This window comes from Strongylocentrotus purpuratus, unplaced genomic scaffold (assembly GCF_000002235.5).
Source record: "Strongylocentrotus purpuratus isolate Spur 01 unplaced genomic scaffold, Spur_5.0 spur5_scaffold_2, whole genome shotgun sequence".
Classification (NCBI taxonomy): domain Eukaryota; kingdom Metazoa; phylum Echinodermata; class Echinoidea; order Camarodonta; family Strongylocentrotidae; genus Strongylocentrotus; species Strongylocentrotus purpuratus.
In genome coordinates, this window is record NW_022145605.1 from 22,479,950 (window position 1) to 22,624,128 (window position 144,179).

Sequence of the window (144,179 nt, forward strand, 5' to 3'; positions counted from 1 at the left end):
CATATGAATATTTGTATTTTTCTTGCATTTGAAACGTTTTTAATGCTGTATGTCCTTAATCAGAGCCATGATGTGAAATAGCTCTCCTGATCATATTTTATCCTAAATAATTATAGTTCATTAGATAAATAAATGTCGTTTAGGCACAGTTTCTTGGGAAAATTGCCAGTGACAATTAAATAATGCCTCAGGCGTGGAGAGCGTGTCTCTAGGTCCACTGTCATATTAAAGCAAGTGTAAATACCTTAGACTACACGAGTACAGCTCATACTGGATACGTCACTCGTCTCCTAAAAAGCTTGTTTTTACACTGCACTTCTGTCTCTCTCTCTCTCTCTCTTTCCCATCTATATATATCGCTCTCTCTCTCTCTCTCTCTCTCTCTCTTGTTGTCTATGTCTCATTTCTTTCTCTCTCTCTCTCTCTCTCTCTCTCTCTCGCTCTCTCTCTCTCTTTCTCTCTCTCTCTCTCCCTCAATCTTGCTGTCTTGCAAAATCACCAGTTCTCTATACATCACTTTCTATGTCCCTCTCGCTCCACATACATACACTGGAGCAAGCACGTCTTGAAATAGCACGCTAAAAGTTGCAATCAGATATTCTCCTTCTAAAGCTTTAGGCAGAGAGAGTTTAACACATGGGAAAGACATTGACTGACATGATAATAATAACGTGATATGCATCTCTTGTTTTCTCAATTATAGACTTTATTAAAGAATAAGGATTTACAATATAAACTCAAGATTGTCTACCAAATGCAAGTAAAATTGAAAATGTATTTGGAGATGTGTCACTGTTTATTGGTTAACGCATGTCTGCATACGATCTGTCATTTTGATGCGTCAGCCGGATCCATCAAGTTTAATTATTAGCCCATGTGCTAATTGCCTTCACAGGCTTGTAAGTGTAGGTAATATCGCAATCAAAAGACGCCAATATCAAATTGTAAAAACCTAATATGTTTGTTAATATATTATATTTGATCATGCAAGTTAATTTTATTACATTTTATTTTGTTTTACATGTATTTTCCATTGGAAATACAAAATGAAAAGATGAACCCCCAAGAAACAAAAATTGCATTGGTTGAGTGAAGCTGGGAACAGACTGAATAAATATAATGCCATTATAAAAAATTGTTCAATTGACATATACAAAAGTAGTATAAGAATATACACAGATATAACAATAAATATTACAATTTGCACTACAATCCAAACATCGCACTTCAATTTTATTATAAATACGCTGTTAAACCCCCTTCAGATAAGAAACGACAAAACCGCTGCGTTTGTTTTAATATGTTGCCGTAAAGTACAATACGCGTCACATTTCTGCATTATGACATAAAGTTCAGTGACAATGACAATGACAGTGACAATTTATTCTCATGTCACCCACATGGGGTATTGGAGAAGTTTACAATCAAGTTTACGCGCAAGTCTTTTGTTGCGCGTAGTTACCATTCTTGCCGTGTATACTTAAAAAACAACGGCGGTTTTGTTTGCGGCTGTTTTTTCCGCGTCATATCTGTATGAGCCTTTACGGTGCAGGGCTTAGCCTTGAAACTTCGCCATTGATAAAATCGCGATGTTGGCTGAATCCTGATGTTAGGATTGTAGTATGAAATGGGTCTTATAATGACAGTACGAAATGAAGATTTGTTTTCAGAAGCAGAACGTGTCACAATCTCAATCTTCGGAAGGTCTACTTCGCAAGCGAATCTCTCCAATCATATAACTTAACAATGATCTCATCGAAAGCTGGCTGGAGACAAGCCTTCACTCTATCCATGTACCCCTTCATCTTTGGGTTGTCTTTAAAGATGTCACGACCGTTCACGGTGAACTGCGCAAACTGTAGAAATAGTTTGACAAAAAGAAAAAGAAAAAGAAAGAAGACGTTATAAGACACAAAAAATACAACAAAAAAACGATTATGAATCCTCTGCCGAGTGTGAGTTTCTGACAGGTCTATAATTACAGGCGTATGAGGAAGGCGGGAGAGTGGGGTGTGGTGGGGAAGGGGGTGTGGTGGGGAAGGGGGTCTGCTGCCCCCGAATATTTGAAATTAACCATATAAACCGCCACCTGACACTAGGCACCGATCCTCTCATATTTGGACAACCGCTACCAGAGAGGTGCTTAACCCTTACTGTACTGGGCTATTTTGAGCACCTCATGACTGGGGGAAGGGGGGCCTGTTTTAATTCATATCTCCCACCGCTTAGGAAGAAATACATCTAAACCTGTATTCATATTTCTGCTTGTACATGAATAAATGCAATTATAGCACTTTTTGATGACATGCGCATACTAATTGTTATGTAACACCTTACAGGTATATCCGATTTCGACGAAAATGGTATCAAAATGTGCGTAAGACTTGAGGAAAAAAGTCATAAAACGACAATTCAAAATTCCAAGCGGTTGCGGCGCAATCTCCGAAAATGTCGATGGGGGGGGGGGGCTTACGATTGTCCACGGATTTATTTTTCCGTAAATAGCTCGTAACAATCCGTAAGTATCGCAAACCGCTCGCAACAACACGTAACGATCCGTAAACTGCTCGCAAGAATCCGTAAATGACTCGTAAGAAAGAAAAAAAGCAATTTGTTAGGGTTAGTTTACGATTTGTTTATGGATATTTACGGATTATTACGAGTGCTTATGTATTATTTACGATTTCATTGTTACGGGTTAATACAAGCACTTTACGTATAGTTACGAGTACTTTCCGGATAGCTACGGATACTTTACGTATACTTGCGAATTGTTTACGATTTGGGTAAAGGTATAAAAACTGCAAATTCGAACACTTATTTTTCAGTTGTTATTATTTGGTTACAAATCGTAAGGACTCGTTAATACTCGTTACTAACTCGTAAATTTTCGTGACAACACGTAAACATGTCGTAACTAACACGTTAGTTGCTCGTAGTTATTCATGACAACTCGTACCGAATCGTGGAATTTTGCCGTAATAACACGTAATAACTCGTAATAGTCCGTAATAAACCGTAAATAGCTCGTAACTACTCTTTACTAGGTTGTAAAAGTGGCCAAATCGTAAGGATCCGTGAAAGATCCGTGAATTTGCGCGATCCGTAAGGACTCGTAAGAAAAATCCGTGTATGTGAAGGGGGTATAAATGAATTATGTACTACTAAGTACATGTATAATAATTCGATTTATATAATGAGGAGTTTGTCACAAACTAATTTGCGAGAAAATGTCGAGTAGAAAACATTCCCTTAAATTCAGAAATCTGTCTTGCCGACTAATAATTGCAGGTAGATCAAAATTTTCTGACATGTAAGTTCATCCCTCATTCCTATACACTCACTGCTGATCCTTTTGATTGTAATCTCAGGTAAATGAATTATAATGATGACGGTAATGATGATAATAAGGTACCCATTTACTACACTTGAGTAGAGAGTAGCAAATGTAGATTACTGTCTTTTCAAAGGATGTTAGTGCCGCGGCGGGGCTCGAACCGGAAACTATAAGTGGTGACGTATCCACTGGATTACGACACCCCTAGAAAGACCTATACGTTACATAGGTATACATTACCTCACAAACAGCCATGATATCCGCGATTGATATTTCGTTGCCACAGAGGAAGTCATTATCTTTCAGGAAACTCCCCTCGATCTTGTCCAGACCTTGCTTGAGATTCTCTGCCTCAGTCTTGACTTTTTCCTGATCTACAACAGGATCAAATACCTGAAAACCAATACAAAAAACAAAGGAAAGAATATCACAGTTTGGGGGTTAATATTCTGTATTTCTATAGTGTGTCACTTTTGACTTTTGACAATAATATCTTTCATTATCTCCATTCTTTGACAGGGTATATGACAAATGATTTTAGGGGGGAGTGAAGATATAGCAATTGCTTTAAAATGTTGATTTTAAAAAGGCATTGGCTGGAAAAGAAACAAAAAGGATGTTAGCCGTATGAATATAGAACTTAGTACTCTAACTTCCGAGAAGATCTGACTGTCGCCTGGCAAGATTGGATTGAGAAGATTGGCGAACATCAGCTCGAGTTGCATAATATGTTTAGAATAAAGAATGTAAAGAAAGAAAGACAAAGAGAAAGACAAACAAAGAGAAATAAATAAATAAATACATAAAGAGGGACCGGAAAGAAGCCAGAGAGATATAAAGAGAGAAAGAGAGGTAGAGAGTGAGAGACAGAGAGGGAGAGAGAGAGAGAGAGAGAGAGAGAGAGAATGGAACGGGGGAGGAGAGATATGTCCGGGGGTTGGGCATGGTTCGGCTTGGAAAGACGGGGAATAAAAGTCGGCATAGTAAAGAAAACATGAACTCGGAGGACGCTTGTGGAAGCCCAAACGCCCAATAATTCGAAAAACTCACTTTATCCCCGATAAACTCAGTATTTCGAGCGAAAAATCAATGTTTATCGCGAAAAGCTGGTTCATCAGTCGATATGCAGAGCTTTTGCTCGAGAAAAAAAAAACATTTCCCGTCGATGAATTGAGCATTTGACTTGCCAAAGACGTCACAACGTATAGTTTATATATACCTCAGCCACGAAGAGTGCCATACACTTGCCCCTAGTGCCTGTATGATGAAAGGCGATATACTCATTCACACGTGCACGGGACTTCATGTCCTTAGGGTACCAATTATCCTTAATCTTGTCGGCATACTTGTTAATCAGGTAACGGAATATGGCCACCCTACGAAAAGAATAGACAAACAAAATTAAAGAATAAAATATAGCGACTCTGCGGACGTGTAGTAAAAACAAATATAGGGGAGATATTACCCAAAAGGTCATACAATACCGTTAAGGGTATTTTTATTTTTCATATTGACTTAACGTGTTGCTGTTTTGAATTGGTCCTGCTTGAGGTATAAAGTATATACCTCACATTCAGACGACCGTTGCTGTTCATACTACTACTACTGCTAGTACTTCTACTACTGCTAATAATAATAATAATAATAATAATAATAATAATAATAATAATAATAATAAAAATAATACCACTACTAGTACTACTATAATTCTACTACAAACTAGCATGTCTACTACTACTACTACTACTACTACTACTACTACTACTACTACCACTACTACTTCTACAACGACCACTACTACTACAACGACCACTACTACTCCGCTACTTCTACTACTACGCCGTGAATACTCACACTACTACTTATACTACTACTACTACTACTACTACTACTACTACTACTACTACAACTAGGAATAGTACTCTTTCTCTTATTTCTACCATTACTCCCGGTGCGAGGTGAAAGAATTATAATTTTTATGTATATATAATTCATTTGAAATTACGATCATGCTGGGCCTATATCGCTTGTAATTACGCAATATTCCTCCAATTCTCATGGTACAGTACTCTTGTTTTGTCACATAAGAAACACACGCATGACAGGGGAAAGCAAGTAAGAAACAATTCTTACATTTCACCGAGGTAGAAATCGCCATCTTTCAGTCCTGGAAGTGTTTCGAGTGGGAACTTGTCTGCGAACTCTGGCTTCTTGTGCTCGCCTTAAAAAATGAAAATAAACACGATTACATTTAAATGGTTAATAATAATAATACATTTATAGAGCGCAGAAACTTTTCAGCATTAAGTGTATATTTTACTGCGCTATTGATGTCATTTTGTTACCCAAATGGATTCTTAACGGCACAATAGGGGATTAACGTCCTATAATCAATAAGTGTATGCTTATTCATTCAGCCCTGGAACTGCTTGGACAGGGAACTTGTCCGCGTACTAGGGCTTCTTGTGCTTGCTCTTAAATAAAAGTAAACACGTTTACATTTGAATATATATTCTTTCTTGGCATTGGTATCATGTGTTGGACTGTTTAAGGCACAATAGGGGATTAGCGACTTTAGGCTTATTCGATCAGGGGGAGGGTAATTACACTCGTGGCAGAGTATATCTTCCCTTTTCTGTATGCCAACTCTGAACTGAGCCATGACATGTAGGTACTAAAGGGTGTCTCAATAAAAGTAAAAGTCTACCGGAATATAGTCAATGATACAAACAGAAATATCAAACTTTGTCTGGACAGAATATTGGGTTTACTAGTCATAACATGAATAACATCTGAAAGCACCCCAATTCCAGGATGAGTATTCATCCACCCCTGTCTCAAAGATTTTATGCAAAGGAACCTATACAAGAATCACAATAGGCAGTTATGCACAGTGACAGTGTTTGAGAAACAGCTTACACGAAACGAGAGGGTTTGTATTGCTAGTCGGTTGGTTGCTAAGACGGTCGATGACACTGAACAGAGAATCCTATCATGTCCTTACTAACACATCTCAGACAGGTTTGAAAAACAAAATGATCTTCAATCTCCATACTAAGAAGGGTAAAAGGAAAATGTTTACTTTTATTAAGATTGCGAATGACTAAGCAATATTTCTGCCTGAGCAGAAGTAGATTAGGACAAAGAAAAAAACGGGTTTGGAGGGTTATACAAAGCAACGATTTGAGGACAATCGATAATAACGAGCTAAATTGTGTCTTTGTAGAACGTATGCTAGTCGATGATGATAATGAATATCAAGCATTCATTTCTCAGATCCCAAATATTTTTAAACAAGACCAATTTATTTTATTAAATCTAACTGTTCTCAAATTCTTGACATATGACCAGCCCTAAAAACTAAGAGGAAAGCACTTGTGTACTGTTTACTGTCTCAGAGATATTTTCGGCAGTATTTATCTTCAATTTGTTATTGATTTTCTTCATCGATAATCAGAAGCAAAGAGAGTATAGTGATGACAAAATTAATCCATCTTAGTAACATTCAACAGATCGATACCAGAGGAACAACCGACCGAATGATAATCGACATAATGAAAATTAAATTTCCTCTAAATATAGTGGTCGTGATTTTATTGACTGTCGGTTAGAGTTGACGATATGACTTGGGCATGTAATGGATCAGAAAACGTCATTAAGGAAAAGGGTGGTGAGGAAAATAAATAGGAGAAAACAAACTTGAGTCCCACTATCCCCATAAGGACACATCTTCATCAACATCGATTAACACCGTGGGATGTGCTATAACACTACTATTCCCCCGTAATTAAAAAGAGAAAGAAAAAAATTATCTGGAAAGTACATGCACCGGCTTTTTCTTTTCGTTTCCTCATTTTTTTTTTATCGCACAACCCCCCCCCCCCCTCCCCTTCCCAAGCCCTATTTTCATAAGACCTTGGTCAAGTTGAAAAGCATAAACATTATTTTCAATGATATAGGCCTAACTTTTCGAGAAAGTGAAAATATAACTAGCAATGTTTTGGGAGTTAATATCTTCATATTGAACTCTCGATGATTCCCAGTGCTCGAAACTGGAATTTGCCATAATTGCATGACTAAGCAATTCCTTTTCAATTCCGACCGTGTACACATTGCATAACAATATCGATACTGTACACATATTGGGCGACCACCTAAATCTTTGATTCAATTGTATCCGGACTACTGTAGTGGAAGAGGATTGTTGCTAACGCATTGAATTGCTGAAACGATGAGTTGGCATTTTTGCACGATACCAGGTACGCAAATGAAACCATGTCTGTTTGCATTTCATGAGCCATTTTTGTAATGTAAGCAAGTTTAAAGCACCTCCAATCTTTGTTAACCCTAATTAAGACCCCCCCCCCCCTTCTACGATTTGTTTGATTGTTCGGGCACGCATATGATGGTGCCCCACCGCTCGCTGACTTTTTTCTTTCGAGTCTTGCGCATCTTTTAAAACAATTTTTTTTTTTAATCGGACCTACAGTTAGAAGGTCACGTGACCTTTTGTCTTTGCATGTCAGCCCGAAAATCGCAAATTTTCGTGATTTGTGTACAAAACATATTGAAATGTGATTTTTCCTAAAAAAATATCAAACATTGGTTATCGGGTCTTGTTTAAAGTTTAGGTGGTTGTTTTGGGAGTCAAAATGGGGTAGTGAGCACTATTTTTTTTTTTGGGGGGGGGGGGCCCTGAAATCTTTTCGTTTTCGAAGATGCCCTTTTCTTGTCCGTGCAGACTATGGTTACATTAAGCTGCTTCAAGAAGTGCTTCGCAGCGCGCAGTCTGAAAGGGTTTATCTGGCAGGTACTACAGTACTGCCAATCCGAACATATAAAGTTGGTGGAGTTTCTTGAGGAAAGAATGTGTGGACATTGGATTGACCTTTTCAGGGATCTACTTGAAAGAGGGCTATTTCCTGGAGTCTTCTTGGACAAGGGTTTGGTCTAGTTCTGCTTCACAGGTGTAAATCCAGGTGTGAAAAACTTTTAGGGAAGTTCTAAATTAGTATTATCTTTCAAATGCCGTTGGAATTTAACCTTTTCATTTTTTGGGCCTACAAATGGGACATAGTCACTTTAAATTCACAATAAAATTCGATAACAAAAAATTAATCAATTCCAAAAAATAAACTTAAACAGTCGAAGAAAAAAAAACTTTGAAATTTGAAAAAAAATTGTCCCCTCCTCCAGGGCGTGAATTTTATATTTTTCCTCGGATTAAGTTTACCGGTATATATATATATTTTTTTTCTTCCTTTTTTTTTCCTTCCCGGGCTCCGTAGTTTTCATAGCCACTCATCCACAATAAACCAATCACAACAAAAAGAGCATACCCGCAAAGATGTCGATGTATTGAAGCTCATGTGGAATATCCGTCAGCTTCAGAAACATGACCACAGCACGGCATGGCTGGGATCTCAGATCAACGTACAGCTGGATTGTCATGGCGGTTTTGAATTCTCGGATTTTGCCCTGGTTCTTAACTTCTTACTCGGTACGTGTCGCTAATTCGTTCCTTACCTGTCGACTGCTGACAAATACAATGACACCGCAGTCGATGTTTATGCTGACGGTGTGCAGAGTGTTTGGGCTCCATGCATGTGGACAATGGGTCGATTACGCAATAAATACGTACAACTTTGGGCATCATGTCCCTGATATAACTAGGCGTTTTGGCTTGCGCCTGTAATCCAGCTAAAAGTGGAAGTTACAAACTGATTCAGCCGAGGACGCAGGTTCAAAACTGAATCACGTCTTTCGGATGATGACGTTTAAAGGTCGGTCCCCAGACGTAAATAATCATATCTAATTGATACACGTCTGTAAAAACCTAATACATACACACACACAATTCCGAGGAATAAACCCTGAAAAATCACACGCTGTGTCCGTCCAACGAGAAAGGACTTAATCCTTTCCCAAAGAGTACATGTGACATTAAACTGTGCAGATAGTTTAGACGGAATGTGAGAGGCATTGTATCGAATGATTGGGACATATATCCAGGAAAGCAGCATCTACACGAGGAGGACGATTTTTATCAAGAATTGTTGATCAAGCCGTGTTGATTTGGACTGATGAGATCGACCGTAAGGTTTCATGTTCAAGAATGGAAGAAGAAACAATCCGCTCAAAAACCGTTACAAATTACAGAAGTGAGGGTAACTGGTATGTAGTTTGTCATTATTGATCTGTCTCCCTTATTAAAGACACGAGTAATTTTAGCCCGACGCCAAGACTCTGGTAATCTGCCTGTATTGAGGGATATATTAAAGAGATGGACGAGAGGATATGATATTTCTAGGGCACAGTTCTTCAGTATGACGTCTTTCGTCTATGTCTGATCGTCAAGGAAACGGAGTTAAGTCCTTTGTCAATCCCGTTTGTTGCTACGGCAGGCAGCCAGTGAAAACGAATTCGTTTAATCAAATTATGGAAATGCAAGCATCACTTTAAACAAACAGAACTTTGTTATTCCTGGCTCATTTTTCCTGATTGAGGTGTCATATGAAAGAGCAAAAAATGAACTTTCTAGAAATGTGAATTTTTTCCTTCGAAATTCAGATACCGCCCGCCAAATGACTTTTTTGTTTCCTTCCTTCAAATTGCTTTCAATCACTTATGCGTGAAATATACATCATATGAGTTGCATCAATTGAAAGAGGGGGATCTAAGCTTTACAAATATGTGTCATTTAATAATTATAATTGTGATTAAGTTATGATAAAACATCGATAATTCTCGGTTTAGTTTTTTCTGGGTCGCACAGTATAGTTTAATTTATACAAATAAGCATCTATACACTTTCAAACATGGAGTGAGCAATCTTTGTTCCTTTTGCATTATGGAGAGGGGAGGGGATAGGTAAGATGGTATGTGTGTCTGAATGTGTGATTGTGTGTGTGTCTTTTATTTTAAGGAAATATTATTCATTCAGTGCACAACATATTATATTGTTATAAATGAGTAATATCTTACAACTGTATATAATTATGTTATATTTCTGTTATAATTAGTAACTAAACGTATATGCTTAGTTATACATTTGTAATAGTTTGAGATGTACAAATGGAAAGTTGCGATATGTCATTATATATTTCATTAATGTTAAAGTAATTTCATTCCAATATCTTGTAATATTATAATAAATTAGAAAACTTTTATCTCAAATACCAAATTTCAATGACTTCGGAGGGAGTCATCTTGGCCGGGAGAGGTAATAGTTTAATAAAATAGTTGATCGGTAGGCAAATGTTTCTCGGGTGGTATTTATCGGGGGTGGTAATTCAGGGGACAGTAAAGTAGGAAGAGATTTCGCACATTTCTCCTGAGCATAAGTCACTATCCTGTATAGCGAGGGTTAGAGGGTCTAACTGCACTGTCAACGTTGAGGGTCTGTTATTTCATCAGCTGATTGGGCTTGCGATACGGAAACGGTCCAGAGGCTGGACTAGAAGCTCACGCAAACTCTCTGCACACCGTCAGCATAAAGATCGACTGCCGTGCCATTGTCTGTCAGCAGTCGTCAGGTAAGGAACGAAGCTACACGTACCGAATTAGAACCAGGACAAAGTCTGAGAATTCAAAACCATCATGACAGTCCAGCTGTACGTTGATATGAGATCCCAGCCATGCCGTGCTGTGGTCATGTTTCTGAAGCTGACGGATATTCCACATGAGCTTCAATACATCGACATCTTTGCGGGTATGCTCTTTTCGTTGTGATTGGTTTATTTTTATTGTGATTGATTTTTGTTTAGGGGGAGTCGTCACACCCCCCCCCCCCCCGGAAAATTTTAAAAGTGCACACAAAAATGTATAGCAAATACTGACTAAAGACTGTAACACACTTTTAGGCTGTGGAGGCCCAAGAATACAGTGTTTAGACTAATAAAAATGCAGAAATCTTCTCGCTCGGTCGCTACGCACCCTCGCATTATATCCTTCGAAATGAACAAGTAAATATTATAGAAGATTTGTATTCCGTTGGTATCATGTAAGCAAAGTTTACACATATGTTTACAAGATTAAGAGTTATAGAAATAGGTCAGTCATACAAAAATGAATATTCCGCTTGCTCTTTTAATGAGTGCCTTCCTGCCGGGTTATAAGCATATTGATGCTTAAGGGGAAATGGTGTACATCTTACTAAAAAACATTAAGTCAAGGTCCTTGACTACCACATATATATATTTGCAATTTCAATTCACATAGCGATATCAATATATACATGAAAATGACAGAGGCTTAGAGTGGGAAATAGAAATCCCATCAAAGCCGAAACTCCCTACTTACTAAAATTTACCTACTAAATATTTACAACCCTTCGGACTGCACACTAATTATAGGCAAAGTAAAAGAGAAGTATGACAAAAGTATATTGCTTGTTTTTATACTATAGTTTTGCTTAATGCTAGGAATGTAATTTTGTAATACAACGAAACTTCCAAAACCTGTGAAGGGGTAGTCATTTGCGTCACCTTAGCCCCTCTCGTTCACTACGCTCACTCGTAATTGTATAGCGAATTGCATACAATTGTTGATAGGTATAACAAACATTATGGCTTCTTCTACCTAACAACACGGAATGTATGTTATTTGCATTCTTACGATTGAATAACAATAATTCGTAACAGGTTGGCTAATTTGTAAGGAGGCACTTAACAAAGATTGGAGGTGCTTTAAATTATGTAATTCCATTACGAAAATGGCTTATTAATTGCAAACAAACTGGTATTGTGCAATATGCCAACGAAAACATGACCGATTACTAGATGCAAAGAAACATAGTTGCATCTGCGTACATGGTATTATGCAAAATGCCAACTCATCGTGTCAGCGATAAAATGCGTTAGCAACAATCCTCTTCCCCCTACAGTAGTCCGCATACAATTGAATAAAAGAGTTAGGTGGTCGATCAAACTGTGTACAGTATCGATAATAAACAACGGAAAGGCGACATGTCCTATGAAGATAGACTCACTACTCTTCACTGGTCAAGCTTATCTTCCAGGAGAGACCATCTCCTTCTTTCATTCACTTTCAAATGCCTCGGTGGTCTCACCCTTTGTGAGGCTCTTACTGAATCCACCCAGATCAATTCCAGGCGGCAAGAGGTACTTACATTCCGCCACCTTCCTTCTCGGACACAGGCACTTTTTTTTTCTCCATCTCGCCGTTTTCCAAGACTGTGTAACAACCTTCCCACAGAAATAAAAGACACTGAAACAATCTCTTCTCACTGTTCATTGAACTCATTTAATTCAATGTAAAACAATGTATTGATAATTATTAATGGTAATATTTTTCATACTCGTGTCTGATTTCAAATTCTGTCCATTTCTCTCAAGCTGATCGTCACTTAAAAGCAACTGATATGTAATTTTACTGTGCCTTTTTGGAAACCCTAAGATTAATTATACATCTTACCTAGATCATAACTGAATAATTTGTTTATTTTGTCACTTAGAAATAATATCAATATTGCAAGCTCATTTCTTCGTTCCGTTCAGTACATATTAGGCTTCAGATTACAATTTTATTAATTTCATTTTGAAAGTTAGAAATTATTGTAAAGCATTTTATACCATTATGTAACTTTCCTTCCCAATAATAATCATATCAAATGTTTCTAATGTAAGCACCGGGTTATTGATTTGAAAGTGTTTATATTTATGTGATGAACGTAAAGCCATTGTAATGACATAATAATGTAATGAAAGTAATCAAGGATATAATAGTAATTGCTCCAACTACTGTTATCCTGATATATATATATATATATTTATTTATTTTCTCATATTGTGAATTTTTATTCTGTTCTTTACTTTTAATTTTCCAGGATGCAGACTGTGGGGGGTGACATACTTTCGAGTAATAGCAATTTAAATTGCTTTTGTCACCCCTGACCAGCAGATTGTATCCTTCTCTCTATCTCCTCTCCACTTTCCTAAAGCTGTTTGAATGTATTCAAATTGATTGTTATACTCACTGTATGTTTTCCGATTGGTCAAATAAATAATAATAATAATAATAATAATAGGGACTTTTAGATTTGCGTGGACTGATACGTCCATTAAAGGCAGTGCATTAAAAGGACGTCGATCGTAGCAATCCACGTTGTCGTTTTGCAAATCTAAAAGTCCCTATTGTTATGCAATGTGAACGCGGACGGAATTGAAAAGGAATTGCTTAGTCATGCAATTGTGGCACAGTCCCGTTTCGAGCACCAGGAATCATCGAGAGTTCAATAGACATATATAGGATGATTCAATATGAACACTTTAACTCCCAAAACATTGCTAGTTATATTTTCACTTTCTTGAAAAGATAGGCCTATATCTTTGAAAATAATGTTTATGGTTTTCAACTTGACCAAGGTCTTATGAAAATAGGGCTGGGGGGGGGGGGGTTGTGCGATAAAAAAAAAAATGAGGAAACGAAAAGAAAAAGCCGGTGCATGTACCTTCCAGATGATTTTTTTTCTTTCTCTTTTTAATTACGGGGGAATAGTAGTGTTATAGCACATCCCTCAGTGTTAATCCATGTTGATGAAGATGTGTTCATATGGGGATATAGGGACTCAAGTTTGTTTTCTCCTATTTATTTTCCTCAGCACCCTTTTCCTTAATGACGTTTGCTGTTCCCTTACATGCCCAATTCACACCGTCAACTCTGTCCGGGCTAACCGACAGTCAATAAAATCATGACCACTATATTTAGAGGTAATATAATTTTCATTATGTCGGTTATCATTCGGTCGGTTGTTCCTCTGGTATCGATCTGTTGAATGTTACTAAGATGGATTATTTTGGTCATCACTATACTCTCTTTTCTTCTTTTCTTCTTAAACATCAATGAATAAAGTTATTAACAAATTGAAGATAAATACTGCCGAAAAAAATCTGTGAGGCAGTAAACAGTACACAAGTGCTTTCCTCTTATTTTTCAGGGCTGGTCCCATGTCAAGAATCTGAGAAGAGTAAAAAATAAATTGGTCTATGTTTAGAAAATATGTGGGATCTTAGAAATTAATGCTTAATATTCATTCTCATACATCGACTAGCATACGTTCTACAAAGACACAATTTAGATCGTTATCATCGATTGTCCTCAAATCGTTGCTTTGTATAACCCTCCAAACATGTTATTTTGTTTTCCTTTGTCCTCCTAACGACTTCTGCTTACTAAGAAATATTGCTTAGTCATTCGCGATCACAATGAAACTAACGTTTTCCTTTCACCCTTCTTAGTATGAAGTTTGAAGATCATTTTGTTTTTCAAACCTGTTTGAGATGGGTCAGTTAGGACATGATCGGATTCTCTGTTCAGTGTAACTTAGACCATGGACCTTTTGGCCCGAATTCACAAAGGAGGTTTGTCGACAAACCTAGGCTTATGTGCGTCATATGACGCGTTCTGACGCGTTTGTACAAAACCTAGGTTTATGTGCGCCATAATTATGACGCGTTTCGACGCGTTTGTACAAACCTAGGTTTGTACAAACGGGTCATATGACGCACATAAACCTAGGTTTTCAGACAAACCTCCTTTGTGAATCCGTGCCATTACGGATGGACATTCGTCGTTTTCTTAACGAATTCATTGTGATGGTCTCCGTCAATGTCGTCTAAATATTATTCCGTACATGTTTCTTTACTTTGATCTCATAAGGTCCGCCGCCAAAAAGCCGGGACAGAATCAAAACTGTTGTTACACGTGTTAATCTACATGCGCAGAAGATAATAACTCGCTTAAATTATGGAAAATCGGTGTGCAGTTCTGGTTTATAATCGGAAATTGTTGTTCCGTGTACTGTATTTTATTTTGAATAACATGTTGATATATACAAGATAGAGGTTATATTTGGATTGGTTGTGATTTAAAATCCCGTTTCCCCCCAATTTCCTCGAAATATTCCAAAGTTACAACGCACAGGGCTTATAAAGATCATGGCCTTCTAATTGTTTTATAAGGTCATGGGTGTGTGCGAAAGTTTGCGAATCAGTAATAATACATTTCATATCACCAAAATCGTCTGCTTTTCAACTTTGCTGCTCCCCATTGGGGATGTTTTTATTTAAGACACACACTTACAGAGCACATCATCCAAACAAATCCCAAGAGAGGGAAACTGCTCTTTTGTCAATGACCGAAAATGCTTACGCAGTCGTTATTGTTAAAACAGCTGAATGTTCTCATTAAGATGCACATAATCAGAAGGCGGTGACTCTCATTGGATCAAAGAAAGAATCACGTCGAATGTCCATCCGTAATAGGTCCATGCTTAGACCGTCTTAACAACCAACCGACCAGCAATACAAACCCTCTCGTTTCGTGTAAGCTCTTTTTCAAACACTGTCACTGTGCCTATTAACTGCCTATTGTGATTCTTGTAAAAGTTCCTTTGCATAAAATCTTTGAGACAGGGGTGGATGAATACTCATCCTGGAATTGGAGTGCTGTCAGATGTTATTCATGTTATGACTAGTAAACCCGATATTCTGTCCAGACAAAGTTAGATTTTTGTTGACATTTCTGTTTGTACCATTGACTTTATTATTGTTATTGTTATTACTATCATTATTAGTAGTAGTAGTAGAAGAAGTAGTATTTGTGTTATTGTTGTTGTTATTATTATTATCATCATTACTATTGTTGCTAAATATATTACTCATTGCGGATATAGTATCGAAAATAATATCGCTAGTGATATTCGTTTGTCTCGCGATGTATAGTCAACAAGGGATCTAAAGATATCGCGACGTTTCGTGTGCCGCTGCAACACTTCGTCAGGTGATAAAATATATTTCATCACCTGACGAAGTGTTGCAGCGACACACGAAACGTCGTGGTCTTCTAGATCCCTTGTTGACCATACATTGCGAGACAAACGAATATTACTAGCGATATTATTTTCGATATTATTATTGTTGTTGTTACTATTGTTGTTGTTATTATCATGGTTTTAGTTATTATTATTATTGTTGTTGTTGGTTTTCTCCTCCTTCTTCTTATTATCATCATCATCATTATCTTCAGCATCATCATTGATTAATTTTGCGTCACCTTTTTCGATAAAGTCCGGTAGACTTTTGTTTTTATTGAGACACCCTTTAGTGCCTGCATGTCATGGCTCAGTTTTAAGTTGGCATACAGAAAAGGGAAAATATACTCTGCCACGGGTATAACCCTCCCCCTCCTCCGATCAAAAAGGCCTACAGTTAAGAAAAATAGGTCGTTAATCCCCTATTGTGCCTTAAACAGTCTAACACATGATACCAATGCCAAGGATGAATACTATTCAAATATAAACATGTTTACTTTTATTTTAGAGCGAGCACAAGAAGCCCTAGTACACGAACAAGTTCCCTCTCCAAACAGTTCCATTTAAATGTAAACATGTTTATTTTTTTTTATTTTTTTTAAGGCGAGCACAAGAAGCCAGAGTTCGCGGACAAGTTCCCACTCCAAACACTTCCAGGACTGAAAGATGGCGATTTCTACCTCGGTGAAATGTAAGAAGTTTTTTTTTCTTATTTGCTTTTCCCTGCCATGCGTGTGTTTCTTAAGTGACAAAACAAGAGTAATGTATCACAAAAAATTGGCGAATATTGCAAAATTACAAGCGCTATAGGCTAGCATGATCATAATTTCATATGTATATTCTAGACATACAAAATATAACTATTTTACCTCGCAACGGGAGTAATGGTAGAAATAGAGAAATACTATTATTCCTAGTTGTAGTAGTAGTACATTGTAGTTGTAGTAGTAGTAGTATAGTAGAAATATTAGTAGTGGAAGTATTCATGGCGTTAGTAGTAGAATATTTGGAGTAGTAGTACTAGTTGTGGTAGTGGTGGTAGTAGTAGTAGTAGTCGTAGTAGTAGTAGTAGTAGTAGCAGCAGTATAGTAGTAAGGAAAAATGGTCGTCTTAATGTGAGGTAAATATTATATACCATAAGCAGGATCAACTCCAAACGGTAGCACGTTAAGTCTATATTAAAAATAAAAATACCCTTAACGTTATTGTATGACCATTTGTGTGATATCTCTCCCATATTTTGTTTTGATTAAGCGTTCGCAGAATCGCTATATTCCGTTCTTGGTTTCGTATTTTGACTTTTAATTCTTTCGCATAGTCGCTGGAGTTCGTTCTTTTATTGTTTTTTGCTATTCTATTCGAATGGTGGCTTTATTCCATTCTATAATTTTGTTGACTATTCTTTTCGCAGGGTGGCTATTCTCCATTCTATAATCGCTTTGGCTATTCTTCCCGCAGGGTGGCTATATTTCATTCTTTAATTGTGTTGGCTATTCTTTTCGCAGGGTGGCTATATTCCATTACCTGATCGCCAAGTATGCCAACAAGATTGAGGATCATTGGTACCCTAAGGACCTAGAGGCCCGTGCACGTGTGGATGAATACATCGCCTTTCATCATACAGGCACTAGGGGCAAGTGTATGGCACTCTTCGTGGCTGAGGTATATATATCAAAACTATGTTGTGAAATGTGAAGTCTTTGGCAAGTCAAACGGCCAATGGTTCATTGCCGATTTTTCAACGGGAAATGAGGTTGTTTTTTTTCGAGCGAAAGCTCTGCATATCGACTGATGAACTTATTTTTTCGCGATAAACATTGTTTTTTTCGCTCGAAAAACTGAGTTTATCGAATTGTTGGGCATTATGGCCTTCCATAATCAACCTCCGATTTCATGTTTTCTCTACTATGCCAACTCGTATTCCCTTTCATTCCACTACCCTTGTCTCCTCCCTCATCCCCTTCTCTCTCTCTCTCTCTCTCTCTCTCTTTCTCTCTGTATCTTTCTCTGTCTTATTTCCGGTCCTTCTTTATTTATTTATTCCTTCTCTTTGCCTGTCTTTCTCACCTTTCATTCTTTATGTGGAATATGTTATGCACCTCAAGCTGGTGTTCGGCCGATCTTCTCAAGCAGTACGAGGCGACAATCCGATCTTCTCGGAAGTAAAAGTACAAAGTTCGTCTATTCATTCGGCTAACATCCTTTATGTTTCCTTTTCCAGCAAACGCCTTTTTCTAAATCAACGTTTTAAAGCAATTGCTTTATCTTTACTTTGCCCTCCCCCCCCCCCCCCTCCCCTCTACATTCATTTGCCATAACCGCTGTCAATGAATGTAGATAATGAAAGATATTTTTTCAAACGTCCTCAAAGAAAGTGTTTTGACACCCTATAGAAATATAGAATATGAACCCCACAACTATGATATTCTTTCCTTGGTTTTCAGGTATTTGCTCCTGCTAAGGATAAGGAAAAAATCAAGACTGAGGCAAAGAATCTCAAGCAAGGTCTGGACAAGATCGAGACGTGTTTCCTGAAAGATAATAACTTCCTCTGTGGCAATGAGATATCGATCGGTGATATTATGGCTGTTTGTGAGGTAATTTTTACTTATGTAACGACAACGTATAAGCCTATCAGGGATGTCGTAGTCCAGTGGATACGTCACCAAATTATGGATCCCCTAGTTTCTGGTTCGAGTCCCGCCACAGCACTAACGTCCTTTGAAAAGACAGTAATCTACTTTTGCCACTCTATACTCAAGTGAAGTAAATGGTTACCTGGTGTCTTAATTAGGGCAGCTGGGCTAAAACCAGGTTAAAAGCAGTAGTATGTAGGCGCCTTGAGCATCCCATGGATTATGCGCGCTGTAATTATTATTGTTATTATTATTATTGTCGTTATCATCATTATCATTATTATTAGCTTACCTGAGATTACATTCAAAAGGATCGTCATTGAGTGTATAGGAATTAGGGTTGAGCCCCCTACCTTCAACTTACCCGTCAGCAAGTTTCGATCTACCTGCAATATTATTAGACGGCAAGACAGATTCCGAATTAGATTAGTGAATGCTTTCTCCTCTACAAAATTAGTTTGTGACAAACTTCTCAATACATAAATCGTATTGCTATCATAATTCATTCATGAAGTGATAAGCAATTACTACATCGACATGAGCGTACGAGCTCAATTTCGCCACAGTGGGGTGACCTAATATCAACTTTCCAATTTCTAATCTGTAATATAATGAATAGTATTTTGAAATCAAAATAAAGGCCTACTAGATCTGAATTTGTGATTCAACTAAAGCTACTCACTGGGAGCGGATGCCCAAATATGAGGGGAAGTGTGCCTAGAGTCAGGTGGCGGTTAATATGGTTAATTTAAAAACTTCGGGGGCAGCAAAGCTCCTCCCCCCCCCCCCCACCCCCACGCTCCCCCTCCTCGTACGCCTCTAATAATGACAGACCTGTCAGAAACCTAAATTTGGCAGAGGATTCACAATCATGTTTTTGTTTTTGTATTTGTCTGTCATATAACATTTTCTTTTTTTCTTTTTTTGGTCAAACTTTGTCCACAGTTCATGCAGTTCACCGTGAACGGTCGTGACATCTTTAAAGACAACCCCAAGATGAAGGGGCACATGGATAGAGTGAAGGCCCGTCTCCAGCCAACTTTCGATGAGATCCATGCTAAGATATATGCTTGGGGAGATTCGCTCCCGAAGGATGTTTCATGTCGTTGTCTTATTATGTAGACATGTCATTCGGGTTACGCTTAGGCTACACACAGGTGGGACAATAAAGATGAGATTTTGAACACATATCGTACATCGTATTTGGCTGGTTTTATTCATCGTAAAATTCTCATGACTCTGCCAAGAAGTGGCGCTATACCTCTTACAAAGTAGACCTTCCGAAAATTGAGATTATGACACGTTCTGCTTCTGAAAACCGATCCTCATTTCGTACTGCCATCATTAAGACCCATTTCACACTACAATCATAACATCAGGATTTAGCCAACATCGCAAATTTATAAAAAGGCGACGTTCCAAAACTAAGCCCTGAACCGTAAAGGCTCATACAGATATGACGCGGGGAAAAACAGCCGCAAACAAAACCGCCGTTGTTTTTTTAAGTGTACAAAAATGGCAACTACGCGTAACAATAGACTTGCGCGAATCCACTGAACTCTTCATAACACGCAGAAATGTGACGCGTATTACACTTTACGGCATTGTATTAAATAAACAAAAACGCCGCGGTTTTGTTGTTTCATTTCTGAAGGTGGTTTAACAGCGTATTTATAATAAAATTGAAGTTCGATGTCTGGATTGAAGTGCAAATGTTTATATTTATTGTAAGATCTGGGTTTATTCATATAATAATTGTGTGTATTTCCACTAACATTTATTATAATGGCATTATCTTTATTCAGTCTGTTCCCAACTTCACTCAACCAATGCTATTTTAGTTTCTTAGAGGTTCTTCTTTTCGTTTTATATTTCCACTGTAAAATACATGTCAAACAAAATAAAAATGTAATAAAGTAGACTTGCATGATCAAAAATAATATCAACAAACATAGTAGGTTGTTACAATTTGATATTGGCGTCATTTCGATTGCGCTATTACACGAAACATGTGAATTATGGAAAATAGCGCATGGGCCAATAATTGAACTTAATGGATCCGGCTGATGCATCAAAATGACAGATCGCATGCAGGCATGCGTTATCCAGTAGGCGGTCAAACATCTCCAAATGCATTTTCAATTTTACTTGAATTTGGTAGACAATCTTGAGTTTATATAGTAAATCCTTATTTTTTAATAAAGTCTATAATTAAGAAAAAACAAAAGATGCATATCACGTTATTATTAACATGTCAATGTCTTTCCCATGTGTTAAACGCTATTTGCCTAAAGCTTTGGAAGGAGAATATCCGATTGCAACTTTTAGCGTGCTATTTCAGGACGTGCTTGCCCCAGTGTATGTATCTGGCTGACTAGAGGCACAATTTAATCCCGTTCAGTCTGTTGTTAGGTCTTGGATCGAGGTGAGGCCAAATATTTTGTTCCTTCTCCATCTAAAGATATGCATAGGCCTTTGTATTTTTGTATTACACTGTTGCTCATAACGGTGGAATATTTTTTTTTATCCCAATTTATGGAATTATTTTAAAAATAATTTTAAAATACTAGATCTAGATAATAGTATACAGTCTCAGATTTTATTGAATAATAATTTGCCAATATGTGTTTTGCGTGACTGCTAAAGCATGTATATTATGCTAATATGTTTATTAACTAGGGGACCTATGCCCTTAAGTCATAAATGACAGTAATGAGGATTAATGCCTCACAAAAGGGCACTAATATAGCACATCGACACGGTGTTGATCCTGGGGCCTCACAGTTACGAGGCCATTGTTTTGTCACTGAACCGTGACTGTACGCAGCGGGGGCTATGGTAGGGGGCAGTTTCCATAAATTTAAAAAAAAACAGAAAATGCAATAAATTTTCAATAATTTATTGCATTCTACCCCGGTCCCCAACATACAAAAATCTTCTGTGTGCCCATGCCTTGAGCCATAATGCATGGCCGTCCAGAAGATTTTTGTATGTTGGGGACCGGGGTAGCATGCAATAAATTATTGAAAATTTATTGCATTTTCTGTTTTTGTTTAAATTTATGGAAACTGCCCCCTACCATAGCCCCCGCTGCGTACAGTCACGGTTCAGTGACAAAGCAATGGCCTCGTAACTGTGAGGCCCCAGGATCAACACCGTGTCGATGTGCTATATTAGTGCCCTTTTGTGAGGCATTAATCCTCATTACTGTCATTTATGACTTAAGGGCATAGGTCCCCTAGTTGATAAACATAGTAGCATAATATACATGCTTTAGCAGTCACGCAAAACACATATTGGCAAATTATTATTCAATAAAATCTGAGACTGTATACTATTATCTAGATCTAGTATTTTTAAATTATTTTTAAAATAATTCCATAAATTGGGATAAAAAAAAATATTCCACCGTTATGAGCAAAAGTGTAAATATCAGCCAACATTTTGTTGGTTGAAGTATAAGGTAGGCAAGCTTGGAGAACATTGGCAGCTAGAGACTCGGTGAGAAAGAAAAAAAAGGGGGAAAGGGAGTAGGGTATGGGGAACGAGAGAGACTTTCAAAGTGATGTATAGAAAACTGGTGATTGTGCAAGACAGCAAGAGGGAGAGAGAGGTAGAGAGAGAGAGAGAGAGAGAGAATGAAAAATTGACAGCTAGAGAGAGATATATATCGATGGAAAAGAAAAATAGAGAGGGAAAAAGAGAGAAGTGGCGTGAGAATGATAGTTTAAAATGCACGTACAAGTCAACGAGAGCGCATAACGAGTTCTCCTATACGATCCTATGCCTTATATGGGACAAACAAGTGAAAGAATAACAACAAGTGACACGTCAAGGAATACTTAATTTCAGGGGTATATATTATTGTTTAAAATTATTCATACCCTAGGTTTACTTAGTCCAATATCTTTTCTTAACTGTTTATATTGTATCCTCGTTATCATTGTCTATGTTCATAACTGTGTGTGAGTGTTTATCTCTCGCTCTCTCTCTCTCATTTTTTTCTCTCTTCTCCCTCTCTCTCTCTCTCTCTCTCCCTCTCTTTCTCTCTTGCCTGCCTTCCTCTCATATGCTCCCCCCTCTCCGTCTTCGTATCTCTCCATCTCTCTCTCTCTCTCTCTCTCCTGCCTCTTTTAGTCTTTGTCTTCTCTGTTTCTAACTATTCTATAATCTATATCTATTCTATATGTCTCCTTTTCCATATCCCTCTTTCATTATTTGTCTTTAATCCATATGTTTCCAATATTCAAACAGTGTTTCAAACCGACACTCTACACAAAATAAAGCAATAAATGCAAAATTAAATTGATCTCACCAGTACCTACTGATGTCAATAGATGTAAAATGTTGAACAATGAAATAACAGCACAATAATTTTATTAGACACGATAGATCTCGAAATACACTATCTCACTGTACACTGTAATTATTTCTTGGAAAATATTTTAATAAAGCCTACAACAAAACTGTGCAAAATCCTTTAGAAAAAAGTTACAACATAATGAAAGATAATCCATTGTCGTATTGTCAATGAACAGTAAAATAATTAAGGGAAATCTGATTTGATCGACAACATTTTATCATAATCATACTCCTGTTTTCAGCAAAATGTTTTTAAAAAACTACTGTTAAAACAGCCCAACCATTCACATTATTTTATAAAGAAGTAAATAAATAAAATGAAGAAACAAGTTTATGAAATCAATGTTAGTAAATATAATTTGGAGTATTGGTCATTACTTTTATGTCTATTTTTGTCATAGTGTCATGTGAGTCTCTATTTCTGAATCCGTCTCATTATTTCCCTATTTAATTTATGTAAATATGTATATCATTCATATTTTGTACGATGTATTCAACAGTATAAGAGACATCACAAATGAGGCTTTCTTGCCTGAATCACCTGTTTTGTTGGTGACATTTTGGTCTGTTATTCATCATTTTAGCTTCAATAAAACAAAGCGATATGTAATTTGCAACAAGTTAATAGTGGTACCATGAGAGGAATGTGTTAAAGGGGCATGTTCCCCGTATTCCAGAGGGCGTTCTAAATACGTACCCGCAGGCGGACGGTGCTAGCTGCCTATTGACACCAACAGAATACGGCTCTTACGCAGATGGCATGTTCCGAATGCCCGCACAATGCCGATTGTCGCATAAATGTGCCGAAGTAATACCAATCGCAGTTCGGCTCTAAGATTCGGCTGCTGTTTCCACCCACTTTCGTGACGTCACAATCGGCAGCAATCAGCTGGCTTGGCGAAGGCAGGCCAGGCCGCGCGTACTTTGATTGACAGCTGTATGCAAATTAGAAGTCGATCTTCGGAACCAAGATGGCGATGACTAGAGCAGTGATAACTACACTGGCGGGAACGTGCCCCTTTAAAAACGAGGAAACTGAGGAATTAACGGACTGTTTCAACTTTTGTATAGAGCCATGTGGTAAGAATCTTATCTTCAGCCCCAATATGTTGTTGTAACTCATGTGTAATGTGTGCAAAGTAGTGGATCTGTGACTCTACTCTGGGCTTTGTGTATGCAGCTATTGTATTTATACTTCAACCTCTACTTCACCTCTACTTCTACTATCAACCTGTTTATACAACTATGGCTGACAAAACAAGATCGGCTAGAGAGAAGAAGGAAACTGCCTCTCTCATTCAGGCAGTCATGACTGATATACTTCATGATGAGAAATTTATGCAGCTAGTCTCAGCACATGTTGACTCAAGTCTAGCTAAATTTCAAAAACAGATTGATGAGCAAGCAGCCATGATTCTGCATCTTCAGGATGCTTCCACCGAGAGGGAGAGAAAGTTCGAGGAGTCAATAGGAAGGCAGGAGGCAAGGATCCTTGACCTTGAGATTTCTGAAGAGGGAAATAAAAAGGAAATCAAGCTGTCGAAGGAAAGCCATGATGGCACAGGTCAACAATTCAGTATGCTGAGAAGGGATGTAAACTCCCAAGAGCAGTACAACAGGAGAAACTCTCTCAGATTTTTTGTTATCCCCGAGGCTGAAGGGGTGCCCTCAGATGAACTTATAGTTGATCTAGTCAACACCTCCCTCGGCGTTCACCTTCAGAAGGGGGACATAGACCGACCACGTCCAACGGGTGAATTCCTCAGTCAAGACAAATGGTCCAAGTCCGAGCACAATGATCGTCAAGTTCCTGTCGTTCAGGAAGTGGAACTAAGTCCTCGGGAGTCGACGCAAGCTCGCGGGTACGAGAAAATCCATCCAGGAGGACCTCACCCGCGATAATGCCAAGCTCCTCAAGATGACCCGTGACCATCAGCGGGTGAAAACTGCTTGGACACGGGATGGTCGAGTCATCGCCTTGTTGCCAGCAACTGATGGCAAATAAATTAAGAAAAAAATCTTTTCGGAAGCGGACTTGGCCAGGCTCTAAATTTAACCTTTGTCTAATAACTTGATAGCTCTTGCCACATGATACTTAAAACATCTCTTTTTATTTACTATACTATTGGTACTGTCTTTTTCATATGAATTGTCTCTTAACTTATCTGCGCAATGTATCCTGTGCGCAATTATTATGTTTTCCATTCTTTTCTTTTTTTTGGTCTTCCTTACCCTGTTTATACCTTCCTTTTTCCTCTCCAATTTTCTGTCGCTTATTCTATATGTCTCAAGTGTTTATCTTTATAGTTGTATTTAAGTTAGCTAGCCGTTTCCTTATGTCTCTGTTATCAGTACTCGTGTTTATCCTGTCACCTATCTTGACCGATCATGGCTCAAATAGATGACCAAAATATTTGCAATTTACTTGAAGCTAGCTTGAGTGATATCAGTGACAGCATTGAAAATGTTTCTTTAAGATGTAATTATTCTACAGAACAACAGTTATTTGTGTCAGTTAAAAATGCCACAGATAAAGAGCTTTCCCTTCTTCATGTTAATATCCGCAGCATGAGTATACATTTTGAACATGTGACATCATTTGTAAACAAAATTAGTTCAGGCTTAACTGCCATTGGTGTCACTGAAACTTGGTTCACCAATGAAAATGATGCAAGTTTGTTTATTATTCCAGGTTTAACTTGTTAAGCAACAGTAGAGTAGGCAGACGTGGTGGTGGTGTTGCCCTTTATATTCCGTCTGGGCTCGAGTATGTCACGAACTTAATGTCATGACTTAAAATTTAGAAGCTTTATTTGTTGAAGTGTTTATTTCTGGTAAAAATAATATCGTGATTGGAGTCGTGTACAGACCTCCTAATGTTATTTTGAACATTTTTTTGGACGAAATGCAGAGAGCTTCGGAAAGCCAGTCACTTAATGGTAAATCCTTATTTTTGGTTGGAGATTATAATATAAACCTTTTACAGCATAATGTTGATGCTCATGTTGATGATTTCCTGAATTTGTTGTTGTCGTTTTCTTTGTTGCCCTTGACAACAAAACCAACAAGAGTAACTGAATCATCTGCTACTCTAATTGACAATATTTTTAGTAACTTGCAACCTTTTCCTTTATCTACTATTGTTGTGTCAGACTTGTCTGACCATTTTCCTGTGTATACTACAATTCCTTTGGGAAAAAACCCCGTAGTCACCCAAAAGAATATTTATGTTACAAGAAACACCACAGAAAATATTAATCAGTTTAGAGAGGCATTGTTGGCGACAAACTGGAGTGACGTTCTTTTGAATCAGTGTGATGAGAGTGCCTTCGATATTTTCATGAATAGGTTTTTATCGTTGTATGATGCTAATATTCCAGTAGTGAAGAGTAAAAACAACCATAGAAAAACCCCACGTTTGCCGTGGGTCACCAGTGCTAAGTTGAAATCAATAGATAAAAAATATGAGCTGTTTTATAAGTATAGGAAAGCAGGGACGGAAGCTCTAAAAAGGAAATATTCCGTTTACAGAAATACTCTGACTTCTTAGCTGCGAGCAGTCAAAAAACAATACTATTTTGCACAGTTTCAAGCAACTTACAATAATATCAAGGGCACGTGGAAGGTGATAAGAAATGTATTTCAAAAAACATCTAAAGTAACAAGTATAATACAAATGAATATAGATGACCAAATGGTTGAAGATAAAAATATTATAGTGGAAAATTTTAATGAATATTTTTGTAATATTGGTCCGAATCTCAAAAAAAATATTCCAAACAGTCAAACTGATTTTCATGATTACTTAGGAGAACATAACATGCAAAGTTTATTTCTGGTGCCCACAAATGACGAAGAATTGCTTGGTATTGTTAAAGCCCTCAAGAACAAGAAAAGTCCTGGGTATGATCATATTGGGAACGAACTTATTAAGCAAGTTATTGTCGGTATCCTTCAACCACTAGTTCATATTTATAATTTGTCTATGTCAAGCGGAGTTGTACCGATAAACATGAAGAACACAAAAGTTGTACCAATTTTTAAAAAGGGTGACTCTCAATTACTGACAAATTATCGTCCAATTTCTTTGTTAACGTGTTTTTCAAAAATTCTGGAAAAAATTATTTATGTAAGAACTATAACATTTTTAAACAAAACATGTGTCTTCAGTAATTATCAGTTTGGTTTTCGGGAGAAGCATACAACAACACATGCAATTTTACACCTTATATATAAACTTGCTTCTGCCTTAGATAGTCGCTTACACACCATCGGTACATTTTTTGACTTTTCCAAGGCCTTTGATACTGTAGACCATGAAATTATCTTAAGTAAATTATGTCATTATGGTGTCAGGGGAGTCGCCCTGGATTGGTTTAGAAGTTATCTTACTGATAAAAAGCAATATGTGTCCTTAAATGGATTTGACTCTTGCCCCCAAAAAGTAACATGTGGCGTTCCCCAGGGCTCCATTTTGGGACCACTTTTATTCATCTTGTATATTAATGATTTTCAACGCTCATCAAGTGTATTAGCATTCATATTTTTTGCTGATGACTCAAGTGTATTTTTGTCTCATAAATGTCCACAAATATTGTTGAAAACTGTTAATGAAGAGTTACGAAAAGTAATGAAGTGGATTAATGCTAAGAAGTTATCCTTGAATCTTCAGAAAACGAATTATCAAACAATTTTGAAAGCACCACACGTCTGCTTTATGGGTGGGGTTCAGTTGCTTCCATTTAAAGGATGGACTGGCGTCCCTGCCTCCGACAATAAATTGATCAGACACCGAGTCAACGATGGCCTTACGGTAGGAAAACTATAACAAATCCTCCCCAGCCTCCTTTACCAGTCTGCCAGCGATTTAATGTAGAAGGGTTTTTAACTGATGACATTAAATCAATCAGAGCACATTTTAAAAAAAAATTAATTTACGCCCTAAATAGTTTATTCATATTAAAAATTGATTAGGATTTCCATTTCCACTCTGTATACCGCTAGGTCTCCATTGTCAAAAAAGCAAAGGCAAAGAGTTAGCTCGCATACTAGCCCTCCCCCACCCCCTCCCCTTTCACAGGACAAGAAGAAATTGGAAAGGCCACGTAAAATAGCACAACGCATAATTGGGGTAGAATTAGCTTCTGTCGAGTCTCATTGTACTGAGCAAATTGTTGATAAGGTCTTTGCAATCATGAAAGACAATACTCATCCACTTCATTTATTTTATTCATTTAATCGTTCTGGTATCCGACTTCGCCCCACCCCAACCCGGCTTTCACGATTCAGATATTCATTTGTACCCGACTCTGTTCATAAATTCAACTCACAGGATAAACGTTAAACTTCTGCGTCGGAAATTAATTGTATGATTTGAAATACCAATGACCAAGGCTTAATTCTGAAACTCATGATTTGAAGTACATGTACCAATGACCATTTTTGTCGCTTCATTATCTTTTGCATGTATTTGTTCCTTATTTCATCTATTTCATTCTATAAACGTGATGTATTTATTTCATGTAATTATGTATTTTGTTGAATATGACTGTAACGCCAGTGGAAGACAATTTTCTATGTAACCTGTTTGCAAAGACCAAATAAAATATCTTGTATCTTGTATCTTGTATCTTGTACTATAAATATACGCCATTTTACATGTTTAAGGATCTTTACTGATCGTTACCTCCTGATAATGATTCCAATGAGAGAGAGAGAGAGAGAGAGAGAGAGACAGAGGGAGAGAAAGAGAGAGCACGAGAGAGATAGAGAGCGCGCGGGGGCAGAAAAGATACAAGTTGTGACAAAATATTATATGAATTAAGTTTTGCAATCTAACAAGATTTAATTGTGTATATTCAACTGTGAAAGACTCGGCTCACGTTCAATTCCTCACTTTGCACGAAGCCACTGTGCGGTTGCTATATTGACGTAGCGCAATCAACTTTGGGGTATTGTGTGTATGATTTTTTTTTTTTTACTTTGTATTTACCATCGTGACGTTGTGCCTTGAATAAAAGAAATATCTCAGCATTGTGCGGGGATGTCAGTGTGGCGCACCGCAATAACAGGAACTTTGTGTATACTATATTTATAGTTGTTGTGTGAGTGATAATTGAGTCGTGCGTACTTACGTTCACTGCATCAAAATGGCGCCCGGTAATATGCCATGCTCGTTTTGGTGGCGACTTATTGTCGTACTTTTCTGGTTAAATAGTGTCTACAGTCGTGAGTAAAATCTTATCACATTTCATACCTTACATATGTGTATATAATTGTTTTTGCTTTTGTGGCGACTTTAGTTTACTTTCCCATAGTTTGTCATCCAGCCATGTTAAGTGGTGTTGAAACATACCATATTATAAGTAATAAATTATACCACTCATGTCATCAATCAAATAAAGTATTTTATCATGTTCACGATTCTGTATAGGCTTACACCGGTAGTGTAGTTTACTATCAATATTCGGTTTTTAAATTAAATGGAACATTGTGATTTTTTATCATTATACCTACTATCAAGGCAGAACAACTGTTATGGTCTAAGGCATTTCGAAAACGTATAGAAGATATACCAGTGCTGTCAAACTGTCATAGGCATAAGCCTTGTGACGTAAAGTAGGCAGTATTCGGAGTGTGGGATATTGTCTTGCAATGTCATTATTAGCTTGAAATTATATGACGATATTCAAATTACATTTTGCTGTAAATATGAATTTATTTTATGCAACCACTTCAACAAACCCGAAAATACTGTGAATAGCAATCAGTCACACTAATAAATACGTATGTATTTGCAGTATTGAACATTTGTAACAGGGTAGTGTTTATTATCAGAATTTGAGAATGAAAAAGGAAGGACCTGATGTATATCGAAGTGAATGCACGCTCCTTTTATGTGTCTTCATTGTGTCGGTATCTTGGGCCGTTGGCCCTTCATAGGGGAAATATAGCCCTACTCACTCCTCTTCTGACAATTTTGGATCGGCCCCTGTCTGGCTAAAGAGTGTAGTGTTGCATCTTGTCGACTCCGATTCGCAAAAAATAGAATTTAGTCGATAATCTTTTAGGTTGAGTCATGAATTTTGTCTTTTTTTTTCCAAATTGCCCAAAATAAAATTATTAATGGACCCTTCAAGGTCACTGATGTCTCTTAGCTCAAAAGCCCTTTTGAAAGGTCATGATGTGACATTGCTGAAAACTCTTTGAATCTTCCCCCCCCTTTTTTTTTGTATGCAGTCAAACTAGGAATGTTATGTGAAATAACACGAACGCAACCACGTCTGACAGATCAACTAAAGGAACGTGTGATCATCACACTAACTTATTACGTAATCTGAATATGAAGATTGTAGAATATATACATGTACCATTTATTGATCGTTTTAGATACAAACACTGTGATTGATATACTAAATATCAGAAAACACGGGCAGAGGTACATGGTTCAATAAGCATAATGTTTTGGCGGTAGCATTTAGTGCGATGGATGCCCATTAAGATACCAACTAGCTAAAATAGGTATGATTTTAGTAAATGCGTTAAAAACTTTACCAGGTCAGCTTTAAGATAGATTCTAAACATCGGCTGATTGGTCTACATATTGATTGTAAATTATTATGGAAAGCCCACGCCGATTTCTTATGTAAGTTATTTCCAAAAAATGTTGGTGTTATCAAAAGACTTACACATTATTTCCCCTATTTTGTATGGACCTTATATTCTACGTTATTGTTATCATACCTAACTTATGGAACATGAGCGTTGATAAATGGAATCCATTTTAAAGATACAGAATAGAGCCATGAGGACACTAAACCTCTGCTCATTTCCATGCATATACAAACTCTATGTTCCATACAAAATTTTGAAAATAATAGACTTCTATTTACGTTGGAATATTAATGTATCAACCAACAAGGCGATCGGTAGAATTTTTGTATTCCTATGTTTGTAAAAAGTAGTAAAATTCATTAAAAAATCCTATTTTCATCTCTCCATTATGCGTACAGTATTTGCTCTCAAAATAAAAAAAACTATACAGGTCCCTCATTTGTTTTAATAGATTGGACATTAAACAAATAGCATAGCCTACGTCTATGAAACATTAGAGGGGCACGTTAACACACAACGCAGGCTTTAGTAATCCGCCTTGGTTGGATTCGAACCCAATTTGGTTTGACAGGCAAATGAGCCAACTCGCCTCCTCGCTTTTATCGATGCATGCGTGCAAAACATAGCTTTTTAACCAGCTATGCCAGACGTACTTCTCATTCAGTTATTTGCTATGCCATTTCCCTGCTCTTTATTTCATGTTGCAGAGGCAACCGATAGTGTACGACTTGTGAATGGTCCATCGCCCAGTGAAGGAAGAGTAGAGATTTTGTACAATGGCCAATGGAACACCATCTGTGATGACTACTGGCATCTCGAAGAAGCACAGGTTGTATGTCGTCAGCTTGGCTATAGCACCGATAATATCGTGGCAAGGAGTTTAGCCTTCTATGGTCGAGGATCAGGACCGATTCAACGAGCCCAATGTGATGGTTGGGAGTTTACCTTGGAATCCTGTACTCTGACTTCAGGGGATTACGCATGTGGCCATTATCAGGATGCAGGAGTAAGATGTGGTAAGCTTATACTTGCTTTTCGCATGACGAGTAATTACTACAATCAGTAACAACCAAAAGAGGACACTCTTTATTTTTCTAAATTTTCACTTAAACCCTCAAAAAGATATAATAAGATTTGAAATTGGATTAAAAGAAAAATTTATACTTAACCAGCATTAATAACGATCAATTTCTTTAACTTCCACGCTTGAGTGGGCACCATCATTTTACAGTTTGAAGGTCTGATTAAGAAAATTGCAAAATAAGAGTAAGTAGCCATGCAATTATTGATGAACATGTGCATCTATATTAAAGACAATATTTTTTAACAATAGAAACAAAGAGTGAAAAACATTGAGATGGATGATCTCTGGATGTTATCCCTAGTCTCAGGACTGCATGATTTTGATAGGCACGGTCAAGATGCTTCTCTTTTCCATCTAGGAAAATGGAGAACGAGCCATAGGATACATGTATTGCTCATCAACATTTTAATGGCCACAAGCTCAATTTTTTGCAATATTCTGTAAGAGACTTGTTTATTTATAAATGGCAATGCTCTGCTCACTCATGGATAAATGGTATGATTCGAATTGCATATCATCTTTTTGAAGATTAATTTGATTTTACTTTAATATATGAACGATAAGTATAAATGAAATACTTACTCAAAAATCTGAACTATAAATTGTTCCCCTTTCGTTTCTTGTTTTGCTGAGTGTGTTTAAGTGAAAGATAGGACTATTTTACATACATGTACAATAAAAACTATGGACAATATAAAGTGATCGGTGTCATCTTTCTTATTACTCTAAAAGCGCAACACAAAAATTAATCTTGGAAGTGGCATGGGGAATGACATTGGTTAGGAGGGGGAGACATGAGTAACATGATAGTAATTATTTCCGAAAAGCAGCTCAATGGCACTGCCAATACCCTATGGTAAGTCCCATAGAATTGATGCTCGGATAACGTAATACGTCATTCTCATGATCGCACATTTGAATAGGTGACGCATAAGACTACTAGTTTCGTGCTCAATCTATACTTGGTAAATGATATAAAAGAAGACCGTGATGGTAGGTGACGGCGTTGTGTCAAGATCTGCTCGTCATTCCGTCGTCACCCTCTTTATAATGATTCAAATGAGTAACAGAGAGAGACAGAGAGAGAGAGAGGAAAGAGAGAGAGAGGGAGAAAGAGAGAGGAAAGAGTGGAGGCAGAATGGTACTAGTTAAAGGCCCACTGCACTACTTGTAGCTACGTGCGCCCTCTATATAACAAACAATGCCTAATCGGTGACCATTGGTCCCCCATGATCCTCTTTTTCTTATGTGAACTGAAAGCTGAGTTGATGAGATAACCACCTTTCCAGTGACCTTGCAGGGCAGTCTAATCCCTTCTGTAAACTACGGCAGATAAGCTTTAAGACAAAATATGATATAATATAAGTTTTGGAAAAAATACATCAATATTAAAATTAACAAGATTCGATCGTACATATTCAAATGTGAAATACTCAGCTCGATTTCAATTCCTCTCTTTGCACGCCACCACTTTGAGGTTGCTATTGTGATGTACGGGCAATGAACTTTGGGTATTGTGTGTATGATTTTTTTTTTTTTTTTTTTTTTTTTTTTAGGGGGGGGGGTAATGTTACCATTGTGACGTTGCGCCTTGAATGAAAAAATATAACAGCATTGTGGTGCACTGGAATAACTGACAGTTCGTGTATATTGCGTTTATGGTTGTTGTGTGACAGATAATAGGGACTTTTAGATTGAGAACGACGTGAACTTCCACTAATCATGCGAGTCTATGGCAAGCTGTTTAACATTTATTCCTATTTCTTGATATCAAGAATCGGATTCCTGATATCAAGAATTCAATTTAGCCTCGGTTAGACTCGAACCCACCTTGGTTTGACAGGCAACTCTGAGCCAACTCACCTCCTAGATTTTATCCAGGTATGCGTGCAAAACATAGCCTTTTAACCAGCTATGACAGACGTACTTCTCATTCAGTTATTTTCTATGATATGTCCCTGCTCTTTATGTCATGTTGCAGAGGAACCCTATAGTGTACGACTTGTAAATGGTCCATCGCCCAGTGAAGGAAGAGTAGAGATTTTGTACAATGGCCAATGGAACACCATCTGTGATGATAACTGGAATTATGATGAAGCAGAGATTGTTTGTCGTCAGCTTGGCTATGGCACTGATAATGTAACACCAAGGAGTTTAGCCTACTATGGTGAAGGATCAGGACCGATTCAACGAGTCCACTGCTGGGGTTGGGAGGATAGCTGGGAATCATGTACTGTGTCTTCAGGGGATTCCTCATGTGGCCATTATGAGGATGCAGGAGTAAGATGCGGTAAGCTGAATTATATTTACTGTTCGCAGGCCGTACTTAAACAACGATATTTTCATCATTATTTGCATCGTTTTATTCATATATGCATACTTCTAAGTAGTTTTTTTTCAGAGGTTAAAAAATAGACTTTTTATGAATTAGAATTATAGTTGAATTAACCTCTGCAAGCATAAGAAGCTTATAGTTTTTAACCAGCTATGAAACATGCACATCTGACGGACCAACTTTCTCTGATATTTCCTTCTTTTCTATTTAATGTTGAAGGGACCGACGTTTCCACAACCTTAGATCCATTTCAATGGCTAACGACAACCACAGGCTATTATGGTGGAATCTATGACGTACGGCTCGTAAACGGTCCATCGCCCAGTGAAGGAAGAGTAGAGATTTTATACAATGGCCAATGGAACACTATCTGTGATACCTGGAATCCTGAAACAGCGCAGGTTGTATGTCGTCAGCTCGGCTATGACACTGATAATGTTGTACCAAGGGGCTATGCCTACTATGGTGAAGGATCAGGACCAATTCAACAAGTCCAGTGCTCCGGTTGGGAGTATACCTTGGATCACTGTTCTCTGTCTTCAGGGGATTCCGTATGCAGGCACATTGAGGATGCAGGAGTAAAATGCGGTAAGCTTATATAGACATTTCTTTTGTCTGCCTTGCATTAGGTAAAATTAATCAAAGTTACCATCATACACTGTCGCTCATATAGTTTAAATATTTTTTTTACCCCAATTTATGGAATTATTTTGACAACGATTTATTCCTAATAGATCTAGATAGTAGAAGACATTCTCAGAATTTATTGAATAATAATTTGCCAGTGTTTGTTTCGCGTGACTGCTAAAGCATGTGTATGCTAATATGCTTATCAACTAGGAGTCCTTAAGTCATAATGACAGTAATGAGGATTAATGCCCCACAAAAGGGCACTAATATGGCACATCGACACGGTTTTTATCCTGGGGCCTCACAGTTACGAGAACATTGCTTGGCCACTGAACCATGATTATTAGGAATAAATCATTGTCAAAATAATTCCATAAATTTGGGTAAAAAAAATATATTCCATCTATATGAGCGACAGTGAATATATAGGCCAGAGGTCTAACAAGGATTGGGTATTCGTATCCTATAAGAAAGAGAGATATTCTGATCGGATATCATCCTCGTCATCTCTATGAGTGCACAATGAAGGGAATTAATGTTCGCAAAAGTGGCGGAGCGGGGGTCCGGCCATTGACGCCAGTTGCACTAATGTTATGTGGTCATGGGGTTGGTATATAGACACCGGTCCAATTTGGTGAATGAAAGTCAAACAAGAACAAGACCATCAAGCATTGTGAGAATGTGAAAGGGGTGTTATATATCATTTTATGTTGCCTTTATTTCTTTTCTGGCTGCCTTTTTTCCGATTTGATCGGGGGCAGCTAGGTGCGCCATTTGCGTCTTCACACGAACCACATCTTCTGATGAAGGTTTTTGTTCCTTTTTTATTAGACCACAAAACCAGTTAGTCATCTTGACTAGTTATCAATCATCCTTTCAATATTCTTTTTCTCGGGTAACTGTCTTTTGGGGTCGATGTTCATGTGCACATTTTGTTTTTTCGATCTCGATAATGACATTTTATATTGCCCTTTGTGCGACATCATACAATTTTTAGAATAAACAAAACCTCGTGGTCTGTCCTCAATTCACAAACTTATTCATAGAGCTAAATGAGGCGTAAGGGTTGGGCATTGTACCTTTCCATAATGATAATGCTTTTTCAATTCATAGTGGAGGTGTGTAGTATTATAGGAGTTGATTCACGTAACTCTCAATCCAAGAATTGATGCTCCAGCCCGTCACTTAGCTTCTCAGACAAGACACTAATCCACTAATGCCGCTATCCATCCAGTTGTAGATGGGTACCTGGCAATTACTGACCAGGGGTAGTAATAATTGCACAGCCTGCATTAATACTCATGTGTCTCCCTTCTCCCAATTATTACATCAGGAACATCAGGAACATCTCCTCGGGTAATCGGATCAATGTCATTCGTCGGAGTGTCCTTGTTTCTCCTAACCATCATCGCCATAGTTGCTGTTGTGTTCGTGTGCAATCAACAAAAGATTTCTCCTTCAGCAGCTATGGGAATGCAACAGTTAACTACTCTTACCACTAACCCTGCACTTCATCCAGCATCAACCATGCCCATGCCTGCACCCGTCTGCGTCGATGTACCTGTTTAGATGGTGGACAGAAACCCACGTTTGCTTATTAGAAGATTCCACCTGCCATTCTAAAAGGTGTGCCTCACAATTTTTTCAGTGTCTCCCTGTGATTGCTCTCAGTTGTATATACTTATACATTCAAAATAATCCAGTATGTTATTGTAAATGATTACTGCTATCGTTCCATTGATCCATTAGTATCTGGTTAGATGTGTTTAGAATATTTGGATACAGTCTGACCACTTAAATAATAATTGTAATGCCACAAAATATATATCTTCAGTTGAATACGCATGTAGTACGTCACATTAATAATTTGTTTAGATGGTTCATGGTTAAATAAATTTTTATTTAGAGTATATATTGTAAATAAATCTGCTGAGCTTCTCATTTATATCTTACTTTTATTCTAGAATACCATCTATTAAAGGATGTTTTACATTTCAGAAAAATTGATATATCTCGCGCAAATATTATATATTCAAATCATGCGTAGCTATATAGCCCGTTATACGATATATCTTTCAAACGGTGTTCAATAATGGATTAATAATTGTGCCTTATTGCCCAATCAGTTATTCAAATCACATGCGCGATCTTCCGCAGAGTAGATTTATATAATGTCTATCCATTCAATGATATAGAATTCATACAAATGCATGTTTTTCATAGTAACTCGATGTAATCTTCACAAATGTTAGTCGTTTTATGAATTAATCTTATTTCTACAAACACGTTATGATTGTTATACCTTGTGAGTCCAACAATTGGTTTACACTCAGAAAATTGTCATTTGTTTTAAAAGCCAGCTACGAACGAAAGGTTATTATACATGTTTTGAAAGAGTGTTATATCCCAATTCAACTTGTATTATTTTTGTGTGGTATTTGTTCACGCTTGGATGAATAGGAGGCATTGTTTTCGAGAGTGCCAAAATCGACTTGCGCAAAAGTAATAAAGTGAGAGAAAAGAATTTAATCTATCAAATGAGATGCATTGAAAGGACTTTAAATAATTGGGGATAATAATTCATTGGGAAATGTGGCCGTATAACTATCATTAAAACATTTTTCCTTCAATTTAGACATTAGCAAAGCCATATACTACTTATATATATGACTAATATTCATTTCATGCGACTTATCCATGTTTTATGGTCGGGGGAATTTCCTAGACGTTCGAATAACTTTTTAATAAGGAAATCATTTTTACTACAATTTATGTTGTGGTAAAGTTATTGCACCTAGTTAAGAATTGTCATTGTTTTTTGTATCACGTTTTGAACTATTCGCAAATAATAAAGTCAATTCCCATTGCTGTACATAATTAATGTTATCCTATTAATAAATAGTGTATTTTGGGATTATTACCTGTTACATTATCTTATTGCATATTTTGGTATCGCCTTACTCGATATATACCGGCTTTCAATAAAATTAGTATCATCTCTCATGTGTCTTTTGTTTGATGTTCAGTATTCTTCCATGAAATCAAAATATAATTGTGGTGTCTAATACTCATTACACCTGTATCAGAAAGCGATGAATATCAATTATATACGGTAGAAACTCAGTATAACGAGGTCCTTGGGACCATCAAAATGACCTTGTTATAGCAGGAATCTCGTTATATCAGAATTTGAAGAAATGGGACCGGAATATTTATTACCTTGTTATGTTAGGAATATTGTCATATCAGATCTCTTTATACTGAATTTCCACTGTAGATTTATTTACTATTTTATCTTGAAGAAAGGGCATAATTAAAAATATATAACAACCGTTTCTGCGAGAGAAAACAATTCTTCAAAACCGAATTTTCTGTTGAAAGATTGTTGTAAAAGCATGTAAACATGTAAAAGCATGACATAAGGCAGAACATGTCTGAAAATATTGGGTTTTTTTCTTCCTCCTTTCGATTTTCATTTGTTTTTATATTACAAGAGGGATACTTTTCATCACCAGAGTGATTTCCTTTCTTGGGGTAGTATGCCCTCAGCCATCCCCTGTAAAGTGTATCAGCCTATACTTTGGCATTGATCCATATTACTCTGACTTGGAGTTATCGCCCTCGTGACCCTAAATAGACGTCATGTTAAACGTGTCCGTTAATATTGTTGTTCATTGTGTCAAAAGTATACCATTTAAATACATGCACTTGAATGCATATAATCACACAATGGTAGTATTGTGCATCATTTTAAAAGCTTCTTTCCCATTGCATTATGTTGAAATAAAATTATAACACGTGCATGATTATATCCATTACTGGCATTAATGGGTTGTGACTTTTTATCTTCAAAACATTGTTGCTTCGTGAAGCGCGTATGGATAAGTTTCATCAAACAATTTTGAAAGCACAACACGTCTGCCTAATTGGGGGGGGGGGGTTCAGTTGCTTCCATTCAAAGGATGGACTGACGTCCCTTCCTCCGACAATGAATTAAACAGCCATCGAGTCAAAGATGGCCTTACAGTAGGAAACTGTAACAAATCCTCCCCAGCCTCCTTTACCAGTCTGCCACCGATCTAATGTAGAAAAGTTTTTACCTGATGACATTAAATCAATCAGAGTACATTGAAAAAACGTTTTAATTTACGCCCTAAAACAGTGTTTTCATATCAAGAATTAATTAGGATTTTCATTTTCACTCTGTATCCACTAGGTTTCCATGGTCATAAATGCAAAGTCAAAGAGTTTCCTTGCATACTACCCCCCCCCCCCCTTCACCACACACATTGCTTCAAGACAAAATATACGCCCATTTACATGTTTAAGGTATTTACGTATCGTTACCTCCTTATAATGATTCCAATGAGAGAGAGAGAGAGAGGTGGGAAAGAGAGAGAAAAAAGGATACTAGTTGAGACAGAATATAATATAATATAAGTTTTCAAAAATATATATCAATTTTAAAACTAACAAGATTGTATTGTATATATTCAACTGAGAAATACTCGGCTCACAGTCAATTCCTTTCTTTGCACGACACCACGTACTGTGAGGTTTCTATTGTGACGTAGCGCAATGAACCTTGGGTATTGTGTGTATGATTTGTTTTATTTTATGTTACCATTGTGACGTTGTGCCTTGAATAAAAGAATATTTCAGCATTTTGTGGGGGATGTCACTGTGGCGCACCGCAATAGCAGGAACTTTGTGTATACTACATGTATGGTAGTCGTGCGACTGATAATAGAGCCCTGTTGTACTTACGTCCACTGCATCAAAATGGCGCCCGGTAATATGCCATGCTCGTTTTGGTGGCGACTTATTGGCGTACTTTTCTGGTTAAATAGTGTCTACAGTCGTAAGTAAAATCTCATGTCATACCTTACATATGTGTATATTGCTTTTGCTTTGGTGGTGACTTATTTTTGTACTTATCTGGTTAGAGTTTACTTTCCCATAATCTGTCATCCAGCCACGTTAAGTGTTGTTGAAACATACCACATTATAAGTAATTAATTATACCACTCATGTCATCAATCAAATAAAGTATTTTATCATGTTCACGATTCTGTATAGGCCTACACCCGTAGTGTAGATTACTATCAATATTCGGCTTTTAAATCAAATGGAACATTGTGATTTTATATCATTATACATAATATAAAGGCAGAACAACTGTTATGGTCTAAGGCATTTCGAAAACGTAGAGAAGATATACCAGTGCTGTCAAATTGTATTAGGCATAAGCCTTGTGACGTAAAGTAGGCAATATTCGGAGTGTACGATATTGTCTTGCAATATCATTATTAGCTTGAAATTATATGACGATATTCAAATTACATTTTGCTGTAAATATGAATTTATTTTATGCAGCCACTTCAACAAACCCGAAAATACTGTGAATAGCAATCAGTCACACTAATAATTACGTATGTATTTGCAGTATTGAAAATTTGTAACAGGGTGGTGTTTATTATCATAATTTGAGAATGAGAAAGGAAGGGCCTGATGTATATCGAAGTGAATGCACGCTCCTTTTATGTTTCTTCATGTTGTCGGTATCTTTGGCCGTTGGCCTTGCCATAGGGCAAATATGGCCCTACTCACTCCTCTTCTGACAGTCTTGGATCGGCCTCTGCTTGGATAAAGAGTGCAGTGTTGCATCTTGACGACTCCGATTCGCAAAAAAATAGAATTTAGTCGATAATATTTTAGGTTGAGTCATGGATTTTGTCTTCTTTTCCAAATTGCCAAAAGAAAATAAATTGATGGACCCTTCAAGCCCACTTCAATAGTTGATGATGTCTCTTAGCTCAAAAGACCTTCTGAAAGGTCGTGATTGTGACATTTCTGAAAACTCTTTAAATCCTTTTTTCCCCCTTTTGTTGTTTGTATGCAGTCAAACTAGGAATGTTATGTGAAATAACACGAACGCAACTACGTCTGAAAAATCAACTAAAGGAACGTGTGAACATCACACTAACTTATTACGTAATCTGAATATGATGATTGTAGGATATATATACATATACCATTTATTGATCGTATAAGATACAACCACTGTGATTGATATACTAAATATCAGGTATTTTAGGAAACACGGACAGAGGTACATGGTTCAAGAAGCATAATGTTTTGGCGGTAGCACATACATGTACGAACATTTTGTGCGATGGATGCATTAAGAAACCAACTAACTAAAAATATGTATGAGTTTAGTAAATGCATTAAAAACTTTACCCGGTCAGCTTTAAATGGGTGTTTGTGAAAGATAGATTCTAAACATCGGCTGATTGGTCTACATATTGATTGTAAATTATTATGGAAAGTCCAAACCGATTTCTTATGTCAATTATTTTCTAAAAACTTTGGTGTTATCAAAAGACTTACACATTATTTTCCCCCTATTTTTATGGACCTTATATTCTACTGTATTGCTACCATACTTAACTTATGAATCATTAGCTTGGGGAAATCGTTCTAAGGCGAAAATTGAATCCATATGAAGATACAGAATAGAGCCATGAGGACAATAAAACTCTGCACGTGTTCAGGCACATACAAACTCTATATTTCATACAAATTTTTGAAAACAGTAGACTTCCATTTACGTTGGAATATTAATATATCAACTAACAAAGGAGATCGGTAACAAAATTGTATTCCTATGTTTGTAAAAAGTAGTAAAATTCATTCAAAGATCCTATTTTTATCTTTCCCTTATGCGTACAGTATTTGCTCTCAAAACAAAAACCTATACAAGTCCCTCGTTTTTTTTTTTAATAGATTAGACATTAAAAATATAGCATAGCCTACGTCTGTGAAACATTAGAGGGGCAAGTTAACACACAACGCAGGCTTCATTAATCCGCCTTCGTTGGATTCAAACCCACCTTGGTTTGACAGGCAACTATCAAGCCAACTCGCCTCCTCGCTTGTATCTATGCATGCGTGTAAAACATAGCTTTTCAACCAGCTATGACAAACGTACTTCTCATTCAGTTATTTTCTATGATATTTCCCTGCTCTTTATTTCATGTTGCAGAGGCAACCTATAGTGTAAGACTTGTGAATGGTCCATCGCCCAGTGAAGGAAGAGTAGAGATTTTGTACAATGGCCAATGGAACACCATCTGTGATAATTACTGGAATCTTGAAGAAGCACAGGTTGTTTGTCGTCAGCTTGGCTATAGCACCGATAATGTCGTGGCAAGGAGTTTTGCCTACTATGGTCAAGGTTCAGGACCGATTCAACAAGTCCAGTGCTCTGGTTGGGAGTATACCTTGGCGTCCTGTACTCTGACTTCAGGTTACGCATGTGGCCATTATGAGGATGCAGGAGTAAGATGCGGTAAGCTGAATTATAATAACTGATCGCACGACGTACTTAAACAACGATATTTCACCAGTATTCGCATTTTTTCATTCATATATGCATCCATTTAAAAATTGTTTCTTTCTTTTTTTTTAGCGGTTAAAAAATATAAATTTTATGAATAAGAAATATAATTGAATTAAACCTCTTCAAGCATAAATAGCATATAGTTTTTAGCCAGCTATAAAACACGCATATCTGATGGAGCTATTTATCTCTGACATTTCCCTCTTTTCCACTTATTGCTGAAGGTAGCGACATTTTCACAACCTTTGATCCATTTCCATGGCCAACGATAACCACAGGCGCTGGAATCTATAACGTAAGGCTCGTGGACGGTCCATCGCCCAGAGAGGGAAGAGTAGAGATTTCATACAATGGCCAATGGAACACTATCTGTGATGATACCTGGAATCTTGAAGAAGCACAGGTTGTATGTCGTCAGCTCGGCTATGACACCGATAATGTCGTAGCATGGAGTTCTGCCTACTATGGTCAAGGTTCAGGACCGATTCAACAAGTCCAGTGCTCTGGTTGGGAGTATACCTTGGATCAATGTACTCTGTCTTCAGGGGATTCCATATGTGGCCATTATGAGGATGCAGGAGTAAGATGTGGTAAGCTTATACAGACATTTCTTTTTTTTCTGCCTTGTATTATGTAACTTTATGAGCGGATACATGAGCCAGGGTGTAAAAAGAATTGAGTATTTGCATCCAATGTGAAAGAGAGATAATGCTGAACGAATATCATTCTCGTTATCTCTATATGTGGACAATGAAGGAAATTAGTCTTCTCAAGAGTGACGGCGCGGGGGTCCGGCCATTGACACCAGTTGCACTGGTGTTATGGGATCATGAGTTTGGTATATAGACACCGGTCCAACTTGGTGAATGAAAGTCAAACAAGAACAAGACCATCAAGTGTTGTGAGAATGTGAAAGGGGTGTTTTTATATTATTTTATGTTGCCTTTATTTCTTTTCTGGCTGCCTTTTTCCCCATTTGATCGGGGGCAGCTAGGTGCGCTATTTGGGTCTTCACACGAACCACATCTTCTGATTAAGGTTTTTTTCCTTTTTATTTGACCACAAAACCAGTTAGTCATCTTGACTAATTATCAATCATCCTTTCAATATTCGTTTACTCGGGTAACTGTCTTTTGGGGTTGATCTTGATAATGAAATTCTGTATTGCCCTTTGTGCGACATCCTACAATTTTTTAGAATAAACAAAACCTCGTGGTCTGCCCTCAATTCACAAATTTATTCACATAGCTAATGAGGCGTAAGGGTTGTGCATAGTGTCATTCCATAATGGTAATGCTTATTCAATTCATAGTGGAGGTGTGTAGTGGTATAGGAGTTTCACTTAACTCTCAATCCAAGAATTGATGCTTCAAATTCCAGCCCGTCACTAATCCACTTATGCCACTATCCACCCTGTTGTAGATGGGTACCCGGCAATTACTGGGGTAGTAATAATTGCACAGCCTGCAGGAAAAGCAGTATTAATACCAATGTGGCTTCTTATCTCAGTTATTATTTTCATTATTATGATATGTTACACAACAACATCAGGAACATCAGGAGCATCTCCTCGGGTAATCGGATCAATGTCATTCGTCGGAGTGTCCTTGTTTCTCCTAACCATCATCGCCATAGTTGCTGTTGTGTTCGTGTGCAGTCAACAGAAGATTTCCCCTTCAGCAGCTATGGGAATGCAAGAGTTAACTACTCTTACCACTAACCCTGCACCTCAACCAGCATCAACCACACCCATGCCTGCACCCGTCTGCGTCGATGTACCTGTTTAGATGATGGACAGAAACCCACGTTTGCTTATTAGAAGATTCCGACTGCCATTCTAAAAGGTGTGCCTCACAATTGTTTTCAGTTTTTCCTTGTGATTGCTCTCAGTTGTATATACTTATACATTCAAAATAATCCAGTATGTTATTGTAAATGTTACTGCTATCGTTCCATGGTTTCATTAGAATCTGGTTAGATGTGTTAAGAGTATTTGGATACAGTCTGACAACTTAAATAATAATTGTAATGCCACAAAATATATATATATATTCAGTTGAATATTTTTTAGATGGTAAATGGTTAAATAAATGTTTATTTAAAGTATATATTGTAAATAAATCTGCTGAGCTTCTCATTTATATCTTACTTTTATTGTAGAATACTATCTATTAAAGGATGTTTTACATTTCAAAAAATTTGATATATCTCGCGCAAATATTATATATTCAAATCATGCGTAGCCCGTTAAACAAAATATCTTTCAAACGGTGTTCAATCATGGATTAATAATTGTGCCTTATTGCTCAATCAGTTATTCAAATCACATGCGCGATCTTCCACAGAGTAGATTTTCATAATGTCAATTTCTTTTAAAACTTGTTATGTTCTATCATATTTGCCTTTACCCTCATTATGTATTCGGTTACAAATTATAATTGCTTATCATGATTCATGAACATGATCATTGGAAAAATGCCTCCAAAAGAATCAAAAGGAACACACGTCAGTGTGTAAGTATTGTTACTGTAAGCCATCGCTTGAAATAATTCTTGTACTGGATTATGAATTATCATGGAAAGCGCGTGATAGAATGATAATAACGATTGCCGTAGTAATTTACAGTAGTATGCTGCAATACTTGATTAAAAGTGCGCTAAATACTTTTTTAATATTATATCTTCTCATTTGAATATATTCTATATGATTTAGGGAACACCGTCTGTTGCAGTCACAATGGCGTTGATCCATATTACTTTGAAATTGTGCTAACGCCCTTGCGACCCCAAACAGACGTCATGTTAAAATATCGTTGTACAGTGTGTCGCACGTTTTAAATCACAACAAAATGTGACGTATTCAATAGCCATATGCATTATCAATAATAAAACATGACCTGTACTTTTCCTATTTTCTACTTTTATAAACTTTATATAGTATCTATACATTTCAATATACTGTAACTTCCTTTGTTAATAATCATGATTGTTAATAAAGCGATATTTAAACGTGTTTATATATCAATATTCTTCATTCATTCACGGTCGCCTCATGTTTCTTTCCCTTAACTCAAATATAAAGAATATTGTCATTAATAAAAACATAATTCAAGTGGATGGGCCGTATTACTATTATTAAAATATTTATTCTTCAATTTAGACATTAGCAAAGCCATATACTCAGTTAAATAATATTAATACCAGACTATGCGATTTGTCCATGTTTTATAGTCGGGGAATTCCCTAGAGTAGACGTTCGAATAACTTTTGTTTATATAACTTTTAATAAGGATATCGTTTTTACTACAATTTATGTTATGGTAAAGTTTCTGCACCTAGTAAACAATTTTCATTGTTTTTTGTATCACGTTTTGAACTATTCGCAAATAATAAAGTCAATTCCCATTGCTGTACATAATTAATGTTATCCTACTAATAAACAGTGTATTTTGGGACTGTTTTCTGTTACATTATCTTACTGCATATTTTGGTATCGCCTTACTCGATAAATACCGGCTTTCAATAAAAGTAGTATCATCTCTCATGTGTCTTTTGTTTAATGTTCAGTATTCTTCCATGAAATCAAAATATAATAGTGGTGTCTAACTTTCTCATTACACCTGTATCAGAAATCGATGGAAATTCCACACAGTGGAAACTCAGTATAACGAGATCCTTGGGACCATCAAAATTACCTTTTCATAGCAGGAATCTCGTTATATCAGATTAAGAAACAAAATAATTTAAAGAAATGGGACCGGAATATTTATTACCTTATTATATTAGGAATATTGTTATATCAGATCTCTTTATACTGAGTTTCCACTGTAGATTTTTTATTATTTTCTCTTACACAAAGGCAGGTGTTAATTATTGTGTATGTTATTACTCCATCTTTTAACAAAATCTCTGAACAGGAAATTCAGCTTTGAAGATTTTTTTCTTCTCGCAGAGCCATATTTTTGAAGTATGAATAAATTAGGAACCAGTACTAAATTGACCTCAGAATTAAACTTTAATAACATTAAAATACTTTCCATTTACTCATTTTGATAGTAGCGAAAAGAATAATCCCCTCCTTAGAATACAATATGGTCGAGTAATGGTTGGGTCTAATGAAGAAAGGGCATAATTAAAAATATAGAACCGTTTCTGCGAGAAAAAAAATTCTTCAAAACTGAATTTTCTGTTGAAAGATTTTTTTTTTTTCTAAAGCACTCATGGAAGTGGTATTTCCATAAACCTTGCAGAAAGCCTTTTTTCCATATTCATCAAATGTAAAAGCATGACTTAAGGCAAAAAATGACTGAAAATATTGGGGTTTTTCTTCCTCCTTTTGATTTTCATTTGTTTTTATATTACAAGAGGGATACCTTTTCTTGGGGTAGTATGCCTTCAGCCATCCCCTGTAAAGTGTATCAGCCTTTACTTTGGCATTGATCCATATTACTTTGACTTGGAGTTAACGCCCTTGTGACCCCAAATAGCCGTCATGTTAAACGTGTCCGTTAATATTGTTATACATTGTGTCAAAAGTATTCCATTTAAATACATGTACTTGAATGCATATAATCACACAATGGTAGTCTTGTGCATCATATCAAAGGCTTATATCACACTACATTATGTTGAAGTATAATTCTAACACTTGCATGGTTATATCCATTGCTGGCATTAATGGGTTGTGACTTTTTTTTCAAAACATTGTTGCTTCGTGAAGCGCGTATGGATACGTTTTATCAAACAATTTTGATAGCACCACACGTCTGCTTTATGGGAGGGGTTCGGGCCTTGCATTCAAGGGATGGACTGAGGTCCCTTTCTCCGACAATAGGGACTTTTAGATTTGCGTGGACTGATACGTGTGACATCCATTCAAGGCAGTGCATTAAAAGGACGTCGATCGCAACAATCCACAATGGTCGTTGTGCAAATCTAAAAGTCCCTAATGAATCAAACAGCCATCGAGTCAAAGATGGGGTTATAGCAGGAAAACTGTATCAAATCCTTCCCAGCCTCCTTTACCAGTCTGCCACCGATGTAATCTAGAGACATTTTTAACCGATGACATTAAATCAATCAGAGCACATTGAAAAAACTTTTTAATTTACGCCCTAAAACAGTGTTTTCATATTAAGAATTGATTAGGATTTACATCTTCACTCTGTATCCACTAGGTCTCCAATGTCATAAAAGCAAAGTCAGTGAGTTTGCTAGCATACTGCCCCGTCTCACACCCACCCACATACATTACCTGAAGAGAGATTTACGCCCTTTCACATGTTTAAGGAACTTTAACGATCGTCATCCTTCTTATAGTGATTTCAATGAGACACAGAGAGAGAGAGAGAGAGAGGGAAAAAATAAAGAGAATTCTAGTTGAGACAACATATATAATATAAGTTTTGTAAAGATATATCAATATTTAAACTAAAAAGAATGTATTGTATATATTCCATTGTGAAAGACTAGGCTCACGTTCAATTTCTTATTTTGCACGACACCACGTACTGTGAGGTTGCTATTGTGACGTAGCGCAATGAACCTTGGGTATTGTGTGTATGATTTGTTTTATTTTATGTTACCATTGTGACGTTGTGTCTTGAATTCAAGAAATATTCAGCATTGTGCGGGGGATACCACTGTGGCGCACCGCAATATAACAGACAGTTCGTGTATACTACATTTATGGTTGTTGTGTGAGTGATTATAGAGCCGTCTTGTACTTACGTTTACTGTTTCAAAATGGCGCCCGGTGGATGTATACGATGCTCGTTTTGGTGGCGACTTATTTTAGTTCTTTTCTGGTTGAATAGTGTCTACAGTCGTAAGTAATATATTATCACATTTCATATCTTACATATGCAAATATATTTTGCTATGCTATCGTGCAAAATATGATTATATCTGTATTGTTTCGTTGGAATTTACTTTCCCGTAGTCTGTCATCTGGCCATGTTAAGTGCTGTTGAAATATACCACTTTATAAGTAAACAAGTATACCACTCATTTCGCCACTCATGTTTACAATTCGATATACACCCGTAGTACAGTTAATTTCAAAGATTCGTTTTTAAATCAAATAGAACCACTGTGATCTTAAGTCTTTATACATAATATAAAGGTAGAACAATAGTTATGGCCTAATGCATTACAAAAACGTAGAGGAGATATACCAGTGGTGTCGAATTGTATCACGCATAAGCCTCGTGTCGTAAAGTAGCCTATATTCGGAGTGCACGATAATGTCTTGCAATATTATTATTAGCTTGAAATTATATGACGATAGTCAAATTATATTTTGCTGTAAATATGAATTTTATTTCATGCAGGCACTTCCACGAACTTAAAGTTATTGTGAAAAACATTTAGTCCCAATAATATGTACGTATGCATTTGCATTATTGATAATTTATAACAGGGTGGTGTTTATTATCAGGCGGAAGAATATAGCAAACAAATCCTATTTCGATATCATCATATCAAAATATCATTCCACTCTGAATCCAGTGCTGTAAGCTCTCAACGCCCCCTCGTGTGTTCTCTTGTATCTTTATTTGCTTAAATTAAAACATAAAACTGGTACTATCCAATCATCATAAACAGCAAAGACTGAGTAAAACATTGGATTTAGACTAGATGAGACAACATTCCTGCAGGTTTAAGCTTTTAAACAGGAAAAGATAGGAGTTAAACGTTCAATTTATTCCAAGTAATAATTATCCACAAGTTAAAGATATTGTGTCTCTTTTGCAGCCAACATTAAACTATGTATAGTTTGCAGGAATTATGAATATGTCATTTATGTCCTATCTGTGAAATTTAAACATTAGCCGTGCCCTAGTATTCAAATTATGCAAGGAAACCCGTTTACTTTCTAGACTTCCCTGTCAGACACTATTAAGTGACTGACTCTAATTTGTATTCGGTAATAACATACATAAAATGAGCTGTACCAGGTACATGAGCATTTGTCTACATCGATTAAACCCACTACTTGTAATGGCCAAAATTAAACTGATTGAATATTTGTGCACACAAAACGTACAAGGGTCTGAAAATAAGACTATTACTTAGGTAATTGCAATTACTTATGTCGATTCGACAACTAATGCTTGTTATTTTCCCACAACAAAAAAAACATTTAAAGCCCTTTCGTCTGAAGGGAAGTTCTAAATAAGTATTTTTTGTCAAATGCCGTTGAAATTTAACCTTTTCATTTTTTGACCTGCAAATGGGACAGAGTACCTTAAACAGACATATAAATAGTATTACATACAATTGGTGAAGCAATAGATTAAAGGACCTAACAAGGCAATAAATTAAAAACAAATGGACTGGTTATAAATTATCGATACGACCTTTAGGGGAAAGAATTCAAGTTAAGAACTATTTCTCAGAAATGCAGGGATCAAAGTTGTTTCATAGGCGTATAGGGCAACGGGTTGAACTAATTCGAAGCCACGCAGCCTGTTTTCGGGATTTGAGAATGCGAAAGGAAGAAGCTGATGTACATTAAAGTATATCGTTTTCAACTACTTTCATGTTATTTGCTGTTCTTCTATCACCCCCCCCCCCTTGTATGCACGTTGTTTCTGTGTTTATTCGTTTTGTCAGTATATCGGGCAGTTTGCCTTATGTAGGTAAAACACGCCCCTTCTTCCTCCTTTTCCGACAGTCTTGGATCGGCCCCTTTAATTAAACAAAATAGTGCGGTGATGCATCTTAACGAATCCGATTCTCTGAAATTTAGAATTTAGTCGATAATCTCTTTGGCCATGTCATTGATTGGTTTTTTTTTCTCCACTTTGCTATTTTTTTTTTAAATTGCAGTCAAACTTGGAATGTTATTTGAAATAACACGAACGCAACTGCTTTCGAAAAATCAACTAAGGGCAATTTTAACCCGTTGACTACTGCATTATCTAATTCCCATAGACTTAACACAGAGACCACCAGGTTCCAGTAAGCAATGGGTTAATAGCCCTCTCCGTGACCTATTGAAATGTGTGAACATGACACTACCCTACTATTGTAATTGCCCTCGAGTTGATTTTGGTTTTATCGTATTAAATACAAACACTGTGATTGATATTCATATCAGGTATTTTAAAAAACAAGGACAGAGGTACTTGGTTTAATAAGCATATGTTTCGGGCCTTTCCAGAAAACAAATTTAGCTGTTGGCGGTAGCACATAGCTTAACTAACTAAATGTATGATTGTAGTCAATGCGTTAATCACTTTACCTGGTCAGTTTTAAATGGGTGGTCTGGAAAAAATAGATTCTAGAAACAATTGCTCGGTCTTCATATTGATTGTAAATTATCATGGAGTGTCCACACCGATTTCTTATGTACATTATTTTCAAAAAATGTAGATCTTATCAAAATACTTACATATTATTTCCCTTTATGTTTATGAACCTTATTTTCTATTTGATTGCTGCCATACTTAACGTATAGATCATTAGCGTGGGGAATTTTTTTTCTAAAACGAAAATTGAATCCATTTTGAAGATACAAAAAAAAGCCATGAGCACAATAAAACTCTGAACATTTTCATGCACATACAAAATATATATTCCATACAAATTTTTGAAAATATCAGACTTCTTTTTATATTGTAATATTCATATATCAACTAAATAAAGGCGATCGGCGATTTTCTTCTTAATTCCTATATTTGTAATAAGTAGGGAAATTCATTCCAATTCTTCCAGACAAAAATCTGTTTTCATCTCTTCCTTACTATAACCTATATAGGTCCCTCATTTTTGTAATAGATAGGACATACAATATAACATAGCCTACGTCTATGAAGCATGACAGGGGCACGTTAACACACAATGCAGGCTTCAGTAATCCGCCTTGGTTAGATTCGAACCCACCTTGGTATGACAGGCAACTCTAACCCAACTCGCCTCCTCAATTTTATCCAGGCATGCGTGCAAAACATAGCTTTTCAACCAGATATGACATACGTACCTCTCACTCGGTTATTTTCTATGATATTTCCCTGCTCTTTATTTCATGTTGCAGAGGCAACCGATAGTGTACGACTTGTGAATGGTACATCGCCCAGTGAAGGAAGGGTAGAGATTTGGTACAACGGCCAATGGAACACCATCTGTGATGATTACTGGTATCTAGAAGAAGCACAGGTTGTTTGTCGTCAGCTCGGCTATGACACTTCTAATGTAAGACCAAGGAGTCTAGCCTACTATGGTCAAGGGTCAGGATCGATTCTACAAGTCCAGTGTTCTGGGTCGGAGTATACCTTGGAGTCCTGTGATCTGTATTCAGGGGATTTCGTCTGTGGCCATCGTGAGGATGCAGGAGTAATATGTGGTAAGCTTATACTTCCTTTTCGCATAACGAGCAATTAGTACACTTAGCCAACAAAAAAGGACACTCTTTATTTTTTCTAAATTTTTAATTAAACCCTCAAAAAGATATGTAATTGACAAATTCATACTTAACCAGCATAAATAACGATCAATTTTGCTAACTTCCACGCTTGAGTGGGCACCATCATTTTACAGTACCAAGATCTGATTAAGAACATTGCAAAATTAGAGTGAGTAGACATTAAATTAGTGATGAACATGTGTGTCTGTAATATTGTTTAACAAACGAAACAAAGAATGAAAAACATAGAGAAGGATGAGCTCTGGATGTTATCTGTTATGATGGATAATTTGAAGTCATCTGTGTTATCTTTGTTATTACTCTAAAAGGGGGGGGGGGAATCTCAGAAGTGGCATGGGGAAGGGGTATTGTTTAATTGGGGGAGGCATCAGTAACACGATCGCAATTATTTCTGAAAAATTTTAACTCAATGGCACTTCCAATACCCTATGATATGTCCCATAGAATTGATGCTCAGATTACGTCATACGTCATTCTCATGATCACACATTTTAATAGATGACGCATAAGGCTATTGAAGTAGTTCTTATCGTGCTCAATCTATAATGAAATTCAAATATGACCGTGAAGGTAGGTGAGGGCGTTCTGGAAAGCGAGCAACCGCCCCAGCCCACGAGATTAACAACGTCTCGCCGGCCTTCTGACATTAAACCTCTGCACATTTTCATGCACACACATATTTTATATTCAATACAACTTTTGAAAATAACAGACTTCTTTTTACATTGGACTATTCATATATCCACTGAATAAAGGCGATCGGCAACTCTTTTAATTCCTATATTTGTAATAAGTAGCGAAATTCATTCTTACTCTTCCAGGTAAATATTTATCTCTTCCGTACTATAACCGATACAGGTCCCTCATTTTATTTAATAGATTGGACATTTTAAAAAATAACACAGCCTACGTCTATGAAACATGAGAGGGGCACGTTAAACACACAAGGCAAGCTTCAGTAATCCGCCTTGGTTAGATTCGAACCCACTTTGGTTTGACAGGCAAATGAGCCAACTCGCCTCCTAGATTTTATCTTCGCATGCGTGCAAAACATATAGCTTTTTAACCAGATATGACATACGTACCTTTCATTCAGTTACTTTCTATGATATTTCCCTGCTCTTTATTTCATGTTGCAGAGGCACCCGTTAGTGTACGACTTGTGAATGGTCCATCGCCCAATGAAGGAAGAGTAGAGATTTTGTACAATGACCAATGGAACACCATCTGTGATGATAAATGGAATAATGGTGAAGCAGAGGTTGTTTGTCGTCAGCTTGGCTATGGCACTGATAATGTAACACCAAGGAGTTTAGCCTACTATGGTGAAGGATCCGGACCGATTCAACGAGTCGAGTGCTATGGTTGGGAGGATAGCTGGGAATCCTGTACTGTGTCTTCAGGGAATTCCTCATGTGGCCATTATGAGGATGCAGGAGTAAGATGCGGTAAGCTGAATTTCAACCAGATATGACATACGTATCTTTCATTCAGTTACTTTCTATGATATTTCCCTGCTCTTTATTTCATGTTGCAGAGGCACCCATTAGTGTACGACTTGTGAATGGTCCATCGCCCAATGAAGGAAGAGTAGAGATTTTGTACAATGACAAATGGAACACCATCTGTGATGATAAATGGAATTATGGTGAAGCAGAGGTTGTTTGTCGTCAGCTTGGCTATGGCACTGATAATGTAACACCAAGGAGTTTAGCCTACTATGGTGAAGGATCCGGACCGATTCAACGAGTCGAGTGCTGGGGTTGGGAGGATAGCTGGGAATCCTGTACTGTGTCTTCAGGGAATTCCTCATGTGGCCATTATGAGGATGCAGGAGTAAGATGCGGTAAGCTGAATTATACTGACTGTTCGCAGGTCGTACTTAAACAACGATATTTCACCATTATTTGCATAGTTTTATTCATATATGCATACATCTAAGTAGTTTGTGTTTTTTTGGTTAGCGGTTAAAAAATAAACTTTTTATGAAATAGAATTATAATTGAATTAACCTCTGCAAGCATAAAAAGCTTATCGTTTTTAACCAGCTATGAAACTTAGCACATCTAATTGAACTATTTCTCTCCAACATTTCCCTCTTTTCCACTTAATGTTGTAGGGACCGACGTTTCCACAACCTTAGATCCATTTCAATGGCCAGCGACAACCACAGACTATTACGGTGGAATCTATAACGTACAGCTCGTAAACGGTCCATCACCCAGTGAAGGAAGAGTAGAGATCTGGTACAATGGCCAATGGAACACTATCTGTGATGACAACTGGAATCTTGAAGAAGCACAGGTTGTTTGTCGTCACCTTGGCTATAGCACGGATAAAGTCGTAGCATGGAGTTCGGCCTTCTATGGACAAGGTTCAGGACCGATTCAACATATCCAGTGTTCTGGTTGGGAGTCTAACTTGGGTTCCTGTTCTCTGACTTCAGGGGATTCCATATGTGGCCATAATGAGGATGCAGGAGTAACATGCGGTAAGCTTTATATAGATATTCCTTTTGTCTGCCTTGCCTTAGGTAAAATATATCAAAGTTACCATCTATAGGCCAGAGGTGTAACAAGGATTGGGTATTCACATCAAATAAGAAAGAGAGATATTCTGATCGGATATCATCCTCGTTATCTCTATAAATCACAATGAAAGGAATTAATGTTCTCAAAAAGAGGCGGAGCGGGGTCCGGTCATTGAGGCCAGTTGCACTAGTGTTATGGGGTCATGGAGCAAGGGGACACTGGTCCAACTTGGTGAATAAAGGTCAAAAAAGCAAGACCGTCAAGTATTGTGAGGATGAGGAAAGGGTGTACTTATATTATTTTACCTCTCCCTCAATTTCTTTTTTTTTTTTGGCTGGCTTTTTTCCTATTTGATCGGAGGCATGCTCCTTTGCAGCTAGGTGCACCATTGGGTCTCACCGTTAACCACATCTTCTGATGAATCTTTTTTTTTTCCCTTTTTATCAGAGAATAAAGCGTGCACGCACTGATGTAGACTGTTAAATGACAAAATTATATTTTGACGAAAAGTTTAGAGCTGATCATGAGTTCTTCTTTTCTTATTTACTGAAATTATTCTAGCAACGTTCATGTTACTTGGAACTGGCTGTTTGCATGTATATACGTGTTTATATTGTACTTTATTTTTCTGTCTTGATGTCTTGTATTGCCTGTTATTTTTTTTGTAAGGTTTTTCCTTTTTATCAGACTGCAAAACAAATCAGTCAACTTGACTTTTTAACAAGTATCATTTAAATATTTGTTTACTCGGGTAACTGTCTTTTGGGGTCGATGTATATGTTCATGTGCGTTGTTTGTGCATAATTTACTACGTCGATCTTGATAATGAAATTCTTTATTGCCCTTTGTATGACATCGTACAATTGTTAGAATAAAAAACAACCTCGTCATCTGTCCTCAATTCACAAATTTAATCACAGAGCAAATGAGGCGTAAGGGTTGTGCATTGTATCATTCATGATACTGCTTATTCAATTCATAGTGGATGTGTGTCCTAGTATAGTAATTCATTCACTTAACTCTCATTCCAAGAATTGATCCTTCAAATTCCAGCCCGTCACTTTAATAGGTTCTCTGGCAAGACACTAATCCACTTATGCCGCTATCCACCCAGTTGTAGATGGATACCTGGCAACATACTGGGGTAATAATAACTGCATGGCCTGCAGGAAGAGCAGTAATCTTTTGGCTCCCTTCGGTAAATTAGACCCAATTATTATTTTCATTATTATCATAGGTTACACAAACACCGGCATCACAAACAGAACAACAACATATAGAACATCTCCTCGGGTAATCGGATCAATGTCATTCGTCGGAGTATCCTTGTTTCTCCTAACCATCATCGCTACAGTTGCCGTTGTGCACGTGTGCAATCAACAGAAGGCTTCTCCTTCAGCAGCTATGGGAGTTCAGTTATCTTCTCTTACCACTAACTCTGCACCTCAACCAGCATCAACCACACCCCTGCCTGCACCCGTCTGTGTCGATGTACCTGTTTAGATGGTGGACAGAAACCCACGTTTGCTTATTAGAAGATTCCACCTGCCATTCTAAAAGGTGTGCCTCACAAAAAAAAATTCAGTTTCTTCTTGTGATTGCTCTCAGTTGTATATACATTCAAAATAATCCAGTATGTTATTGTAAATGATTACTGCTATCGTTCCATGGTTTCATTAGAATTTGGTTAGATGTGTTTAGAATATTTGGATACGGTCTGACAACTTAAATAATAATTGTAATGCCACAAAATATATATATTCAGTTGAATACGCATGTAGTATGTCGCATTAATATTTGTTTAGATGGTAAATGGTTAAATAAATGTTTATTTAGAGTATATATTGTAAATAAATCTGCTGAGCTTCTCATTTATATCTTACTTTTATTCTAGAATACCATCTATTAAAGGATGTTTTACATTTCAGAAAAATTGATATATCTCGCGCAAATATTATATATTCAAATCATGCGTAGCTATATAGCCCGTTATACGATATATCTTTCAAACGGTGTTCAATAATGGATTAATAATTGTGCCTTATTGCCCAATCAGTTATTCAAATCACATGCGCGATCTTCCGCAGAGTAGATTTATATAATGTCTATCCATTCAATGATATAGAATTCATACAAATGCATGTTTTTCATAGTAACTCGATGTAATCTTCACAAATGTTAGTCGTTTTATGAATTAATCTTATTTCTACAAACACGTTATGATTGTTATACCTTGTGAGTCCAACAATTGGTTTACACTCAGAAAATTGTCATTTGTTTTAAAAGCCAGCTACGAACGAAAGGTTATTATACATGTTTTGAAAGAGTGTTATATCCCAATTCAACTTGTATTATTTTTGTGTGGTATTTGTTCACGCTTGGATGAATAGGAGGCATTGTTTTCGAGAGTGCCAAAATCGACTTGCGCAAAAGTAATAAAGTGAGAGAAAAGAATTTAATCTATCAAATGAGATGCATTGAAAGGACTTTAAATAATTGGGGATAATAATTCATTGGGAAATGTGGCCGTATAACTATCATTAAAACATTTTTCCTTCAATTTAGACATTAGCAAAGCCATATACTACATATATATATGACTATTCATTTCATGCGACTTATCCATGTTTTATGGTCGGGGGAATTTCCTAGACGTTCGAATTTCATTTTTAATAAGGAAATCATTTTTACTACAATTTATGTTGTGGTAAAGTTATTGCACCTAGTTAAGAATTGTCATTGTTTTTTGTATCACGTTTTGAACTATTCGCAAATAATAAAGTCAATTCCCATTGCTGTACATAATTAATGTTATCCTATTAATAAATAGTGTATTTTGGGATTATTACCTGTTACATTATCTTATTGCATATTTTGGTATCGCCTTACTCGATATATACCGGCTTTCAATAAAAGTAGTATCATCTCTCATGTGTCTTTTGTTTAATGTTCAGTATTCTTCCATGAAATCAAAATATAATTGTGGTGTCTAATACTCATTACACCTGTATCAGAAAGCGATGAATATCAATTATATACAGTAGAAACTCAGTATAACGAGGTCCTTGGGACCATCAAAATGACCTTGTTATAGCAGGAATCTCGTTATATCAGATTAAGAAACAAAAGAATTTAAAGAAATGGGACCGGAATATTTATTACCTTGTTATGTTAGGAATATTGTCATATCAGATCTCTTTATACTGAATTTCCACTGTAGATTTATTTACTATTTTATCTTGAAGAAAGGGCATAATTAAAAATATATAACAACCGTTTCTGCGAGAGAAAACAATTCTTCAAAACCGAATTTTCTGTTGAAAGATTGTTGTAAAAGCATGTAAACATGTAAAAGCATGACATAAGGCAGAACATGTCTGAAAATATTGGGGTTTTTTCTTCCTCCTTTCGATTTTCATTTGTTTTTATATTACAAGAGGGATACTTTTCATCACCAGAGTGATTTCCTTTCTTGGGGTAGTATGCCCTCAGCCATCCCCTGTAAAGTGTATCAGCCTATACTTTGGCATTGATCCATATTACTCTGACTTGGAGTTATCGCCCTTGTGACCCTAAATAGACGTCATGTTAAACGTGTCCGTTAATATTGTTGTTCATTGTGTCAAAAGTATACCATTTAAATACATGCACTTGAATGCATATAATCACACAATGGTAGTATTGTGCATCATTTTAAAAGCTTCTTTCCCATTGCATTATGTTGAAATAAAATTATAACACGTGCATGATTATATCCATTACTGGCATTAATGGGTTGTGACTTTTTATCTTCAAAACATTGTTGCTTCGTGAAGCGCGTATGGATAAGTTTCATCAAACAATTTTGAAAGCACAACACGTCTGCCTAATTGGGGGGGGGGTTCAGTTGCTTCCATTCAAAGGATGGACTGACGTCCCTTCCTCCGACAATGAATTAAACAGCCATCGAGTCAAAGATGGCCTTACAGTAGGAAACTGTAACAAATCCTCCCCAGCCTCCTTTACCAGTCTGCCACCGATCTAATGTAGAAAACTTTTTACCTGATGACATTAAATCAATCAGAGTACATTGAAAAAACGTTTTAATTTACGCCCTAAAACAGTGTTTTCATATCAAGAATTAATTAGGATTTTCATTTTCACTCTGTATCCACTAGGTTTCCATGGTCATAAATGCAAAGTCAAAGAGTTTCCTTGCATACTACCCCCCCCCCCCTTCACCACACACATTGCTTCAAGACAACATATACGCCCATTTACATGTTTAAGGTATTTACGTATCGTTACCTCCTTATAATGATTCCAATGAGAGAGAGAGAGAGAGAGAGAGAGGTGTGAAAGAGAGAGAAAAAAGGATACTAGTTGAGACAGAATATAATATAATATAAGTTTTCAAAAAGATATATCAATTTTAAAACTAACAAGATTGTATTGTATATATTCAACTGAGAAATACTCGGCTCACGGTCAATTCCTTTCTTTGCACGACACCACGTACTGTGAGGTTTCTATTGTGACGTAGCGCAATGAACCTTGGGTATTGTGTGTATGATTTGTTTTATTTTATGTTACCATTGTGACGTTGTGCCTTGAATAAAAGAATATTTCAGTATTTTGTGGGGGATGTCACTGTGGCGCACCGCAATAGCAGGAACTTTGTGTATACTACATGTATGGTAGTCTTGCGACTGATAATAGAGCCCTGTTGTACTTACGTCCACTGCATCAAAATGGCGCCCGGTAATATGCCATGCTCGTTTTGGTGGCGACTTATTGGCGTACTTTTCTGGTTAAATAGTGTCTACAGTCGTAAGTAAAATCTCATGTCATACCTTACATATGTGTATATTGCTTTTGCTTTGGTGGTGACTTATTTTTGTACTTTTCTGGTTAGAGTTTACTTTCCCATAATCTGTCATCCAGCCACGTTAAGTGTTGTTGAAACATACCACATTATAAGTAATTAATTATACCACTCATGTCATCAATCAAATAAAGTATTTTATCATGTTCACGATTCTGTATAGGCCTACACCCGTAGTGTAGATTACTATCAATATTCGGCTTTTAAATCAAATGGAACATTGTGATTTTATATCATTATACATAATATAAAGGCAGAACAACTGTTATGGTCTAAGGCATTTCGAAAACGTAGAGAAGATATACCAGTGCTGTCAAATTGTATTAGGCATAAGCCTTGTGACGTAAAGTAGGCAATATTCGGAGTGTAGGATATTGTCTTGCAATATCATTATTAGCTTGAAATTATATGACGATATTCAAATTACATTTTGCTGTAAATATGAATTTATTTTATGCAGCCACTTCAACAAACCCGAAAATACTGTGAATAGCAATCAGTCACACTAATAATTACGTATGTATTTGCAGTATTGAAAATTTGTAACAGGATAGTGTTTATTATCATAATTTGAGAATGAGAAAGGAAGGGCCTGATGTATATCGAAGTGAATGCACGCTCCTTTTATGTTTCTTCATGTTGTCGGTATCTTTGGCCGTTGGCCTTGCCATAGGGCAAATATGGCCCTACTCACTCCTCTTCTGACAGTCTTGGATCGGCCTCTGCTTGGATAAAGAGTGCAGTGTTGCATCTTGACGACTCCGATTCGCAAAAAAATAGAATTTAGTCGATAATATTTTAGGTTGAGTCATGGATTTTGTCTTCTTTTCCAAATTGCCAAAAGAAAATAAATTGATGGACCCTTCAAGCCCACTTCAATAGTTGATGATGTCTCTTAGCTCAAAAGACCTTCTGAAAGGTCGTGATTGTGACATTTCTGAAAACTCTTTAAATCCTTTTTTTCCCCTTTTGTTGTTTGTATGCAGTCAAACTAGGAATGTTATGTGAAATAACATGAACGCAACTACGTCTGAAAAATCAACTAAAGGAACGTGTGAACATCACACTAACTTATTACGTAATCTGAATATGATGATTGTAGGATATATATACATATACCATTTATTGATCGTATAAGATACAAACACTGTGATTGATATACTAAATATCAGGTATTTTAGGAAACACGGACAGAGGTACATGGTTCAAGAAGCATATTGTTTTGGCGGTAGCACATACATGTACGAACATTTTGTGCGATGGATGCATTAAGAAACCAACTAACTAAAAATATGTATGAGTTTAGTAAATGCATTAAAAACTTTACCCGGTCAGCTTTAAATGGGTGTTTGTGAAAGATAGATTCTAAACATCGGCTGATTGGTCTACATATTGATTGTAAATTATTATGGAAAGTCCAAACCGATTTCTTATGTCAATTATTTTCTAAAAACTTTGGTGTTATCAAAAGACTTACACATTATTTTCCCCCTATTTTTATGGACCTTATATTCTACTGTATTGCTACCATACTTAACTTATGAATCATTAGCTTGGGGAAATCGTTCTAAGGCGAAAATTGAATCCATATGAAGATACAGAATAGAGCCATGAGGACAATAAAACTCTGCACGTGTTCAGGCACATACAAACTCTATATTTCATACAAATTTTTGAAAACAGTAGACTTCCATTTACGTTGGAATATTAATATATCAACTAACAAAGGAGATCGGTAACAAAATTGTATTCCTATGTTTGTAAAAAGTAGTAAAATTCATTCAAAGATCCTATTTTTATCTTTCCCTTATGCGTACAGTATTTGCTCTCAAAACAAAAACCTATACAAGTCCCTCGTTTTTTTTTTAATAGATTAGACATTAAAAATATAGCATAGCCTACGTCTGTGAAACATTAGAGGGGCAAGTTAACACACAAAGCAGGCTTCATTAATCCGCCTTCGTTGGATTCAAACCCACCTTGGTTTGACAGGCAACTATCAAGCCAACTCGCCTCCTCGCTTGTATCTATGCATGCGTGTAAAACATAGCTTTTCAACCAGCTATGACAAACGTACTTCTCATTCAGTTATTTTCTATGATATTTCCCTGCTCTTTATTTCATGTTGCAGAGGCAACCTATGGTGTAAGACTTGTGAATGGTCCATCGCCCAGTGAAGGAAGAGTAGAGATTTTGTACAATGGCCAATGGAACACCATCTGTGATAATTACTGGAATCTTGAAGAAGCACAGGTTGTTTGTCGTCAGCTTGGCTATAGCACCGATAATGTCGTGGCAAGGAGTTTTGCCTACTATGGTCAAGGTTCAGGACCGATTCAACAAGTCCAGTGCTCTGGTTGGGAGTATACCTTGGCGTCCTGTACTCTGACTTCAGGTTACGCATGTGGCCATTATGAGGATGCAGGAGTAAGATGCGGTAAGCTGAATTATAATAACTGATCGCACGACGTACTTAAACAACGATATTTCACCAGTATTCGCATTTTTTCATTCATATATGCATCCATTTAAAAATTGTTTCTTTTTTTTTTTTTAGCGGTTAAAAAATATAAATTTTATGAATAAGAAATATAATTGAATTAAACCTCTTCAAGCATAAATAGCATATAGTTTTTAGCCAGCTATAAAACACGCATATCTGATGGAGCTATTTATCTCTGACATTTCCCTCTTTTCCACTTATTGCTGAAGGTAGCGACATTTTCACAACCTTTGATCCATTTCCATGGCCAACGATAACCACAGGCGCTGGAATCTATAACGTAAGGCTCGTGGACGGTCCATCGCCCAGAGAGGGAAGAGTAGAGATTTCATACAATGGCCAATGGAACACTATCTGTGATGATACCTGGAATCTTGAAGAAGCACAGGTTGTATGTCGTCAGCTCGGCTATGACACCGATAATGTCGTAGCATGGAGTTCTGCCTACTATGGTCAAGGTTCAGGACCGATTCAACAAGTCCAGTGCTCTGGTTGGGAGTATACCTTGGATCAATGTACTCTGTCTTCAGGGGATTCCATATGTGGCCATTATGAGGATGCAGGAGTAAGATGTGGTAAGCTTATACAGACATTTCTTTTTTTCTGCCTTGTATTATGTAACTTTATGAGCGGATACATGAGCCAGGGTGTAAAAAGAATTGAGTATTTGCATCCAATGTGAAAGAGAGATAATGCTGAACGAATATCATTCTCGTTATCTCTATATGTGGACAATGAAGGAAATTAGTCTTCTCAAGAGTGACGGCGCGGGGGTCCGGCCATTGACACCAGTTGCACTGGTGTTATGGGATCATGAGTTTGGTATATAGACACCGGTCCAACTTGGTGAATGAAAGTCAAACAAGAACAAGACCATCAAGTGTTGTGAGAATGTGAAAGGGGTGTTTTTATATTATTTTATGTTGCCTTTATTTCTTTTCTGGCTGCCTTTTTCCCCATTTGATCGGGGGCAGCTAGGTGCGCTATTTGGGTCTTCACACGAACCACATCTTCTGATTAAGGTTTTTTTCCTTTTTATTTGACCACAAAACCAGTTAGTCATCTTGACTAATTATCAATCATCCTTTCAATATTCGTTTACTCGGGTAACTGTCTTTTGGGGTTGATCTTGATAATGAAATTCTGTATTGCCCTTTGTGCGACATCCTACAATTTTTTAGAATAAACAAAACCTCGTGGTCTGCCCTCAATTCACAAATTTATTCACATAGCTAATGAGGCGTAAGGGTTCTGCATAGTGTCATTCCATAATGGTAATGCTTATTCAATTCATAGTGGAGGTGTGTAGTGGTATAGGAGTTTCACTTAACTCTCAATCCAAGAATTGATGCTTCAAATTCCAGCCCGACACTAATCCACTTATGCCACTATCCACCCTGTTGTAGATGGGTACCCGGCAATTACTGGGGTAGTAATAATTGCACAGCCTGCAGGAAAAGCAGTATTAATACCAATGTGGCTTCTTATCTCAGTTATTATTTTCATTATTATGATATGTTACACAACAACATCAGGAACATCAGGAGCATCTCCTCGGGTAATCGGATCAATGTCATTCGTCGGAGTGTCCTTGTTTCTCCTAACCATCATCGCCATAGTTGCTGTTGTGTTCGTGTGCAGTCAACAGAAGATTTCCCCTTCAGCAGCTATGGGAATGCAACAGTTAACTACTCTTACCACTAACCCTGCACCTCAACCAGCATCAACCACGCCCATGCCTGCACCCGTCTGCGTCGATGTACCTGTTTAGATGATGGACAGAAACCCACGTTTGCTTATTAGAAGATTCCGACTGCCATTCTAAAAGGTGTGCCTCACAATTGTTTTCAGTTTTTCCTTGTGATTGCTCTCAGTTGTATATACTTATACATTCAAAATAATCCAGTATGTTATTGTAAATGTTACTGCTATCGTTCCATGGTTTCATTAGAATCTGGTTAGATGTGTTAAGAGTATTTGGATACAGTCTGACAACTTAAATAACAATTGTAATGCCACAAAATATATATATATTCAGTTGAATATTTTTTAGATGGGAAATGGTTAAATAAATGTTTATTTAAAGTATATATTGTAAATAAATCTGCTGAGCTTCTCATTTATATCTTACTTTTATTGTAGAATACTATCTATTAAAGGATGTTTTACATTTCAAAAAATTTGATATATCTCGCGCAAATATTATATATTCAAATCATGCGTAGCCCGTTAAACAAAATATCTTTCAAACGGTGTTCAATCATGGATTAATAATTGTGCCTTATTGCTCAATCAGTTATTCAAATCACATGCGCGATCTTCCACAGAGTAGATTTTCATAATGTCAATTTCTTTTAAAACTTGTTATGTTCTATCATATTTGCCTTTACCCTCATTATGTATTCGGTTACAAATTATAATTGCTTATCATGATTCATGAACATGATCATTGGAAAAATGCCTCCAAAAGAATCAAAAGGAACACACGTCAGTGTGTAAGTATTGTTACTGTAAGCCATCGCTTGAAATAATTCTTGTACTGGATTATGAATTATCATGGAAAGCGCGTGATAGAATGATAATAACGATTGCCGTAGTAATTTACAGTAGTATGCTGCAATACTTGATTAAAAGTGCGCTAAATACTTTTTTTATATTATATCTTCTCATTTGGATATATTCTATATGATTTAGGGAACACCGTCTGTTGCAGTCACAATGGCGTTGATCCATATTACTTTGAAATTGTGCTAACGCCCTTGCGACCCCAAACAGACGTCATGTTAAAATATCGTTGTACAGTGTGTCGCACGTTTTAAATCACAACAAAATGTGACGTATTCAATAGCCATATGCATTATCAATAATAAAACATGACCTGTACTTTTCCTATTTTCTACTTTTATAAACTTTATATAGTATCTATACATTTCAATATACTGTAACTTCCTTTGTTAATAATCATGATTGTTAATAAAGCGATATTCAAACGTGTTTATATATCAATATTCTTCATTCATTCACGGTCGCCTCATGTTTCTTTCCCTTAACTCAAATATAAAGAATATTGTCATTAATAAAAACATAATTCAAGTGGATGGGCCGTATTACTATTATTAAAATATTTATTCTTCAATTTAGACATTAGCAAAGCCATATACTCAGTTAAATAATATTAATACCAGACTATGCGATTTGTCCATGTTTTATAGTCGGGGAATTCCCTAGAGTAGACGTTCGAATAACTTTTGTTTATATAACTTTTAATAAGGATATCATTTTTACTACAATTTATGTTATGGTAAAGTTTCTGCACCTAGTAAACAATTTTCATTGTTTTTTGTATCACGTTTTGAACTATTCGCAAATAATAAAGTCAATTCCCATTGCTGTACATAATTAATGTTATCCTACTAATAAACAGTGTATTTTGGGACTGTTTTCTGTTACATTATCTTACTGCATATTTTGGTATCGCCTTACTCGATAAATACCGGCTTTCAATAAAAGTAGTATCATCTCTCATGTGTCTTTTGTTTAATGTTCAGTATTCTTCCATGAAATCAAAATATAATAGTGGTGTTTAACTTTCTCATTACACCTGTATCAGAAATCGATGGAAATTCCACACAGTGGAAACTCAGTATAACGAGATCCTTGGGACCATCAAAATTACCTTTTCATAGCAGGAATCTCGTTATATCAGATTAAGAAACAAAATAATTTAAAGAAATGGGACCGGAATATTTATTACCTTATTATATTAGGAATATTGTTATATCAGATCTCTTTATACTGAGTTTCCACTGTAGATTTTTTATTATTTTCTCTTACACAAAGGCAGGTGTTAATTATCGTGTATGTTATTACTCCATCTTTTAACAAAATCTCTGAACAGGAAATTCAGCTTTGAAGATTTTTTTCTTCTCGCAGAGCCATATTTTTGAAGTATGAATAAATTAGGAACCAGTACTAAATTGACCTCAGAATTAAACTTTAATAACATTAAAATACTTTCCATTTACTCATTTTGATAGTAGCGAAAAGAATAATCCCCTCCTTAGAATACAATATGGTCGAGTAATGGTTGGGTCTAATGAAGAAAGGGCATAATTAAAAATATAGAACCGTTTCTGCGAGAAAAAAAATTCTTCAAAACTGAATTTTCTGTTGAAAGATTTTTTTTTTTTCTAAAGCACTCATGGAAGTGGTATTTCCATTAACCTTGCAGAAAGCCTTTTTTCCATATTCATCAAATGTAAAAGCATGACTTAAGGCAAAAAATGACTGAAAATATTGGGGTTTTTCTTCCTCCTTTTGATTTTCATTTGTTTTTATATTACAAGAGGGATACCTTTTCTTGGGGTAGTATGCCTAGAGCCATCCCCTGTAAAGTGTATCAGCCTTTACTTTGGCATTGATCCATATTACTTTGACTTGGAGTTAACGCCCTTGTGACCCCAAATAGCCGTCATGTTAAACGTGTCCGTTAATATTGTTATACATTGTGTCAAAAGTATTCCATTTAAATACATGTACTTGAATGCATATAATCACACAATGGTAGTCTTGTGCATCATATCAAAGGCTTATATCACACTACATTATGTTGAAGTATAATTCTAACACTTGCATGGTTATATCCATTGCTGGCATTAATGGGTTGTGACTTTTTTTTTCAAAACATTGTTGCTTCGTGAAGCGCGTATGGATACGTTTTATCAAACAATTTTGATAGCACCACACGTCTGCTTTATGGGAGGGGTTCGGGCCTTGCATTCAAGGGATGGACTGAGGTCCCTTTCTCCGACAATAGGGACTTTTAGATTTGCGTGGACTGATACGTGTGACATCCATTCAAGGCAGTGCATTAAAAGGACGTCGATCGCAACAATCCACAATGGTCGTTGTGCAAATCTAAAAGTCCCTAATGAATCAAACAGCCATCGAGTCAAAGATGGGGTTATAGCAGGAAAACTGTATCAAATCCTTCCCAGCCTCCTTTACCAGTCTGCCACCGATGTAATCTAGAGACATTTTTAACCGATGACATTAAATCAATCAGAGCACATTGAAAAAACTTTTTAATTTACGCCCTAAAACAGTGTTTTCATATTAAGAATTGATTAGGATTTACATCTTCACTCTGTATCCACTAGGTCTCCAATGTCATAAAAGCAAAGTCAGTGCGTTTGCTAGCATAATGCCCCGTCTCATACCCACGCACATACACTACCTGAAGAGAGATTTACGCCCTTTCACATGTTTAAGGAACTTTAACGATCGTCATCCTCCTTATAGTGATTTCAATGAGACAGAGAGAGAGAGAAAAAAAAATAAAGAGAATTCTAGTTGAGACAACATGTACAATATAAGTTTTGTAAAGATATATCAATATTTAAACTAAAAAGATTGTATTGTATATATTCCATTGTGAAAGACTAGGCTCACGTTCAATTTCTTATTTTGCACGACACCACGTACTGTGAGGTTGCTATTGTGACGTAGCGCAATGAACCTTGGGTATTGTGTGTATGATTTGTCTTATTTTATGTTACCATTGTGACGTTGTGTCTTGAATTCAAGAAATATTCAGCATTGTGCGGGGGATACCACTGTGGCGCACCGCAATATAACAGACAGTTCGTGTATACTACATTTATGGTTGTTGTGTGAGTGATTATAGAGCTGTCTTGTACTTACGTTTACTGTTTCAAAATGGGGCCCGGTGGATGTATACGATGCTCGTTTTGGTGGCGACTTATTTTCGTTCTTTTCTGGTTGAATAGTGTCTACAGTCGTAAGTAATATATTATCACATTTCATATCTTACATATGCAAATATATTTTGCTATGCTATCGTGCAAAATATGATTATATCTGTATTGTTTCGTTGGAATTTACTTTCCCGTAGTCTGTCATCCGGCCATGTTAAGTGCTGTTGAAATATACCACTTTATAAGTAAGCAAGTATACCACTCATTTCGCCACTCATGTTTACAATTCGATATACACCCGTAGTACAGTTAATTTCAAAGATTCGTTTTTAAATCAAATAGAACCACTGTGATCTTAAGTCTTTATACATAATATAAAGGTAGAACAATAGTTATGGCCTAATGCATTACAAAAACGTAGAGGAGATATACAAGTGGTGTCGAATTGTATCACGCATAAGCCTCGTGTCGTAAAGTAGCCTATATTCGGAGTGCACGATAATGTCTTGCAATATTATTATTAGCTTAAAATTATATGACGATAGTCTAATTATATTTTGCTGTAAATATGAATTTTGTTTCATGCAGGCACTTCCACGAACTTAAAGTTATTGTGAAAAACATTTAGTCCCAATAATATGTACGTATGCATTTGCATTATTGATAATTTGTAATAGGGTGGTGTTTATTATCAGGCGGAAGAATATAGCAAACAAATCCTATTTCGATATCATCATATCAAAATATCATTCCACTCTGAATCCAGTGCTGTAAGCTCTCAACGCCCCCTCGTGTGTTATCTTGTATCTTTATTTGCTTAAATTAAAACATAAAACTGGTACTATCCAATCATCATAAACAGCAAAGACTGAGTAAAACATTGGATTTAGACTAGATGAGACAACATTCCTGCAGGTTTAAGCTTTTAAACAGGAAAAGATAGGAGTTAAACGTTCAATTTATTCCAAGTAATAATTATCCACAAGTTAAAGATATTGTGTCCCTTTTGCAGCCAACATTAAACTATGTATAGCTTGCAGGAATTATGAATATGTCATTTTTGTCCTATCTGTGAAATTTAAACATTAGCCGTGCCCTAGTATTCAAATTATGCAAGGAAACCCGTTTACTTTCTAGACTTCCCTGTCAGACACTATTAAGTGACTGACTCTAATTTGTATTCGGTAATAACATACATAAAATGAGCTGTACCAGGTACATGAGCATTTGTCTACATCGATTAAACCCACTACTTGTAATGGCCAAAATTAAACTGATTGAATATTTGTGCACACAAAACGTACAAGGGTCTGAAAATAAGACTATTACTTAGGTAATTGCAATTACTTACGTCGATTCGACAACTAATGCTTGTTATTTTACCACAACAAAAAAAACATTTAAAGCCCTTTCGTCTGAAAGGGAAGTTCTAAATAAGTATTTTTTGTCAAATGCCGTTGGAATTTAACCTTTTCATTTTTTTGACCTGCAAATGGGACAGAGTACCTTAAACAGACATATAAACAGTATTACATACAATTGGTGAAGCAATAGATTAAAGGACCTAACAAGGCAATAAATTAAAAACAAATGGACAGGTTATAAATTAGCGATACGACCTTTAGGGGAAAGAATTCAAGTTAAGAACTATTTCTCAGAAATACAGGGATCAAAGTTGTTTCATAGGCGTATAGGGCAACGGGTTGAACTGATTCGAAGCCACGCAGCCTGTTTTCGGGATTTGAGAATGCGAAAGGAAGAAGCTGATGTATATTAAAGTATATCGTTTTCAACTACTTTCATGTTATTTGCTGTTCTTCTATCATCCCCCCCCCCCCCCTTTGTATGCACGTTGCTTCTGTGTTTATTCGTTTTGTCGGTATATCGGGCCGTTTGCCTTATGTAGGTAAAACACACCCCTTCTTCCTCCTTTTCTGACAGTCTTGGATCGGCCCCTTTAAATAGTGCGGTGATGCATCTTTACGAGTCCGATTCTCTGAAATTTAGAATTTAGTCGATAAATTCTTTGGCCGTGTCGTTGATTGATTTTTTTTCCAAATTGCTATTTTTCTATTTTTTTTTGCAGTAAAACTTGGAATGTTATTTGAAATAACACGAACGCAACTGCTTTCGAAAAATCAACTAAGGGCAATTTTAACCCGTTGACTACTGCATTATCTAATTGCCATAGACTTAACACAGAGACCACCAGGTTCCAGTAAGCAATGGGTTAATAGCCCTCTCCGTGACCTATTGAAATGTGTGAACATGACACTACCCTACTATTTTGGTTATATCGTATTGAATACAAACACTGTGATTGATATTCATATCAGGTATTTCAAAAAAACAAGGACAGAGGTACTTGGTTCAATAAGCATATGTTTCGGGCCTTTCCAAAAAACAAATTTAGCTGTTGGCGGTAGCACATAGCTTAACTAACTAAATGTATGATTGTAGTCAATGCGTTAATCACTTTACCTGGTCAGTTTTAAATGGGTGGTCTGGAAAAAATAGATTCTAGAAACAATTGCTCGGTCTTCATATTGATTGTAAATTATCATGGAATGTCCACACCGATTTCTTATGTACATTATTTTCAAAAAATGTAGGTCTTATCAAAATACTTACATATTATTTCCCTTTATGTTTATGAACCTTATTTTCTATTTGATTGCTGCCATACTTAACGTATAGATCATTAGCGTGGGGAATTTTTTTTCTAAAACGAAAATTGAATCCATTTTGAAGATACAAAAAAAAGCCATGAGCACAATAAAACTCTGAACATTTTCATGCACATACAAAATATATATTCCATACAAATTTTTGAAAATATCAGACTTCTTTTTATATTGTAATATTCATATATCAACTAAATAAAGGCGATCGGCGATTTTCTTTTTAATTCCTATATTTGTAATAAGTAGGGAAATTCATTCCAATTCTTCCAGACAAAAATCTATTTTCATCTCTTCCTTACTATAACCTATATAGGTCCCTCATTTTTGTAATAGATAGGACATACAATATAACATAGCCTACGTCTATGAAGCATGACAGGGGCACGTTAACACACAATGCAGGCTTCAGTAATCCGCCTTGGTTAGATTCGAACCCACCTTGGTATGACAGGCAACTCTAACCCAACTCGCCTCCTCAATTTTATCCAGGCATGCGTGCAAAACATAGCTTTTCAACCAGATATGACATACGTACCTCTCACTCGGTTATTTTCTATGATATTTCCCTGCTCTTTATTTCATGTTGCAGAGGCAACCGATAGTGTACGACTTGTGAATGGTACATCGCCCAGTGAAGGAAGGGTAGAGATTTGGTACAATGGCCAATGGAACACCATCTGTGATGATTACTGGTATGTAGAAGAAGCACAGGTTGTTTGTCGTCAGCTCGGCTATGACACTTCTAATGTAAGACCAAGGAGTCTAGCCTACTATGGTCAAGGGTCAGGATCGATTCTACAAGTCCAGTGTTCTGGGTCGGAGTATACCTTGGAGTCCTGTGATCTGTATTCAGGGGATTTCGTCTGTGGCCATCGTGAGGATGCAGGAGTAATATGTGGTAAGCTTATACTTCCTTTTCGCATAACGAGCAATTAGTACACTTAGCCAACAAAAAAGGACACTCTTTATTTTTTCTAAATTTTTAATTAAACCCTCAAAAAGATATGTAATTGACAAATTCATACTTAACCAGCATTAATAACGATCAATTTTGCTAACTTCCACGCTTGAGTGGGCACCATCATTTTACAGTACCAAGATCTGATTAAGAACATTGCAAAATTAGAGTGAGTAGGCATTCAATTAGTGATGAACATGTGTGTCTGTAATATTGTTTAACAAACGAAACAAAGAATGAAAAACATAGAGAAGGATGAGCTCTGGATGTTATCTGTTATGATGGATAATTTGAAGTCATCTGTGTTATCTTTGTTATTACTCTAAAAGGGGGGGGGGGAATCTCAGAAGTGGCATGGGGAATGGGTATTGTTTAATTGGGGGAGGCATCAGTAACACGATCGCAATTATTTCTGAAAAATTTTAACTCAATGGCACTTCCAATACCCTATGATATGTCCCATAGAATTGATGCTCAGATTACGTCATACGTCATTCTCATGATCACACATTTTAATAGATGACGCATAAGGCTATTGAAGTAGTTCTTATCGTGCTCAATCTATAATGAAATTCAAATATGACCGTGAAGATAGGTGAGGGCGTTCTGGAAAGCGAGCAACCGCCCCAGCCCACGAGATTAACAACGTATCGCCGGCCTTCTGACATTAAACCTCTGCACATTTTCATGCACACACATATTTTATATTCAATACAAACTTTTGAAAATAACAGACTTCTTTTTACATTGGACTATTCATATATCCACTGAATAAAGGCGATCGGCAACTCTTTTAATTCCTATATTTGTAATAAGTAGCGAAATTCATTCTTACTCTTCCAGGTAAATATTTATCTCTTCCGTACTACCGATACAGGTCCCTCATTTTATTTAATAGATTGGACATTTTAAAAATAACACAGCCTACGTCTATGAAACGTGAGAGGGGCACGTTAACACACAAGGCAGGCTTCAGTAATCCGTCTTGGTTAGATTCGAACCCCCCTTGGTTTGACAGGCAAATGAGCCAACTCGCCTCCTAGATTTTATCCAGGCATGCGTGCAAAACATAGCTTTTCAACCAGATACGACATACGTACCTCTCATTCAGTTATTTTCTATGCTATTTCCCTGCTCTTTTTTTCATGTTGCAGAGGCAACCGATAGTGTACGACTTGTGAATGGTACATCGCCCAGTGAAGGAAGGGTAGAGATTTGGTACAATGACCAATGGAACACCATCTGTGATGATTACTGGTATCTAGAAGAAGCACAGGTTGTTTGTCGTCAGCTCGGCTATGACACTTCTAATGTAAGATCAAGGAATTTAGCCTACTATGGTCAAGGGTCAGGATCGATTCTACAAGTCCAGTGTTCTGGGTCGGAGTATACCTTGGAGTCCTGTACTCTGTATTCAGGGGATTTCTTCTGTGGCCATCGTGAGGATGCAGGAGTAATATGTGGTAAGATCATACTTCCTTTTCGCATAACGAGCAATTAGTACATTTAGCCAACAAAAAAGGACACTCTTTATTTTTCTAAATTTTTAATTAAACCCTTAACAAAATATAAAAAGATTTGTAATTGACAAATTCATACTTAACCAGCATTAATAACGATCAATTTTGTTAACTTCCACGCTTGAGTGGGCACCATCATTTTACAGTACCAAGATCTGATTAAGAACATTGCAAAATTAGAGTGAGTAGACATTAAATTAGTGATGAACATGTGTGTCTGTGATATTGTTTAACAAACGAAACAAAGAATGAAAAACATAGAGAAGGATGAGCTCTAGAAGTTATCCGTTATGATGGATAATTTGAAGTAATCTGTGTTATCTTTGTTATTACTCTAAAAGGGAAGAAAAAAATAATCTCAGAAGTGGCATGGGGAAGGGGCATTGTTTAATTGGGGAAGGCATCAGTAACACGATCGCAATTATTTCTGAAATGTTTGAACTCATTGGCACTTCCAATACCGTATAGTATGTCTCATAGAATTGATGCTCAGATTACGTAATACGTCATTCTCATGATCGCACATTTAAATAGGTGACACATAAGGCTATCGAAGTAGTTCTTATCGTGCTAAATCTATACTTGGTAAATGAAATTCAAATATGACCATGAAGGTAGGTGAGGGCGTCTGGAAAGCGAGCAACCGCCCCAGCCCACGAGATTAACAACGTATCGCCGGCCTTCTGACATTAAACCTCTGCACATTTTCATGCACTCACATATTTTATATTCAATACAAACTTTTGAAAATAACAGACTTCTTTTTATATTGGACTATTCATATATCCACTAAATAAAGGCGATCGGCAACTCTTTTAATTCCTATATTTGTAATAAGTAGGGAAATTCGTTCTTACTCTTCCAGGCAAATATTTATCTCTTCCGTACTACCGATACAGGTCCCTCATTTTATTTAATAGATTGGACATTTTAAAAATAACACAGCCTACGTCTATGAAACATGAGAGGGGCACGTTAACACACAACGCAGGCTTCATTTATCCGCCTTGGTTAGATTCGAACCCACTTTGGTTTGACAGGCAAATGAGCCAACTCGCCTCCTAGATTTTATCTTCGCATGCGTGCAAAACATATAGCTTTTTAACCAGATATGACATACGTACCTTTCATTCAGTTACTTTCTATGATATTTCCCTGCTCTTTATTTCATGTTGCAGAGGCACCCGTTAGTGTACGACTTGTGAATGGTCCATCGCCCAATGAAGGAAGAGTAGAGATTTTGTACAATGACCAATGGAACACCATCTGTGATGATAAATGGAATAATGGTGAAGCAGAGGTTGTTTGTCGTCAGCTTGGCTATGGCACTGATAATGTAACACCAAGGAGTTTAGCCTACTATGGTGAAGGATCCGGACCGATTCAACGAGTCGAGTGCTATGGTTGGGAGGATAGCTGGGAATCCTGTACTGTGTCTTCAGGGAATTCCTCATGTGGCCATTATGAGGATGCAGGAGTAAGATGCGGTAAGCTGAATTTCAACCAGATATGACATACGTATCTTTCATTCAGTTACTTTCTATGATATTTCCCTGCTCTTTATTTCATGTTGCAGAGGCACCCATTAGTGTACGACTTGTGAATGGTCCATCGCCCAATGAAGGAAGAGTAGAGATTTTGTACAATGACAAATGGAACACCATCTGTGATGATAAATGGAATTATGGTGAAGCAGAGGTTGTTTGTCGTCAGCTTGGCTATGGCACTGATAATGTAACACCAAGGAGTTTAGCCTACTATGGTGAAGGATCCGGACCGATTCAACGAGTCGAGTGCTGGGGTTGGGAGGATAGCTGGGAATCCTGTACTGTGTCTTCAGGGAATTCCTCATGTGGCCATTATGAGGATGCAGGAGTAAGATGCGGTAAGCTGAATTATACTTACTGTTCGCAGGTCGGACTTAAACAACGATATTTCACCATTATTTGCATAGTTTTATTCATATATGCATACATCTAAGTAGTTTGTGTTTTTTTGGTTAGCGGTTAAAAAATAAACTTTTTATGAAATAGAATTATAATTGAATTAACCTCTGCAAGCATAAAAAGCTTATCGTTTTTAACCAGCTATGAAACTTAGCACATCTAATTGAACTATTTCTCTCCAACATTTCCCTCTTTTCCACTTAATGTTGTAGGGACCGACGTTTCCACAACCTTAGATCCATTTCAATGGCCAGCGACAACCACAGACTATTACGGTGGAATCTATAACGTACAGCTCGTAAACGGTCCATCACCCAGTGAAGGAAGAGTAGAGATCTGGTACAATGGCCAATGGAACACTATCTGTGATGACAACTGGAATCTTGAAGAAGCACAGGTTGTTTGTCGTCACCTTGGCTATAGCACGGATAAAGTCGTAGCATGGAGTTCGGCCTTCTATGGACAAGGTTCAGGACCGATTCAACATATCCAGTGTTCTGGTTGGGAGTCTAACTTGGGTTCCTGTTCTCTGACTTCAGGGGATTCCATATGTGGCCATAATGAGGATGCAGGAGTAACATGCGGTAAGCTTTATATAGATATTCCTTTTGTCTGCCTTGCCTTAGGTAAAATATATCAAAGTTACCATCTATAGGCCAGAGGTGTAACAAGGATTGGGTATTCACATCAAATAAGAAAGAGAGATATTCTGATCGGATATCATCCTCGTTATCTCTATAAATCACAATGAAAGGAATTAATGTTCTCAAAAAGAGGCGGAGCGGGGTCCGGTCATTGAGGCCAGTTGCACTAGTGTTATGGGGTCATGGAGCAAGGGGACACTGGTCCAACTTGGTGAATAAAGGTCAAAAAAGCAAGACCGTCAAGTATTGTGAGGATGAGGAAAGGGTGTACTTATATTATTTTACCTCTCCCTCAATTTCTTTTTTTTTTTGGCTGGCTTTTTTCCTATTTGATCGGAGGCATGCTCCTTTGCAGCTAGGTGCACCATTGGGTCTCACCGTTAACCACATCTTCTGATGAATCTTTTTTTTTTCCTTTTTATCAGAGAATAAAGCGTGCACGCACTGATGTAGACTGTTAAATGACAAAATTATATTTTGACGAAAAGTTTAGAGCTGATCATGAGTTCTTCTTTTCTTATTTACTGAAATTATTCTAGCAACGTTCATGTTACTTGGAACTGGCTGTTTGCATGTATATACGTGTTTATATTGTACTTTATTTTTCTGTCTTGATGTCTTGTATTGCCTGTTATTTTTTTTGTAAGGTTTTTCCTTTTTATCAGACTGCAAAACAAATCAGTCAACTTGACTTTTTAACAAGTATCATTTAAATATTTGTTTACTCGGGTAACTGTCTTTTGGGGTCGATGTATATGTTCATGTGCGTTGTTTGTGCATAATTTACTACGTCGATCTTGATAATGAAATTCTTTATTGCCCTTTGTATGACATCGTACAATTGTTAGAATAAAAAACAACCTCGTCATCTGTCCTCAATTCACAAATTTAATCACAGAGCAAATGAGGCGTAAGGGTTGTGCATTGTATCATTCATGATACTGCTTATTCAATTCATAGTGGATGTGTGTCCTAGTATAGTAATTCATTCACTTAACTCTCATTCCAAGAATTGATCCTTCAAATTCCAGCCCGTCACTTTAATAGGTTCTCTGGCAAGACACTAATCCACTTATGCCGCTCTCCACCCAGTTGTAGATGGATACCTGGCAACATACTGGGGTAATAATAATTGCACGGCCTGCAGGAAGACCAGTAATAATACTCATGTTGCTTCCTTCGGTAAATTAGACCCAATCATTATTTTCATCATTATGATAGGTTACACAACATCTCCTCGGGTAATCGGATCATTGTCATTCGTCGGAGTATCCTTGTTTCTCCTAACCTTCATCGCCATAGTTGCTGTTATGTGCGTGTGCGATCAACAGAAGGCTTCTCCTTCAGCAGCTATGGGAGTTCAGTTATCTTCTCTTACCACACAACCTACACCTCAACCAGCATCAACCACACACCTGCCTGCACCCGTCTGTGTCGATGTACCTGTTTAGATGATGGACGGAAAACCACGCCAGTTTGTTAGAATCCACCTGCCATTCTTTAAGTGTGACTCCCTTGGATAAACCTCGCATTCTACTTTCTTTTTTTCTTAATCCATGCTATCCAATTCCTTTATATTCATCTGCATACACCTCTTCTTCCTTTTCTTCGTCTTATTATTATTATTAATAGTAGTAGTAGTAGAAGAAGAAGAAGTAGTAGTAGTAGTAGTAGTAGTAGTAATAGTAGTAGTAGAAGAAGAAGTAGTAGTAGTAGTAGTAGTAGTAGTAGTAGGTATTTTGCTTTAAGTCCCGGTCACACAGCCTTTCGCGTCTGTATCGCGGGTAAAATTTCGCGATTTTTTTTTGCCCGCGGTTGCCCGTGGTGGAAAATGTGCAAAATTGGCTTACCCGCGGTTTACCCGTGGTATGCCCGCGGAACAGACGCCGGCGACTGTTCCGCGTCCTTATCGCGGGTGAAGCGCGGCGGTACCGCGGCCTACAACGCTTACACGCGGTACACACGCTAATGCACGTGATAACAACGCGGTACAGACGCGGAACAAACGTGCTATGACCGTGCTCCACCCGCGATTACCCGCTAAAATTTCGCGTCCAATTCCGCGTGTAACCACGTCTTAACCGCGGCCGTAGCACGTCCTAGCACGTTCGTTCCGCGTCTGTACCGCGTCTTTGCCGCGTGTACCACGTGTACCACGTGTACCGCCCGCGATTACCCGCGGTCTAAATTTTTGGGCAGCCCAAAACTTTTTCGCGCGGCCAACCGCGTGTGAATTTCTTACCGCGTGTAACGACGGGTAAAGTACGGCTGTATCGCGTCTTTATCGCGACCTCATAGCGTCCAACAGCGTCTGCTTCACGGGCAGAAATTTTTGGCCGTGATTCGGCCGCGATACGCCCGTGGAGGGCTGTGTGACCGGGCCTTCACTTGTGGTTTGGAGGGGGAAATAACACTGAATCACCGCGACCCTCGGGTCCCTCCTCAAGGTATAACTAATAGTTGGGATATGTGCAAGTGGAATAGAACACACCGCCCCCCCCCTCTCTCTCTCTCTCTCTCTCTCCTCTCTCTCTCTCTCTCTCTCTCTCTTTGCATTTCGTTTAACCTGAGTACCACAGGTATAACCAATGGCAGCACTTACGGACTGGGTAAATATTTCCTTCTTCTTCTTCTTCTTCTGATCCTCCGTTCTCTATCGAGTGTTTTATTTTAATCTTATTTTGTCTTTTATAACATGTTTAACCTTTTTTTTATGGACCTATTATTTCATTTTTCCATTCTCTCCATTTCCTTTACCTTCATCTCTCTCTCTCTCCAATTATCCTCTTTCACCCCTCCCCTCTCTCTCTCTCTCTCTCTCTCCCTCTCTTCTAAGTATCACCCACATTTTATCTTCACTCTCAATTCCTTTTATTTTCTCTCTCTTTTTTCCTTCTCCCTTATTCCCCTTTCTCTTCTCAATAAGTCTTTTCATAGCTCATCTCTGACACATTCAATATCAATATTTCATGATATAATAATAACAAATTGAGCGTAAAAGCACTCTGTGAGATAAAAATATTTAGCAATATATTATCTAGCAATAAACAACAAGATACAACAAAAATGGTCTTGGTTTAATATTCTGATTTATTTTCGTTTCGTTAAACATTTCTATCTTACTTTATTTTAGAATAACATTTATTAAAAGGATGTTTTATATTTCAGAAATATTTATATATCTATTCATTTAATGCGTAGCTAAATACCCATTATACAATATATCTTATCATTATTCACTTAGCGTTCAAAAGGCTTAACTCATAGATTTTGCCTTATCGCTCGATCAGTTATTCAAATCACATTCGCAATTTTCCGCAGAGTACATTTATGTAATATATAAATATATCACATGTATAAATTATATTCATATATCATTCAATCTAACCCTTGTTCTGATTTGTTTAGAATGAGATTAGTTTTCTTTTCTTTTTATTTAAAAAGGCGTGGGTTCTTATTCGATGGAAATTTGATGTTTTGTGTGATGGGGTATTGACTTTAGATTTCATTCATTTAAATTCCTATTATCTCTGATATCCAAAAGCCAGGTCACTTATAATATGATAACCTATTCAAAACATTGTTAAATATCTAAGAGTTTCCATATTATTCATTTGTACTGAAGGAGAAAATACGTCTATGGATATGCGTTTCGTTATGGTCAAAATAAAAACGCGAGTGCGTGCGTGTGAGTTCAGCTTTCGTTATTTGCTGGTGAAAGAACAAGTTTGTAGGCCTACTTATCTACGTATGCCTTTGTAGTAACTTAATATTTTATTGAGGTTGTTCTCTTTATCTTCCAACTTTTACTGCACTGAATGGATTATAAATATGTCATGATATTTGAATTAATTGTATTTCTAAGAATTTCTGAAGATACTTGTAACCACTTCTTTATGTATTATTTAGTTTCACGAAAATCATAGATGTTATTATGTATATTAAAGCAAACATGGTTTATGTTTATTCTTAAAAATGGTGGAAGTTTCTAAAACTTTGGAGGCATTATAACTTAAGTGAGCAAGCTACTTTTATGATAAATGTAATATTTGCACATCACGTTTTAAAACTCTGCACACTATAATGTCCCTCGAAATTTTTGCTTTTCTATTAACATGATTAAGGAGACTTTTTGAAAGGAAGGTATCAATAAGAAACAAGCCTAATGATTGTTCGGTTTTATTAACTATACTTATTTCTCAACTTCACAAAGATTCCCTTTCTATATAGAGAACGATTGTGAAGTACGACCCGTTCCTCATACTCGATTTCTTATGAGAAAAGGAGGTGACATTCTCCAAATCTCGACATTAAATTAAAATAGACGAATTAAAATAGGCGTACGTTTGGTTTCCATCATGTTTATTGGATGTTAATGCTGAGTATATCACCACTGTCTTAAAAGGATATGTGGAATGGTAATTTAATTTACCATCTAGCCCTGTACAGTGTGAGTCAAAAAAAAAGTTTACACCTCGAAAATTGCTAATTATTAAAAAAAATCATTGATGAACATTAAACTGTTATATGTCTTATGAAAGAGTGTTTTATCCCAAATCATTTGGTACCATTTTTGTGTGGTATGTGTTCACGCTTGGATGAACAGGAGACATTGTTTGTGACAGTGCAAAAATCAACTTGCGCGAAAGTTGCCTATGTGATGTTTGGATAAAACAATTTGGAATTGGGTATTAATTCGGTCTTTGCAGATCCAAATAACATTCCTAACAAAATTAATCATGCCACACATATCAAATATCGAATATCAAATATCAACGAACATTTGTGCGCGTGTGTGTGGGTGTGTGTGACTTTGCCCTTTGAAAAGAACATATGCAATGCATTTCATTTGATACATTCAATCCATTCTCTCACTCCGCTATTCCCAACATAATACGTACTGTAGGCATCACTTTGGCGCAAGTCGATTTTTGCACTCTCGCAAACAATGCCACCTGTTCATCCAAGCGTGAACACATACCACACAAATATGGTACCAAATTATTTGGGATAAAACACTCTTTCATAAGATGTATAATAATTTACTGTTCATAGATGATTCTAAAAATAATTAGCAATTATCTAGGTGTAAACTTTTTTTTTGACTCACACGGTACCGTGCACACAAATGGCGTTAGGTTAATTTGTTTGGACTATTCTCGGTCTTATGTATTTACTGTGGCTAATACTGTCGTAAGTTATTAGAAGCCCGCTTGTCAGTAACTTCAGATCCTCTCTACTATGCCCTTCATTACTAGTGTTACGTGCTGCTTTTAATTCTGTAAACTTTAGATTTCAACAGAAAATACCGAGTTTAAAAAGTTTATACAATAGATAGAATAGGCATACAAACTTCATCTTGTGGGCAATGGTGGCGGTTGTCGTATGTATCAAGCCCCTAGTAAGCTAAAACTTCATTCTACAATTTACCTCAAATACAAAGCATTTCACGACATCAACCTAATGTTAGTTTCAACACCATTTGTATTCATTATATAAATAATTACAGTATATGATACACATTTCGTTGGCTTTTCGCATACTTAAATAGGTGACTATTGACAGAAGACTATTGAAATTGCGTTACATTGATTTCTGGAAAGTGTTTGCGATCGTGTTTTCATTTTGTACACCTATTTTTTTAGAGTTCCTAACTGTAATCAATCTAATCCAATATTTAGACGATTTAATGAAATCTATGCTGAGTTTAGATTACAAACACACACACACACCTCAGCTTATTAAGTTTATTCCATAGATATAAAACTAAAATACTCTTGTCCACGATCAGAAAAAAATATACAACCCGAGAGGACCAACATATAAAATCACATTTCATTTCCTTCTTTCTTTGGATCTCAATAGACACTGATCCATAAATATTTTTTTTTTTTTTTTTTTTACTAATAATGCTTAAATTAAGAATCGTATCAGGAAAGCAGGGGCGGCTTTCCAAAGGTTAAATAACATATGGACATCAAAAAGCATTAGTAGCCACACGAAGATGCAACTGTACCAATCACTCATCCTCTCTATACTGCTTTATGGGGCAGAATCCTGGACAGTTAAAATAGAAGATAGCAACAGACTTCAAGTGTTTGAAATGGCATGCCTTCGTCGCATAATGGGGGTAACAAGACTAGATAAGATTCGTAACACACATCAAAGAATCCCTCAACCTCGATCAAGATGTTATGGACAAAGTCTCCACTAAATGACTCAAATATTTCGGCTACGGAAGGAAAGGACACAGGAAATCGACCCAGAGGCCGTCCACCCAAAAGATGGCTTGACTGCATCTCAGAGGACTGCAAAGCAAGATCCATATACCAAGGCTGACAAATGCATCAAGACTGCCTGCGGACAGAAAAACTTGGCATACCATCACCATACCGAAGCCATCACGAGGCCCCTGGCCTGCGTGGACGGCATAAATCAAGTAAGTCAATGCTTAAATGGGACAATCATGAGTTACAATGGCACTTTGTATTTTGATCGTTGTTGATATCACAGAAAGAAATGATAAGGCATAGGTTATTTTTAAATAAAGTCCCTTTTGAAATCACTAAAGCAAATTATATTGATCAGTGAGTGAGCAAAAATAAAAGGAAATTTGTGAAAATATTCGGGTTCATCTTAGACTTTTGAAGCAGTATGAGAAGAGCTTGAATCAAGAGTCTCATAAATGTCTTTGCTACCACAGAAGTTGGGAAATAAAGCTTCACACTTTTTAAAGGGTCTTCCCCTCTTTAACATTTAACAATAGTAGAATCGGAAACACAGTAAAGGCTGAACAAGAAATTCGAAATTATAAGGTTGCTAGTGTATACACGATCTTTGAATGATTCCTTATAAGAAGCAATGATCATGAACAATGACATTATAAATCCGTTTTTTAATTAAATTCAGAAGCAGAAAATATCTGTATCCCACGTTGTACAGAGATTGTCATTATTTTTATATTTCTTTAGTTCATGAATTAGTAGTCATGTGTAATTTTTTGTTGTTTTAATATTGTAAAGCGCATTGTTATTTTCTCCGAAGATGAAATGCGCTATAGAAGCCTAGGTTATTATCACTATTCTATCATTTAGTACTACAAGGCTGCCTCGAAACCATGAGGCGTCGATATAGGGGATGTAGGGTGTGCAAACACCTTTCAAAATTAATGACTGCGAATTTGTATTTTCTAAGTTTGGTCGATAAATTTCCATATTCGTGCACCATTTGCAAGTCCAGAACCCTATCAAAAACACAAACATGAACACATTAAAACAAACAAACACAAGAGACTGAGGCAGGGTAACATTTCTATTCTGGTATCTTTTACCTACCTTATCTTTCTTTGTTTAGGATTGCACCTTTAGGGCTACATAACACATAACGTTGAGCAAATATCCAGGCTTGGGATAAGAAAGGGTAGAAAGTAAGGCAAAGCCAGTAGATGGCGGGCTTTTGAATTCGATATCAGAGCCATCTATATACAGAGTTTGTCACAATATGATGTATTTTTTTTCTTTTTGTGTGTGCGAGTTAATCAACCAGTATTCGCCACATTGTAACCGACTAAAACTGAGTTTGCAAAACTGCAAAGGTATTAGAATTATTAATAAATGTTTCTTGGCACAGTGTAGGGAATCCGCCATCAAGGTCCTCATGGAATCTTTACGGGAGGCGGTTTTGACGGTAGTATTGGTATGATTAAAATAATACCTAATAATGCATACCTTAAAAACTCAAAACATATGCCCCATAATTGATGTTTTCGACCCCCCCCCCCCCACCTCTTTCAGATTTTAATCTTAATTTCACCAGAATATGACCTATTCTGTCCGAGATTTAAAATAAGTATTAAGTCAAATTGTGATTTATTCGTTTGGGTGTCCGTTTATGCTGGAGGGGGTGGGGCCTTGTCAGATAATTTGGTGCTCCATCCACTTGAGAACAAAATTGGGTCTGAAACGAAGTCATACAAAACCGTCTTAGATGTCATGAGAATGAGAGAGAGAGAGAGAAAAAAAAAGATATACCATATATATAGAGAGAGAGAAAGATATAGACAAAGAATAATATAGAAAGAAAGAGAGGAGGGAGAGAGAGAGAAAGAGAGTGAGGGGAAGAGGAAGAGAGAGACACGTATAAATTACAAATGATGAATATCTGTAAACATCTGTGATTTGGATATATGCAATTCCGTCAGCTGTCACATCAGAATCTGTATTAGCAGTCTTCCCGAGACTGTTTTTATCACAACCCGTACCTTGAGTCTACCATACGTCATTAATTGCGCAATCACTTAGGAAGGCTATTCACACCTAAAGAAATATGACGGACAATAGCTCAGATAAAAGATAGGTCTAGGCAACAGGAAAAAAACATCACAATAGTCTTAAACAAATCAAAGCAAAAAATGTTTATACAGAAAGCAAACCACAACCATGACCTACTTAGGAATCCCAAGCATTCGAAGTATTGTTTTTATTAAATAAAAAGATCACGTACTCGCATTTAATTTAGTGGATATTTTACTTGGTATAAAAATAGATATTGGTCTTACCCACGCAGTAGATTTCGTCTTTCTTTAACTGTTGTTTCTCTTGATTAAACAAAACAAAGCTAGAGAAAAGAGTCTGGACCCTAGACTCCATTTTTAACACTTTCAACCGAGGACGCACGTTCGAAACCGAGTCACGTCTTTCGGTTGTGACGTTAAAGGTCGGTCCCCAGACGTAGATAATCATATCTGATTGATACACGTCTGTAAAAACCCAATTACGAACACGCACACACACATACATCTATTAATGTAGCAGGGGAGCTTTAATACGAGGCATATATTTCGCATTCAGTTATTGATTATGATAAATACGAAACGCATGGTATCGACGTGCATCTGTTTCGCATTACAAACTCTTTCGTAAGCACTCTTCCGTTAGCACACACAGAGTAAAGAACTACTTAATTTGTCTTCACTTCTTCGATAACCAGGAAAATATCTGAAAAAGGTTCGTATTTGGCTTCAATTAATTACAATTTTTTAAATATTTCAATTTCAATTTTTTGCACAGCTGTCTTCAAGATTTTTTATCAATGCCCTTTGCAGACGAGGCGTCATTCTGTTTCCATTATTACGTGCCCTAATCGAGACAATGTAAGCAATTAGTGCACACTCCAGCTATTAAAATATTTTTTGTTTCACTTTCCAATCCCTTTTTGTTCGATGTGACTCTCACATGGTTCTATGGAAATAATATTTTCTGCATAAAATACGATTAAATAGAGTGACAGATGGTAAGGGGAAAGAGATAATGTAAGAAAGAGAGAGAGAGAAAGAGAGAGGCAGACAGATACCCCATGACTTTGATATACGGAAATTAATATGAGAGACAGCGAGAGGGTGATGGGGAGGGGGGATACAATAATATAAAATGAATCTAATACTATGACGAGACCAAACAGTAAAAGTAGACGTATTTGATTATAATCGAATTACCATTTTTTGTTAATGTTTGAAATATGTTTAAAAAACTAACCGCAAACAAAATGTATACAGAAAAAAATTAAACTATCTGCATTGCTCCCATAAAAAGGGGCTGTATCATCGACGCAATGATGAAAGGAGGTGTATGCTTCGTCCCGAGATGGGTAAGGCTCGCCCTGACATTTCTACTAGTAGCATCTTACGGGCAAGTCACCGAGGCTCGGTCAACAGGTGCGCCGGTCTCCAGGAACCCCGAAATATGCAGCTCCATGTACCCTGGCCATGGGATCCCTGCTTCGATTAGCACTTGTCCCTACTCTATTACTGTTGATGTGAAAACCTTCTCTGAAGGACAGCAAGCAACAGGTAGGCACTGGACAAACTAAACATCGAAACTTAGGATTGTAATTTCGGAGATACCGCAAATCCCTTTTAAATGTTTTAGACAAATTAGGGAAATTTTAGGAAATTTTGAATGGCCGGATAGCGATTCTTTAAAATGTTGATATATTTGGATGCCACGGGGGATTTATTACAAGCACTAGAAAATGTATCCCCTAAAACACTTCTGATTTCGGTGTTCCCGGTAAGTAAATTTCAAATAGCTCCTAAACGGCCATTCAATGGTAGCTGCGACCATGAAAATATCAGAATATGCAGTTGTATACAATTTCCAAACGGGAATAACCAATCGGTCGATTTTAGTCCAGAAATATTGTTTTGAAGCTAATTCAATATATTCATATTTATTTATTTCATTTCCGACAGAAAGGTAAACAAAGATATTACTTCTTTTGTTTAATACATAATTCATTTTTTCAGGAAACTATACAAGTCAAATAAACTTTGCACATGATGAAATTATTACAAGAAATTCTTAATTTTTGAGGAAATGGGGGGATCCACTAAAAAGCAGTGCTTGTAGTTTGTGGATCCCCCAGAAAGAAAAAAAAATGTCAATGAATATTCCAATACTTGTTTCCTTATTATTACTTACATTATAAATATAATCAATTAATTTAATCAAGGCGATATCGACAGAAGAGTTCTGTCTAAATCCAAATAGACTATCATTTTTTTTTTTAAATGTTTGCATGAAAATGAGTTCAGCCTCTTATGCAAAATTTTTGAGTACTTTAAATAATACAATTAATATTGAAATTTGGATATCCTCTTGTTGACTTTTTGAGGTTGTCTGGAAGAATACTTCTACAAAATTTAAATTAAATATAAAGAAAATCGGTTCTGCAATAGATTCAGTTACGTCTTTTACAATCCAGGGCTTTGTACCATTAAAACCACGACTCTAACTTACTTTCATCTTTATACGTATTGTATCTACACTGTCGCTCACAAATTTTGAATGTTTTTGTCACCTCAATTTATGGAATTATTTTGACAATGATTTGTTCCTAATAGATCTAAATAATAGTATATATTTCTCAGATTTTATTGAATAATAATTTTTGAGTGTTTGTTTTGCATGACTGCAAAAGCATGTGTATGCTACTATGCTAATCAACTAGGGGACCTATGTCCTTAAGTTCTAACTGACAGTAATGAGGATTAATGCCTCACAAAAAGGGCACTAATATAGCTGATCGACACGGTTTATATTATGGGGCCTCACAGTAACGATGGCATTGCTTTGACACTGTACCATGACTGTACGCAGCGGGGGCTAGGGTAGGGGGCACTTCACACAAATACAAAAATATTTTAAAAAACGTAATAACAAAAATCATCTGTACGACCATGCATTATGGCTCAGGGCATGGGCACACAGAAGATTTTTTGTGGGAACTGTTCCCTACCCTAGCCCCTTCTGCGTACAGTCATGGTTCAGTGGCAAAGCAATGGCCTCGCAACTACGAGGCCCCAGGATAAAAAACGTGTCGATGTGCTATATTAATGCCCTTTTGGGGGCATTAATCCTCATTACTGTCATTTATGACTTAAAGGTAAAGACCAGTATTGGAAATGCCCCAATTTCAAAAAATAAAATGGAAGCTCTTATTCCCAATCATGTGAAAGAATATGTTTTGAATATTACATGATGATAACAATTTTGACGGGAAACCGCCTACTATTTGATATATTTGGTAAATTAGTGTATCTCCTGTTAAGAGATATGAAATGCACGTGTTGTGCACGTGTGTGTAGTCCCATATACATCTTTCTGTGTACAGTGCTTCTAACTTTATGAAGACTTGGCCAAATTTCTTATCATTTTGATGATTCCAGAACCTTGCAGTACATCTATGCTAGATGATCAACCTTTTCTGATCGATTTCACAACGTTTCTTTCACAATGCAATCGCATGACCATAACTGGCCTTTAGCTTTAAGGGCGTAGGTCCCCTAGTTGATAAACATAGTAGCATACACATGCTTTTGCAGTCAAAAGAAACACTGGAAAATTATTATTCAGTAAAATCTGAGAATGTTTACTATTATCTAGATCTATTAGGAATAAATCATTGTGAAAATAATTCCATAAATTGAGGTTAAAAAAATATTCCAACTACACCGTTGGTCATAAAGGTGGAATAATTATTTTTACCCCAATTTATGGAATGATCTTGACTACAATTTATTCCTAATAGATCTAAATAATAGTATATATTTCTCAGATTTTATTGAATAATAATGTGTTATTGCTTGTTTTGCGTGACTGCTAAAGCATGTGTATGCTACTATGCTAATCGACTAGGAGACCTACGTCCTTAAGTTCTAACTGACAGTAATGAGGATTAATGCCCCACAAAAAGGGCACTTATATAGCTGATCGAAACGGTTTATATTATGGGGCTTCACAGTAACGAGGGCATTGCTTTGCCACTGTACCATGAATGTACGCAGCGGGGGCTAGGGTAGGGGGTAGTACACACAAATACAAAAAACAATGAAAATGCAATTTAAAAAAAATCATCTGTACGACCATGCATTATCAAGGCATGGGCACACAGAAGATTTGTTTATGTTGGTGACCGGGGGGAATTCAATGAGTTATTGAAAATTTATTGCACTTTCTTTCTTTTTTTTGTGGAAACTGTCCCCTACCCTAACCCCACTGCGTACAGTCATGGTTCAGTGGCAAAGCAATGGCCTCGCAACTGTGAGGCCCCATGATCAAAAACGTGTCGATGTGCTATATTAGTGCCCTTTTGTGGGGCATTTATCCTCATTACTGTCAGTTATGACTCAAGGGCGTAAGTCCCCTAGATGATAAGCATAGTAGCATACAAATGCATTGGCAGTCACGCAAAACAAACAGTGGCAAATTATTATCCAGTAACATCTGAGAATAAATACTATTATCTAGATCTATTAGGAATAAATCATCGTGAAAATAATTCCATAAATGGAGGTAAAAAAAATATTCCAACTACACTTTGTATTTTCCCCAAAAGGAAAAATTATTTTCATTTAGCAGAAATGTGTATTTCTAACACCTCGTTAATTGTCTCCATTTACAAATAACATTTTTTTCTAGTTTCTTAAAATTAGAAACACTAAAAAACTTTGTTACGATATCTGTATACATACATTTAAATAAAATGTTGGGATCCCTAAAAATGACTTATACAGAATTTGTCTTTTCATTTATTGACATTAGAATGCTAAAGCTCGTCTATTGTGTTACGAGGCTTAATCTTATTCTTCTAACTTTGAATCAGAAGATTTTTTTATCCAACTAATGTTTGAATAAATAGTGTTAGGACAAGTGTCCTGGAAAACAGTACAAGAGTTTCAATATTGACCCTTGATTAATTTCAAAGACCTGCTTGAATAAAACATTCACGTTGCTTTTGGTTTTGAACTAATTATTGTACATATCAGACGATGATCTGACATCTGATCTGATGATCTGAAAAAATGTATCAGATTGACCCTATGCCTATCTGTAACATTTGCAAAAGTATTGTTTGTACATGTAGTGAGCTTTTAGTGATATGAGTTGGTTTGTTTATAAGTTGCTGGTATCCAAAACTCATCATCATGGCAAACCACGATGCAGGAAATTTATGAAAAATAGATTTCATAAGGTCAATATTGAAATCACCTATAATATAGCACGGCACTTTCTTTTCTTGTTCATTCAATATATGTACAAATTCTTCAAATTACGATATAAAGTATAAAATCTTCGAATTGGGTATTCTATAGATTATACCTATGACAATAAATCATGATCTCCTAATATTTCTGTAAATTACCTTTCAATGTTAGAATAACTTAATGTTAAGTCATTTCTCAGGATAATATCATAAATAACATTTACACGTAAACAAACACTACCACCTTTGAGCCTCGAACGGTTATTAAAGATAAGTTAATACTAATACGAATTATAAAGGCTATTTCACCTTTGTTCCAGGTTTCAGTAAAACCAATGATAGAAAAGTTGCACTTTAATGAAAGTAAAAACAAATTTTGGATAGTATTGAACTTGTTACTAAGGCTGCGAGCATTTAGGTGGAATTAAGGGGGAATATTGCATGAGTGAAAGGAGTTGCATAGGATGTGGAGTCAAAATATTGACAAGACTCTAAATTTTCTTCTATCATTTCGTCAGACAGATGTTTGAAAGATAATTCATTTGGATGTCGCACAAATATTGCATCATTTGAATTCTTCATTATTAAGGGAAAAGGGAATACTTCACTGTTGCAATAGTTGATTTCTTGCTAATTAGTTGTCATAAATATGGTCATCATAGGTTTCTAAACAAATGGAAAAAAGAGAACAAATTAGAGGACAAAATCGAATCTCAATGTACATAAACAAACTGGTCAACATATTTATATTTAAAAAATAGGCCGTTCCCCCCCCCCCCCCCCTTCTCTCTCTCTCTCTCTCTCTCTCTCTCTTTTTTCTCTCTCTCTCTCTCTGTTTCAATTCTCTCTCTTCCCGTACAATATGTAGTGCAATGTTAACCTACAACATTGTATTTTTCACATCATATGGTTGCATTCCCGAAGGCATGCTGGACTAAAAATGAACGTTGACCTCTCTAATTGCAGTTTCAATCACCACTGACTCGGATTCTCCTGGTTTTAAGGGAATCCTCTTGCAAATGAGGCAAGTAGACAATGATGACATTGTAGGGTCTTGGAATGTGGCGGCCTCAGATACGAACTTCCAGGCTGTGTCATGTGACGGATCAAGCAACAACACGGTGACGCATAGAAACAGTGACGTCAAAGATTTGACGAACGATTTCGTGTGGACTGCGCCTGCAACATCCGTCATGTATGTCAATGTCATGTGAGTTTGAAATCATGAGCAAATATATACATATTTATAAAATCAGAAGGATAGTTATGTAAGTACATTAACATCTATATATAGAGAGAGAGAGAGAGAGAAATGATCAGACTATGAAGAAATGTATTTCTTCAAAGTGTGAACTCTGTAGTGTAAAAAAAGAATGCCAGCACGTAGACTCATCAACAAACACACACATACACACACACACATCCACACACCCACCCACACCCACCCACACACACTCATATACATTCATATATATGGTTATATAATATATATATATATATCCATACATATATATAGTTATATACATATTTGTATATACATGTATATTCATTTTAGGAGCCAGAAGGGCGATAAACTCTATGTACAATGATATGACTTATCATATGACTTATCGAGAGTGAGACGAGAGGGAGAGAAGGGGAGAGAAGTTTGCAGCAAGATATTGAAAACTCATTATTTTTATTTTTGTGATCATTCATCGAAGTGCGATAACGCATATTGAATTGGTATACGACTCATTCATTTCATTTAAATGTTTATGATTAATTTCTTATATGCTTATATTTAACAGAGCTACATTTTTGCAAAGGTATCAAACATTTTGGGTGATGGTACAAGGACCTACTCTTCAGAGTAAGTTGATTTTTTTCTAAAGTGGGGAAGTATTCAGAATTTTGCGAATTTTCATGATCATATTCACGAATTTTCTCCGGTAGTGTGAATATTCAGGACAAGCATATCTGAGGGCTATTGTTTCACTCTTTAAATTGGTACCACTTCTTTTTCCTTCTTAGCATGGACCCTAACTACAGATGGACTAATAATGAGAGTCTTTCTTTGATCACATCATGACCACCGCCACCTGAAAGTAGGGACTTTTAGATTTGCGTAGATTGATACGTGTGACGTCCACTCAAGGCAGTGCATTAAAAGGACGTCGACCGTAGCAATCCACATTGTCTTCGTGCAAATCTAAAAATCCCTACTGTGTATGTTGATGAGGACATTCATTGTAATCACGCATCATCACAGACAGAAGAACATTTTACATTTCTTCGGATTCTTTTCGCTGGGCCGGGGCTCAGAGTGTAGTTTCAGGAAAAGTATCGTGATTTAGGACCAGTTAAAGGAGCAGTGAACCCCCAAGTATGACAATTTGTGTGATATTAGATTGATTATTAAAGAAGTAGACACTGATGGATATACATCTGGACTTGCCAAAGTTTGAAAAATACATATTCTTTACTGTCCTTTTACCTTCCATTCCTTGAAAATGGATAGGATAAGTTTTAAAATGAAGTTTAAAAATAATTATTTTACAGCCAAATTGACAGGTTTCTCTTGTAAACTACTTCTAATTTCCTATTGAAAACTTCATATACGTCAATATTCATATGAACGCCACAACTGCACATGCACTTTCGTGATTTTCAACATTCAACAGCTACTGCCCTTACAAAACTTGTAAATCAATGGTCGTTAAATATTGATAACAAAGAAATTCTGGAGTTGCTTTTATAGATCTTCGTAAGGCTTTTGATACTGTTGACCATGAGCTACTTCTACATAAACTAGCTTGTATAGGTAATAGGACTATTTATTAGTTCAAATCATATTTAGGTGATCGACAACAAGTGACCCTATAGGAGCCAAGTCGCATCCATCAACCATCAAATTAGGTGGGCCACAAGGTTCAATTCTTGGTCCCCTTTTATTTTCAATATATGTTAATAGTCTACCTGAATGTACTCCTGAAGGTATCATAGATATGTATGCTGACGATACGGCACTTACCGTCAGTGTAAATGATGCAACTGTTGTGGAAGAAAAATTAACTGTTGCATTAAACAGAGTCATGGCATGGATTAAGGAATGTCGTCTCGTTCTTAACACTGAAAAAACTTGTGTCATGTTAATAGGCTCTCGTGCTAATCTTAGGAAAATTGAATCTTTCACCATTTCATTAAATGGCAATTTGATCAAAATAATTCAATTCACCAAATGCTTAGGATTTTTTATAGTTCAAGTATTGAAATGGTCTAAACAAATCGAAAACGTAGGTAAACTTACTTAGAACAAATATAAGCATGATAAAGAGAGTAAAGAGCTTTTTCCCTAAACAATCCTTAAAGTTACTTTATAAAAGTGTAGTGATGCCACGATTAGATTACTGCTCTGTTGTATGGTGGAACAGATTTCATTCCCATACAACTAAGCTGCAAAAAATTCAAAAGAAGGCCGTACAAATAATATTGAACTAGACATATGACACACCGTCGGTTGATTTGTTCACAAGTCTTAGATAGATGACACTAGACAAACGGTTTGAGTTAAGTCCCGTTATGATGATATATAAATGCGTTCATAACTTAGCACCTTCTTACCTTCAGGCGGGCTTAATCAATCCTAATGATGTACATGAGCATCATACAAGGCAAATAGACAGTGGATGTTTACGTGTGCCTAGATTTCACACGGATTGTTACAAATGTAGCCCAATTGTTTCTTCTATTTTGAATGGACTAAGCATGATAATTCGATGAGAACGGCTTCCTCTGTCAATTCATTTAAGAGATTGTTTAAACAAAGTTGTAATTTGTGAATGGCCAAGCAGGACATACACTACGTGTATGTTTTTTAATATTAACATGACTTATTCACATAATTGCGACTTAATCAATATTTTCTTATCGAAATTACTGTTGAACTAGGTTAATGATATATCTTTATTTTACAAACGAGTATCATTCTTGCCACGTCTATTATTGCTGTATCCTTTCTTCCTAAATGTACTATGGAATTTTATTTTAACTGTTCTGTATATACGTTATGCTTTTAGATGTAAATATGTTCATATTTATTCAGGGCCCCATGGAAGACCACTTCTTATTGGTGAACGGGCTACCCTGACAAAAGATTAGAAATGAATAAATTAAATTTGAAAAATTAGCGATTCAGTTTCTTTTGCGCAGGCATTTTGTAGAGTTCCAGGCACAGTTATGTATTTTGTTATGGCTGACTGGCGGCGGTCGTGAAGAGATCGAAGCTTGGAAGCTTGTTTGGAATGTCATTATGATACTTTTTGACAGAGTCAGGTGCATGCATGTATTATGGTACCGATCAGTGTCCATTTGTAGTAGGTCCATGTTCTTAGTAATGCCGCCAATTTAGGGATTTCCATTCTACTCTTCCGTCAATGAAATGTCCTTGCTTTCAATGCTATTTAAGTAACCATTTGGGGAACAACTGTCGCTGAAATGTTTTGCTTCGTTTGCTCGAAGGAAGCTTTCCTAGTTCCTTTGGATTATTCATCAGCTTTCGATAACATAGCACGTACATCTACGAGCATTTTTGTACGATATAAATGATTTTAGTAAGTGCGTTGATCACTTTACCTGGTCAGCTCTCAATGGGTGGTTGTGGAAGTTAGATTCTAGAAAGAATTGCTTGGTCTTCATATTGATTGTAAATTATCAGGTAAAGTCCAAGTGAAAATAACTAGCGTGTAAATTACAAGCGGTCGAGTGTAATTTATCATTTAAAAGCGTGTCAATTATATCGTTGGGCATCGCAATTTAACGTCTTACCTTCTACTTTAAAATGATCCCAAATTTACAATGAATTCAACAGGTTATTAAATAAGCATAGGCCTACGTTAAAAACGATCTCCCTTTAAAATAGAAGAATTTTTATATTGATCAATAATAGGGTGGATACGGGTACTGGGTTTTGCTCTTGGGTGGGGGAGAGCAGGATACTGTGTAACGACGTTGTTTGTATATGATACTCATATGTTAAGAACCTTCATTTGTGATATATCATTTTCTCTCTTTTGTTTGTCTTGTAAAATGGACCCCTCGGTAGAACAGCTGTGCTGCACTGGAACAGCTGAGCAGGGCGATCCATCCAATGTTATTTTCCCACGTTATCTTGTTTATTTTATTTATATGTTTTTATATTTGGTAAATCAAATCAAATCAAATTACTATGCTTACACGATGTGCGCGCCGAGCGGGGGAACAGAGATTCATAAATGATTGTGCATTTGTAAAGAGTAGACATTAACATTTACGTATTTTTCGCGCGACGGAAAGATGAAGGCGCTCATGTCACGAATATTCACTAGCAAAAACGCCAAACACAGAACCTGTCTCATGAAAATGCATCTGTATAGAAATTGAACAGAAAAAACTGGTCAGATTGAAGAGTGTCAGGTTGGTCAGAAAGCAGTGGTACAGTAAAGGAAACACCCTTTTTTCGATATGAATTCATCTATTTATTTGTGTATGCTTAAAGCGATGTGAAAATAGAAGTTGTATGCATTAGAAATATAGACGAATTAATCTCTGCATGCATATAAAGCATATACCTCTTTAACCACCCATGAAACACGCACATCTGATGGAGCTATTTTCTCTGACATTTCCCTCTTTTACACTTAAAGGGACTTGGTAACATTGTTCAGATGAGATATTGTGGTGCTAAGGTAGTGACTTCAATGCTAGATGTACAATTAAAGATAATCTGACAATTTGAGAGAAAACGGATCATTATTCATGGTATAAATTGGGGAAAACTGATCTGATCGATTCCTTAATTCTCCCAACTATATTATTACAATTCAATTACATTTTAGGTGAAAGAAAATCGTCACAAAGCAATAAAATGGCTTGACATTCCATTCCAAACATTTAAGTGGTGACAGATTTTGTATAGCCTGTTTTATGTCTCTTTTCATGGAAAGACGGTTGGGAAAATTCAAAAATGGTTGGGATAATTTACTGTTAATCACTGTTAGAGGGTGTCATACATCGACTCATTCACAGAAAACCATAGATATCTTCGTGGTTTGGGAATTTTTTCAGGATTTTTTGCATGTCAGAGGGTTAGTACAGTAAAAGGAATATAGTAAGTAACATTTTATACAAAAATTATTAAAGCAATTTTTTCATCAACCTTCAACATTTTACCAAGTCACTTCATTTGTTGAACGGACTAACATTTTCTCAACAACCGTAGATCCATTTCAAGGGGCAACGCCAACCACTAGCTATTACGGTGGAATCTATAGCGTACGGCTCGTGAACGGTCCATCGCCCAGTGAAGGAAGAGTAGAGATTTGGTACAATGGCCAATGGAACACTATCTGTGATGACAACTGGAATCTTGAAGAAGCACAGGTTGTTTGTCGTCAGCTTGGCTATAGCACTGATTATGTTGTACCAAGGAGTTATGCCTACTATGGTCAAGGATCAGGACCGATTCAACGAGCTCAATGTGATGGTTGGGAGTATACCTTGGATCAATGTACTCTGTATTCAGGGGATTCCATATGTGGCCATTATGAGGACGCAGGAGTAAGATGCGGTAAGCTGAATTATACTTACTGTTCGCAAGACGTAATTAATACCCCCTTCACATACACGAATTTTTCTTACGAGTCCTTACGCATCGCCAACTCGCAGTAAATCGCAAGAATCCGTTAATAACTCGCTGGTATCAGTAAATAACTCGTCACAACTCGCAACAACTCGTAGACGCTCTTTAGGATCCGTGAAAGGAGGGGCAAATTTTTTGACATGTCAAACATCTTCTTACGATTGTCCACGGATTGATTTGTCCGTAAATAGCTCGTAAATAGCTCGTAACAATCCGTAATCATCCGTACACCTCTCGCAACAACACGTTTCCATCAGTAAACTGCTCACAAGAATCCGTAAATGACTCGTAACAGATTTTTGTAACGTTTCGTTACGGTTAGCTTACAATTTGTTTACGAATTATTTATGGATTATTGCGAGCAGTTTACAGATGGTTACGTGTGCTTACGTGTTGTTTACGATTTTATTCGGGTCATTTTAAGATGGCTTTACGGATTGATACGGGATATTACGAGCATTTAAGGTGTAATTACGAGTACTTTACGAATAGATACGTATACTTTACGTATGCTTACGAACTGTTTACGATTTTGGGAAAGGTATAAAAGCTGCAAATTCGAACTCCTCAGTTGTTATTTTTTGGCTAAAAATCGTAGGGATTCGTTAACACTCGTAACTTACTCGTAACTATTCGTAACAAATCGTGGACTGTTGCCGTAAATGCATCGTAATAACTCGTAATAATCTGTAATAAACCGCAAAAAGCTCGGAATAACTCTTAAACCGGTCGTAAAAGTGGCCAAATTGTAAGGATCCGTGAAACATCCGTGAATTGTGCGATCCGTAAGGACTCGTAAGAAAAAACCGTGTATGTGAACGTGGTATAAACAATGCTATTTCACCAGTATTCGCATCGTTTTATTCATATACGCATGCATCTAAGTATTTATTTTTTTGTTAGCGGTTAATAAATAAACTTTTTATAAATTAGAAATATAATTTAAATAACCTCTGCAAGCATAAGAAGCTTTAGTTTTAACCAGCTATAAAACACGCACATCTGACGGACCAATTTTCTGTTTCCTTCTTTTCCACTTAATGTTGTAGGGATTGACATTTCCACAATGACCGTAGATCCATTACAATGGTCAACGTCAAACACAGGATATTATGGTGGAATCTATAATGTACGTCTTGTGAATGGTCCATCGCCCAGTGAAGGAAGAGTAGAGATTTTATACAATGGCCAATGGAACACTATTTGTGATGATTCCTGGAATCTTGAAGAAGCACAGGTTGTTTGTCGTCAGCTTGGCTATAGCACCGATAATGTCGTAGCAAGGAGTTCGGCCTACTATGGGCAAGGTTCAGGACCGATTCAACAAGTCCAGTGCTCTGGGTCGGAGTATACCTTAGCGTCCTGTACTCTGACTTCAGGAGATTACGCATGTGGCCATTATCAGGATGCAGGAGTAAGATGCGGTAAGCTTATATAGACATTTCTTTTTTTCTGCCTTGCATTGGGTAAGATTTGTCAAATTTACGAGCAGATATATAGGCAAGAGGTGTAACAAGGATTGGGTATTCGCATCCAATAAAAAAGAGAGATGTTCTAATCGTATTTCATCCTCGCCATCTCTATGAGTGCACAATAAAGGGAATTCATGTTCTCATAAGTAGTGTAGCGGGGGTCCGGCCATCGAAGCCTGGTGCACTAGGGTCGCGGGGATTGGGACACCGGTCCAACTTGGTGAATGGAGGTCGAAAGAACAAGACCGTCGAGTATTGTTATTGTTAGGATGTGAAAGTGATGTTATTATTATAGTTATTGCTGGTGGAAAGCATATATTTCCACACTTGTGAACAAGAATGAGTACATTTTCGAACTATTAAATATGTCATACAGATGTTCGTGAAATATAGTACACAATAATTCGCTGATTGAAGGAAAGACGGCACGTTCAATTTCCTTATTATGAAACAAAAAATCGGTGCACTCGGTTATATTTCATTAAGTGAACTATTTTATTTTTCAAGAAAGAGTAAGAGAATTTGAAGAAAGTATTGATTGGTAAAAATTTGTGAGGGGGACTTTCAAAAGTAAAAATAAATATGTAAATGTACCACCTCGTTTTACTAATGATATTTCACCAGTATTCGCATTTTCGTATTCATATATGCATACATCTAAGTATTTTTGTGTGGTTGTAGTGGTTTCAAACTAGAAGTTTTGTGCATTAGAAATGTAACCAAATTAACCTCTGTTAGCAATAAAACAGATTCTATGACTCAGTTTCTAGTGATACATTAGTTGAAATATTTGAGATGTTCACTTTATTGTTGAAGGGACCGACGTTTCCCCAACCTTAAATCCATTTCAATGGCTAACGACAACCACAGGCTATTACGATGGAATCTTTAACGTACGGCTCGTGAATGGTCCATCGCCCAGTGAAGGAAGAGTAGAGATTTCATACAATGGCCGATGGAACACTATCTGTGATAATAACTGGACTCCTGAAAGAGCGCAGGTTGTATGTCGTCAGCTTGGCTATAGCACCGATAATGTCGTAGCAAGGAGATCGGCCTACTATGGGCAAGGTTCAGGACCGATTCAACAAGTCCAGTGCTCTGGGTCGGAGTATACCTTGGCGTCCTGTACTCTGACCTCAGGGGATTCCGTATGCAGCCATAATGAGGATGCAGGAGTTAGATGCGGTAAGCTTATACAGACATTTCTTTTTTTCTTTCTTGCATTAGGTAAACTTTATGAGCAGATACATGAGTCAGGGGTGTAAAAAGAATTGAGTATTCGCATATAATATGAAAGAGATATATGTTAATCGAATACCCCCCCCCCCCCTCCCGATATCATCCTCGTTATCTCTATATGTGCACAATGAAGGAAATTAATCTTCTTAAGAGTGACGGCACGGGGGTCCGGCCATTGACACCAGTTGCACTGGTGTTATGGGATCACGAGGTTGGTATATAGACACCGGTACAACTTGGTGAATGAAAGTCAAACAAGAACAACACCATCAAGTATTGTGAGAATGTGACAGGGGTGTTATATATTATTTTATGTTGCCTTTATTTCTTTTCTGGCTGCCTTTTTCCCATTTGATCGGGGGCACCTAGGTGCGCCATTTGGGTCTTCACATGAACCGCACCTTCTGATGAAGGTTTTGTTCCTTTTTATTAGACTACAAAACCAGTTAGTCATCTTGACTTATTATCAATCATCCTTTCAATATTCGTTTACTCGGGTAACTGTCTTTTGGGGTTGATCTTGATAATGAAATTCTATATTGTCCTTTGTACGACATCCTACAATTTTTTAGAATAAACAAAACCTCGTGGTCTGTTCTCCATTCACAAATTTATTCACAGAGCTAATGTGGCGTAAGGGTTGTGTATTGTATTATCCCATAATTATAATGCTTATTCAAGTCATAGTGGAGGTGTGTAGGGGTATAGGAGTTAATTCACTTAACTCTCAATCCAAGAATAGTGATGCTTCAAATTCCAGCCCGTCACTTAGGTTCTCAGGCAAGACACTAATCCACTTATGCCATTATCCACCTTGTTGTAGATGGGTACCCAGCAACTACTGGGCTAGTAATAATTGCAAAGCCTGCAGGAAAAGCAGTTTTAATACCAATGTGGCTCCCTTTTCTCATTTATTATTTTAAATATTATGATAGGTTACACAACAATATCAGGAACATCAGGAGCATCTCCTCGGGTAATCGGATCGATGTCATTCGTCGGAGTGTCCTTGTTTCTCCTAACCATCATCGCTATAGTTGCTGTTGTGTTCGTGTGCAATCAACAAAAGATTTCTCCTTCAGCAGCTATGGGAGTTCAGTTATCTTCTCTTACCACTCAACCTGCACCTCAACCAGCATCAACCACGCCCATGCCTGCATCCGTCTGTGTCGATGTACCTGTTTAGAGGGTGGACGGAAACCCAAGTCAGTTTGTTAGAATCCACCTGTCATTCTTTAGGTGTGCCTCACTTGGAGAGACCTCACATTCTACTTTCTTTTTTTCTTAATCCATGCTATCCATTTCCTATATCTTCATCTGCATCCACCTCTTCTTCCTTTTCTTCGTGTTATTATTATTAGTAGTAGTAGTAGTAATAGTAGTAGTAGTAGTAGTAGTAGCAGCAGTATTAGTAGTAATAGTAGTAGTAGTAGTAGTAGTAGTAGTAGTATTAGTAGTATTAGTAGTAGTAGTAGTAGTAGTAGTAGTAGTAGTAGTAGTAGTAGTAGTAGTCATTTGGCATCACTTGTGGCTTGGAGGGTGAAAGCGCACTGAATCAATGCGACCGTAGGGTCTTTCCTCAAGGTATAACTGATAATGGGGATATGTGGAAATGGCCAACAACATCATTAATAATAATAATAATAATAATAAGATATTTGTATACCGCAAATTGCAAATTGCCTCTAAGCGGTTTAGAAGAAAAGAGCTGATAATTAAAGGAAACAGAAATTGCATTACAAATTATATCAATTTAAATTACCATTAAAACTTTGCAAATGAAAATAATACATGTACATAATTACAAATCACTTACAACCAAAATACAAACAGTTCATAAATTAATAGTATCCTACGGTAATCTACACAAAGTATTTAAAAAGGCAAAAGGTCAAAAGAGCTATTCAGGAACAAGACTTAAAGAAATGTGTTTTTCGCATTGTTTTAAATGTATTTTCATTGTACTCTTTTTTTTTTTTTTACTTTTCTCTCTCTCTCTCTCTTCTAAGTATCACCCACTTCTCATCTTCACCCTCAATTCCTTCCATGTTCTCTCTCTTCTTTCCGTTTCCCTTTGTTCTCCTTTCTCTTCTCTCTTAGTATCTACTTTGCTCACCTCTGACGCATTCATTATTTCATTTTTTTTTAAATAAGAGATAGAGCGTAAAACACTCTGTGAGATTGAATATTGAGCAATAAATTATCTAGCAATAAAACAACAGATACAACAAAGATGTTGTTTGTTATAATATTCTGATTTATTTTGGTTTCACTAAATATGATTTATATGTATTCAATATTTGACATAAAACAATGAAAGAAATTAGTACAAAAAGTGTATATTAAAAAAGACAAAATACATGTAAAAATATTGAAAACCTAAAACTGAAAATGTTGGCCTACATATATGTATACGTTGAAACGGTACTCAGATTTCAGTTGTATATACTTATACATTGTACTATCTCACAAAATAATCCAGTATATTATTTTAAATGGTCACTGCTATTTGTCAATGGTTTCATTAGAATCGTGGTAGATTTGTTGAGTGTACGTGTGTACATTATGACTACTGAAATAATAATTGGCATGCATTTAAAAAAAAATATTTAAAAAAAAGTTCCATCTTCAGTTGAATACGCATGTAGCATGTCGAATTAAAAAATCAACAAATGGTAAATCGAAATAAACTGTTGTTTAGAGTATATATATTGTAAGTAAATCTGCTTAGCCTCTCATTTCTCATCTATACCTTACTGTTATCGCAGAATACCATTCATAAAAGGATGTTCTATATTTCAGAAATATTGATACATCTCGTGCAAATATTATTTATTCAAATCATGCGTAGCTATATACCCATTATACAATATATCTTGTCTTTTTCACCCAGCGTTCAAACAGACTTAAATCATGGATTAATAATTGTGCCTTATCGCTCAATTGGTTATTCAAATCACATGCGTGACTTTACACAGAGTACATAAATATATATATATATTTATATATATATATATATATATTCATATTTATATTTATATTTATCATTCAATCAAACCCTTGTTCTGATTTGTTTAAAATGATATGAGTTTTAATTGTATTTATTTTTTAAAAAGGCGTGTGTTCTTATTTATTTGAAATTTGATGTGTTCAATGAAATGATCGAATGTAATCCACTATGGACTTTGATTGTCATTTATTTAATTCCGATTATATCTGATATCCAAAAGCCACGTACGTGTACGTGTGAGTCCTGGCATAAAAACGTGATCCGATGTAGATATATTACGTATTCATAAATTTGGTTCAGCTTTCGTAATTTGCTGGTGAAACAAAAGCTGTGTAGGCCTACTCATCTACAAATACATTTTAATTAACTTAAGGTAGTGAAATTAATAACAAATCTTTTTCTTTTTTGAGGTTGTTCATCTTTTAATCTTTGCTGCATTGACCTTATTATATATGTCATGATATTTGAATTAATTGTATGACTAAGAACCTTCTAAAGACTAGATTATATTTCACGCTATTTTAATTAATTGTATGACTGAAACTTTCTGAAGACCAGATTATATGTAATGATAATTTAATTCATTGTATTGCTAAGAACTAAGACTAGATTATATGTCATGATATTTTAATTAATTGTATGACTACGAACTTTCTGAAGACTAGATTATATGTCATGATATTTTAATCAAGTGTATGACTAAGAACTTTCTGAAGACTAGATTATATTTCATGATATTTCAATCAATCGTAAGACTAAAAACTTTCTGAAGAGAGTTTGAACCACTTTTTTTATCTTTGTTTAGTTTCACTATAATCATAAATCATATTATGTATATAAAGCAAACATGTTATATGTATATTCTTTAAATGGTGGTAGTTTCCAAAGCTTTGTATGGCATAATAACTTTTGTTTGCAAACTTACTTTATGATAAATATGATATTTTCGCATCACGTTTTAAAACTCTGCACACTATAATGTACCTCGGAATCTTTGCTGTTCTATTAACATGATTAAAGAGACGTTCGGAAAGGAAGGTACCGATAAGAAACAGACCTAGTGAGTGTCCGATTGTATACTGCAACATGCAATTGTTTCTAGCCATATTTTTTCAAAACTGTAACGCTTTAAAGGTAGCTTCTACATGCTTTTCATGTTTTAGTTTTGAATTCATATCTTTTCAAAGACTTTATTATAATTGTATTGCTCACGAGCTTGCAAATATATTCACTGTGTACATTTTTACATTTAGGATACCATTTGATATTTCTCATCTACGTCCCTAAGATTATAATATTTGATTATGTTCATTACAGTGGCGGCCTCAGTATTTCGTTGGCGAGGGGTATAAAACATAACCAAAACAGAAAAAGAAAAAGGCATCATTTTCAGGGGGCTATAGGGTGAGGAACTGTTGCCGGATGCCCGATAAGGGGCACATTTCATTTCATTTTATTTTTATTTAATGTCTGGGGAGTCTTATGCCCGATGACCCCCCCCCCCCCTTCCTCCTCCTGAAGATCCGCCACTGCACTCTTTGTAGAAAAGGAAAATAAAATATAAACAAGAATGTGTTCTCTTTACTTTGTAAACTTTAGTGAAACCTGTGTATAAAGCCCACTGAAGTGGGACACGCATGTCGTTGGTCTTCCTGTTCAGGTTACTTTAATGAAGTTACATTCACCACCGCTCAAAGAACACAAAAGGGTGGTCTTCGATACACGTGTGTTCGCTAAAGCCGTTTTGAGATTAAAATCTTCATTAATGTAAATGAGTTAACACTTCTTTTACGCAATTACGCAGAAAGATAATACAAAATTACATTTTCAGTATAAAGATGACAATGCGTTGTCCTTACTTACTTTGTTAAAGTTTAGAAACTATTACTAAAATTACGCAGAAAAATGTGAAGGGGGAAACCAAGGTATTTTATCAATATTGTAACTTAAGGCGCAGTTGTCTTTATTTTCACATTCGCGAGCCCCATATCTCGAACGTCATTCTGCTTTTGATGTGCGTGTGTGTGTGAAAGTGTATGTGTGTGTGTGCAACATTAAAAAAGGCCAGTACAATTTTTATTAACGCCACATTATGGCATTTCAGCAAAGGCTTCAAATATAAGCTGTCGATATGTATGCCTTGCTGAAATAACATAATATTCTGTGGAAGAACAAATTCACGTTTGAAATACATCAATGATTTTGTTTCTGTGTGTGGAAAAACTCGTGTCTTCATATGCTTTCAGCAACAGACTATTAAATTTCCGACGTATTGTTTATTACGATCGACATATTTTAATCATCAAAATAGATATTCGATACATAAAATACTCTCTGGCTTTCAAAGTGCAAATCTATGCCCACCTAGTATATTAGGATTTGCCAGGTTTTAAATGCTCCTGGTAGTTGTTTTTTCATGGGGGATTCGAAGCCATTTATTTATTTATTCAGTTATCAAAAGCAGGGTAGCTCATTAACAATTCCAGTCTATCATGAAGCCATGTACAGAAAAAGAGAGCAATAAATAAAAATTTATAGACTAACAAAGTATTTAAGTATATACAATAAAAACATGGCAAAATTTTGAGATCACGAAAGCAAATTCTATTGATCAGTGAGCGAGCAAATATAAAAGTCAACTGTGGAAGTACTAGGACGGTATTCGGGTTTATCTTAGACTTTTGAAGTAGTAGGAGAAGTACATGAATCAAGATTCTCATAAATGGCTTTGCTACCACAGAAGTTGTGAAAGAAAGCTACAGAGCTTTTAAAGGATCTTCCTCTCTTTAACATTAAACAATAGTAGAATTGGAAACACAGTAAACGCTGAAAAATACGTTCGATTTTAAGCTTGAAATATTTCATCAGATAAGATCAACTAGAGTGATATGATATCTTTAGAAACGAACATGAGCCCGTTTGTAATATAAGACCTGTTTAAAGAAGTACAGGCGTCTTAACAGTGATCACTATAGGTGAACAGGCAAAACCTCATTGCAAAGTAAGGATTTGGGAACAGGCAGTCACATGTTGCAATAACTGTCTATTTTCTTATTACGGTTTTGTACTGGCAGCTTATTGTAAATTTAAACAACTTAATCATTTCTAGAAAACATGTATGATGGCCGCCTAGTTGAAGGAGGTCATCCTAACGGTGGCTGTGTAGAAATATACTACTACTACCAATAGAATACCATGGGGTGTTTCACAAAACTTGTCATCAGTGACAAATGACAGTTGTTGTTTTAAGCTACTGAAATCCTTGCTTCTGATTGGTTATCAGCATATTTGTCTCTGATATTTGTCATTTGTCATTGGAAAAAGACTTTGTGAAACGGGTCCCATATGGGATGATCACTTTGGTCATGATGATGCGCAGGTTGTGTGTCGTCAGCTTGGTTACGGCATGGAGGCTAGTTTACTCCATGATGAGAGCTGGGAAGGGGTGGTGCATCCGGGTTACATAAAAATCTTCCCCGTCTGATCGGGCATTCCTGACGGCTAGCAAGGGGTGATCGTGGCAACGCAAAGGGGACATTCGTTTACGAGAAGGGGTTTCTAGCCGTGGTTTAACCCTTCTCTGGCTACATGATTGGATTTCACATATTTTGATTTTAAGGTTAATGTATGGGGTGCAGATTACATTTATCACATGATTCCTAATTTTTTCAGCTTAGATTCCAGCATTAGTTCTGTAATTGGGTAAGATACTCAAATCTGTGTGTAATGCCATTGTAATATTGGCGTAAATCCATGTACCGCCATGGTAAAATGATATATGTAGAAATGACAGAATCCCATGTTAAATGAAAGCCACGAAAAATGCATAAATTGAACGGTTTGTCGTTTCCTCTTATATCAGCCGTGAATAATGAACATATGAAATCCCTTATATCTAGTCAACAGTTTTCACGTTCAGTTCAATCCTATATGCCTCTCGTAAGTAAATCTACTCGAATAACAAGGACAACAGCCTCGCTCATGGATAATATATTTACAAAATATGTATGTTCAAGCTATTCCTATTATCATAATCTCAATTATAATTTACCATTTCCCAATTTATTCTTACTTACCTGTCTTACTTACCTTACTTTGTGTACCAAAAACCAATACTATATTCTATGGGGGCAGATCATTTGCAGTTGCTGGACCAAACCTTTGGAACAATCTCCTCAATTTCATACGACAGGCACCCACTTCTGCAACATTCAAATCTTCACTAAAAACGCACCTCTTCGGCCTTAATTAATTAGTTTAAGCTATCCTTACTTACGTTCTTTGTTTTGTTTTGACTATGTTAGCTATCTCTTTGTTATGTTATTTACTATGTTTAGTTAGTCATTTTAGTGGTATAAGATTTGTATATTTCTCTGTGTTGATTCATTTTATGTGATTATATATATGCTTGTACAGCGCAAAGAGAAACTTATGTTTATTTTGCGCTATATAAATATTGTATTATTATTATTATTATTATCTTGTAATTACCTTAAACACGGAAAGGTTCTAATCCAGTGTCGTAAGTTAACTTGTAAACATATTGATAAATTTAAAGAAACCTAAAGTTTATTTGAGACCGCGATCTCCATGGATAACAAAATCCCTTTAACGTTCAATTAATAGGAAAAATCGCTTATTGTACAAATTCAACTCCTAGCCAAAAGAGTCAAACGAAAAACAAATTAAGACTTATAACAAATACATTTTTTTTTTGGTGAGCCGAGTGAGCGTCAAGACAGCTCCTCACGGTGCTCCCAAACTTGTTATGTTTTTCGTCGTTAAGTTTGTACTTTTGGTATTACTCTATATAACCAACAGAAGTATTTGGTTTCTGGAACACTTTGGCGCTATAATGATTTAAATCATTGAACTGGTCCATTGTGTTGTGTTTGTTTCTTTTCTTTTGTTCGAAAATGTTGTAACTTAATTCATCTTGTTTCGATTAGGATTGTTTGTTTTCAATATGTTTGTTAATTTTGTATTTATGTTGTAGGGCCTCCACGGAAAACAGTATTGAACTACTGATGGAGCCACCCTACTAAAAAAAAAAACTAATAAATAAATAAATAAATAAATAAATAAATAAATAAAATAAATACACAAGTTAGTATTTTACGTTATGCAAAAAAACTTCTTTAAACAATTTTAATTTCATCGAAATGACATTAAAAACACTTGAAAGCTAATCAACCATGCACTTAATAAAAACATCAATAAGCAGGATATTCATGAGATTTTATTCGGAAACACATGCTTTCAAGAAACAGCTTTTTATTTGCTGATAGTCTCAATGATTAGTTCGAAAATATAGGGCTAAATCTTGCACAAGCCATCCTCACTTCAAATCATTCATTTCATTCATTTCTTGATCGTCGAAATCCTGAATCATTTTTGGGGTCTCGGTACAAGAGGTAGAGGTTATTGATATTGTTAACAATTTAAAGAGTAAAAAGAGCGCTCGATATGATGGTATTACAAATAATAATAATAATAATAGAGCATATTTATATAGCGCATAATAAATTGTAAATTTCTCTATGCGCTTTACAGTTTTGTACAGTCATAACAATTAGAATATATAAACAACACTAATACAACAATAATTAACAAAATAGATAGCAAATGACAAATTCACTACTTAAACATATTATTTCCGAAATAGTTATCCCACTAACCCGTATATGTAACCTCTTTTTTTACATGTGGTGACGTACCCTTTTTCATTAAAAGAGCAAAAGTAATACCTGTATTTTTAAAAAATTGGCTGACATGAACAGGGAAATTGTAAGCCAAACTCTTTACTTACCTCTTTTTCCAAAATATTAGAAAAACTTATGTATACACAAACCATGAGTTTCCTTCCAAAAACAATTTACTTATGCTGTTCAGTATATTTTTGGACAGAAATACGCCACAAGACATGCTATATTAACACTCATTAATAAAATTGTTAGTGCAACTGATAATTCTTGTCACACAAATTTTAGACTTCTCAAAGGCCTTCGACACAATTTACCATGAACGCTAACTTTTCAAAATTAACAGTAAAATCGCCCCACATCTCTGATCCGTCTTAAAATATTGGTCTTACAAATGAGTCAAATAATCGTTTCGCCATTCTAATATTAGGGAGGCTATACCCACATGATTTAAACAATCTAAACAAAACTCTTTGTCTTTTTATCAACTAAATTCGTCATTGAGTAACTGTTCTCTTTTTTTAACTAAAAGGTCAAATACTACTTGAGGTAAACAAATCACCATCGATTTTTATGTTCTTTCTCAGTCCATTATCTATTTATTTTGTGATAAGGAGAACATCTCTTACAGCATGCTCCTGTACTAGACATGGTGGTCATGTTTAACGGGTTTTCAAAGTAGAGTTTAAGGTAGATTTTGTCTTTGATCCACCAGCTTAAGTGTAATCCTACAGCATGCTTGTATATTATACATTACTAGCAGAGGACCCGCTGAAATCCGCGGGATTCTGGAGGGGGGCGGGGTGTCAATAGATGTATAGAGACACTCTAAATTAAAACCACCAAGAACTTTATTTGCCTTTTTTTTTTTTACCGATCCAATTCTACCGGTAGTTATTCTATGAGCCTCTTTCACACTGGAACTGCGTAGAGTTACGTAGTGTGCCGTACCCACTACGCAGAAATTAGGCTGCGTATTAATGGAAAAATGTTGCTTCACTGTAGTCCCTGCGTCGGTTATGCATAGGCTGGCGTACAGGTTTGATTATGATTGCTTACGGTTGTTTACTGTGTGGAAAGCTTTTACTGCTTTGTCGATCTGGCGTAGGGTAGCGTACTGTTGCGTAGGCATGGCGTACAGTAGCGTAGTGTTGCGTGAAAAGGCGTACTTTCTGCGTCAGGTTTCTACGCCGAAAGTACGCGAAAAAAAGTTTAACATGTTGAATTGTTTGCGTCCATCAGCATAATTATACTAACGTAGGCCAGCGTAGTTGGTACCCAACACTACGCAACTCTTCATTTAGACCCCACGCCAATTAGTGACCTGCCAGTGTCACAAATAAAGTATTAAAAATATGCTCATCTGACCCTAATTAAATGCCTAAAACCCGTGAGCTTTCGGTCGGCGATCTCATTAAAAAAAAAAATATAATACAAAGGCTCGAGGAGACGTCATGCCCCCCGCGGACTCTTAGCGTAGACGTCATTCCCCCCCCCCCCCCCCCCCCCCGCGGAGTCTAAGCGTATTACTTACTGTGATGATGGTCATGTTTAGCGGGTCTTTAAAGTAGAGTTTAACCCTAATAAGGCCGCGGGGGCATTATGCCCCCCCCCCCTTCCGCTGTTTTTCTGATTGTTCGGGAAAGCATACGGATGGCGCCCCGCCGCTCCAGGACTTTTTTCTTTCGAGTCTTGCGCATCTTTTAAAACAATAATTTGAAAACCGGGGGTACAGTTACAAAGTTAAGTGACCTTTTGTCTTTGCATGTCGGCCCGAAAATCGCTCATTTTCGTGATTTGGGTACACAACATAATTATGGAAATGTCATTTTTTTTTTCCTAACAAGAGATAAAACATTGGTTATTGGGTCTTGTTTAAAGTTTAGGTGTTTGTTTTGGGAGTCAAAATAGTTAAATTGTAGTTAGAAATAATTTTAAAAAATAAATAATAACATACATAAGTTGAAAAAACATTGAAACACATAAGAAAATATCGAAACAAGAGAAACAAAAGGAATAACCTAGCTCTTCCAAATTTGTTGTCGTATTGTTGTTTCATATGGTCTAACGAATACATTTAGTGAAAAAGGATGCTTAAAATAAAGAATATATAATTCATGGGAAAAAATATAAATTTTATGACCATTTTAGCAAAAATTACCATAATATGCAAATGAGGGAATTGGTGGTGGTCATGTTTAACGGGTCTCTAAAGCAGAGTTTAAGGTAGATTTAGTCTTTAAACCTACAGATGAAGTATAATCCTACAGCATACTTGTGTACCAGACATCGTGGTCATGTTTAACGGGTCTATACAGCTGAGTTTCAGGTAGATTTCATCTTTGAACCGACAGATTAAGACAGTATATTCCCTCTTTTTAATATGTTCGTGTCTGAGACATGGTGTTTATGGTACGGATCTTTAGAGCAGGGTTTGTGGTAGATTGCGTACCACCACTTTGAGTACTTCTACATCATGCTCGTGTTTCAGACACCGCGGTCGAGAAACGGGTCTTTTGCGTAGGGCTTGAGGTAGATCTCGTCTTTGAACCACCACATATTGCGATGAAGGTATAGAGATATGGATTGATGGATGCGTTGATAGGCAAGATAAAGACAATGCTCCAGGCGTAGAGGGATACCGGGAGGGTGACAGCACCTGTTTGCGAAAGGATACCCATGATGATCACCGGCATCCAGCAAAAGAAATCCGTCAGGACAATGATAGACATGCGTGTTGCCAGCTTCACTTCCCGGGCGCGGTCACTGCTACCCGAACCGCTTGCCGGATTGGCCACACTGCGTGCCGACTTGCGAACGTGAACGAATATGACGACATAGGAGAGCAGAATGAGGATGAAAATCAAGAAATTCACACCGAGAAAGATGGCGATTGAGTACACCCAACTTGGTCTCTTTGTTGTTTCATATTTGAGGTATTCCCACACCCTTCTCTCGTAATTATATACTAATTCTCCAGTCTCTGTTGACTCGACATTGAGTGGTAGTCCAACACAAACATCTGACAGGCCGTAGAAACCGCTGATGTAGGAGCTAACAATCAAAGGAACAATGCTCACTACAACAGCAATGGTCCATATAAGCGCCACTCCAACGCGAGCAGAAGTAGCCCGAAACTTCAGTTTTCCAAAGGGGAACACGACGCTAAGGACTCGATCTATCGTAATGATCGCAAGTACGAATACGGACGTTTCGCTGGATAGAACAGCGATGAATCCTGCGACTTTGCAAGTGACCGATCCACGCCATTGCTCTGCGAAGAGGTAGAAATAATCTCCGTAGTACACATCTGCTGACGCTATTATAATCATGTAGATTCCCATCAGGAAATCTGCTATGGCCAGGTTGGAGATGAACAGTCCCTGAGTCTTTGCGCTGACTGAATGATCGGTACGACACCTAAAGACAAGAACTATGGTATTGCCGATGAGGGCGCCCCACCCTATGACCCAAAGGGTTACCCTTAAGATTGTGTTTGGCATAAGACGGGAGCAGGAGTCCAGGAAGTTCGAGGAAGCAATGCTGCACAGATCTGTCTCGTCGAACAAACAGCAAAGCCTGTAGTCATCAGTCGACCTGAAAGATGTACACAAATATTTGCAATAAACAATGTCTCCGATGGATTTGTTTGTTCGGGCGGTTATGTGCCAGAGCAAGGAGGAAACTTCTTATTTGTTAAAGGGCTGTATTTGATGGTGTACGTAAATAATCAAAGTTTCCGTCAACTTTGTTCAAAGTAGAGTGAGTCCAGCGTTACTGAAATTAAGAATAGCACAATAATTTACATCATGATTGTGATACTGGGAATTGTGGTCTGAGTAAGATTTCTTGGGAGGAAAAATGCAGAATCATGTATGCTAGGTTTACATTATGTTCCCAGCGGCAACGGCAATCACGTTTCAGGCTACCTTGGACAAAACGGGTTGGACGTGAGACAACGCGAGGGGATGGAATGGGCAAACGTGACAGGCCGTGATTGCCGATGATGCCGGGCAAGATTTTAAAATTGAATACAGGCCAAAGGGGGGGTGGGGTAAGGGGGTAGTGGTATGAATAATTGGGATTACGTCAGATACAGTTATACATGTAAATGTCATTATTGAAGAAGTCGTAACTTACAAGCCTTTGAGGGAGGTAATCCCTTGAAAGGTATCTGGTTCGAGATTTGCCAGTTGGACATTCACCAAGTTTCTATGGAGAGAGAGAGAGAGAGAAATAGAATAATGAACGACAATACAATTTTGTGAGACATTTTAGAGCGAGCGCTATTAACGCCTAACATTGGCGCTACAGACGCTTAGTAATAAGGCGCTATACAAGAAGCAATCATTATGAACATCATCATCAGATTGATGCATATTTTGCACGATTGGCTACAAGCAAATTGTTTAGATTGTAGGACATTATGTGTACGAGTTCTATATAACTTATCAATGTTGTTATTGATATGCAGGGGTAAACTCTTAACATTAAAACTTTAGCTTGTCTTTCAGCTGCTCTATATTTATTCGATCATGCTATTACTTTATTAGACGAGTAAGTTTCCCTAGACTAGACAAATAAATACATTATGACAGGCATATTTTGGTCAATATCTATTTACGAGAATTTACATGGGGATGCGGTATATAAAACAGATATTGACTGCTTATTTTTCGGGCGGGTAAAACTAGAGCTCCTCGGTGACCTCAAGACTGCACTATGCCCTTCTACTGCGTCTAGGGTCACATCACATTTTCGAGATCACATTAGACAATAGTTTTAACCTTCCCCCATAAAAGCAGTCAATGTATCCAACACATCCAACTAGTCAATATATATTTTTATATACCTCACTTAAGAAATCCATCCATCTGATTGGTCGAAATTGCAGTCATAAACTTTAACTATTCCTGTAAAATTCCCGGTAAAATTCCAGTTACCATGGTTACCGGGAAAATAGTTCAGTCTTGGTGAAATACCTATAGGTTCACATGTTAAAAACTGGTTTGAGCGATCGAGGATACCGTACGTGTGCGAAGAATTGGTCGGTAATTTAAAAACGGAAATCTCGATCGTACTAAATTCCAAACCGAAGGCAAAAATGGCTGAAGAAACTCTCCCAAGATTTCAACTTCTTGATGATGATCAAATGCAAGACTTGCTGACAGTAAGAGCACCAAAAAGGGTACGTTAAATTCTCCATAATTTTTTTTCAAAATAGATCTAGTAGGCCTATAGATTCTAGTAAATAGGTCGAGTAGTGCTAAAATCCTTCCCGTAGAGATTGCACACATCCCTATGCATTGACCATCGCGCACTCATGCTAAATTGGTCGATGTTTTAATTACCAGAGATTCAAACTAATATTGCTCGTGATTCTGAAGGTGATACTCAATAAGTGAGGTGTCATATGAAAGCGCAGGTTTTTCTCCATATTCCCCACACCCCCAAAATTGAAAAAATATCTTGCTTAGACTAGAATCATAAGAATCTAGATCTAGTCTACTCTCAAAGATACACTCATAAAAAACAACCGTGCAGATAAACTAGAGAAAGGCCAAGGTGGTGTCATAAATTGACTCTTTTTTTGGCATATAAAAGTATTAATGACTGCTTTAATATTCGAGAAATAGCTGTTTTTATACGCTTTCGGGGCTATTGCTCTCGGCACGCCTCTGGCAATAGCACAATTCTAACCTTCCCTTGAGCTTATAAAAACAACTATTTCTCTCAAAGCAGTCATTAATACTATAATAGTATTTCGAACTAGCAGTGACTAGTTCACAAACTTACAAATATTCTAGCCGACTCAGATTCTGGAAAGTCCCCGGTTCGATGTATTCCAGCGGGTTGTTAGTGAAATCCCTGAAGGAAAAAAGGTGCAAAACAGCCTGGATTAAATGATAATATAATCTCGCGTATTGCCACGTCTCTACACTCAAACTTTGGGTCATTAAGTGTTTTAATAAGCAATCAGATGATAATCATTATCATCATCATCATCATCATCCTCATCATCAACATCACCGTCATCATTACTTGGAATGTTACATTCTTTCCAAATCAGTGATAATTCACGCATTGCTATTTTTCTCCTGTCCCTCTTATATCACAAGTGAAATATTGAAAAGATCTGCAGCTGTGGACATTACCCACAAAGTGTCCTGTCGAAAAAAATAATTTAAATATTAATTATTTCATATTCTAGCATTGAATTCCTATGAAAAACATTAAAATAATTCGTGCTGGGGTGGGAAGAAATGAGGAAAAAAATACTGTATCAACTTACACGAAGGTGAGATTTGATTGATCATCAAACATTCCCTTCCTTAATTCTCTGATTGAATTATTTGACAGGTCACTGTGAAGGAACGAGAAAGATCAGAAAACATGCGGCAAACGATAATCAATCATTCGATAGATGTAAAATAATTGAAATAACTTAAATTATTGATGAAAGAGAAAGGGTGACAATATTTCATTATTTGGTTTCATAAAAGCATTTAAAAGTACATCAATTAGTCATACGGCGTACGGCGGTAAAGTAACCTGTATTTATCATGTCATACCTCAGTCAAACCACCAAACCGACATCAGATCGACTCCAAACCGACCCATTATTGGTCATATATGTAAATGTAATATTTTTGTTCGCTCTTTTGTCGGTCATGTCGGTATATGACTGAGGTATCAAGACGACTGCCCGAGGACAACTTTCCCGTCTGTCACTTACCTAGGAATAATTCAATTAGAGGTTACGTAGTTATCTGGGTATTTTGGTCTAGGGGTGGTCTAAATATCTTCTTTTCCTGTAACTACTGCACAATGGTGGCTCAACAAAATATTTATCCCCTTTAAGTGTCGAATGAACATGAGATATACTTACATAAAATTCAGAGTATCAAGTCCTCTGAAAGCATCAATATCAATGTTGGAGATTTGGTTGTCGTGAACATGTCTGTGGAAAAAAGGATACGAAGATTAGTGACAGCATTATTCGACATCGTTTTCAAATCTTTTCGGGGGTAGTTCAACTTTTTTTTTTAATGGTATTTTGCAAAAAAAATCTTGTCAAAATTGTTAAAGTCCATTTAGATTATTCAGTAATAAGTTAATAAATCATTACGAGAATTGATTTGGAATTAAAAATAAAATCATTATCAATTTTCTCTAGCTTCTTCTGGTTCAAGTTCAAGTTCGTTTTATTTAATATTTTCATTAAAATATACAAAGGAAAACAAACATATAAAAGTTGAAATATAATACATGTGTAAATACATATAACATGAGAATAACACAAGTGGAGAAGACATGAGGAACAAGGGGAAAACATTCTATTACATGTACATTAAAGGCAGTATTTGGAGACTAGACAGGAAGGCCGGGCTTTATGTAGAAGTCTTTCGTCAGTAATTGCATACGAAACTAAGTACATTATTTAGATTTTTTATTTGTTATAAAAGGAAGAAAAGGGAAATAATTTGCATTCACACATACACTCTTTCCCATACACACCAACACACAATTTTCTGTCTGATGAACATTAAAGCCCAAGTCCACTCCAAAAATAACTCACTTTCAATAGAAGCAGAAAAATCAGACTAACCATTCAAAAAAAGTCTGAGCAAAATCGGATAACTAATAAGAAAGTTTGAAAATCACTAGACATATTGACAACTCACTCATGAGACGGTGACGACATGTCCTCACTATCCACTAGATTATTTTCTTTCTAATGATGATATAAATTTCCAATTTTCTCCTTAAGAATCTTATTTCTTCACACCAGCATCCAAGTTAGATTGATAGTAATATGTTTAAGTGTGGATGCACTAAAATATAGAGTAATTTTTCCAGTTAACCATGAAAAATGTGAATTTTGATAAACTATTTACATAAAAATCAATAACTTATGAATATACAATATTCAGAAAATAATATAAATTCGTCAAAGCTCATAACATTTTTTGTGAAATGTCATGCACGCAATATGATACAAATCATATAATCTGGGCAAAGGCATGGGGAAATCAAGTTTTGGGAATAAAAAGGGAAATTAATGGGATTAAACCATACAGAGCAATTGATAAATAGTGAGGGCATGACGTCCCCTGACGTCACAAACTTATTACCATCCTGGCAATTTGTGTTGTGATTCTCATTGTTCCATATTTGTACATACTTTTTCTAAAAATCATTACTTTCATATTAGTCATCCGATTTTGCTCAAACTTTTTTTGAATGGTTTATTTGATTTTTCTGCTTTTATTGAAAGTATGTTATTTTCGAGTGGATTTGTCCTTTAAGAATATAGGTTATTACACTAGTATTGTCTTAATAAGTACAGTTTAAATTTTCTTTTAAAACTATTTCGTGATGGGCTCAGTCTAATATCTATTGGTAAGTCATTCCAAATTTTGGGACCCCTGAAGAAAGTTGTATTTTGGGAAACTAGTGTCCTTACCCCTGGAATATGACGATTAGACCTATTTGAATACCTGGTCTGCATGGTGGCCATGAATATTCTTATTAAGTTGAAAGTATTGTAAAATAGTATTTGGTGAAGGTTTTTAAAGCATAAATACATAAAGATTGCACATTGATAAACATAAATATCGTTTACTCTTACAATATTTAGGTTGTTAAAAAAAGGTATAGTCTGTTTTAGTATTTGTCCTAGTTTATTGGTCATTTTGGTTGAATAGTTTATATTTGATTTAATTTTGATTTGATTTTCTTCTGCATTCATGTAAGCATACAATTTTTTGATAACAATAATAATATGAAGTACAATGAGTATTTTTTTGACAATGAATCATAAACAAGAAAATAATTATATATAAATTGTTATTTTCAAAAACGAAATGATAAACTGTCATAAATACTAAATTTCCTCAAACATTATAAAACATTATACAATTATTTGCGGAAGAAGGACTGTCATTGTAAGCAGATTGCTTGATAATACGACAGCCCCAGACAAAACTCATGAAATATAAGCAGAAACGGATAGGTAATTGAAAATACAAATTTCGATGATGGTGATGCAGATGAGGATGATGATGATGATGATGAAGATGATGATGATGATGAAGATGAAAATGATGATGATGATGATAATGATGATGATGATGACGATGGTGGTAATGATTCGAATGAAAGAAGAGATGACATGATAAAGAATGAAGAGTTGACACAGAAATTCTACCTTGAGTATTCTGATGATAACATCGTTTTAACTTTGGCCTTAAATGAGTAGAGGGAGCAACATGATTTAATACATTCTGGGAGAGAGTTCCATAGATCAGGACCATGGGGTCTTATGGATCTATGGGCAATAAGTAATTTCGGGCTTACTAGATGAAAATTTGAGGACTTATGGGTAGGTTAAGAGTGAATAGCTTTATTCATAATGTAAAAGTTTTGAAATGAAAGAGGGAGCATATTATTTAAATACTTATGGACTAAATGCTCGAATAGGAGACAAAAGGTCCACAAGATTAAAGGTTCATAAGGCCATGCGCCCATGATTATGGACGTCCATGAAACCTAAGGCCCAATAGATCAAAAACCCATAACTCTATAGGCCCAATATACCAAATTACTCCCATGAGACAAAAGGCCCTCGTGACAGAAGGTGCAATAAATGAAATCTTAAGGGGACCCCATTCCCACAAAACTAAATTCATACGAGACCGGTGCCCATGGGATGCATAGAACATGACACCAATAGCCCTTGAGGTCGAAGATTCGTGAGCCTGTTGGCCTATGACTCTGAAGTCCTGAGACCGAAATTTACTCTCCACTTTTTGTCGGTCTAGGCGACCTTCCACTCTCCAAAGAGTAGAAGGTCTGTGCGATAGAGATATAGCTGAAAAAGATGATAGCTTTGCTGGGTGTTTGTCATACTTACAGGTGCGTGATACTCTCAAGTCCTCTAAATGCTCCAGACGGCAGTGAAGTGATGCTATTTCTATACAGTACCCTGTTTTATGACAAGAAGTTACATGCAAATAAAAAAAGTGGTGTACAAGAAGCAGAATAATCTGCAGAAGAAGAGCTATATATCACAATAAGCACTTACTTGATAGCCCGCGGTGCGTCATTTTTTTCTGTGGAACAGATTTGGGCTTTTTTTTTTTAAGAAGTCTTGATTTAACCCTAACCCTAACCCTAACCCTTACCCAAAACTTTCCCATAGGCTCAACACGCACCTAACCCCAATCTGTAACGCAGAAAAAAATTACGCGCCCGGGGTGGATAGGGTGGATGATAACTCGTGACTTTAGAAGTTAAAATCGAGCTGTCCCTTTGTTAAAGATTCTCATAGACTAAGCCTGGTGTTTAACTGAATTAGTAGAATACGGACCAAATAGTCGATGATTGAACCAGGCCTAAATGGATCCCGGTTTCGAGAAAAATCCACTTCCGAGCTGGCACTTGTACAAATGACCCCTGGATATCTACAGATAGTTTACGCATGGAGACATCTTACTTTGTGTATTTAAGAATGATCCGGATCAAGGGGATTGAGATTCTTCTTGAATACATGTTGTTTGCCTTCTTGAAAATATTACATACACCTGTGTAGCATAGAATGTACCGCCGGGCCTTTAATGAATAATGATTACGAAACTTTCATGAACACGTGTCCATCAATTGTCTCGATGGGTTTTATAGTTTACGACTTTTATCTGCATATGTCATGGGCAGTATTTCCGATGTGGCTTATACCCGCCTAAAAGCTTGTACAAAATACAGTGATAGTAGTATCTTGCTTACAAATTTTGAAGGGCCTCTAATCCTTGAAAGCATCCTGGTTCCAGTTCTTTGATTCCCGTGTAACCAAGATCTCTAAAATTAAAACAAAATCAAAGCAGACAATTAAAAACATAAAGGTAAATTGAAAACCGCAAGAGATGTTATTTTAATAACAAAATAAAAAGACAATTTTAAAAATAACAAAGAAATAGGCCTATGACAACAACAACAAAAAACAAAAACAAAAAAGCTAATTGTAAATAGCCTTACAAGGAGAAGAAAAGATAATAGCTCACGAACGATATTGTGCACAGTCTGTCATGTCAAATACCATATAAAATGTACACATACAGCGTGTCCAGACACAACACAAATATCCCGAAACTCTATAAAGAAACATCATATAAAGAATCATCGTATAGCAAACAGGGCGTCCACACACAAGAACAAGTTATCCCAAAACTGTACAGCGAAACGTCGTAGAGGTGCGCAGTTTGTTACTGCGCCGCGCCGCGGTCATAAAACGGAAACGGAAATGAGAGCTCATGTCTCCTTTCGCGTGCGGTCACATTAAGCCCGCCCAGTTATACCGTTCTAGTTCGACCAACGTCCACACACAAGACATTCCGTGATTCTTTATCGAGTTCTATAGTTCGAAACGATGCCCAGACCCGCGTTTCGTTATACGACGTTTCCCAGTTATACGACGTATCGTTAGTAAGCGTATATACACACACACAATTTCATCGTATGGCTATCCCGAAATGGTATAGCCATACCGTTTCGTTATAGCTATACGATGATTTTGCTGTGTGTGTGTGTGTGTGGACACGGGGATACAGCATTTATTGTACATGTATCAATAAAAAAAAACAAGGAATTTCAGGTTAATAGACATAGTGACTAAACGTAAGTGAAGAAGTGTATTAAAAGGCACAGCTAATATTTCATTGACGTCTGAAAATATTTCGTAACGATTACTCTAGATAACTAGATAATATGAGGGGAATGTCCTTAGGTACGTCTACGTTGGTAACGAACACGAATATGCCGGGGTTTTTTTTTTTTTACCCGACATGGGTAAAACTTGACCAAACTCTCTTAAAGGGAGTGTAATCTGACGAGACTATGTGTCTTTCCCGTGGCCCGTGGCCTGACTCGGGGCCATTCGAGTATACTAGGGAGTTCTCGCAAGGTCAACGCGGACGGAGAATCTGCGGTTCGTGTGCAAAATCGAGAAGCTACTATAGTAACAGTGATCGCTGAGGTACTGAAATCCAGAACGGGTTTTTGGCCAAATCTACAGACTCTCTCAATGACGCCCAAAGTGATTCAACAGCCAATCAACGAGCTTTAACCAACGGTGGTATGAGAATTCCATCGTTTTATTACATGCGATCATTGCGATGATCACATCAGGGGGTGGAAAAGAAGGATGACGAGTTTCTTAACAATAACGACATGAATATGGATATAACATGAATCGTTTTAAAACTGGATGATGAATTGTTGAAATATGATACAAAGCACAAGGGTGACGTCAGCTCCTCCGTACTATACGTACGCGTTTACCGAAAAGCGGAACCGTTTATTGTAACGAGGGCGGTCTGTGTGCGACGGCCGTAACCCTGAGCGCTCCCTCGTCGTAGAAGGTCTCTCCGTCGCTGAGCGAAACTCGCTAATACGACTACGGACGACGCGACCGCACCAATCACGTGCGTGTAACATACGCGAAACGCTGGCCATGTAGAGATTAAGTCGCTGACTTCCGTTAATCAAGTCCATTCGTTGACGTGCAGTTGTCCAAAAGAAGACGTAGATTGTGTTAACCAGTATTTGCTAAGCTATCCGGCCTTTAAAGTGACTCGGTAACCTTGTTGAAGGTTGCAGACAAAAATGCGTGATTTTTGTATGAAATGTTACTTATTATATTCCTTCTACCGTACTAACCCTCAAAATCCTGAACAAAATTCTCAAACCACAAAGATATTTATGGTTTTCTTTGAAGGCGTCACTGTGCGACACCCTCTCACAAAAAATTCTCCTAACCAATTCTTTAAATTTTGCCAACCGTTTTTCCATGAAAATAAGACATAAAGCAGGCTTTTAAAAATCTTTCAACTCTTAAATGTTTGGAATGGTATATGGAGCCAATTCATTGCTTTGTGGCGATTTTCATTCACATAAAATTTTACTCAAATATAATAATATAGTTGGGAAAATTCTGGAATCGATCAGATCATTTTCCCAATTTTTATCGTTATTAATGGTCTGTTTTCAATCAAACTTTTAGATGATCTTTAAATTATTGTACATCTAACATTTAAGTCACTACCTAAGCACCATTTCCTCTCATCTTAACAACGTTACCAAGTCCCTTTAAGATGGTTCGATTTTTTTTTTTTTAAGTCACGATTAGGCCTATTCTAGAATTCTACCCTTTACCTTTTGTCGTGGGGGAGGGGGAGGGGAGGGTGGGTAAATGATTTTACTCACAGTTCAAATTCCAATCGGAAATCACTGAAAGCGCGCGCTGGTAACACCGCAATTCTGTTGAACATCAATTTTCTGGATTAAAACAAAACAAAACAAAACGTATAGTTAAACCAGTCTTAGTGGCCACTACTCTATCAAGGCCATCTGTCTACAATATATACATACAGTGTTTACTTACAGGATGTTAGCGTTATTCGAAGTACAGAAAGGAAAAAAAAGTTATGTATACAAAAAGGAATGTGATTTTTCCCACGTTCAGAAAATCTCAATGATTTAGGGGAAAATATAACTTGGCGATATGAAAAATCGACTTTTCTTAAAATAACAACGTAAATTATTTTTGGATTTGACGAGAAAAGATATACCTAAGTAAAAATTAGTTTGTAAAATGTGTGAAAGCTGGTACTTTCGGACTAATTGTGTACAGCCTAAAATATGACAAATGACAAAATATTAATTCAGACCTTCATTATGATGTAAGATTGTATAGGAATGACAGTTTAATTATCATTAATATCATTATTATAATTTCTATTATTATTTTGTTCTATTATTATCATTATCATTATCATCATAATCGTTATTATTATCATTATTAATAATATTATTATTACAAATTATTAAACTCACATATCTGTAAGACTAGTCAAACCGGCAAAGGTGTTACTCGACAATGATTCAATCACATTGCCAGACAAATCCCTGTAGAGAAAGGAGAATTATTGAACTTTATGTATATACAAAGGATTCCTGTCACTCATTGAAACATCTGTTAGCAAACGACTGGTTGACCTACAAGAGGAAGAAGAGAGGCAAAAGAGTAACATACTTGAGCTTCTAGTAAGCAATGACAAAAAGATTGGTGAGATCACCAGTCTGAAAGAAAGATTGAAATTCCAGGAGCATCGAATGCAGAGACTCAGCAATTCACTCGATGCACGAGAGCAGCACTTAAAGCCAGTTCATAGATACAATCTGTGCATGGGCAGATAAAGGTCATTTGTACCAAAAAGGTAAAACCCACAGAGATGAATACTGGATATGCGCTCATGAAAGTTATGTAACATTATTCATTTATGCACCAACGGTACATTCTAAGATACGCAGGTGGAAGTATTCTTTTCAAGAGGGCAAAGAAAAGGTATCTATGAAGCACATCTAGGACTTTGACAGTTATTATTCTAAGATGCTCAAAGTGGAACTTCTCGATGTGTAAAAGATCTGTGGATATTTGGGGTCATTTGTACCATGTGATATCTGTAAACTCCCTTATTAGAAGGAATTGTCTGAGGCTTGGTGGTCCTGAGCAAGAGGGGGAGAACATCGATGACGTCATTTTAGACATCGCAAGTGATTTGCTGAAGGTCAATCTACAAAGGGGGGACGTTGAAAGGGGTCATCGGGTTTGGGCAAAGCGAAAGAAGCAGGATGGTACGACAATGCCACGGGGAATTATCATCAAATTCAAATCATATAGAAAGTGGTTGGAGATCCTAGCAAGCAGACGTCAACTCAAAGGCAAAAAGATGATACTTTTGGAGGATCTTACAGCCAGAAACCAGGAGCTGCTGAAACATGCGCGAGATCACGAGAAGATCTTGTCAGCCTGGAGCATGGATGGTCGTATAATAGCACTGTTGAGAGGAAAAACAAAGTGACCGCAATGATTCACGGTGAGGAAGACTTAAAATCTCTCTGAATATAAACATGTATTTCTTACCTGATCTCATCTGATTCATTGATGAATTATATACATCCTGGAAGAATGGTTATGTTGATAAACAATTACTGCTCTACGTACAGTCTACTGATTTTTATGTTCATGTATATTTTTTTTCCAGCTGTTTTTTATTTGTTGTTATAATTTGTATATATGTTTCCTCACCCCAATCTATGTATTACTTGTCGAAGGCAAATCTCGATCAACTCCGTTTACGCATGAATGTTCTACATGCATAGAACTAGATATCCGGGATATAAATTACATATCAGATAATACTTCAATTGATAATGCTGATTATGTTCTATCAAACGAATATAATGATGTCGTAAAGAATTTTTTTTGAAAAATAAAAGTTTTATCCATGGTACATTGTAATTGCAGAAGTATAAAGAGAAATCTTGATAACTTCCATAGTGTTCTTGCCATTATTTCTTGCCCATTTTCTTGCATTGCATTATCGGAACCTTGGTTAGCAGGTGCTGAAGAAATTCAAGTCCCTGATTATAGGTTTATTGGAAATGGTAGACAAAATAAGCGTGGAGGTGGTGTAGGTTGTTTGATAAAAAAGGATATGAATTATAAAAACCGTAAGGACTTAGAGGTTTGTAATCAGTGTATAGAAACAATTTTTATTGAGATATTTTCTTAAACAAAAAATGTAATTGTTGCCATAGTGTACAGAGTATCTACAGACCCCCTGGGCAAAATATGTCAGACTTTTTTACTGCTTCGGAAGACCCTCTTAGGGCAATAACTCGAGAAAATAAACAGTGCATTCTTATTGGTGATTTTAATGACTAATTCCAATCAAGTTCAATATGTTATTGATTTGTTAGTAACTTATTCCTGCACACCCTTGATTTTAAACCCAACCAGAATTACACAAAGTTCAGCAACTCTCATTCATACATATTTGCAAACAATCTGGATAACATCTTAAAAACTGGAATTCTTGTAACTGATGTCAGTGATCATCTCAGCGTTTTTACTATTGTTTATTGTGACAATGTTTTATACTCAAAGCCCAAATGTTACAAACGTTTTATAAATGATGATAATGTTACTCATTTCTTGAATTTGTTACAGTCTCTCGATTGGAATGATGTGTATGAAAATACTAATGTTGATTGTAGATTTCATGTTTTTTATGAATAAAATAACCAGTGCATATGATCAATTTTTTCCTTTTAAAGAGGAATTAGATGGAAAATCTAATGTAAAACATGGTTTAATAATGATCTAAAAAGATGTATCGAAAATATGTAAAGAATCCAACTGACTATAGTAAATTAACTTATACCAAATGTAGAAACAAAGTTACTAGTGCAATACGTCATTATACGCAACAGTTTTATAAGACTCGTTTTTGTAAAGTACAGAATAATATCAGAGGCACATGGAAAGTAATAAATCAGCAGTGCAATATTTTAATATTAATCATCTTGGTAAAGATATATCTGATTGCAAGGAATTTGTTAAATTGTATAATGCTTACTTTACAACTATTTGATTAGACATAGTTTATAAATTGCCTCATACTGTTAATACTTTTGATAAGTTTTTGCCTCCTAGGAACTTTTTTAATTCTCTTTTGCTTAGACCCATTCAACCTAGTGAAATACTGATAATTGTGTCTGAACTTCAATTAAATAAAAGTCCTGGGTATGATGGAATTGAATGCAGCGTTCTTAAAAAGTCTATTTATTTTTTAGTTACACCTCTATGTAGTATTTTCAATTTGTAAATAGATAAGGGAATATTTCCTAGTTCGCTGAAATTAGCCAAAGTTGTACCCATATATAAGAAGGGTGAAAAGTCCATTTGATCTAACGATAGGCCCATTTCCATTTTATCTGTATTTTCTAAGCTGTTTGAATATGTACTTCTCCACTTTTTCGTAATCACATTTGTCTTCCTAAGAAGTTTTTACTAAGTTCATTTCTACATTAAAAAAAAAACATAGTGAAGCGAAGAAGCTACATCAAACTCGATGTATACTCGTCAAATTAATGAATCCTCAATCCTCAATCCGTGATAGATTATTCCTATAATATATTATGTTTATATATTATCATTACTATTATTTATTATATTTGTTATTGTATTCCACATATTAAGAATCTTGCTCTACGATTGGTCAAAAGTAAATCACGTGATGAAAGATGGGAGAAGCAAAAAGTTCGTTACACTGTGTAAATAGCACTACTATCTACACAGGGCAACGCACTTTCACTGAAGATTATCCAAAAGCGCACTAAAACAGGCGTAATTAAGCGCGCATTACCAATGAGCGCAATTAAAGCAAACACATGCGCGCACCGTACCCTCAAGGGGTTGGTTTAAACTTTTTAACTTTTTTGATGTGACTTTGGGCATGATGTCTTTTATGTAGATGCATACACGTCCTTTTCTTTTTGTAGTTATGAGAACATTAGTCAAGAGTAGATACAAAGCGAATAAGAGCAACGACGCATTCAATTTGAACAGTTTGTTAATTTTTCATTCACCGATAATTATCATGAATTTATATATTCATTTATATAACAACATACTCAAGCGAAGTATATCGTAACACTTTTAAAGTGATATATGGACACTTACAGTGTTGTCAAGTTGTTCAAATCTCGAAAACTGAAATCCTCAATCCGTGATAGTTTATTGTTTGCCAGGTTTCTGAGAAATAAGAAAATATATATTATATACAATCTTTCAATCATGAAAAATTATTTATGTTATAATTTTGCCCCATTTAATCGTTGCATTTTTAATTAAATTGGTGAAAAATAACAAATTTGGTTGCCATTAAATTATAATTGAAGAATTTAAAGTATCCTCCAAACATTGATTATTTAGGGTTAATTTTAATTAGCTTCCCATGAAAATGAAGAACAGAAATCATACAATGATAAGAATTAGTGCTCACTTCTTTATAAAGTTATGTTATAATTCAATAGTAGTTATGTTTTGATTCAATAGTTGCTATTAGCGTGGCTAAATGGACATATATATATATATACAAAAACATACTCAAGCAAAGTATATCGTAAGACTTTTAGAGTGATATATGTACACTTACAGTGTTGTCAATTTATTCAAATCTCGGAAACTGAAATCCTCAATTCGTGATGTAAGTTATGTTATGATTCAATAGTTGATATTAGCGTGGCTAAATGGACACAATAAAATAAATGTATATAGATAAAATATTACTTTACTCACATATTTGTCAGACTAGTCAAACCCATAAAAGTATCAATTGGCAATGATTTAATAACATTGTTAGACAAATCCCTGCAAAGGAAAAGAGAGAAGAGTTCATAACATATACTTAAACACACACACACACACACACGTATATAGACACACACATACGCGAGCACACACTCCCACACGCACACACACACACGAGTATGTATATATTATACAAATAATACCCAGCAGTGAGGGCAATAGTAAGAATTACCCACATAAGGTACCTTTGGAACAGTCTAACACGCCCGAGGCGAAAGCCAAGGATGTTTGGACTGTTTCGAAGGTACTGAAATTATGAAAAGAGTGTCGGGTATTATACACGGGGTTGCGCTTTTAAAAGAAACGTAGAATAGGTTTTGTTGCATTATTATAAAATATTTGGTGCGTCGCTATTAATGTCCTTTTTTTTTAAATCTTTCTAAAATGTTATCTAAATTCAAAAGTAGGAACAGCTGATCTGTTGGGAATCTTGAGTCTTTCCTTAAGACAATTTATAGCGCTTTATTTTGTAAAGTTTGAAATGCTATTGCAAATTTTCGAAAATCGGATCGTAGTCAGATTATACCATATACGGTGGGCTTAAAAGTCTAGTCATTTCTTTCAAATGACTGAAAGTGAAATCGTCCATCTAATATATTTACAAATGTCCTACAAAACCGAGAATTTTGTTTTCAACAATAGGGAATGTTTCTCAATAAGGTATAAATTACTAATGTTTATCAAAATTTTAGTTTTTTATGATTAAAATGTGATTTTGAAGTGGGTGTGACGACCAACATTACCATTTTGCAATGATTGGACACTATCATTCCTGAATTGTATGCATAATCTTAAATTGACATTAAATATGTATTTGCATATATTTAATGTCCTACTTCCTTATAACAAATTTAAATCTGTAGATCATTCCAGGAACGTTCAGACCGTGTCTTGAATTTCGCAATGTCAAGATGTTCGAAATTTAAATATTTGTATTATCATTCTTTAGTTCATTTTAGTACGCTAAACAGTTATCGTTTGCTGGAAATAGCAAACGTTTTCCAACATTAAAAAACTGAATAATGTGCATTTAATGAGAGGAAAATCTGAGAATCTGATAATGTAATATGAGCTTTAAAAAAAACCTAAGCTAATGTGTAAAAAGTTGATTGTTAAAACTTACATTTCTGTCAGACTGTTCAAACCGGTGAAGGTATTATTCGACAACGAACCGATGATATTGTAAGATATATCCCTGTAGGCAAATGCGAACCGTTGACAAATATTACATGCTAATGTTGTATTAATATAACTACTACAATTACTAAGTTTATCAATCACCAACAAAGGTTTTGCTCTTGGTGCAAGAGGTTCTACGACACTATACTGTATTCAAAATATGATCTTCAAATAGTACTTCTAGACAGACATATTGCAGTTTGAAAAAGACTCCAAGTAACAGTAAAGGGTCTAGTTGACGCACACGTTCACAACTAAAGTCGCACTTGGGTTCCGTACACGGGGTATTATAATATCCATTATTTTATTCATACTCCATAACCGTCAACCTCTGGAATGCAATTGCTTAGGTTTATGTTATACGTTATACCCACACAGCATTTTCCACAGGTGATTGGTGCTCTATAAACACCATTAGTATGTATACATGGCATGCTTTATTTAAATAATTTTTTTCATACTCACAGCACGGTCAACTTGTTCAAACTGCTGAAACTAAGATCCTCAATCCGAGATATGTTATTGTATTTGAATTTCCTGAAAGAGTGATTAGAAGATTTAATACACAGAACAAAAGAGATATTAATTCGGTGATCTAGAAACTTTATGTCGGGTCAACCGTTTACTCTTTACTCAGTGAAAGACAGGTTGGACCAACATTCTAACCAAGTTTCTTCCAATCTCATCTTGACATACCTAAAAAATATCTCGAAACTCACCTGCTCTGGTATCAAATAACATAATTGCAAAGCGTAGTTGAACATGTTTAGTGAAATGCACTACAAAGGGCATTATTAATTTGTATTATATTCCACATACTAAGAATATTGCTCTAAGGTTGGTCAAAAGTAAATCACGTGATGAAAGATAGTTCGCCCATCATTGATGGGAGAAGAAAGGTTCGTTTCACTGTGTAGCAGTACTATCTACATAGTGCAACGCACTTTAATTGTATACGTCGCGTGTACGTACGTATGTACTGCATGCATCGTACGTGACGTACACCGTTTGCTAGCTGATTATTATTGATGACTGAATTTGTTGCTCTAAAATGACGGAAGAAGTGAAATGTTTCCGATGTGAAGTATAAAGCAAATAATCACCTTTTGGTTTCAGGCGACGGATATGTGCACAATATAGTGTACAATTTATTGATGCATTATACGATCTATCCATACTCGAGTTGAGGCTGTATGCATCTATCGTAAGAAGCTGTCAGGCTAAGTACTATAAATGCATAAACAGTCTCAACAAGAGCGGATATACTGTTAATGAACAAATGAAAACAAGCAACTTTGATGTAAAACCAATTCATTTAAAAAAAATTCTTGTCATTATCACTGAAGAATAAATATACGGGATAAATAACAAGTATAATAGGCTTACTTTAGGGTGTACACAGAAATAATCGCATTATATACCTCTATACGCGTTTACGGGCAGTGCTACTAAAGATTTGGCCCCTACAAGATACATAAGCACATACACCTCAAAGGCACGCTATGCATCGCGTATTTAAAATCGTTGGATATTACTGGAAACTACTGCAAGTTTTTTCATGATATGATAAAAATAACGTGTGATGTGTTTGGCCAATCATTTGATTAGGATCTAGGAGTTTTTGTTGTATAAATGTAAATATTATAATCTTTATCATTATTATTAGCACCATTATCATTATTATCACTTTATCAGTATTGATATCACAATCATCATTATCATAATTATTATCAAAATTATCAATTTTCGTTTTATTACTATTATTATCATTCTTCGCTTGATTATTATTATATATAATCACCTTCCCCTGGAAAAAGTTTTATTTCCATTAACAATTTTCCTTTTTTTTTGCAAATCCCACACTGTACAGTTGCCCATAAAATATATTGAGTTACATATTGATTCATGGTTATATAAACATTAACAAAACTTACATAATTCCGAGTTCAGTCAGAGTCACGAAGTCCGCTCGAAGAAGTTCCCTTAGTCCGGTATTGTAAATATTTCTGCAAGTCGTGACATGATAAGTATATGGAATTCCGTATTAAAAATAGACGCCAATTAAGTTTATTAGCCTTTGAAGTGATTATGATTGTTATTCGTAGGCCGAAACGAAACGATTTGCTAGATGTAGATAACCGACGGGGGTAAACAGCTTCCAAACCTCTTCATCACTTTAAAACATGCATTAAATTCAAAAAGGAAACAATCAACATATGTGACAACATACCACATAACCACTAACAAATTCGCATAGTGTGGTTTTTAGTTTGAGCTAAATAAAGGTGTATTTGGTCAGGATGGTCAATTCAAACTTCACCCTTGTCTAAAAGAGATACTTGTTTGTTGTGTAATTTCTAAATTTGGAAGCACAAAACAATTCAAAAGTGTTGTTTTGGCTGTATTTAGGACTGGTCTCATTTTGATCTTCAATAACTGTTAAACAGAATAAGCTATTGCATCGATCCCTTGAAGAAATGAAGAACAGGATTTTCTTAATTAGTGCCCCAAGTTTTAGGATTATATGACTATCCCTTTTTAAAATATTTTCTATAGAGATTTATTCCTCCTTTCGTCACCTAGCGCAAGACCATGGAGGTCAGAGTGCTTAAATAGACAATATCATGTAAACACCTTTTCTCTATATGAACATTCTATGGGACCGGACATTCTTATTTTATGGACATTCAATTGTGATGAGTAATTTTGAAGCTGAGTATTTCCTCTTTCGGAATCAACCCTAAACTAAAAAAAAAAGGATTCTCTGGCGACTTGTTCGTGGTTTTGTCGTTCAGGGTCACATATTGTCATATAGGATTGCTGTTGGCATATCTGTTATTCATGGATATTATATCACTGAATAAATAGAAGACAAAACATTCTTTATGAAAGATTATGTTCAAGAACACTTATTACGAACTAAAGGTCATGCATGTATATACGACATTGGCTAGGCACTGATCGTAAAACTTCGGAATTTTAGACGTGTTGTACATGTGTTCCAGTGGATAAGTTTCCGGACTGTGAACCACAAGGTACGTGTTAAAATACTTGTCATAGCACCAATGTCCTTTGGCAAGAATCTACATTAACCACACTCCACCCAGGGGAGGTAAATGGATACATGGTAGGAATTAATCTTTAAAATGCTAGAGTGCTACAATGACAGCCGTACGTGGATTGTTTTGTATCATACTTCTGTGTATTGACGTTACAAAAGTTAAATATATTATCATCTTTATTCATGAACTTTTACTTAGTCTGGTCTCTGTCTTGATTGTGGCTAGTTAAGAATAAGTAGTGTAAACAAATTCCTATTATTACATATATGAATATATATATATATATATATATATACTATAACATTTTAAAATACTGTTATGAATATTTTACTAAGCGCTAGCTTTGTTTTCCTTACAATTGTTTTAAAAGCGGATACGTTGTCACGTTGAATGGCATCGATAATGGCATCTTCGTTTCGTTGGTCGATTGCCCCATGAAATATCTGCAAAGAAGAAGAAGAAGAAGAGTAGAAGAAGAAGAAGAAGAAATAAGGAGGCTTAGGAAAAATAAAGGCTGTCACTTGTGCTTTTGGATTTAACAAAAAATATGCATCAAATAGCCCTAACCATCATGATTTTATAAAACTGTCCAACATAGGTCTTAAAAGATCGTTGCAGTGCTTGTAAAATTCATCAAAATAGTGTTTCAAATCAGCTGTCAAGATAACCAACCTGTCCGGTAACACGACGTGTCGTTATTGTTATTCATGTATTCATATTGCTTGAAAATAAAGAATTTAGGGTGATAGCGAAAATTCTAAGATGTAGTTTTTTTCCCTCCAACTTACAGATCTCTTGTTGATTTTGTAATGTTGGTATCATCGACAATGTTACGACCTTTACAAGATACCTTGTAAGCAGAACATCGGCAAGACGGCACGCAATCTAGCAGATCTTTAAAAAGAGAAACAATGGTGGGATTAACGCGAAAAATGTCATTGATGATGAAAGACACATATATATATATATATATATATGGAGATATAAAGAGGAAGAGAGAGGAGGGGGAGAGGGAGAGAGAGGGAATACAGTCAGAGAGAGAGAGAATAAGAGATGAAGAGACAGACAGACAGAGAGACAGCTAGACAGAGAGAGAAATATATACAAAGAGATAGATAGACAGAGAATGAGACACACACAAACACGCACACGCACACCCACCCACACACACACACACACACACACAAAGGTAGTAAGATAGATAGATAGATCTCCCCACTCTTTCAATATCAGAGAACATCATACTCCGTTAGATCTAGCTCAACTCCTTCTCACTTCCAAATCCCGAAAACAGACTGGCTTCAAATCCTTTGAACCCGTTGCTCTATGCCTATATAACAAACTCCTTGTATAAGAAATAGCACTTCACGTGACTTTTAAAAAATATGTTAAAACATACCATTTGTTAATAGACTAAAGGCCCTATCTCACTGAGAGGTGAATGCTTAAGAACGTGGCGAATTTTGATTCGACAACTTTTCTGACGAATGTTGGCGTAAATCAGCGACTTAAATTTAAGCGAGACTAATTTGTAACATTTTGAGCGAATGTTTCCGAACGTGTTTGCGAAAGGCAGTTGGCGACTTTTAGCGACTGTAAGCAAACGTTAGCGACGGTTTTTGCGAAGATAAGCAACTATTTGCCAATCCTTTGCCAGTATTTGTGAACGGTCGAGACCTTATGCTAGTTCCTGGTACTCAATGGGTCGATTTTATGCTAAGTTCACACCGACGCCGAATTAATGGCGAATTAAATCGGCGAGCAAAGCGGCGGAAAAGCGTAACAAAGCTTAATTAAAGCGTAAAGACCGTAATAGAGCGTGATAAAGCTTTGAGCAATTTGGGACATTCGGCAAGAGCGCCAAAAAAATTTAAACTGTTTAAAAATTTGAGGCGATCTGTCACGAATTGCGTAAAGCGGGGAGAGCGTATTAAAGCTTATCAAAGTTTTGCTCAAAGCGTAGAAAAGCTTAACAGAGTTTAACAGAGCTTGGTTCAAAGCGGTGACCCCACTTTGTACGCTCTGTCACCAATTGACACGCTTTGTTAAGATGTCTCATCTGAGGAGATCGTGAGATTTTTTGAAAAGTAAACAAAAATGACGCCGAATTGATCGCCGATTTAAAGCGCGACATTCAGCGTCGGTATGAACTGTGGTAACGTGTACGCTAGCATTGGCTTTTGTTAACAAAGAGCGACACCGTGTTACAACCGTTTACAAAGGCTTACGACTGTTTTGCAAACGCTTACGACTGTTTTGCAAACGCCTGCAACTATTTGCGAAAAAATGAATTCGAAAAGATTCAAAATTTCTTTACGACAAGAAAAAATGTTTGCGACAATGAAAACTGTTTGTGCACTTTCTTGCAACCTTCTGTAACCTTTTACGAACCATGGCGAAACCCCACATTTGCCACGTTCGTAAGCATTCGCCGCCCAGTGAGATAGGGCCTTTAGGGACAGCGCCTTGTATCCTCTGGAAGAGGCGCAACATCTTCTTTGATATTATTATTATCATTATTAATATTGTTCTTATCATCATTATCTTATTATCACTATTATCATTATTAACATCATCATCATCATCTTTATCATGATTATCATTATTTTATTATTATTGTAAGTAACGGGGGACGTTATTTTCCAAAATAAAAATTCGCAAACAAATCAGACTTTACCGCATAATATCTCATCGACTGGAATCCCGTTCTGTTCACAGTCAGCATATCCATCGCAAACATAGTGCAGTGGTATACATACATACGGATTCTCGAAGTCACACATATCATCGTCTGATTCGCAATAGTCATTATCTGGCGGCGTAAAAGAGAAGAAGAAAAAAAAACAGTACAAAATAAATTCATCTACATGATAAAATCCAGTTTGCGGCCGTCCGAGGACAATATTTTAGCGAGCTTTCGATTTAGGCACCCGACGTGGGCTACTACGCGTGACGTCATATTTATCCCCTGCGCATGCGCGAGCTTCTGTCTGGGCCCACGTTCACTTCCAAATCACACGACGGGAGTCGGGGGCAATTTCCGTGAATCCCCGTCGTCGTGAAAACGTCAACTTGAGTGCAGTTTCATCGGTATCCCTGATTAAACTATTCCAGACGACTCGGTATAAAGTAGGTATGTTCTTTTTAATTCTCAGACAAAGTCATTGTTGTAATTTCATCTTTTGTTATATTTTGTCATTTCTTATCATTCTATCATTTTCTCTTTCTGTTTTTCCATCTTTCATCTTCTTTCCTATCTTTGAATTTTCTATTATTTATCAATTTCTCTTTCTGTTTATTCTTCGTTTATTATTCTATCTTTTTTTTCTTTCTATCTTTCGTCATGTTATTCTTTGTTTTCCTTCTATTTTTTTTCTTTTTCTGTTTTCTCATGTTATTTGAGTTTTTCTATCTTTCCATTATCTATTTTTAATCATTTTCTCTTTCTATCTTTTCTTATGTTGTTCTTTTTATATTCTATCATCACTGATGTTATTGTTTGTTTTTATTATTCTATTATTCCCTCTTCCTTTCTTTCCTTACGCTACCCTTTCTTTCTTCTATCACATTCTTTTATGTTATTCTTTGTTTTTATCATTATATCATTCCCCTTTCTATCTTTCCTCATTTTATTCTTTGTTTCTTCCTTTTATCACCTTCTCTTATGTTATGCTTTGTTTTTACTATTATTTCCTCTTGCTATCATTTTGTTCTTTTTCTATCACCTCTTCCGTATGTTATTCTTTGTTTCTTCCTTCTATCACCGTTTTTTATGTTATTCTTTGTTTTTATCATTCTATCACTTCCCGTTTCTATCTTTCCTCATTTTATTCTTTGTTTCTTCCTTTTGTCACCTTCTCTTATGTTATGCTTTGTTTTTACTATTCTATTATTTCCTCTTGCTATCATTTTGTTCTTTTTCTATCACCTCTTCCGTATGTTATTCTTTGTTTTTATCATTCTGTCACTTCCTCTTTCTATCTTTCCTGATGTTATTCTTTGTTTCTACCTTCTATACCTTTTCTTATGTTATTCTTTGTTTTTATCATTCTATCACTTCCCGTTTCTATCTTTCCTCATTTTATTCTTTGTTTCTTCCTTTTATCACCTTCGCTTATGTTATTCTTTGTTTTTATTATTCTATTATTTCCTCTTGCTATCCTTTGTTTCTTCCTTTTATCACCTATTTTAATGTTATTCATTGTTTTATAATTCTCTATCACTTTCTCTTTTGTCTTTCCTCATGTAATTCTTTGTTTTTATCATTCTATCACTTCCTCTTTCTATCTTTCGGTATGTTATTCTTTGTTACTTGTACCATCTCAATACTTTAAAAAGAAATTAGCTGACATATTCCCCTTTCTTACCGTTAATCTTTTTAAACCCAGTCTTGTGTATTTATTGACTCTCGGTCTGTGCCTGATTTAGTTATTGCACAGCTCGAGAGCCCGATTTTGATGTAATTGTAATAATGTATACTTATTGTTGTTATAGTTTATATGTCATTTAAATTGCAATATTTAGTGATGATAGTTTAGTTATTTGATATTTTAACTCATTTAACTTATGTATTTATTTATTACTGCTATTTTATTATGTATATCTGATTTAATCTTATTTTGTACCCAAGACAGTTGTCAGTCTTCGGACTGTTTGCTCTTGGTTTTTGATGTTTTGATTTCAATAAAATCCTATATTATGTTAGGATCTTAATTCATTTACAAGTTTAAAATATGCCAAAATATCATCTGACTATAAACAACAGCGCAATGTTTCACAGATTCCTTTATCGGGCAATTAAATGTGATTTTATCTTAAATAATAATAATAATAATATCGAATATCTAGGAGCGCTAAAAACAATAAGTACCATAGCGCATACAAATACAAATATAAAAGAGGACAAAAATTTACAGTACAGGAAATATATCACATAGATTATTGGGGAAAAGGGTGAGTTTTGAGGGATCTTTTGAAGGTGGCAAGACAGGTAATTTCCCTAAAGTATTGGAAGCCCCAACAATTTGATGTCTTAGATCCAATCTGCACTAATTTGGCTAGGACTAGGAGAGATTAGACCTCCCTGCGTGGTAGGTGGTTATCTCTTCAAATCAGCTATCAATTAACATAAGAAAAAAGTGTCCATGGGGGTATTAGCGGGTACCGATTAGGCATTGTTGGCTATATAGAGGGCGCAAGTAGCTACAAGTAGTGCAGTCTCCCTTTAAATGACATCCTCTTTCACATTATGATACAATTTGAGTGCAATTTTGCCATCAATTTTTTTGCGAATTTGGTGCTCCAACCACTATAGAGGGGCTTTAAGATGCATAAAGGAAGTAGATGGGCTAGTAATCTTGTTTAATGATGTTGGCCAACGGTATTGAATTTTTCTGTGAGAATCTCTTTGTTCTATGTTTTGGGGTAATTAATGATATCATGGGCAAGAAGGGGTACCCCCCCCCCCCCCCTCCCATCAAGACCCTCACTTGAGTGGGCCTTTCACGCCTTCGCATATTTCTATACAAGATCCTTACAATATTATTGAGCGGGAGGCGTTGGTTTTCCGAAGGTTCGTCTTCCAAAGGTTCATAATTCCGAAGGTTTGTTTTGTTTGATGATGATTGTTTAACCTGATTGTTATGGAAGCACGTGCATGCGTGTATATATTATCAACCAGGGGACTTCGAGTTTGTAATTGCGAAACACAAATCTCCTATAACACGGGTTCATGATTCAGAAAGTAAAATAGGGTTAATAATCCTGAACATTTGTTCCGAAAATCAATACAGGTTTTATGTCATTTCGTTTTCGGGAATATGAACCCTTCGGAATATCCCCACCGTAACGTATCACAACAAAATAAAAACCAAAACAATATCAGCCTACAAAGCTTGTATAACTTACCGCAAATGTATTCATCATCAAAATAAGGGCACTGGTATTGTCCATCACATACGTCATCAATGTCAAAGGTTAGATTACTGTTGAGGCAAGTAAAGCACCCTTCATGTCCATCGATTGTAGAATTTTTTGAAAAAGCTGCAAAAAATTAAAGGTTTAAAGAAGATTGCATTTTAAAGTGATGTTATTAACATTAATTTCCAAAGGGGGAGGGGGCTTTCAATTTCTTATAATTGCAAAATCAGGCTTTTTAACACATGTCTACAACGCAAATGATATGTTTGCACTTTTTATGGTTTACATCTACAATAGCTTGTGTCAAGTCAGGTGTCAACTACATGAAAACTAATATATCCACAGATATGATTATTATTTACACAGTCCCGTATACTAATCCACAGTCTGGGCTGTTTCTGTATAGCGCGTCCAATATGCTGAGAATATAACACACCCTCAACACTAAAACGGAGACAGTCCTTACCCTTCTTTCTTACCTAACTGTTTTTCGACGGGTGTAGTTTGGGGGATCGCGCGATCGGTGTAGACACAACGCTGTGCAGTTTCAGTAGGAAGACAAAGATGATTGAAGGATACAAATATATGAAAACGGACAGAATATGGACTACCCGTATACATGTCAACTAGTGAAGTCTGTTATCCACACTGTTCAACATTATATCAATAAAAATAGTTTCAATTTCTGAAAATTATCCAGCAAACTTACGTTCGTAAATAAAAAAAAATTATTTAATTTCAGCAATAAAAGTTGATCAAGAATTAAGACGGTGTTTGTTGTGGTGTGTATTTGAATAAATATAAAAGAAATTCGCGCATTTCATTTTATCTCTATTCTACACAGACCTCTGCTTCAACACATTGTGTCCTCTCCAGCTAAAAACACGTAATTAATGCACTTTGCATTTTTACTCTTAAAATACAATTATCCGTAACAAGTAAATGAAACATTTTGTAACGAGGCACTTCACAAGGAGGCATTAATTAAATATATCAAATTCTTATAAGCCAGCAGTATACCTTTACATATTATACTTTTATACAGCTAAATAATTTATTTGCGAAGCTATCAAAAGTTCAAGATTGAATATTCCTTGAATAGAAGTTGTCTTTTAACGATAAGAATATCAAAATTATGTTATAATAGCAGAAATCAGGAATCTTGTTTTTAAGAAAACCTATGCATTTCAGGATAACCTTTTACCACTTTCATTTCAGAACTAATGGTCAATATAGCATTGAATTTACGTTTAATTCATCGTTTAAATATTTAAAAAACAATTCATAATTAACAATGCAATCGTGTGGGTCCCACATGGGCTTGTTACCTGGGTTATTATCCTCTCTTTCTCTCATTATCTCTCTCTCTCTCTCCCACGCTCTACTTCTTTTTTGAACTTTTGCGGTTCGCACTTTACATTTAGCTCGTTGCTTTTTAACGCTGCGGCTTTGCATTGGGCGCCCTGTATTTCTATGATGCTGTTGATTGAATAAATTGAATAAATTCATCAATTCCTGATGAAGCCGTATGAGCGAGCATTCAATTTATCCTTGTCTCATATGCGGTTGTCTCATTTACTTCGTTTTCTATTTATATATGTATGTATAATGAAAATAAGATAGCAAAATGTGTATATTGATGGTCATCATGCGGGTTCTCATCATTAATTTTTCTCTTTTTTGTGTTTTTGATGGTGAATTATTGGGGGATGATTGTACAGGACACCCCCCGCCCCACCTGAAATATCGGGGGATATATTCCCCCACCCCCCCCATCCCCCCGGGATCGATACCCATGTCTGATGGAAATGTGGATATGCATGCAGACGATACCAATTTAACCGTGAGTGAAAGTAGCGTAGCTGAGGTTGAACAAAAACTTTCTTGCATTGCAAGAATTAATGGTATGGGTTAAAGGTAAAGACCAGTTATGGTCATGCGATTGCATTGTGAAAGGAACGTTGTGGAATCGATCAGAAAAGGTTGATCATCTAGCATCTAGCATCTGCAAGGTTCTGGAATCATCAAAATGATAAGAAATTTAGCCCATTCTTCGTAAAGTTACAAGCACTATACACAGAAAGATGTATATGGGACTACCCTATATCTCTCACAGACCATGAGAGAAACAAATTTAACAAATATATGAATTAGTAGGCGGTTTCCCAGCAAATTTTTCATCATCATGTATTAGTCAAAACGTATTCTTTGACATGATTGGTAATGAGAGCTTCCATTTCATTTTTTGAAATTGGGGCGTTTCCAATACTGGTCTTTACCTTTAATCAAAACCGCCTTGTACTAAACACAGAAAAAACATGCGTCATGGTCATAGCTTCGCATGCAAATTTAAACAAAATAAAAACCTTCAACGTTTCTATAAATGGAAAGGCACTGAAAAGAGTTGACGTCGTCATAAGTGTTGATATATTAATTGATGGAGAATTGAAATGGTCCAAGCACGTTGGCAAAGTAACAAAAGAAACGCAAAGAAATATAAGTGTAATAAAACTAGCTAAGGACTATTTACCAATAACATCTTTAAAGATAGATGCTGCGTGTAAGTATCGGCTTGCATGATGATGTAGATATACAGTAGTTGCACCATGTGTGAGAGAGAGGGAGGATTAAGGAGTCATGAAAACGACTCTCGGTAATCTTCTTGAGGATGTGTAGTCCTGAAAAGGACTGTTGGTGTAGTCTTATTACTATTGTTTCTTATTATGTTTAACAGGGATTGGTGATAATGAGTCACCCAGTCTCAATATCAGAAATAAATAAATAAATAAATAATCCAAAAGAAAGCGCTTCGCATTTTGGTTGGCTCCCTTTATTTAGCCCATACAAACTCATTAGTTAATGAATTTAAAACATTGACAATTTTTTTATATAAACGCTAAACAGAGAAAGATGTTCATGTTTAAATACATGAATAACCTACTTCTTGATACATGTCAGATTTGTTTTCACATTAAATAATACTATCCATTATTACCCTGCTCGGAATTCATTAAACTTTCATTTGATAAATCCTAAAATATCGATCCTGCATAAATCCTGCTGTAAAGCATTGTTTACATCGTTGATTGAAAGTCATCCTTCACCTTTGTCTGCTTCAGACACAATTGAGTGCTCTTTAGTTGCTTAAGGACCGTCAATACTACTGGGCTAGAAGTGATTAGACCACCCAGCCATGCAGGTCACTGACAGGTGGCTATCTCATTAACTCAGCTCTCAACTAACATAAGAGAAAGAGGGTCATGGGGGACCAACAGGCACCGATTGGGGAATTTTTCTATATAGAGGAAGCAAGTAGCTACAAGTGCTTAAAGTATGTATCGTCTGCAGAAGGATCCAGGTATTTTATTTTGTATGAGGAAGAATAATTTTTTTCAACATTTTTTCTACATTACTATCTATTTTTATACGGATATGTACTTTCTTGCTCCATTTCTTTTTTTCAAAATTCAAGATGTATTTAGAATTGCTGTCATCTCCTTAAAAATAAGTAACTCTTGCCCTCACTCTTGCACCATCACACTCTTTGTTATGATACATATTAATCTTTTCCTAAACACGTTTCATTTTGTCTTCTTACTCATCATTGCCTACATGTTGTTGCTCATGCAATTCTTTAAGACTTTTTTCCAAAACACTTAAATCTTTCTTTTCAGATTTTCAAAGCTTTTGTGGTTTGTTTTGAAACAAGACAGTGTAATTATTAATCCTCAATTTGCATTGGTCCCATGCATACTGATGGCCAAGTTTTGTATGATTTTTCTTTGTACGCCAAATAATGGCTTTAAGACCATCTTTGTAAGAATCATTTTTGAGTTATGTATATTCCAATATGAAGAACCATGCATGTTATGTGGTAAAGATATTGACATAGTACCTGCACAATGACCAAGACACATATATAGAAACCAGTTTAATTGATACGTGTTTTTTTTAATAAAGTCGACATATTCAACTTGCACGAGCCAAAATATCTATTCTTAATGACATATTCATATATTCGCTTTCATATGTCTATCATCCTGTACTTTTAAATTACCTGCATATAGTTCGGTGACTGTTTATACACTGTCCATCCCATCAATAAGTGGATTATCAATACATTTGAACCCCCCCCCCTGCGATTATGTGAACCAATACAGTAATAGTCATTTCAAAAGCCTTTCAAATTTAGGAGCAAATCTTTATTATTATTCTCTGTAAGTACCCAGTACTTAAGTATAGTAGTGAAACGTGGACTTTAGCCTCTGATACTAAAAAGCGTTTGGAAAGTTGCGAAATGTGGTTTTTAAGAAGAATTATGAAAATCCCCTGGACTGACAAAGTTAGTAATGAGGAAGTTCTTACACGAGCTGGAGTGCAAAGGAAAATGATACGTGAGAATGATTAAGCAGTTGAAGTTCATGGGTCACATTACACGTAAAAAAGGCCTAGAGAATCTTGCTTTGACAGGGAAAATTGTGGGAAGAAGGAGTAGGGGAAGAAGGAGGATACTTTAAATGGACAGTCTGCAGAAATTGTTGGAAGAGAGAGGAGTAAAAGAACTGGGAGTGGTACTCATACAGAAGGCTAGGAGCCGAGGGTTGTGGAACAGCATGATCGCCAAAGTCAAACGTTATGGCACTTTACAAGAGAGAGAGAGCATAGGGCTATAATATACATTGATCGAAAGCACATTCTTGCTGCATACTTCAGTATCTGTTATCAATATCATCCCATCACATGATAAATGAATCTAAGGACTGGTATTTGCGTATTCTTCTTCAAACAAATTGAAACATCTCTCCAATGACTGCTTCCACATGATTAAAAACAGTACCATTCCATTCTCCTTTTACAATACTGTCGAGATCTTCCATGAACAATTTTACTGTCAGGAAATTATATCTGTACCAGGCTTCATTAAAACTGGAATTATGTATTTTTTTTATTTTTTGCCCATTTCTTATCCCTCGTACGTCTACATATGAAAGTGCACAGTATCCTTTTCATAATCTGTTTCATCATTTGTTTTTGTATCTTAGTTTTGAAGAAGAAAAAAACAGAAAAAGAAATCTAGTGACTTATACCATACCATGGTACATGTAGAAACATTCGTCAATGATTGGATATTGTCTGTCGATTTTAGTGAGAGAGTGACAATTAGAGAAAGAGAGGGAAAGAGAGAGGGGGAGAGAAAGAGGGCACAGAGAGAGAGGGGGAGAGGGGTAGGGTGTGAGGGAGGGAGAGAGAGACAATGAGAGAGAGAGAGAGAGAGAGAGAGAGAGAGAGAGAGAGGGGGGGGGGATCAGAGAAAGAGAGGGAAAGAGAGGAGCATATGGAAACGTTGTTTCATCCGCTCAATCTGACTTGCGTGCATAGAACAAATAAGCATTTTTCCATGAAAAAGTGAAGTTTTCTAAAATGTGCGTGTCTTTCCAGCATTGGGGCGCCCGGAAGTCAATCGGGTAACATTTCATAAAGTATAATATAAAAAGACCATATGCAAATTTTCTGTACTTTCGTCGGAAAAAATACATTTATCCAGCACAATGTCGACTCTTTTTGCGTTGAAGAATAACAAATAGCGAGTTTCAATCACACTTTGGCCGCTCTCGCAAGCTCTCACTCGTTTCACTTTGGTCAAGCGACTTTGGGGCAAGCGGTTAATGAAAATACTAATCGTTAGCTTTCTTTTGGCATTAAACTTGTTTTGATTGATTGTATAATTATGTCGGAATGAAGGAAACAAAAAGGCCCGACCAATAACTTATCAGCGTCTGAATTGACCTTTTGACCTTGAATTCCCTGATGCAAGCGCACTAATGAGGTCATCTTCGCTAAATCGGTGTCTTTTATCGTAAAATGCGACACTTTCACAATGTTTATATATCTTTTTTAATTACTAGTATTACTAGTAAGATATAACATATTTTTTCTGATTTCACTGAAGTTTTGGGTTTTATTTAATGAGCAATTTTAAAATAAGAGCCATTTTACTGTTTTAATTTACTGGATCGTACCATTAAAGTCGCAGGGTAGAAAGATGCATTTCCAACCGCGCCAAATTTAATTTACGTTCCGACATTCTGTTAAATGGGTTCGAGTTGTTAGGAATCCACTGCTTTCTGCTCCAACAAACATTCACATGCGGAGTCGTTCATCAATTAAATTATTCAAATTTATGGATGCTTCCTAGCTTCCCAGGTGTTTGTGTTGCTGTTGAAGCATTTTTATTCACCTGCTATCATTCTTTGTACTCCAATTGCCAGAACGCAAATTTCATTTTTGTTTTATAGTTTCATCGGTGTCGTTTATCAACTATATGTATTCAAATTTATGAATGCTTCCTCCCCAGGTGTTTGTGATGTTTAATGCATTTCATTCACCTGTTATTATTCTTTGTACTCCAATAATTGTTAGAATACAAAATGCATTTTGGTTTTATAGTTGTATGCAATAAGTAAGTCAATAAAAGAGTATGTTCTGCACAATAAAAACAATGTGTGTCCCTATTGTACAATGTGATGTGTCCCCTCATTTTGTAATAGTTAATTTACCCATTCATATAATGGAACTACCTGCCCGATGAAGCCAGTGGCCTGTGACCCCTGAGCAAAATTCTTTTATGAGAAAAATACAAGCAAACGTTTCCATATGAGAGAGAGAGTGGGAGGGTGTGAGGGTGGGAGAGAGAGGGAGACAATGAGAAAAGAGAGAAAGGGAGAGAGAGAGAGAGAGAGAGGAAGAGAAAGATAGTGTGAGAGAGAGAGAGACAGTGAAAGGGAGAACAAGAGAGAGAAAGTGAGAGAGAGAGAAGGAGAGAGAGAGAGAAAGGGGAGGGAAAGAGAGAGAGAGAGAGATGACGTTTCATTCCATAAAATCCCTCGTCGATGAATCACACTGTGTCCCATTCCATTTTTTTAAATCACTCACCACTTCACATACGAGTCTGACATGTCTGGTTTAAATGACTCGACTGTTAATTGTCACAGTAGGATAATGATAATTATCATTATCATCGTCATCGTAATCATCATTATCATTATTATAATTATTATAATTAAAGTTGTTATCATTATTACTACTATTATCCTAATCGTTACTATTATCGTTATCATTCTTGTTATTATTATTATTACTACTTTAATTAATATCATAACTATTTTTATTAATATTACTATTATCATTAGTAGAAGTAGTAGTAGTAGTAGTAGTAGTAGAAGTAATAGTATTTAAAGATAAAGACCAGTTATTGCATTGTGAAAGAAACGTTGTAAAATCGATCAGAAAAGGTTGATCATCTAGCATAGATGTACTGCAAGGTTCTGGAATCATCAAAATGATTAGAAATTTGGCCCAGTCTTCATAAAGTTACAAGCACTGTACACAAAGATGTATATGGGACTACGCACACGTGCGCGACACGTGCGTTTTTATCTCTCATACACCAATAGATAAACAAATTTACCAAATATATCAATTAGGCGATTTCCCGGCAAAATTTGTATCATCATGTATTATTCAAAACATATTCTTTCACATGATTGATAATAAGAGCTTTCATTTCATTTTTTTAAATTGGGGCGTTTCCAATACTGGTCTTTACCTTTAAAGTAGTAGTGGTAGTAGTGGTAGAAGTAGTTATATATATTCAGTTAAATCAGGGTTCAATTTATGTTTACGAGCAATAATTTGTTCAGCATAGCACAAAAAGGTACGAAATGTAGATAATCTTGCTTCAATGGACTAGATAATCATGACATGCAAAATTAATTCCAAGTATCAGATCATACTGATTTCAATGTAGATTGCCGTATAGATATAAAGTATAAAGGTCTTTGTTCTGTAGGAATGTAAAAGTGGGCTACTAAAGAATTATACCTAAACAACAAAATTGTTATGAAAGAATGATCATTGAACCAATACACGTCAACAGCTTATGGATATTGAACTGTTTGATTGAATTTTATTCCTGCATTCAATATGCAATCCTAAATAATTTCATATTGCAGAAAAATATGTTAACATATTTTCAGACATAGTTTACTCTTTGACAAATAAAGAAATATGGGAACTGAGCAGTTTACAATTAACAGGGACCCCGGGAGTCCTGAAGCAGCTGCTGTCCATCGCAACCCAATAAAGGAAATTAGCGAAAAATCATGTAATTCACGGATTAAAATATAAAAACATATGCTATATAATGTGCTGAACCCATTGTTGATAGGTGTGGATAACAAGTTATACACCGCGGTCACCTACACCTTCCATCACAATTCTTTAAATCCATTTTCTTGATCAAATCGTAAAATTGGACGAGTATACCTTTTTTATTTACATGGGCTTCACAAAATCATTTTTTCCTTTGTCTTAGATGAGTAAAATAAACTTGCACATGACTTGTATCAAGTTTTTTTTTTAATCAATGAATAAACAAACGAATGAATAAATAAATGAATGAATAAGTAAGTAAATGAATAAATACATGAATAAATAAATGAATGCATCCGTAAATAAATAAGATAATATTGAATAAATAAATAAATAAGTAAACAAAAAGGTAAATAAATAAATAAAACCTCGCATTCTTACTTTGGTTAGACGTGTTTCCCTGTGACTGAGCCTCGACGTTTATGACAGTGATGGCAACAATCATAACAACCAACCAACTCGCGAACGACGTCGAGTAAAGCGTCATCATGGGAAAGATATTGTCACACACCGACGTCCAAAAAGTTTGTTAAAATCAGCTCAAATATACACTAGCTATTGGTATGTAGAGCGAGGTGAAGATTAACTAAACTGTGGTTGCCTTTGCAGATCTATAAAGCTTGAGTATTTTGCAACGTGCAGGTTGAAATTATATAAAGAATTGAGACTACCGCAGAGAACAAACTTCACGTACACATAGATCATATTTGTGGTCCTCGACTGTAATGTAACTACTAGAATATTGCGTCCTGTGCTTGCTTTATGGGTGTACACGCACCGGTAATCACCGATATGCAGGTCGGGATTGAACTCGCTTCATGATTGTGAAGGTTAGGGAAAAAACAAGGACAATAAGATTTCACACATCATTTATCTT

The 144,179-nt window shown here is 36.2% G+C and overlaps 9 protein-coding genes across 11 annotated transcripts; 7 read left to right on the top strand and 2 right to left on the bottom strand.

The window, feature by feature from the left end:
- Positions 1-685: 685 nt before the first annotated feature.
- LOC588398 (glutathione S-transferase theta-1) lies at positions 686-8,901 on the bottom strand. The gene is made up of 5 exons (XM_011679310.2): positions 8,677-8,901; positions 5,471-5,558; positions 4,557-4,713; positions 3,578-3,730; positions 686-1,856 (listed from the first exon to the last, which is right to left on the bottom strand). The coding sequence occupies exons 1-5, from the start codon at positions 8,786-8,788 to the stop codon at positions 1,707-1,709; spliced, it is 660 nt and encodes a 219-aa protein (XP_011677612.2). The 5' UTR covers positions 8,789-8,901; the 3' UTR covers positions 686-1,706.
- On the top strand, positions 8,675-21,025 carry LOC588420 (glutathione S-transferase theta-1). 3 transcript variants are annotated; one of them, XM_030991990.1, is made up of 6 exons: positions 8,675-8,727; positions 10,929-11,048; positions 16,773-16,860; positions 17,675-17,831; positions 18,614-18,766; positions 19,751-21,025. In XM_030991990.1, the coding sequence occupies exons 2-6, from the start codon at positions 10,937-10,939 to the stop codon at positions 19,925-19,927; spliced, it is 687 nt and encodes a 228-aa protein (XP_030847850.1). In that variant the 5' UTR covers positions 8,675-8,727; positions 10,929-10,936; the 3' UTR covers positions 19,928-21,025. The 3 variants fall into 3 exon arrangements, with proteins under 3 accessions (XP_030847850.1, XP_030847851.1, XP_793199.3); XM_030991991.1 differs by having other exon boundaries at positions 8,676-8,723; positions 10,925-11,048; XM_788106.5 differs by lacking the exon at positions 8,675-8,727 and having other exon boundaries at positions 10,767-11,048.
- Positions 21,026-29,126: 8,101 nt separating this feature from the next.
- On the top strand, positions 29,127-36,464 carry LOC105445573 (deleted in malignant brain tumors 1 protein-like). Its single transcript, XM_030991992.1, has 5 exons — positions 29,127-29,395; positions 31,489-31,797; positions 33,847-34,155; positions 34,420-34,788; positions 36,164-36,464. Exons 1-5 carry the CDS (start codon positions 29,317-29,319, stop codon positions 36,397-36,399), a joined length of 1,302 nt encoding a protein of 433 aa, XP_030847852.1. The 5' UTR covers positions 29,127-29,316; the 3' UTR covers positions 36,400-36,464.
- Positions 36,465-39,394: 2,930 nt separating this feature from the next.
- LOC752799 (neurotrypsin) lies at positions 39,395-45,516 on the top strand. The gene is made up of 4 exons (XM_030991993.1): positions 39,395-39,691; positions 41,879-42,184; positions 42,460-42,825; positions 43,787-45,516. The coding sequence occupies exons 1-4, from the start codon at positions 39,556-39,558 to the stop codon at positions 44,020-44,022; spliced, it is 1,044 nt and encodes a 347-aa protein (XP_030847853.1). The 5' UTR covers positions 39,395-39,555; the 3' UTR covers positions 44,023-45,516.
- Positions 45,517-47,979: 2,463 nt separating this feature from the next.
- On the top strand, positions 47,980-55,760 carry LOC115926424 (deleted in malignant brain tumors 1 protein-like). The gene is made up of 6 exons (XM_030991125.1): positions 47,980-48,061; positions 51,275-51,583; positions 52,804-53,112; positions 53,202-53,510; positions 53,784-54,155; positions 55,433-55,760. The coding sequence occupies exons 1-6, from the start codon at positions 47,980-47,982 to the stop codon at positions 55,696-55,698; spliced, it is 1,647 nt and encodes a 548-aa protein (XP_030846985.1). The 3' UTR covers positions 55,699-55,760.
- A 3,165-nt stretch (positions 55,761-58,925) lies between these two features.
- LOC115926425 (neurotrypsin-like) lies at positions 58,926-64,463 on the top strand. Its single transcript, XM_030991126.1, has 4 exons — positions 58,926-58,935; positions 61,191-61,496; positions 61,772-62,137; positions 63,098-64,463. The coding sequence occupies exons 1-4, from the start codon at positions 58,926-58,928 to the stop codon at positions 63,331-63,333; spliced, it is 918 nt and encodes a 305-aa protein (XP_030846986.1). The 3' UTR covers positions 63,334-64,463.
- A 2,739-nt stretch (positions 64,464-67,202) lies between these two features.
- Positions 67,203-76,648, top strand: LOC588254 (deleted in malignant brain tumors 1 protein-like). Its single transcript, XM_030991994.1, has 7 exons — positions 67,203-67,362; positions 70,553-70,861; positions 72,076-72,384; positions 73,620-73,928; positions 74,018-74,326; positions 74,600-74,971; positions 76,253-76,648. Exons 1-7 carry the CDS (start codon positions 67,281-67,283, stop codon positions 76,480-76,482), a joined length of 1,920 nt encoding a protein of 639 aa, XP_030847854.1. The 5' UTR covers positions 67,203-67,280; the 3' UTR covers positions 76,483-76,648.
- Positions 76,649-94,879: 18,231 nt separating this feature from the next.
- On the top strand, positions 94,880-99,325 carry LOC752771 (deleted in malignant brain tumors 1 protein-like). Its single transcript, XM_030991995.1, has 4 exons — positions 94,880-95,159; positions 96,281-96,655; positions 97,520-97,891; positions 98,881-99,325. Exons 2-4 carry the CDS (start codon positions 96,298-96,300, stop codon positions 99,129-99,131), a joined length of 981 nt encoding a protein of 326 aa, XP_030847855.1. The 5' UTR covers positions 94,880-95,159; positions 96,281-96,297; the 3' UTR covers positions 99,132-99,325.
- A 9,339-nt stretch (positions 99,326-108,664) lies between these two features.
- Positions 108,665-109,989, bottom strand: LOC115926426 (G-protein coupled receptor GRL101-like). The gene has a single exon (XM_030991127.1). The coding sequence runs from the start codon at positions 109,987-109,989 to the stop codon at positions 109,132-109,134; it is 858 nt and encodes a 285-aa protein (XP_030846987.1). The 3' UTR covers positions 108,665-109,131.
- Positions 109,990-144,179: the final 34,190 nt, after the last annotated feature.

What these genes read in the sequence shown, in the direction of transcription:
- LOC588398 (XM_011679310.2), bottom strand. Translation starts at nt 8,788, where the DNA reads ATGACAATCCAGCTGTACGTTGATCTGAGATCCCAGCCATGCCGTGCT. An exon ending in TGGCACTCTTCGTGGCTGAG is followed by an intron (nt 3,731 to 4,556) that starts GTATATATAAAC and finishes ATTGGTTTTCAG; the next exon opens with GTATTTGATCCTGTTGTAGA. An exon ending in ATATCATGGCTGTTTGTGAG is followed by an intron (nt 1,857 to 3,577) that starts GTAATGTATACC and finishes CTATTTCTACAG; the next exon opens with TTTGCGCAGTTCACCGTGAA.
- LOC588420 (XM_030991990.1), top strand. Translation starts at nt 10,937, where the DNA reads ATGACAGTCCAGCTGTACGTTGATATGAGATCCCAGCCATGCCGTGCT. An exon ending in GATTTCTACCTCGGTGAAAT is followed by an intron (nt 16,861 to 17,674) that starts GTAAGAAGTTTT and finishes TTCTTTTCGCAG; the next exon opens with GGTGGCTATATTCCATTACC. An exon ending in ATATTATGGCTGTTTGTGAG is followed by an intron (nt 18,767 to 19,750) that starts GTAATTTTTACT and finishes CTTTGTCCACAG; the next exon opens with TTCATGCAGTTCACCGTGAA.
- LOC105445573 (XM_030991992.1), top strand. Translation starts at nt 29,317, where the DNA reads ATGGCGCCCGGTAATATGCCATGCTCGTTTTGGTGGCGACTTATTGTC. An exon ending in GGATGCAGGAGTAAGATGTG is followed by an intron (nt 31,798 to 33,846) that starts GTAAGCTTATAC and finishes GTCATGTTGCAG; the next exon opens with AGGAACCCTATAGTGTACGA. An exon ending in GGATGCAGGAGTAAGATGCG is followed by an intron (nt 34,156 to 34,419) that starts GTAAGCTGAATT and finishes TTAATGTTGAAG; the next exon opens with GGACCGACGTTTCCACAACC.
- LOC752799 (XM_030991993.1), top strand. Translation starts at nt 39,556, where the DNA reads ATGGTAGTCGTGCGACTGATAATAGAGCCCTGTTGTACTTACGTCCAC. An exon ending in GGATGCAGGAGTAAGATGCG is followed by an intron (nt 42,185 to 42,459) that starts GTAAGCTGAATT and finishes TTATTGCTGAAG; the next exon opens with GTAGCGACATTTTCACAACC. An exon ending in GGATGCAGGAGTAAGATGTG is followed by an intron (nt 42,826 to 43,786) that starts GTAAGCTTATAC and finishes CAACAACATCAG; the next exon opens with GAACATCAGGAGCATCTCCT.
- LOC115926424 (XM_030991125.1), top strand. Translation starts at nt 47,980, where the DNA reads ATGGCGCCCGGTGGATGTATACGATGCTCGTTTTGGTGGCGACTTATT. An exon ending in GGATGCAGGAGTAATATGTG is followed by an intron (nt 51,584 to 52,803) that starts GTAAGCTTATAC and finishes TTCATGTTGCAG; the next exon opens with AGGCACCCGTTAGTGTACGA. An exon ending in GGATGCAGGAGTAACATGCG is followed by an intron (nt 54,156 to 55,432) that starts GTAAGCTTTATA and finishes TTATTATCATAG; the next exon opens with GTTACACAAACACCGGCATC.
- LOC115926425 (XM_030991126.1), top strand. An exon ending in GGATGCAGGAGTAAGATGCG is followed by an intron (nt 61,497 to 61,771) that starts GTAAGCTGAATT and finishes TTATTGCTGAAG; the next exon opens with GTAGCGACATTTTCACAACC. An exon ending in GGATGCAGGAGTAAGATGTG is followed by an intron (nt 62,138 to 63,097) that starts GTAAGCTTATAC and finishes CAACAACATCAG; the next exon opens with GAACATCAGGAGCATCTCCT.
- LOC588254 (XM_030991994.1), top strand. Translation starts at nt 67,281, where the DNA reads ATGGGGCCCGGTGGATGTATACGATGCTCGTTTTGGTGGCGACTTATT. An exon ending in GGATGCAGGAGTAAGATGCG is followed by an intron (nt 74,327 to 74,599) that starts GTAAGCTGAATT and finishes TTAATGTTGTAG; the next exon opens with GGACCGACGTTTCCACAACC. An exon ending in GGATGCAGGAGTAACATGCG is followed by an intron (nt 74,972 to 76,252) that starts GTAAGCTTTATA and finishes TCATTATGATAG; the next exon opens with GTTACACAACATCTCCTCGG.
- LOC752771 (XM_030991995.1), top strand. Translation starts at nt 96,298, where the DNA reads ATGACCGTAGATCCATTACAATGGTCAACGTCAAACACAGGATATTAT. An exon ending in GGATGCAGGAGTAAGATGCG is followed by an intron (nt 96,656 to 97,519) that starts GTAAGCTTATAT and finishes TTATTGTTGAAG; the next exon opens with GGACCGACGTTTCCCCAACC. An exon ending in GGATGCAGGAGTTAGATGCG is followed by an intron (nt 97,892 to 98,880) that starts GTAAGCTTATAC and finishes ATATTATGATAG; the next exon opens with GTTACACAACAATATCAGGA.
- LOC115926426 (XM_030991127.1), bottom strand. Translation starts at nt 109,989, where the DNA reads ATGATTATAATAGCGTCAGCAGATGTGTACTACGGAGATTATTTCTAC.